A 144,179-nucleotide genomic window follows, 5' to 3' on the forward strand; every position below is an offset into this window, starting at 1 on the left:
GCACGTGATGTTTTCGCCATCTTGTCAATCCCAGGCGGATTATTTTGACACTTAGTTACCGTTTTCCCCAATCTGACAATCAGCTGCATACGTCTCACGTTGGAGTGGGAATCTCGATTAGTTTTTAAATTCTGAAACTACTTTCTGAGGGGAGAGATAGTAACTTATTTACTATTGGCCTCTATTTGGAAGGTAAACGCTTAACTAAATCAAAACAAGATAAACTGTAAGCGCAAATACGTTTATATCATAAAACTAACTTCTTTATCTTGAAACAAATGTTTTTATTTCGGTCTAGACAGGTAGATACGTGATTCATTATGTTGATGGATTCGATCGAGCTTGATCATAGTATTTATTAGTTGACCCAAATAGCATTATTCTTAAATCCATGTTCAATTAATTATACCAGTTGTTCAATAAGTGGGTACCATGGCACTTTAGAGTGCCTGAAGGAGAGAGGAAGGGTGCTGCAGGGTGCCCACGGTATCAATATATATACATACTAATATATAACAGAGATAGACTAGAGTGCCGTGAGAAAACTCTAGTTCTTCAAAGGGTGGCGCGAGTAAGAAAACTTTTGGAACCCTGGAATATACTAGTCTTACTTATCTATACGATGATGTTTGTAACAAATGTAATACTCAATAACTTGACAAATAAAAACTTGACGAGACACAAAATGAGAATACCCGAGCTTACTAATGTATAATATTGACCTATCTCGCGTTCAAAAACTAACGAACATTAGTTAAGATTCGTAGATAGCTCAAGCTTTCGAAACAAGCCGCATAGAAAAACTGCCATCAAATTTACAAAAAGAAAAGCAATATAAATAAATAATGAAAGAAAAAAAAAGGAAAAACAAGATAATAGATAATGACAAACATTCTACGTATTTCAATCATTATTAATAAAGCATTATTTTATACAAAACATGTACGCACAAAACAGGGCGAATATGACAGGGCGAATTCTATAGATTTTTGAGCTATGACATTTGAAAATTTGAAGACATTTGAAAGATGAAAAGAGATAATTTTAAAGTAGTTTTAGAAGATAAATAATTTTTAAAAAAATGGGCGGTTTTGTTTTCTTTTTAATAAATAAACTTTGCATGTAAAAAAAATTAGACACTACAGCCAGATTTAGATTTTTCTAAAGAACAGTGACATGGTAGAAAATAAAATTAAACAGTTCAAATAAAAGCTATTGATTACTACTTAGACAAAATGTTCAATAAACATATAACAGCTCTTTTTTCCTCAATTTTATTATTTAGTGTAGAAGGAAATGGCAAAATTTCTTAGACTAATAAAATTCTAGATGAATTTTTTCCCTATAATTATACCCCCCACCTACGGTCTAATATTTTAGCAATAGAATTTAAACTATTTATAGTGTAAAATAAGGCATCTTTACAGTTGAATATTTAGACTTTATGCCGATAATTTTTAAGATATTTTCAAATTGCTCACACTTTATTCTTATATTTTGTACTGCAGGTTCATTATCTACTTTTTTCGCTTGTTGCAATCCTGAATGATGTATGATGTTTACAGAGTTTAATGGTATGGCACTGCCATTATGGATGTTCAATTTATTACTTATTCTTTAAACTTTTTCTGTTCCATAGCACAAGTATACTCAGCTTTAAAAACATTTTCAACACTTTTTGCTTACAGCTAGGATTTTTGTAAAATTTAATAAGAGGTTTTTAGCAAAATTTCTCCTAAATTTTCAAATGATTCTCTTATTAATGAGTTTTATTTATTGCGTTTTGCTTTCCAGGGCAGGCTGCCTTTTATCGCAAACATGACATGTAACGATTCCCACACAGTGAACAATTACAAATTACACATTCACTGCCCTGTTTAAAATTTATCGAATAGACATTTAATGAGTATTTTCTGAATTTTGAACGGTTTAAGCAGTGAGTTTTAAAAACACATTGAACTGTAGTACTAATTATACTAATAAATAATAAATATTTTCTTGGGAATTTTATGGAAATAAGAAAACTATTCATGAAAAAGTGAAGGTTTTTTTTTTCTTAAAGTGCTTTACCTTTATAGACAAATTATTCTGAAAGTGAGAGGTTAAATACTTTTAGGTATCTTTTAGATTTGTTTTGTCTGTCACTATACCGCGAATGAATTTAAATTGCTTGGTTGAAATTTTGTACAGCATTTAATAAGATGAAAAAATGATGCTTTTACAATATATGTCTTAGAGGCGAATTCACGAGTATAACTCACAGAAAAAATATGATTGTGCTAATTAAAATCGACTGTAAACATTACTTTATACGTCAATTTTTTTAAAAAAATAAACCATGGCCTCCACATTTTTGTTTAAACTACTCTATTTGACTTCAAGAATGAATCGTGTGAAAGAAGACTTCAATGCCATTCGCCATTCCGATAATTCGGAGGTTCGCCCTTAGCCTTATACTCCACAAATATAGTCGATATTTCGTTCTTCAAGAAATACTGGGACGATAAATTTACTTGGAAAATATTGAACACCTCGTGATGGGTAGGCAAAACTTTTTTTTTTGCTCGCAGTATGAACAACTCACAATACCATTACAGAAAACAAAAAGGGTGGCGAAGGAAACAACATCGAAAGAATGATCAAATCACGCGGGAACAGTTCCATAATATTAAAATTAATGTCGGATATTATAAGTTTGAAGAAAATGTGCAAACATTGATATTTATTACTTTCCTGAGATCAACCTTTAAATTTTTTAAAATTATATTTTAAAATAAACAATTTCGTGTTATAAAACAGTTACAAGATAAAAAAAAATATAGAAAATATTTGAATTTAATTAATAACTCAAGTTTATAATAATTTAAATTATATTATCATCTACTGTATGAAGCATAAAAGAAATACATAGTCAACTTAATATTTACCATTCCCCAATATCCTTTTTTAAAAATGTTTATTTATTTTCATTTATTTATTTTATTATTTTTATTTATTTATTTATTTTATTTATTTATTTTTTGTTACTGCACAGTTGGTCAAGAATTTAACGTTTTAGAACAAGGAAATAAAAAAAACGAAATAATGGGATTTAATTTTAAAAATATTAAACTTAAAAGCATTGAAAATACAATATCATGCCCTGTATGAAGCTTTTTAAACCTTGTTCATAAGTGCCTCAGGATTGTTCTCATGTGCTCTCTTGTAGGGGCACAGGTAAACAATTGAAGACCTTAAAAAAATAAATAAATAAATAAATAAAAAATAAAAATATTAATAATAATAATAATAATAATAATAATATAAAGCAAAGAAATAATAATAATAAAAAAAATCTATGACAAAAAGAAAAGACTAATCAATCATGGGGATATTTTTGCTCTGAGAATTTGATAATAGTTTGCTTTATATGAAGAAATGAAAAAAGTAGCTCTTATGCGCCCTCCTTTTCCCTACGCGTGACTGTATCTAACCAAAACATTGCATTTCTACTTTAGATAAAAATAAAAAGTCAATTTTTGTTGAACAGCGTAATCAATTTATTTTCAAATAGTGACTTATCCTTCTTTGAAATGTTTGAAAATTACAAGTAATAATTAATTATGCTTTTAACACAAATGAATTTAAGAGCCAGTTTTTATAAGAGTCAGGCAGGTCAGATACATGCCATTTTTGATTTCGCTAAAAATTTTACAGTGAATTCTTCGAAGGATTTTAGAAGACACATATTTTTTTCTTTTCTTCCAAAAAAATGTTTTGTGACCCACAAAAATTCCGAAAGTTGGTCGCGACTTAAGGTTTTTTATGAAATCGATATTTTTTAGTATTCAATTATCTCTGCACATTGAGCATCAGCAAAAGTAATTTTTGTGATTACAACATGATATTTAGTGCCTCAAATGAAATATATCGTAAATTTTATGGCTGACCTTCAGTGGACCCTGGCAGGGGTGGCTAAACTGTGCCAAAGAAAGTGAAAATGTGACATGTTTGAGGCCTCCTGGTTCCATGCACTGGAGCTCTACCATGGTTTTTGTACGTAATTTGTGTAATAATATATATATATATATATATAAATTATTCAATAGCGACAGGTAAAGCAGTAACTGCAAATTTTTCTTTTTTTTTTTTTTTTTGAGCAATCACGATTGATTATTGCTTTTATTTGACCGTCTTTGATGTTGTGGTTCCGTTTTCAGCTTGGACACCAGCACCACCGCCCACCGTCCTCTGCAGGCGCGGCTCCGAGCACTGCCTCCTGGAATCCGTTTCTCCTGGTCGATGGCCTCCATGTCCTACACACACGCGCGCTCACACACACACATATACACACACGCCCACATACACACACACGCTCATACACACAAGCCTTTACACACATACACACACGCTCATACACACAAGCCTTTACACACATACACACACGCCTACGTGCATATACACAGGTCTACGCACACACACAAGCCTACATGTACGCCTACACATACACATACGCCTGCACAACTATACATACGTCACCGCCCAGAGGAGGGGTAGGCTTGGGGGGACAGGAGCCGTAAAAAAAACAATAGCCCCCAATGAGTAGGGCCCTGTCGCAACTCGTGATTGCGAAAAACATAATTTGAATTCAAAATTTCAGAATTCAAGTTTTTTTTTTTGCAATTTTGTCATTTGTTGTACATTAGCTTTATTGTACAAATTTATGTATTTGGTTTCCGCTTAAAAAAAAGGCGCGAAAAAACAACTTAATTCCAACATTTCCCTATTGTTAGTATTGAATCCAACTCACATTTCTTCAAATATTGTATTTCAAATTATATATAACACACATTTCTTGAAAACTCATTGTCGTTTACCTGCCCACGGCAGCAGGGCCTGATTATAGCACAGGCCAACTAGGCCTGGGCCTGGGGCCCCATCTTTCTAAGGGGCCTCAAATTTCCTAAAGAATTATGCATTAATAATAAAAAAATAAAAATAACTTATTAATCACAAAAAAATTTACTTAAAAGAGAATTTTTATTCATTCTGCTATTAGCGAATTTACCATGTCACAACTATGAGGAGTACTGAAGGGATTCATAAATACATATGGTTAATGATTTACGTAGTTCTGGGATAGACAAAGAGGCCCCAAAAGTGAATTCTGACGGGGACCAAACCCGTAACCACCCCGCTATAGAGTCTTCAGGAGGCCTCGTTATTATTTTGGGCCTAGGGCCTCACTTTTAGTTAGTCGGGCCCTGCACGGCAGTATAGTAGATATCTACTAATTCCAGAAATGTAATTTTAAACCGTTCCTCAAAACCTGTCAATGTTATATTTAAAATACAGTAGCCGTTAAATACGAAGTCAAGTTGGGCAAATGGAGAGAAAAATTTGAAACAAAGTCTAATTGACCCCATACCTAAAAGATGAAAAACATTTCCAGGCATTATTTCTATGACGGAAACAATAGCATTTCATGTATCATTGCTGCAATTTTCTATGAGTTTTTTTGTCCCTAAACATAAATAATTAGTGACCGAGTTAATCTGAAACTAATGTGCCACGATAAAATAGCTAGATCTAACAATACCCGTGTCATCGTCTTCTATGCTATTTTCCGCTATGACTTTGTTTACTTTATTGACCCTGAAAAGGTATTCAAATCCACAGATATCTAATTCCGATATTGTACTATTCTTCCGAACCGTTTATCAAAATCGATCAAGGTTATTTTTAAAACATGGCAGCCGTTAAGTACGAAGGCAAGTTGGGCAGATGGCGAGAAAAGGCTGGGATTTAAACAAAATCTAATTAGACCCCGTACCTAGAAGTCTGTACAATCTGGGAACACGTCGGGTAAACCTGATAGTATCCAGGGTCACTATCAGTGTTATTATCGGTTCGACTGGCGGGATCGAATAGCGGTGTTCCTTCCCAAACATCATTTATCGACAGGTCAGATTCAAATCAACTCCTAGTGATTTTTTTTCTTCGCTTACACCTTTCCTCTGGACACGTGCATTTTCGTTTTTTGTTTGCATGAACCACGCTGAAGCGATGTTCGGAGAAAGACCGTGGCCTGACTGCATTTACGGCAATACGCAAGATGGTTCCCAATATTCTAATCCTTTACAAACCGATTTTGGATCGGTTAGTGATGCTATTCAAGACTATCGGTAAGATGGTTTTGTTTGTTCATTCTCCTTCTTAAGTGTAGTTCTTGTAACTCAAAATATTGACTAATGTTGCAGTTTAATGCGACGCTAATCTGAAATGACCTATCGGAAAATAAAATTATCGTTGAAGGGTCCGCTGTAAAAACGACTTTTTAATAAAATCTTTGTTTTAAGTTTTATTTATTAAATTTAGCTCATCTAATATTTATACTTAAACATGATTTTATATAAAATTATTTTTAAGCATGTTGAGAATTCGAACACTTTGTAATTGTCATTTTATTGGTGATTTGAATTTTCGTTTTATTCGAAGAATATACCAGCCGTTTTTCCAGCGACTACTTCAATTGTTGTTATTTTAAATTACATTTTTTTTTCACTCGAGATATGAAAAAAAAAAAAAAAATAAATAACGAGCGGTAAATTCTACTTTTTCATTATGTATAAGTATAGCACATAGAAAAATAGATAATGCGTATGTGTGCGTGTGTACATAGACCAGTGAAGTATACTTCTAAATTGGCGAATTAGGCTATAATCTACAGTGGAAAATTTCTGTCGGCGACAATTTAGTAAAAACGTTAAATTGTCGAAGATGGAAATATTTTGAATGAAAAACCGGCAGGGCAGAGGCCAGTCATCTCTCTACCATCTATTAACTATAAAAGTAACTATGTATGTCTGCGTGCTTAGTGTGTGTGTGTTCCTTATAAAAATCCAGTTTACGTCGGAGCTTTGCCAAATTTGACAGAGGTCCTTTGATGCTCTGACATAACTATAGAGGTTTTTTTCGTCCCCTTATGGGGAGGGTATGGGAGGAGAAAAAACCCTTTATTGGTTCCGACAGAAAATCCGTGAAATGGAATGTTGATGCCTATTAATTACAATGACCGAAATTTTGAATTAAAAAAAAAATCAAAGTGGTCTAAATAGTTTGGAGTTTTAAACTTGTTGTTTTCTACTCGTTGACAGGAAATTTTACGCGATTTTTTATCTTTTATTTAAGCCTGATTGTTCAATACGCGTCACTTGACGCAACTTTTATTTTATAGGTAGACCGTGCAACGCCTGGCAAAGCAAATAATATCATGTAATAATGGCTCTCAGATTCACATCATTGGGGTAGCATATTAAATGGCACCAAAGCAGTGATTGCCTCTTTGCTTTGCAGTATCGTTCGCAGTTTTTGCATTTAAATAAATACTCTTGAATCATCACGTGCAATTCAAAAGGGCATGTTGATAGTGATCCACAATACAAATATTTCACCGGTCAATTATTTGACTGATTGTGGTTGGATATGTAACTACATCAAATTTGTTTATTTTCTAGTTTTAACTGGTAAAATGTTGATTCTGAAGATATTTTTAACACTCGTATAGTAATAATACTACATATAATATTAAGGGGCCCTCCACTATAGACGAAATCTTCGTTTTATGTTTTATTCAATCATTTTACAACATAAATGTTAATTATGTATAACCAATCTAATATATGTTTAATTAAACACTATATTATTATAAATGAATTTTAAGTATTTATTTCTCTTTGAAATTATCATTTTATTAGTAAGTAAACTTACATTTTCGTTTTTTTTTTTTTTTTGAAGATAAGAATTTTTTTTCAGCAGATTTTGTCCCTTTTTACTATTTTTCATTATCAACTTACTTTCACTCATCTCAAGTTATTTTCAAAGCGCATTTCATTCGGGAAAACTTTCAGTGGGGGCGCATGAGTGGCATAGGAAAGTTTCTGTAGCCCAAGGCACTTCCCTTCCTTTGTTGTCCTGCCGTGAAACCACAGCCGGTCCTTCCAGTGAGGTTCCAGTGGGGGAAAAATACAGCCGATCCAAAATTACCCCTTTATTAAAATAGCGGACTACTTTGATTGTGGTATCAGTGGGCAAAAGTAAAACTGGGAGATCTCTATCATTATACTAGAAGCTAATGGTAAGGCTCACGCACGCAACCCTTCCTTGCGTAAAGAAGAAAGGATCAAATAATGCACTGGATATTCAACGCTTTTGAGGAAATTCGTCTGTCTCCTTCTTAACCTTGGTCTCGTCGCTGAAAGCATTCTTTTCCTCTTTTATATCCCCCCCCCCCCTTTTTTTCCTCGATTATTTGCTTTTTTAACTTTTTTATTCAACGACGAAATGATTCAGATTGTTGGCGGGACATTTGGAAATCCACTTCTGAAAACGGTTTTTAATTCACCATTGAATGCAAAAACCGGTTCATTAAACAGTTTCTGTAGGTTCTCCCCTTATTTTACTGTTATCGATGTTTTTATTCCATAATTTTTAACAACTTTCAATAGCTTCGTATTGTGCGGTTTGGAAGTAGTACATCTTTCAAATTACAACCAAATATGGAATAACGACACTTGTTAGTGGAGGTCGACTATTTGTTATTCGTGCTGCAGTCACACTTATCTCCTTTCTTTGCCTATTAGTGCCAGTTTAAACTGCAAGAATCCCTGTAAAGAATCAACAAGCATAGGTTTTTTTAGAGATGCAATCCTAAACAGACAATGCGTTTGAAAACACTAGCAGCATTTCTAAAGAATCGGCGTTTCACTCTTTAGTTTTCTAAAAAGCGAGAATATTCTTTTTTTGCGTCATTGTGTTTGTAGGATAGTATTTTTTTACCTTTAAATTTCAATCGTCTAAGCTTAATATTGCTTTTCTAGCTTTAATGTCGAAATTTTGTAGGGAAAGTCCTCAAACACTAACTGTTCCCTTAACGTGACTAAAAAAAGATTCATCTTTAGGCCTTGAAGCCTGAAAATTTCTTTGGAGACAACCCATTCCATCAAAAAGTAAATTAAAATTGTGTTTTCAGAGCTTCAATTTTAAAACATTTCAGAAGACAGCCCCCGAACTCCAACGCGTCTTCTAGCATCGTTCAAGAGAGTCCGAAATGCGTTTTTAAGACCTCGATTTCAAAATGGATCTGGAGAAGATCTCCGAACACTCACTCTTTTCCTCGTATTACTATAAAAGATAGAAGAAATTGTGCCTTTAAACTTCAATTCCCAAATTTAGCCAAACAAGATATCCAAATTCTTTTCTACACGCTAAACGTCTTTTAAACATAGACAAATTTTTGCGCTTCTAAGATTTCAACTTTTATAAATTTCCGGAAGTTACCCCTAAGCACCTCTCCCTTAGTATCAGCACACATAGCTTTAAATTTTGTTTTAAAAAATTCCTCGGGAGAATCTCCGAACAATTTGTCTTCACATACAACCTAAAAATGGCTTCTTGAAAGAGATTTCGGGAGGGAAAGAGGCCGATAGAGTCAAGAGGAGACAGGGAGTCCTCTTTCCTCTATCTTTCCCAAACCTAAACCTTAAGTCATATCTTTATGAACTCAATTTTGAAAATAAATCGGAGTAAAGACCCGACATCACTTTCGTGACGTTAGGAGATCCTCCTAAAGTTGACGAAGAGAAAGCGTACCGTTGAGTTTTTTTCGGACTTTAGGGTCAACTTCCAGAGACAACCCGTGAAAGTTTTTCATTTCCCAAACGAAACGTCACATTTTGAAGACTTAGTTGTTAAAATATTATCATAGAAAATCTCCAAAACTTCGCATTTTCTAAACTTAACCAAACATCGACTAAATTTGCGTCTTTCAGGCTTCAATTACGAAACTTTTCCAGGGAGTGCCTCCGAACCCTCTTCATTTCTTAAACGTCACCAGTTACAGCTTAAATTGGAGTGTTCAATGACTTCCGGATGAGAGCTACCTAGTAACGTAAATTCATCGAAGTTGCGTAAAACTCCTTCTTAATGACTCCAATTTTGAAAAATTTTCAAAGTAAATCACCAAAGAATTCCTCTCCTAACGTCCCCAAAGATAGTCTATAATCGTGTTTTCCCAAGTTCTACAGAGAAGAACTTTCAAAAAGTCCCTGGACCTTCCCCGTCACCTTAACGTTATCACATATAGTATAAAAATGCGTTTTTAACCTTTTATTTGTGCAAATTTCTAGAAAGAGCATTCGATCCCCTAATATCGCTAGTGAAAGCTTGAAATTGACTTTAGTAGGGAAAAATACTCGGGAAGGATCCTCAACATCATCTCACCTAACTTTACCACCAAAATGTTCCGAAAATTGCGTTTTTGACACCAATTTTTAAAATTTCTACGAGAGGGTCCTGACCCCCTGCACCCCAACCCCCCCCCCCCCAAGAGTAATTTTTAAAAAAGTTTCTTGAATATTTTAATTGCATTGCATTGCTTGAATATTTATCATTTCAAGGGCATTTTAAAGGAATTTCGAGGTTATCAAAAACTTACCAGTGGGAATCATAAATATATTGTGTTTTTTTACCCATCCCCCTTCTGCTTTTCTTTGTTTCAAAGTCCTTTTTATATATCAATACAAAAAATACATTCCTGCAGTTGAAGCTAACCTAACCTGGCAGTGTCTAATGCTGTGATTAGGATCTGCGTAGAATTTATATTGCTGCCAAGTTAGGTTTGCCCTAACTATAGTGATGTATTAATGAACAGATATTAAGTCATAGAAACTTTGGTTGAATATATTGAATGATATTTTTACATTAGAACTGAATAAAAATAAAAATCAATAATTTTCGATTTTGAAGATTCCCCAGTAAATTTTTCTGGCTGCGCTACTGACCCACGAGACCGAGTGGATGCCCCCCCCCCCCCCTCCTTGAAAAAAAAAAGAAAAAGTAATCATTATTCATTCTCTGTAGTGTAACATACTTGATCACATAATAAATTTATGTAGAAAGTTTATGAATTAAATTTTGCAAGTTTTTCTCATAGCGTAAGAACATTAATCACATTGCTTACCTAGGTTTCTTTTTTTGAGTAAATTTTAATGCATTACGATTGTTTTTGAGAAAATTTGTCAGGCTTTTTTTGAAATAAAAAAAAGTAATAATTTCTACCAGTAACGACTTTTATATTTCTGAGAAGAGGAAATAATTTTTAGAACAAAATACTTGAATTAAATACCGTTTTTTATAAAGTGGTGGGGGGGGGGAGCATTTCTTATTTAATAAAATGAAAATCAATTGCTATTCTGTCATACCGCTCATTGGTTTCTCGACTGAAAGTAGATCCTGCTTAATAAGTCCCCCCCCCCCCCCTTCTTCTGCCGAGCGTACCAAACATTTTAATTTCTCATTTTTATCCCGTAAAACTGCGATTCCATGTACGGGCTCGACTCTAACATAAAAATCAGTTCCGTGTGAAGTATGCCAAAGCGGATTAATTCGCCAAGCAGGCAACTGCGAGTGCGGTGTCTTATCGGAGATCCTCCTTACAAACCTACAGGCGGTCTTTTCACTCAGTGTTTTTCCTCCGCGCGTAATGACGTCACTGACAAGTTAACTTGCAAGCTAGTATACCTTTCTCTAGCAATAGCTGGGGTATAGTGTTTATACTCTAGCTTTTATCTTCACTTTTTCGAGAGGAAGTCATACCATGTTTGCACACCTTTTTTTGTTATGTGTGAAAGTATTTTTATCTACCAATGTGATAATCGATTCAGCTTTAAATGAGGTTTTTTGCCTGAGCATCGTTTTATCTACTCCAGACTCATGAGCATAAAGCTAGAGTGCAGTTGCAATCTCTGGATGCTGTAACTGACCTTTCCGGTGTTTGCTTGCAATTCCATCTTAGCTCTGGCCATGGGGAGGTAATTTGTAGCTTTATATCCAACTGAGGTGCATATAGTGTTTTCAGACCTTTAAAATGTTTGCGAAATTATTTATATTCATCAATATACTATATAAGTTTATTTCAAGTAAAAAGCCGTAGTCAAAGTTCTAAACTTTACGGGAGAGGGACCCCTTGTAGAGAAAATTTCACATTGTTTAAGCAGGAGTGTCTGTCCCTTTAAGAACGATGCCCTCCCAGGGCCCTATTAAGGTATCGGGGGCCCTAGGCCAAACAGTTTTTCGGAGGCCCCCCTGTAGCTAAACCATACAATTTTGGTCATTGGCTAAATATTTTTAGTCAATTGGGGGCCCTAGGCCACGGCCTAGTCAGCCAATTCAGAAATCAGGCCCTGCCTCCCCCCTCCCCGAGATTGAGAGCACCCGCAAAAACGACGAAAAAAGACCCTCTAAAACAGTGACTCCCCACTTAGACCGAGGTTACCCCCCCCCCCCCTTGCTCGAGTTCTAGATCCGCCACTGATGTTAGGCACAGTAATTTTTAAAAGTAAAGCTCCAAAAACGCAGTTTTAAGTGATTTTCAATGTTGTTGAGTATTTGATTGCTTTCAGCTGGAAATATCGCGAAATGGAAGATCTGCAAACGAAATTTCAGATATTCTATAATGCTTTCGCTGTGTGTGTGTGTGTGGTGGGGGAGTTCGGAGGAGCAGCATTTTGAATATTTTCATATTTTTAGACGAAGTGGGAAAAAAGAGAAAAAAGAAAAGAAATATAACGGGGGTGGAGGGAGTAGAGCTAGCTGATCAATAAGCTGTAACTATTGAATATTTTTAATTCAAAGATTTCTTTTTTAAACAAATTTCACTCATTATTTTTTTTCAAAAAATAAAATAAATGAAACGTAATGTAGAAACTTGAAGAAAGATAGGTAATTGCAAAAGTTTCAAATCTTTGCCCGCGTCGGAAAAATCGACGATCAGGCGCAGCTCAATTTTACAATCATTTTGCAAAAGGACCCCACAGAATTCTCCAATCGGGCCCTGTATTTTCTATAGCTGGCTATGTGCAGTCTCCCCTTCACGCACTATTTTGATTACTTTTGTGTCTGCTGTATTTAATAAGAGTTTCAATTGAAAGCATGGAAATTTCTTAAAACTTCAGTAGCGCGTTGGACCCCCTTTTGCTGCAATACATGTCGTAACACGAACCAGCATTGAGCTAATTAAACGTCTGATGTTGTCCTGAGGCAAATGGACCCCCAAATTTTGAGCAGCCACTTCTAAATCTTGCACAGAGACGCACGGCGGCGTCTGCCGTTTCAGCTGATCCCATGCATTCTCTATAGGTAACAAGTCGGGGGAGAGAGCTGGCCATGGAAGAGTCTCAAAAGGACGTAAGAAGTCTTAAGCAACTCTAGCTGTATGCGGGCAAGCATTATCTTGCTGGAAAATTGCCCCTGGGAGACCATTTAGGAACGGTCCTACATGTGGTTGCAAAATGTCATTAAAATAACGCTGGCCCGTTAAGGTTCTGCGTACCACAGCTAGAGCGGATCGGCTATCATAGGCTATGGCTCCCCAGACCATTATGCTCGCTGTTCGGGCGGTGTGTAGTGCGCTAAATTGGGTTGAATGGTACCTTTCTCCAGGGCACCTGCACGTCCATTCGCGGTTATCATCTGACCCCAAAACGAACCGGGATTCATCATTGAACACTACATTTTGCAAGTTAGTGACATCCTAAATCGCTGTGGCTCCGCACAATTGTAGACGGAGTTACCTGTGCTTTGTTGGGAAAGGGAGTACGCGAAAAGGGCGCTTGGACTGCAGATTCTGTGTCGCAAGACGTTTAGAAATGGTTCGACGAACAACTGCTACCCTACGTCTGCTTGTATGGTGATTCGAGTCACTGCGGAATCCACGAGTGCTTGCAGCACGATCCTTCGATTATCTCTTCTCGTCGACTTCCTGGTAGCTCCAAACTCGGTTTTTTGCACGTGGGTACCATCTCGTGTCCACTGCCTACAACAGTTTCAAACGTAACACTCATAACGATCCACCTGAACAGCAACACGGCTCGTCGACCAGCCTGCAATTTTCATGTCGATGATCAAACTCGCTTAACTGTAAGAAACACTTTCTAACTAATCGACCTGGCATACTTCACTCATTGAGGCTCTTCAACAATCGTGATGTAATCGTAACATTTATAAATCCCTAATTATGCCCTGGTTTATGTAGCACCTTTTTTCCAATTGCACCGATATTGTAGGATAAACGGTTATGCGCATTGACACCAAACTTGGATCATTTGCATGTCACTCTTCTTATATGCAAAATTTTGCAATTGTACCTGTCTTCTTTCTTGGGGCACTATTTTCAATGTTTCTGAGAGTATATATTTATATTGAGGCTTTATTGTTTTTCTTGGTTAAAAAAACAATTGTTTCCCATAGGATTTTCATTTTTACTGACCCTATTCTGAAAGAAAAGATACACGAAGGACTGAGAAATATATCCAACTCTGATTCGGTATGTGAAAATAAATAATTTTATTCATAAACCTTGATTCTCTAACAACTCTGCGAAGTTCCAGAAGAATTCTTTGTTTAGTATCGATAAGACTTACGTGGATATCTAGTGCGGTTTCCAGTTCTGTACAAACTAGTAAGACATTCAAAAAGTTCAAAAAAGACAACCTAGCGTGAAGCTATGTTTCGCAATTACGAAAAACAAATGATTATTAATATCAAATTTATTGTTGAAAGCAAAATCAGGAAACAAACTTTAATAAATTTCTTTAGTTTAAATCCCCCCTCAACCTCAATTACATTTGTCAGATATTGTTCAGGAAAGCTAAAGCCGAGTATTGAATTTTTCTATGCATGGTAAGCAATAAAATCTAATCTCCTTAATTTGGGAATCAGCAGAGAACTGAAGCTGAGGGTTTATATTGCAAAACTTTGAGTTATTTGTATAATACTGTTTTCTTCGTTAAAGTTTGGATATTTCTATGAAAGATTTCCCTCTTTAGATACAACGGTATTATATTACTTCCTTTTACAAAAAAGGAAGTATTGTATTCGCGAAAAAAATTTCACTCAAAAATCGACCTTAATTTCCATTTTACTCACCCCGAATGAATGTTGAGTTTTTTTTTTTTTCGACTCGACCACACGTGGATAAGTACCGAAGAACGTATAGACACGCGAAATATCCATTTTGACTATTCCCAAGTTAATTACAACGAATTTTCTCGTGACGTCTGCATGTACGTGTGTATGTATGTGCGTATGTGCAGATGTGCGTATGGGCGTATGTATCTCGCATAACTCAAGAACGGTATGTCCTAGAAAGTTGAAATTTGGTACGTAGACTCCTAGTGGGGTCTAGTTGTGCACCTCCCCTTTTGGTTGCATTCGGGTGTTTTTAAAGGGGTCTTTTGCCCCTTTTTAGGGAGAAATCATTGTTAATTTCGATGTAAACTCAACTGAGTGGTGGTATAATTTGGCGGACACTTGGCGTTGTATCGAAAGTCTTTTGGGAGCCAAGTTTTTTCGCCAACTTAGCGACAAATTTGGCGATTTTTTTAAAAAAATCTGATTTCAATTTGGCCACTGTTGGTGATATTTAGAGAGTAAACTATTGAATCACATTAAAATTGCCAGTAATGGGGAAATGAAATTAAATTGGAGTAAAAGGAAATCATGTGATGCACACATCAGCTCGTTTTAATACCGTTTTATGTACGTCTAACTACACTGCTTGGCAATTGCTAAGGAACAAGTGATTTATGCAAATTTGTACCTCAACCACCTGGCCAATGGAAATAAATTCAAGTTCAGATGGTGTGATAGACTAAGACTCGTTATCTGTATAAAAGACAATGCATACACGCTCAAGATTCGTACGAAAATTCACGCTATTTGGTTTTGAACAAAAATAGTGCTAAATGTTAAAAAAGGTTTTTCTCTGAAATTCTGTTTGGTTCTTGAAATACTTAACAGTAAAATGTCAGCAAGACATCACTTGAGTACCTACGATCGTGGACGAGCCGTTGGACGACTAGAAGCAGGTCAAAGTGTCACCACTGTAGCTGCTGCAATGGGTGTATCAAAAAGTGCCATCTCCCGATTAAAGAAGGCCGCTGAAGGTGAAAATGTTTTGCAAAAGCATGCCGGGGGTCGTGGTAGAAGCACCACACCTTCAGAGGATCGCTATGTAGCCCTCATGGCAAAAAGGAACAGAAATTTCACTCCTGGACAGATAGCTGCAAATCTAACAACAGCTACCGGTACGCATGTTTCTGCAAGAACCATCTCACGTCGAGTAAATAATGTCGGTTTTTATGCACGAAAGCTCGTACGTTGCATCCAAGTTCAACCACGCGATCGTCGAGAGAGATTACGCTGGTGTAAAGAACATGTTGGTGGGATCGTCAAAATTTGTCTCGAGTGATGTTCTCTAACGAATCTCGTTTCAGTGTGACAAGTGATTCTGTTCACCAACTACTGTGGAGCGAGCGTGAAACACATTATGCACAAAAATTTGTTTGCGAACGTGATCGGTACGGCCCAGGGGTCATGGTGTGAGCAGGCATCATGCACAATGGCAGAACAACGCTTCACATTTTTGAATAAGAAAGCGATACGTCGCAAATGTATTGCATAGATGTTATGTTGGACCATGTTCGTCTTTTTAGGGGAGCTGTAGGTCTAGACTTTCTCTTTACGGACGACGATACACGGCCACACTTGAGCATTGAAGTGTCAGATACACTGCAAAGTGAAAACATTCTCCGTACGCAGTGGCCTGCCTACTGTCCCGACTTAAATCCAATTAAACTTGCTTGGGAGGCTCTTGGCAGACGTGTTGCGCGAAGAACCGTCCATCCCAGAACAGTACAAGAACTCAAATCCGCATTGAGAGAGGAGTAGGAAAACATCCCCCCAAGCACTCCTCAATGATTAGTGGGGAGTATGGAAAACAGATGTAAATTGTGCTTTAGTGTCCCTAGTAATCATACATCACATAAAGGTACTCATGTCTCCATCATTCTGACCTAGATCATTTTTTTTTTTTGTTGTTGTATGAAAATCATTTAAGTCTGATTATTTTTTTTTATTTTTAAGTTTTTACTTCATTGATGCAGTAATATCTGTATTATTTTGTACTTATAATAAAAGCACATCCTCCCTACTAACTATATATTTCGTTCTGTTTCTTTAATCATTATCTATTCTTAACTAATTCCAAAAAACGTAATTGTTCCTTAGCAATTGTCAAGCAGTGTAGAAGAAGGCAATTCCATTCAAGACAAATATCAATTGTTGCACAAAGTAACCTATAAAGACTCGAAATGAGTTAGATCCTTTTTTTCGTCGCACGAACTACATGAGCATAGACTCTGCTTTTATGTAAGGCAATACATTTTTCAAAAACTTCCAGAAACAATATTTTATTTTTTTATTTATTTATTTATTTGTCTTATAACGGACGTATCTTACGAGATATGTTAGTTATTGAGCGAAAAACTATATTTATATACGTTTTTATTAGTTTTCAAAATTTAATTGTATTACTAGTAGTCAGGAAGACTAGATTAGCCACCCCTGGTGGCTGCCTTGGCCACCGCTGTTCCATGTTGAAAACTAAAGGAAAAAAGTTTGGAAAGAAGTATTTTTTTTTTTTTTAATTACACTGTCTATTTTTCACTGTTTTCAATTGTCACAAAAAAATTTTATTGCTCACTAGAAAGTACAATGATTATTTATTTAGTAAAGTTTTAGTAATTTTATACAATTGAGAAGTTATTTTTACTTTTTTTTTACAGAATTACATTATTTTACTGACACAATTAATTATACATGCAGTGAAATGTGGGGCAAAATGAAATGGTGAAATACTTAATCTGCTTTTAGTGCCACCTATTTGGTAACATTTAAACTATTTAGTAGCACATGCAGTTTATTCTAGTAAAGAAAAAATTGTCTCTGAGAATCAAGGAATAAGAAAATACAGGCAATTTTCCAAAATATGATACTCATATTGTAATATTTTGTTGTAAGTCAAAAATTATTTTTGAAATTATGAAATAATGAATTTCCGGTTATTAACATTTGAAGTATTAAGTGGAGACCTCCTAATATTCGGTATAGTATTTCTTTAGTTAGTATTAAGCATATTTTTATTTTAAATACTTTGTACAATTTTTTTTACATACTGGGTAAAGTGGATGGGGCAAAGTGAAATAGTTTTTTTTTTCGTTTACTCACTAAATCATTTACTAAATCACTCCTGTATTCATTTATTGATTAATTCATTTTCATTTTTTAACTTGGTAATGCAGTTATTTTTTCATTTATTTTTTTATTCGTTTGCTCTTTTACCCAATCATTTATTGTTCCTCATGTATTAATATACAATACTCATGTATTAATATTCAATTAATAATTCGTTTGTTATTTCGTTATATTTTCTTTTAGTCATTCAACCTTTTATTTACTGATTCACTTGATCAAAAGTAATTTTTATAAACGAATAGAAAATATTTCATTCGAAAAGAAATTTATTTTTCACTTTGCTCCATAGCAAAAAAGAAAAAGTGAAATTTTTCCACTTTTTTTTTTAAAGACACAAATTTACTGCCAAAAATAAAAAAATTCTGTTTCAATGCAAGTTTTATTATAAAACACAATGTTCCTTCTTTATGTAATCTTCAAAACGAATTTCCAATTTGTTCAGCTTGAAAAAGCTCAATCATCTTAACAATTTCACTTTGCCCCACATTGCCCTACTTATTTTTATTTATTTACTTATTTTTTAAACTGGCTTGAGAAATATTTTAACGTTAGAAAAAAGTGAAATTTGTCAGAAAATTTATCGTTAGTAAAGTACGTAAAAAACAATTAAGAAAAAAAAACAATTACAGCAGCAAGTAAACAAAATTAATGACTGAAATGAGTAATGAGCACAACTACAATCTAGAAAATTTGAACCGTTCTTTCCTCGACATTAAAAATAGTAATAAATACTTTTAAAGTTAAAGTTTCTTTTAAGTTCTTTGTAACATTTTTTTCTTCAGCATTCGAATGTAATTTTAAGCTATTTTATAGTTTGCACTGTTATGTTATTTTTTCATCTTTCTTTTTTTATTTATTTAATTTTATTTATTTATTTTTTCATTTTTATCATCGATTATACGTTAGATTTATTGTACAAGTTTGCTTATTTGTTTTCCACTGAAAAAAAAAAAGCGCGAAAATACATCGAATTCCAACATTTCCCTATTGTTAGTATTGAATCCAAAACGCGTTTTTTTAAATATCTCGAAACCTCATTTCTATAGATACTGCCGTTTACCTGCTCACGGCAGTAGCATTGTTTATATTAAGAACTAATCACCGATGGTCCTACTGTTGAAAAGATATTTTTCATAGTACTGTTTTTAAACTTTCAAAACATAATGAGAGGAAAAAAAAATGATTCATGATGTTTTTTTTACGCAATGAAGTTCAAAATTCATTGCGAAGTTTCAAAGCAAAACGTAAACCAAAAAAATAAAAAAAAAAACCTCTCGACGAAACATGACTTAGTTATAGAGAAAAAAATGTTCGATGATTGTTTCCCCCCTTCTACACTCTAAGTAGGAAAGATTACTTGAAAGCGTTTACATTAGTTCTCGTCTTAGTCAAAGAACCACTCGCTTTTCTATCGCTTTAGTTCTCGTCGCGAATAATAGAAGAGGGATCGGTGAACTAGAGTGAGAGAGCTTCTTCAGAAGCATCTACAGCTCTCCAAATTCTATTATCATTTTATGACTTCACTTTTAATGGTACTCAAAGCTTAGTGTTTACAATTTTGGTAATTGAGGGTTAAAACAAGCGTGTGGAAGCTTCGTAGATTTAAAAAGTTTTCCTTTCGTAGTTCTTTTCCAGAAATTTGAGCAAGAATGGGAATATATATATATATATATATATATATATATATATATATATATATATATATATATACTAGCCGCCTTCGGCGACCAGCTGGTCCGCCTTTTTACGCCTGGGTTGCCGCCTTCGGCGGCTGCATAGACAATTTAGTGACGGTATTAATAAATGTTTTTCTCTATATATCAATATTATCATCTGCCTTTTTACGCCAGTGTTGCCGCCTTCGGCGGCTGCTTAAATAAGCTTCGTGGTGGTATCAATCGATCTATATCTATATCATTATTAATTTAAATAAAATATTTTCTAGATCTATCTCCAGTTCCGTCGTTTGGAATATTTTTAAAGGAGGGGGAGGGTAGACACAAACTGCTTGCACTTCATGCAAATTTTGTCGAAAAATAACAAAAAACACTTCCACTTTTACTTGAAAGCATTGGTTTTTCAAAGTCATTGTGTGTGTGGGGGGGGGGGCATTGACACCCCGTTGAAGTTCCTTAAATAACGGGCATGTCTGTTTCTTGCTCTCCATCTACTATATCGACCTCTGCATTTGTCTATCTATCTATCTATACGATCTATGGGTATCTACCTCTGACAGTAATTAACAATGTTTTCAAATCGCAGCGGCGCCCCCCCCCCCCCCAACCCCCGTTGTTGTTCTTTAAATAACGGGGTCAGTCTATCTCTCACTGTACATCGACCTGTAGATTTATCTTTCTCTAGATCCATGGAAATTTACCTCTGATAGTAATTAACAATCTTTTTTCAAAGAAAAAAAGTATTAATTCGAGAACAAAATTAAAAAAAAAAAAACATTTTTTGTACACTCAATGTATATCTATCTACCTATTCGATTCATCTCTAAATTTTCTCATCTATCTCTATTTATTTTGATCTAACCTCCAATCTTATTCCCTAACAAAAAGAAATTCATGCAAAAAAAGCGCGCTTACTTATTTATTAAAATGCACAAAAAATTGATGTCTTTGTGGTACCTGGAGTTTGCCAAAGTATAAAAATCATTGTTTTTATTGAAATTCAAAAAAAAAAAAAAACTTTTATTCACATTATAGAACAAATTAATGTACCAAACCGCTAAAAGAAAAAGAACTGAAATACATTACACAACAATGTATCAACTGAAACCAAATAAAAATAATTAATGAAACAAAAAATGCATTCAGTTTTTAATATTAATAATCAAAGATATTAATGATCAAAATCTTAGCTTTAGCAATGACGAAGTCACAGCATGGCCAACTTCAGAACATCGCTAATAAAAAAACACAAGAACTTAAAAGCACGGCTTGACATAATGCAAAGAAAATTCGTTCCTCCAATTACAATTTAGCGATTAAGATTCGATGCCTCACATCGAATCGAAATCCAAGTAGTGACGTCAGAGGCATAAAAGATTGAAGAACGCTTTTTTTCGACCGATGCGTGGAGAGACATAATGTGTTCAGCATTAAAAAAATTGTTAAAAAAAAACTATTGCGTATTTTTAAGAACTTTTTTCTTCTGAAGAGGGCGAAATGTTTTTACTATTACCAACTTAAATTTTAGAAATGGGGCTTTGATACTTCTCGCAGGATGATATTAGAAAAAAGTAAAACCCGGGAAAAAATGCAAATTAAAGGTTTTCTCAAAAATTCGTAAAAAATACAAAGATTGCTCTATCTTCAAATTTTTTTCATTCATCATATTTAAAATTAAATTTCCTACACTATAGTGCAATAAATATTTGTGTGGTGCGATTGGTTCGTGGACTGTGAGGTAATAAGTACTAAAAAGTGCAAAAAAACACATAAAATATTAAATAACTTTTTTTCTAATCAAAATATCAAAAATCGAAGCCCGAGGTGCACAACTTCAGCAAAAACTACACCTGTATACTAAATTTCATCTTTCTAGGCCTTACCGTTTTCCCGGGATGCGCGCCACACACACACACACAAACATCTTATTTTATTATATGTATAGATACACGCACACATGAATGAAAATGATTAGAAGAAAAGGTGTAAATACGAGCGCCTTTTTTTATTTTCGCTATATAGTTATTTTCATTTTTAAAAAACCAAAAGTTATCACCTTCAACTACAAGTATAACAAAACTTAGTAAAAAAAGAAGATTTAAGAGAAAAAAGGTTTCGAAACAAAGATGTTGTGAAAATATGGGTTCTCCAAAAAAGTCAAAAACATAGTTAAATTATTTCAAAACAATAAAAGACTGTACAAAATGCTAGAAAATGTATTTATTATAGAGATTTTTTTTAAAAATAGAAATCGGAAGCTTAACTGGTTTCAACCCGGGCAAAAGTGTGTCATCTTGTGGCATGTTTATGCCCTTTCCGGCATGGTGAATGAAAATTTCCCCCACCAAATTCTTGGTTAGTAATTACCATCAACAATTCAAGGATTTTTCTTTTGGGAGCCAGGCTTTTTCTCTGCCATTTTTTTCATCTAGCTGCTTAAGAAGTTGTGAGGAGTTCCTTAAGCTTTTGACCCTATACCTGGTAATTGATTTAAAAATTCCTTTTGAAACGCCCTGAAAAACACTAGCAATAACTTGTCGGCCCATAAAATTGTCTTCGCTCTCTTCGCTGCCGAGATGCAGATTTCTTCCCAGTGCTCGGACTGCTTGCTGCTTGTTTTGACTAGGAATAAAGTTTTGAATTATCATTACAAATCGACTTATGAAATCTATTCGAGTTTCCTTAAAACGGCACAAAGTTTACAGAGAAAATATATTCCTAAATTGCGTTTGGTAAACGTATGTGTACCCATCTTACATAAAGCGTTCTCATTCTAATTTTTTCGTATAAATGTGTCGGACCCTTTCTTCGGATATGCCATCGCTTTACTAAGCTGCCTCATACACTCTCAACCATATTTCATATTCAAGAACCATGTTGTGCATCTTCTCGCTAAATTTTCGGAACTTTCCGTTTATATCCGTTCAATCATTTAAAATTGATTTACGAACACGTTTAAACTCAGCTATACTTTTGTGTTCTGTTCTGTATAGTGTATATTGCATTCGATGATCGTAAATTTCTGTTCTTTACAAAAAAGATGAACAATAAGGCTACAGTAGGGTGGCCCTTATTTTTCAACTTTATAAAAAGTTAGCTCCCACTCTCTAGTTTTGTTCCAATGGACGAAAAAATGACATATGTAAAATATTAGCTCAAACGGAAAAGTTTAAGGTGTGCCTCAAATGGCATGAAATTATTCAATTTTTGCCGTAAAAATATTTTTTCATCATTTTTCAAATTAAAAAAAAAAACCTATCAGATTTGCATTTTTCATGGTCTTATTTCCTGTTACAAGTGATATTTTACTCAATCTGCCCTCTCCTGTGACCTAGGATACCATTCCGATTCCTGTTCAGGTTTCTTTTCAGGCGACTAAGCTTTTTCACCAACACGACGTCCGCGACTCAAAACCTTTCATGCTGCTGCAATCATTTCTAAAGCTATCTCACGAAAGTTCCTCTGTTAGTTTTTAGTTGCGTTATTTTTGTAAGAACACATAAATTTATGAGTGATTTTAAAATTAATTAGAAATGTAATTTAAGTTTTATGAATTTTGTTAGCATGCAGTGTTTTCCTTAACATGGCATTTGCTTTCGTTAATTGAATGTGAGAAAATACTTATTTCTCTTTTGTATAATAAAGGATAATATATATTTTTCGAAATAAATCAATAATTATTTTCATATCATTAGGTAAACTTAGTTTGTAATTCTATTGTTATGAAATGTGCATCGTTTACTTACTTTCTAACCAAGTATAACATTGCATGTATCATTAATTTTCATTTGAGAGTGGTTTCAGCGGTAACTCTCTTTTACAAAATGTGCATCTTTCATTTGTTTTCTAACCTAGTAAACCATTGTCCTTTATCAAAAATTTTCCCTGACTAGCAGTTTGGTGCTGCTGGTTCCTTTTACCTGACTTTTGTGACGATCAGCGTAGCCTTGTAAAATGTCATCAATGTCTTCCAGCCGCTCTTCACGTAAATTAACAAGTGATTACAGAGCTTCTCGGTTATATTTCCAAACAAATTATTAGCGGGAAGTTACCGTCGAACATGCAAGTTTTAAGCATCTTTTTTTACTATCTAAAGTTGTAAATATGACAAAAAAAGAAGTGCAGCGTTAGAGATTCAAGAAATTTGTTTTCTTGCAAAATGCGCGAATTTCTACCAGGAGAACAGACCACTAAATTGATAAATTAGTCTAACCTCCATGATGCATTGAAACAGTTACAGAATTTTTTTCTAGAACTCCAGCTAATTTTTGGGAGAAGAGATCTTTTTGAGGGGTGAGACCTGAAAGTATGGACAATCTCTTCTACATTGTGGTTGCAGTTGCTTTGAAAGAGATCAAAAATGAAAAGGATAGGAAATTCCTAGTTCTTTAGAGCAAAAAGGACTCTGGGGCTCCATGATTGGTGCTGAAAAAATTGCACAAAAGTAAGAGAGGAAAAAAAATGATGGGAAAAGAAGGAAGTTATTCGAAAGAAAGATCTTGTGAAGAAATAAAATGTAAATTTGCCGCATTAATAACTTATATTTAGTTTCAAGAAACCCAAACAATAATGGTTTTGACAACAGTGACAGTATTTTTGTCATTAATAAGCAAGCACCAGCAACTAACACAGCAATGTCATTACAAGTACGGGAATAACGACTCGAACAGAAGCATGAGGTGTATTGTAGTTTTTACTCCTCGTTTTTCTGAAGTATCACTGATAGACATGAAAATTACATATTTGTCGCTGATGCAGAAGCGTTTGGGCACGATACTGAAGATCTATCATAAATAAAACACGTCTTCAGTGCCTTCAAAACTATTTAGAAAAGAGAGACATGAAAAAGTTCTAAAAAATTTAACCTTAACAATTGCCAAGAATAGATGTTATACTGACATGAAAAATTGCTCCTAGCATTCACAAGAGTTGAGAGGATCTTGGAAATTATAATAACTTTTCAAGGCATGGAACAGTTGTTGGGAGTTCCTGAAATCTCAACATCATCAGGAGAAGAATAGTCATGGCGGTTTATCAAGCACTTGAAAAACAGGGCTTAACCGAAGAAATTCGAGCAGTTTCGCCAGATGCAACTGCAAGAAACATACGTGACAAAGACCCTTCAACTTGGAAAGATGACTCTGATAATATAAGCGGAATTGGAAAACCTGACAAAATAACTGTTGTGATTGATACTGGATAAAGTAGTGTAAATTTAATTCAGGACCACTATAATATTCTCACAAAAGATGCAAGCGTGAAAAAAATTGTTTTACACATTGTTACTAAGGACCGTCAAAACTGCCCTAGTGTTACTAAATCCTCAGTTATGAAAAAATAATGTTCAACATTCGTTTGTTCACACTTTGTTTTGATTCTATAGAAATTATTTGACACAATAATATGTATTTATTCCATAGAAATTGTTGCGTTATTGAAGAAAAATGTAATCTTGTAAAACATTTTGCTAAATTTCTAGGACTGATTGAACTTCAAGGCATTTGAGACATCCCTTGAAACTGTCCAAATGGAGGGAAATTTTGTACAGCCTGTTCTTTTGTTCATTGGAATACGATAAGAGTGCAGGAGCAATTAAATTTTAACTTTCGAAAAATGCCCTATAGCTAAGGGCCACCCTCGTCCATAGTCTACTGCTACATCAATTCCCTAGCACAGTACAAGCCTTCTAAAAACCTCTACTTGACTTTTTTTTCCAAAACTGAATTGTTTGCTTATTTCATCTAAAGTCTCTACTGATATATGTAAGTTGTCTAGGGAAAATGCCAACAGTTGAGAAGCTGTTTTCTGTGCATGTAAACAGCGATCATGTTCCCATAATGTCCCAAAAACTTTGAGATTGAAATCAATAAAGTTATGATACATAAATTAAAATTGTCCGTTTTCTCAATTTCTGAATCATTTTCTTTCTTTTTTTCTTTGTAAAACTTTTTCTGAACTTCATAACCTATTTGGATGTATCACATAGTAATCTTCAAGTACTCTTATTATTTAGTTTTTATTAGATTCTGTCTAACTATTGAACTTAAGCTAACGTACGCATTAGCTTGATATCTTCTTAGTTGGTACCTTAATACTTATCACATTGCAATATTCCTGTGTAGTTTTTAAGCATTTTCTGTCAATTAAAAGTACTACCATTCAGCAAATTACTTGTTCAAGTTTTCACTTTTATGTTTTTAAAATCAGATAGATTCCATTTCAAACTATAAACCTTTTCTACACAATCGATGCCCCACCCCTCAGTTACGGATGAATGCATTACAAAATTAAAGATTAATTTGAATTTTGCCTTCTGGAATTCAAATTATGCTTTTCGCAATCACGTGTGTGTTTGTGTCTGTGTGCAGGCATGAGTGTGTGTGTGTATGCGTGTGTATGTATGCGCGTGTGTGTATGCGTGTGTATGTATGCGCGTGTGCGTATGCGTGCGTGAGTGTATGTGTGCGCGTGTGTGTGTATATGCGTGTGTGTATGTGTGCGTGTGGGTATGTGTGTAGGTGTGTGTATGTATGCGTGTGTGTTTAGGATACGGATGCAACCTGGATACTGTTTTCGCTAGAGAAGCAGCATCGTGAGGTCGGTCGACGGTGGTGCTGCAGAGGGAGGCGGGGGGAGGGGAGAAAATCATAGGAATTTAAAACAGTCAAATGAGAACAATAAGCAATGTGATTGCTCAAAAAAAAAAAAAAAAATAAAATGAATAAAATTAATGTGCGCGTGTGTAAGTAGTAATTTTTGATAATTTATTAATGTGGAATTAAAAAAAAAAAAGTTTTGCTGGTATAGTTAGCTATTGCCTATCGTTTTATAAACAGCTTAGAACGATGCACTTCAAAAATATCATTTTATGCTCTTGTGCTCAAACCTGAAAAGTACACTCGTAATTCAAAAGAGCGAAAAAATAACTCTTAAAAAGAGTGAAATCTATTGCGGGTGCATTCTTTCTTTCTGAGTGCTAGCTTTATCGAAAAAAGACGCTTTACCAAAAAACCAAGACTAAAACTTTCCTTTATTCGCGTGAAATTCGGAAACACTCCGTTTGATGAGCGAAATATAAAAACATTCTTTAAAAGAAGGACTCAAAAACATTTTCATTGGTTCGATTCTGTCACGTGATTTTGTTTAGGGAGAATCTTCTATACCTCCACGTTAGGCTTACCCAACGTTGGTCGCGAGTACCAAGTGGATGTCGCTATCTAAATGTCTTCATTTAATGAATTTAAACAATATTTGTTGCCGAATGAGGTTTCTGAAGGAAGTGCACAAAAACTGCATGGTAAGTGCGAAGAATTTTCTTTTTTATTAAAACTTGTAACTGTTAATATTTCTTGAACTGCTCGTATATCATTACAAATCATCCACGTGCAATGTTACGGCGAACTTTTTGTAACTTTTTCTTCCAAATGAATGAAACTTTCATCAACAATTTTATTTCGATCATCGAATCAAAAATATGACATTTGAAACAGTCGTTACCATCTTTGGTGTGTGTGTACTGTATATATATTTTAGGCAGGTGTTACAGACCCGACCATGCGCAAATCTATAGGTCGGATACCGAATCCGCTCCCGATGGTCGGAGCTCCAACCAATGCGTATATTTTAAATTAATCAAACATTGTTTTTGTGTATAATAAACTTTAAAGAGTATCATAAACTTTGTATAATACACTCATTCATATGTGTAACGGGCCATTCATTAATTCAGGGTCCTGAGGGGGAGGGGGTGGAAAATTCTCTACATACCCTTGCTTGGAGAGGGGGGGGGGTAGATCCATTCTTACGTAATATTTTCCAAGCCGATATTTTATATTAGAAATCCGCGGTCAAGTGGTTTGGCAAATATTATATTTCATTTGCTTCAGGAAGGTAAAAGTATGTATTATAGGATGAGCTGTTTTTTACTTGTGTTTCAAAGAATGAAACGTGTAAAATATAATAAAAGAATCGCACTGTGTTTTGCATGTCTTATTTTTAATTATTATCGCATCATATACAAAAATTATTTGTCAAAAAACATTCGGTCTAGATTCCTTACAGTAAACATTTCTTTACTCAAAAATGTTTTTAAAAAAATTAAAAAAAAATGATAGTTAATTTAAGAACGATCCCAGTGATGTAATATTTGTTATTTTATTATTGTGAAGAAAAAAAAAGAATCTTACCTAAGATGGGGGGGGGGGAGTATTACATACCCTTACATAGGGGGTAGGGAAGGTCAAAAATTGCCAAAACTGTCCTTACGTAATTAATGAATGGCCTCGAAGAAACAAAATTGAATTCAAACGTATCTTGTCACAATTTATGAGTGACTTTTTAAATTAATTTGAACTGATGTAACTTTTAAAACATTATTAATGTTAAAAGGCACACCGAGAATATCAATATAAAGTTTCAAAATTTTAAATCTATTTATTTGGAACTGTGTGGGTTTTTTAGTTTTATTTCAATCTTTAGATTCGGAAATGTACGTAATATTGCACTTGGGTGATTTGTAACGATGTACCAGTAGTTCAAGAAATATTACCAGTTAAAGTTTTAATAAAAAAGAAAATTCTTCGTATTTGCCATACAGTTCTTGTGCATCCTCTTCGGAAACACTAAAAACTTTTTTTTTTTCATTTTTTAAATTAAAAAACTAATTTTTTTTTTCAAATTAAATAAGTTTTAAAAACAGTTTTAAATTCAAATACACAGCATAAGCACATGAAAACACGTTTAAAAAACAATTTCACCAAAGGAGAGTGAAATGATTTTACCTATTTTATTCTAAAAAAAGAGTGAAATAGCGGCTTTCCAAAACAGAAAGCAACCACTCATTTAGGATATTAATTTAGTCTTAAAAAGAGTGAAAAACACTTATCAAAAGGGAGTGAAATAAGCTTATCCAAAAGGAGTGAAAATAACCGCTCCGCAAAAGGAATGAAATTCACTCCTATAAGGAAAGTGCGTTTTCGACACTGGAAAGGAGTGAAAATTTACTCAGTCTGAGTTAAAATCGCTGGAATTTTTTAAGAGAGTAAAATTTGGAAATTTTATTTTCTGTTTCCGTGAATGTACATAGAGTTATGCGTTAAAGGAGTCAAATTTATATTGCCTTTTTCAATAATCCTAGGCTTCTTCTTCACTAAAGTCTTTTCATGTACATAGATTGGATAATATGGGGGTTTGGCAAAAATATTATCATTCGTCAAAAGTGAGGTTTTATTCGGCAAAATTACCATCATTAGAGACAATTTCGAGTTCCATTCGGCAAATTGAGGGTTTCTGTTTTCACGATAACTTAAGTTCGGGGCGCCCCTGGGCAGGCCCATCATTTGTGCAGTTAGGGGACTGGTCTACTTCCCGTCTCTCCCTCCCCCACGCCAAGATTTTGGAAGCAATGTAATTCAAAACGATAACGGTATTAACCCAACTGAACACCAATAGTTCTCCCTCTTCAAAGGGCTCCGAAATAAGATGTATATAAATTTTCAGACTCAATGACAAAGTTACTACGGCCAAACTCATTAATTAATTTGGAAATTGAAGCAAGTGTCAATTTAAAGCTTTCTTTTTTTGGTTTATTTTGAATATTTTTTTATTTTGAAAAGGGGTGGGGGCAGCTACTCTTTCTTCCTCTGGATATGCCCATTGACCTCTTTTTCTTGAATAACGAGTTATTTCTTATTTGAGGAAAATGTTTTTAAATTAAATTTTATACAGCACGATGCTTATTAGCTCACTTATCATATAAAATACATAAAACCAAATACAGTAAAATCGCAACACAGATTATACCAATGCAATTAAATATACTGTTAAACGAAATATAAGTTCAGTCCATTTCATCTAATTATTTGAATTCCGTTAAAACCAAATTCCGGTTACAAAAAAAAAAAAAAAAAAAATGCTGTCCCATGAAGTTCGCTGTTACGAGATTTTACTGCACTACAGTTTTTCTAACAAATTTTTTTCATCCAACATTTGAGTTTACTTCAACCGCTATCCTCTTAATAAATTATTTTCTTGCATAGAGAAAGCATAAGTCATTTTACGTATGTGCTTTCGCACAACAGATGGCGCTACATTTCTGAAAATTTCGTGTCTGTATCTTCCAAAAACTTGGCCTTCAACAACTCCACAGCCTAACATAAGATAAGATGTGTTAAGAGGTTTCCGATTATCAATAATCTAAAGGAGATGATTTCGAACAATAAAAGATAAAACTGCCTTGTTTTCATGCAAACTTTCGTATCTATCTATCAAAAAAAAAAAAGAGAGAGGCTGAGAGAAGGGGGAAAAATTAAATTCAGTGCAGTGCACCTAGACAAATTTGGCGTTATATCTTCCAATTTTGTGATAGTGCACTGATTACAACGCAAATATGAAGTTAAAAGTTGAATTTAAAATATACAGTTAATGAAATATAGCGAAACGGTTATGCATGGTTTTTCCCGACTACTATCTGAAATAGATAAATAAGAACGAATCAAATCGCAGATTGATAAATAGTATGTTTACATTGATTACTCGAGTAGCCAATCTGGAGTAGTGCGGAAATGAGCATTTAGAGACAAAAAAAAAAAGTTGCCAAGATTAAGCGCTTCTATTTTGTTTCTATCATTTAGACAAATGAATTAATTAAAAATTTCAATTGTTTTTCGGAAGACACGTGGCTGTTTGATACTTCTATGAATTCGTTGCTCTCTGGTTGCAGTACCTCGTACCATGTTTTCTAAATTGAGCAATAGTATTTACTAATTACTATAATGTGATCATTTGCTTTCATGGCTTAATTTTACTTCATTTCTTACCGTTCTGAACGCATTTTTTTTTGAAAGAGAACTTCATTTTTATAAGTAATCTAGTCTTATTTAGTTGACTAAATAAATAGATCTCAAAAACATCGAGCATAACACGACTAAATGTAAAAAAAAAATCTATTAATTGATACCCGATGGCCGCAACGAATAATAGTTTCATGAACTTAAAGTTTAAAAAAAAATCATTAACTGGGAAAAAATTTCACAAAAATCAAGATGCTACTTTTATGAACTAATTTATTTAAAATATATTACAATAATTGAATGATTCTCTAGAAGTTGTTATGTTACAGTGCATATGATACAGTGGAAATAGGGCATATGTTATACTTGGGACTTCATTAATATTTAGTGCTTTCTGTCCTAGAAGAAAGGCATATGTTACAAATTATTAATAAAAGTTTTAATTTGTAACATATTGACCCCTCAGAGCAACACTAAGACATCTAAACCCAGGAATAACATTATGATATCCTACTGTTGCTTTGAGGCAACGATATACCCTTCTTCTAGTGACCCCTTCAATTAAATTTTTCATTATTATCTTCTGCAAATTTATAAAAATACATTGTTTATTACTTTAAGTAAAATAAAGTAGCCACTATTGCAAAAAGTTGCTACTACTGAACTTCTTACTTCTTGCGAGTAAAGATTTTAATTAATTTCCACCTTTATGACTGCATTGCTGTGCCTACTCTTTAATTTTTCTTCTTCAATCGTGTCGAAAAGAACTCAATATTCAGTAGATCGCAGTTGGAATTCCCAACAATGAGATGAGAAAAATCAAGTACTTACTGGTGTGGCAAGGATATTTTCTATCTCTCAAGAAAGATAGGTATGAGAAAATGAGTTAGTTAAGATAAAAATGTGAAAATTTTATTTTCCGTTCTAAATTACAATGTTCATTATAATGGTCCATCAACATGATTTTCAAGTCTTTATGTTTAAATAAAGATGGAAAATAAATGTCCAAACTGTGAATAAATAACAGAATGAGAATGCTTCTTTAGTTGCACAAATCATTTTCACAATAGTTTATTCAAGCAGTGGTTACATTCTTGAAGAAAATATTTAATTGTTTTTGAATACAATTTCAGCTACAAATAGAGTTATTTATAGAAACTTGTATACAACATAACTTTCACTGTAAGTTTGATTTATTAAAATAAAATAATTACAACGTTCGCAAGTGTACTTTCTTTTTCCCCCATTCAAATATGAAACTCCCTGAATGTATGACAAAAAAACGCCATCCTTTTTTGTTTTTATGCAAAAATTGCCGGAAAAAATAAATAAAATCCATCGTTTCATTATTATAGCAAACGCCCTCCCCGAAAATTTTAGAATGGGTGTGTTGCAATTTTACTCATATGGTAGACAACTTTTATCCATTGCAGTCAGCTCTTTCGGTCATATTCGTTATTCTGTTTTTCTGAAACATTAGTTAGAACACATGTACAATTTAGTTTTTTTTTGCTGATTTTTTGACTGGTCAACGTGTTGTAGCCCGAAATATACAAAAAAAAAAAAAAAAAATCCTATGCATTAAATCGTCCGAAGATGTAATTGTTCTATACAAGGCTGCGGTGTCGGAGGGAAAATGAACAAGTCCGGTTCCAACTTCGGGAATTTTAGAGCTTTCGACTGCGACTCCGCAAGCACTGGCAGAGTTGCGAACTCTGAGGGAAAATAAAAAACTCAGGCTTCGACTATAGCAATTTTAAACCCTCGACTCGCGGCCCCCGACTCCTTTACCTCAAAATAAGTCCGACTCCACGACTCCAACTCCAGCTCCGTAGCCCTGCCTTTTTACAGTGAAAAGTGTTTCTTCCTTTTACACTAAGCAATTTTTCAGAACTCAAACACATGTCTTTTTTCTTTTTTTTGAAATTGTGAAATGCCGAACAAACAGACTTCGTATTCTGATACAGAATTCTCTTTCGCCGAATATGCGAATGTCTGTCAGGGCCATTCCACGGAAAACTGCATTTTGTCCCGCACGTGACACCTCATATATTTCATTAAAAATAATACTTTAAAATAATAATGAACATTTTTCATTCTGCGTAACAAATTTACAAACCTATTCGGGAGTTCTTAAGTGAAAAATTTCGTCATTACCCTTCAAAATTACTTGCTTAATTTACACTAAGCAATTTTTCAGAACTCAAACACATGTCTTTTTTTTTTTTGTGAAATTGTGAAATGTCGAATAAACAAACTTCGTATTCTGATACAGAATTCTCTGTCGCCGAATATGCGAATGTCTCTCAGGGCCATTCCACGGAAAACGGGCATTTTGTCCCGCCCGTGACACCTCATATATTTCATTAAAAAAATACTTTAAAATATTAATGAACATTTTTCTTTCTGCGTAGCAAATTTACAAACCTATTTAGGACTTCTTAAGTGAAAAATTTCGTCATTGCCCTTTAAAATTATTACTTTTTATTGAAATATCTGTACTGTCACGTGCGAGACGAAGGGTTGCCTTTTTCGTGGAATAGCCCGTCATTATTTTCGAATAAACATCTTCTAGCGAAATAACAATAACACAGAACGAATCAATTTTCTCTTAAAATCTTTGTTTAATACTTCCAAAAGAATGCGAAATTCTTTCTCAGAAACTATTATTTCCAGAAGCAACTTTTCCACTACTAAAATAATCATCCTCGGTAGGATTCAGCTTTTTTGTCAACAGAAACATTAACTGCTTTGGCACTTAGAGTTAAAGAAACTCAGTGATGCAAAATAGCCTTCTTTGGCTAGATAATGTCTCGAAACGAATTGGTATTTCAGATTTTCATAAAGCCAGAAATAGCTAGTTTGAACTTCGGGAAAGAAAGGAGCAGAAATAATGAGTATTTTCTGCTCATATTTAGCCAAGGGATGTTGGAATGAGTACACAAAATTGACTCAACGAATTTATTCTCGCAAATGAAGCTTTTATTTTATCATAATACTCACTACTTAAGTTCTCTCCGCCCTCCCTTTTTGTCATAAAACTTTCGACTTGCAATGATATCTGTTGTTACTGCGCGTTTCCACGATCCCCTCTCTTTCACCTACACTCTTAATTCAAAAGAGCGAAAAAATAACTCTTAAAAAGAGTGAAATCTATTGCGGGTGCATTCATTCTTTCTGAGTGCTAGCTTTATCGAAAAAAGACGCTTTACGAAAAAACCAAGACTAAAACTTTTCTTTATTCGCGTGAAATTCGGAAACACTCCGTTTGATGAGCGAAATATAAAAACATTCTTTAAAAGAAGGACTCGAAAACATTTTCATTGGTTCGATTCTGTCACGTGATTTTGTTTAGGGAGAATCTTCTATACCTCCACGTTAGACTTACCCAACGTTGGTCGCGAGTACCAAGTGGATGTCGCTATCTAAATGTCTACATTTAATGAATTTAAACAATATTTGTTGCCGAACGAGGTTTCTGAAGGAAGTGCACAAAAACTGCATGGTAAGTGCGAAGAATTTTCTTTTTTATTAAAACTTGAAACTGTTAATATTTCTTGAACTGCTCGTATATCATTACAAATCATCCACTTGCAATGTTACGGCGAACTTTTTGTAACTTTTTCTTCCAAATGAATGAAACTTTCATCAACAATTTTGTTTCGGTCATCGAATCAAAAATAGGACATTTGAAACAGTCGTTACCATCTTTGGTGTGTGTGTGTGTACTGTATATATATTTTAGGCAGGTGTTACAGACCCGACCATGCGCAAATCTATAGGTCGGATACCGAATCCGCTCCCGATGGTCGGAGCTCCAACCACTGCGTACATTTTAAATTAATCAAATATTGTTTGTGTGTATAATAAACTTTAAAGAGTATCATAAACTTTGTACAATACACTCATTCATATGTGTAACATCCAATTCATTAATTAAGTAAGTGTCCTGACGGGGAGGGGGTGGAAAATTCCCTACATACCCTTGCTTGGAGGGGGGGGGGTAGATCCATTCTTACTAATATTTTCCAAGCCGATATTTTATATTAAAAATCCGCGGTCAAGTGGTTTGGCAAATATCATATTTCATTTGCTTCAGGAAGGTAAAAGTATGTATTATAGGATGAGCTGTTTTGTGTTTCAAAGAATGAAACGTGTAAAATATAATAAAAGAATCGCTCTGTGTTTTGCATGTCTTATTTTTAATTATTATCGCATCATATACAAAAATTATTTGTCAAAAAACATTCGGTCTAGATTCCTTACAGTAAACATTTCTTTACTCAAAAAGGTTTTAAAAAATAATAATGATAGTTAATTTAAGAAAGATCCCAGTGATGTAATATTTGTTATTTTATTATTGTGAAGAAAAAAAAGAATCTTACGTAAGATGGGGGGGGGGAGGGAATCTTACATACCCTTGCATAATTGAAGGGAAGGTCAAAAATATTGCCAAAATTGTCCTTACGTAATTAATGAATGGCCCCGAAGAAACAAAATTTAATTCAAACGTATCTTGTCATAATTTATGAGTGATTTTTTGAATTAATTTGAACTGAGGTAACTTTTAAAACATTATTAATCTTAAAAGGCACACCGAGAATATCAATATAGAGTTTCAAAATTTTAAATCTATTTATTTGGAACTGTGTGGGTTTGTTTAATTTTATTTCAATCTTTAAATTCGGAAATGTACGTAATATTGCACGTGGGTGATTTGTAACGATATACGAGTAGTTCAAGAAATATTACCAGTTAAAGTTTTAATAAATTAGAAAAGTCTTCGTACTTACCATACAGTTTTTGTGCAACCTCTTCGGAAACACTAAAAACAGTTTTTTTTTCTCACACTTTTTTAACCTATTTTTTTTCCAAATGAAATAACAATTTTAAAAACAGTTTTAAATTCAAATACACAGCATAAGCACATGAAAACACATTTAAAAAACAATTTCACCAAATGAGAGTGAAATAATTTTATCTATTTTGTACTAAAAAAGAGTGAAATAGCTGCTTTCCAAAACGGAAAGCAGTCACTCATTTAGGATATTAATTTAGTCTTAAAAAAGAGTGGAAAACACCAAAACCAAAAGGGAGTGAAATTAGCTTATCCAAATGGAGTGAAAATAACCGCTCCGCAAAAGGAATGAAATTCACTCCTATAAGGAAAGTGCGTTTTCGAAACTGTAAAGGAGTGAAAATTTACTCAGTCTGAGTTAAAATCGCTGGAATTTTTTAGGAGAGTACTCTTTCTCTGGGAAAGAATTGCTTTCAGTTATTTAGTAGTTTATCATTATTTAGGAGCAAAGTACTTTAGTTGTCGTTACCACTTTTTTAGTGAAATTCTTAGAGTTTTACGCGCAGTTGACCATATTACACGTTTTTCAGTCGTTAAAAAATGGCCTTAAATAATCAAAAATCTCTTTTTTTTTTCACGTATTTACTCTTAATGCAACACATTTGATGCATTATGCACTAAACTCCCTGCCTGAAAAGTTGTCGAACCAAATCGGAATCAACGCAAGAACTATTTTGGGGAAAGCAGGATAATGACGATTAGCGGACATTTGCGCTCACCCAAATATCTCTTGATAGAATTAAAAACTCGCTATTGGTATTTCCATAAGGGTAAAATCATTGAAAATTTATAATTATAAAGATATAGCCAATGTCGTGGAAGGAATGTGTTTTTGTGTCCTTACGTAATTAATTTGCAGTTGTTTTGGCATAGAATTCTACAATATCTTATTTGTAGATAAGTGTCCTCTTACTTTCAAACGTTAGTTTATTTAGTACAGCTATTAAATAAATGCTTTTATCTGTACGTTCATTCTTGTATTTATTTTTGTAGTGCTTTGCTACTCCAATTATTATGCATTCAATTTCATGAAGGGTAATAGCGCTTACATATTGAGTACATGACACCAGTTCACATTGATGAGTCTCAATTGTGTGATGATGATGCATTCAGATGATTTGTTTCCAGTCAAATAGGATATGTAAATAGAAACCTTGTGCTGTTGTAGAGAATTTGGAATATATAAGAAAACATGATTTTGCTGTACACTATGTGGTTACAATATGTGAAAGTTGCTCCACAATAATTAATTCTCCACTACAGGATGTGTTGGTCAATTGTTTGGCAAAATGAGACTGAACTTGTAACTGGATCTTATAGACTTTTTCATTTAAAATGGTAAAATTTGTAAATTTGAAAGATTTTTCCACATTGATACGTTAACGTATTTTTATGAAAATGTGTAAAATAATTGAATGGTTCCCTGGAAAAACAACCTAAGTTCACTTCTTTATGAAATCTTTGTTCTCTGTTGAAGTCATTCATTTAATAACATTAATGTTAGTTTTAACTAATCCTATGTTTGTGATTAAATACTATTTCATCAAAAATGATTTTGTTAAATGTATGTTACTTTAACATTTTCATTTTCTTAGTAAGAAAACTTACATTTTGTTTTATTCGAATATTATGCTTCGGCCATTTTACCAGCAACCCCTTCAAAACATATCATAATCATAAGTGTTTTTCGCAGACTTATCTTTTTTTTTGTAATATATTTTTTTATCAATTTTTTTTGTAGATCTCAGTTATAATAAAAGTATACATTTTCTTCGGAAAAATTTGGCATTCAGAAGGGTCAGTCCTTCCTGGACAAAGAAAATAATAAAAAGTAGCCGTCCCAAAATTATCTATATTGTCTTTGTTAAAAATAAAAAATCGGAGTGGTGTGGTTTTAATAAAACTCGGTCAGAACTAAGACTGAGGCACTGAGAACAGCTTTAGGTTTGGTTTGAACCTAATGATAATGCTTGCGCAAGTAATCTCTTCAAGCGTGGATAAATTATCGAAAATAATGAAACAAAGATTCTAATATTTTCCAGGAATTTCAACTGGTGGGATAAGTTAATCGTTTGCTGAAAATGTTTGAATTTAACCTCTCTTAAACTCAACCATTTTCAGCTCTTCTTGCCTCTTCCCCTCTTTTCTTACAATTATTTACTTCATTTATTTAAGGAAAGATTTAGTGAAATTCAGTTTTGAGGAGTGAATTATATGCAAACAGTGAAGACCATGCTAGTGATAAATAATAATTATGGGTCATTCTCCAGAAAATAACTTTTGAACGTAAATATTTTTAAATTTCGAAATCTTTTGTTATCTTTTTTTTTTTTTTCATTCTTACGTGAAAGTGTTACCTACTAGAAGTAACCATAAACAATGGCCCAGCCAAATTCCAATTATTTCAGTCATAAATAAAAACAATAAAATAATACCTTGTTCACGGAAATAATTAAGAAGAAAAAAACTTTTAAAGTTTAAAAATCGAAGCCAATTTAATATCAAAGTAGTAAGTTTGTCAATTGTGCAGACAATGAGCTATTTTAATGATTAGTGGGAATCTAATATTAAGTTCTCCTAATTAAAGTACGGCTTAATTAGTAGTTATAATTATAGTTCAAATGTGGGTAGAAAATAGTACACTCTATAACAAAAAAAAATCGACGCACCAAGAAGGAGTGATCCGATTGAGACGAAAATTGGTGGATAGGAAGACAATGCACAGAATAGTAAATGATTAAATTCTCAGAACAATTGAATAATTTATATCGGAGTTACAGTAACAAGTTCAATAAGGTGTTGACCCGCCTCTAGCCTGGATACAAGCTGAAGCACGGCGTGGCAAACACCGATACAGCTTTCGGAGGATGTCCTGCGGTATTTCCGACCAAATTCGCTCCAATTGTCGGACGAGGTTATCAACATTCCTTGCCAGATGCAATCGCCATCCCATCATATCCCAGCCATGCTCGATGGGAGAGAGATCTGGCGATCTGGCAGGCCACGGAGGATGTTGACAAGCTTGAAGACAGTTCATAGCAACATGTGTCGTATGTAATCTGGCACTGTCCTGCTGAAAACCAGCCGAGGGTACTGCAAAAGGAACGGCAGCAAAACAGGTCTTAGGACGTCGTCGACGTACCACTGTGCAGTAAGTGCACCTCTAATTACGACCAAAGAGATCCAGTTATCAAAGGAAATGGCCCCCAGACCATAATACCTTGTTGAGGGTCATTGTGGCGTGCAAAAGTGAAACCAGGATCTCCCCTCTGCTCTGGGTGTCTCCAAACACGTCTTCGATGATCGTCATGACACAGTTCGAAGCGGAATTCGTCGCTAAAGACTCTGCGTCCCCAGTCGGCACCATTAAAACCTGATCGAGCCATGCACCACTGTAATCTGGCTCGACAGTGTGTAGGCGTCAGTGGCAGGTGGCGTAACGGTCGACGCGAGCGTAGATTTCGTTGTCCCAACCGTCTGTAAATGGTCATGATGGACACTGGTGTTTGAGCTGAACGTCTGATGGTTCATAGAGATGAAGAAAGCGCTGTGAAAGCTGATCGGACAATCACTGTGTCATCACGATCTGTTGTGACCCTAGGTCGACCGCTACCATCCTGACGTTGAACTCTGCTATTTTCCACCATCCTTGCCAGCATCTTCGAATCGCCGCATCACTTCGACTCAAATGACGAGCGATTCTCCGATTTGACCAACCGGCCTCTTTCAATCCAGTGATACGACCTCTTTTAAACTCTGACAGTTGCTCGTAATGAGCACGAACCATGCGGCGAGGAATTTTTAAGTTGTTGAAAGGTAATCTGAATCGCTATCAAACCAAAAGTTTTAACAACTGTTGAAGAACTGCTCTTTATATACATCTGCTGGATGCGCAGTTTCAATGCGCTAGAAATCAAACTGTTCATTCATTGGACACCAAATTTTAATCATTTGCATATCTGGTCAAAACACTCTTGCATACAAAATTTCAAAGCAATCGGAGGATTGCTTCTTGGTGCGTCGGTTTTTTTTTTTTTTTTTTTGTTTATAGAATGCATTTAGTAAATTTGAGAATATACTGCCAATTTATAATTTTGGTAGAATGAATAAGATGGATGTATTTCCCCTCCATCAGTTATTTTTACATCAGAAATAATGACATTGATAAGTTCTGTCACGGAGGTGAGGAATTTTCCATTAATATAGGCCTAATGGACACATTTTTCAGGGAAATATTTATTTTCTTCGTTGCTACAATCTGCACATGTTAAGCATATGAAAACATGTTCACTTCTTTTTTTACATTAATTTACGTCACTGAAATTCAAGTACACGGAGGTGAGAAGACACAACAGCCACACTTAGTTTTTAATGCAAAATCCATCTTCCTGTCTTTCGACAAAAATCTCACAACTTCTTTATGGCTGAAAATAAACAAGGATATCGCCCCTTGTACCGTGGAAAATAAAATTTTATGTCATCACTGCCACGTGTTAATGAGGAATGGCATTTTGTGTTTAGGTAACGGAGGTGAGAATTTATTGTGTGCCATGAGTCCTTATACTACTAAAACAAACTAAAACACAATATTAATAAAATAAATAAATGGACTTAAACAATTAGTATTTGAGACACTTGTGAAAGGAGTAATAAATAAATAAGTATATAGGGGAAAAGGGGGGCACATGTGCACATGGTAGGTTTTACTAGGATAACGTCAAGCAAAACATATTTTAAAATTCTCAAGTTATGGCAGTACCAGCCCTACTTCTTCTCCAAACTTTCAGAGCAAGATGCCAGTTTATGTTCCTGTGGCGACAGCTTCTTTGTTTTTCGCGGATGCTGTGAACTACCTAATAAGCTAAATTTAATTATTGCAAACCATTATATGAACATTCACGTATATTTATGTCAATGTTTAAATTTTGTAATTAAATTAAAAAATTTTTATTTCTGAAAATTAGTTCTAAAGTTGATGACGGGGCACTTGTGAACACAACATGTAGGGGCACATGTGAACAGTTCCAATATCCTCTTCGCAATATAAATATTTGTGTAGGCTTATTTTTAGTGTTAAAAGAGATTTAAAGATTTATAACTATTATTTCACTACAATCAATTTTTAAATTTATTTTTAATTATTATTACATAATTATTAATTATTTATTCTATTTTTTTATTTTTTAAATTCGTTAATTATTAAATAGTCGGCTAAAAATTTACTGTTATATAATGTTTGCAAAGAAAATAAAAACAAAATATTTTCTTTCATCAAAAAACTGAAGTTTAGAATAATTTTAAAACTCATCATCATATTCTGTAGAAGCTTAAACGCACAATACAAGAATAAACTTTACAAAATAAAATATTCTTTGTATTGTTTAGTCTTGTAAGGTTTTTTTCATGTTGATCCAGTGATTAGAACATGCTATGAAACTTTAAAATTTGTCAGTGAGCAGAGTTATATAATTCGGAAAAAATATTTTCCTAATGTCAGTTATTGTATAATTCAAACAGACACAGTATAAGTTACAAACCCTTGAATGTAAATTGGTATATACGTATATGCTTCATTACAACAAATTTTTCTTCGAAATATAATGCTCCTCCTGCGTTTTTCAATCGTGTTCACACGTGCCCCAAGCTTGTTCACATGTGCCCCCATTTTGAGGCACATGTGTACAATTAGAGACATTTTCTAAAAATTCCATAAAGCAAAGAAATATATATTTTTTTAATCTGAAAAAAATCCATGGCACCAAGCAAAAGACTATTCAATCATGGGAACTTTTTTTCTATGAGAAGTTGATAATATTTTCTGAGAAATTAGGAAATGAAAAAAAAAATGTTCACATGCCTTTTCCCCTACTTTTAATTAAACAAGTTATTATGCAACATAAAGAGTCACACAAGTTGTGTGACATGCCACGGAGGTGAGAATTCACATATTGTGAACCAAAAATATACTAAAATAAAAATTATTATTAAAACATTGTTGGCAGCTTTAAATAAATACATTTTTGATAAAATTAAAAAGCATTGTTAAATGAATTGTTCATAAAAGTTTTTTCTGTAAAAGGCGTGTGACTGAAAAGTTGCACTTTTTGAAGAATGACCCTTATAATTTTGTAAGGATGAAGTGAAAGATGGTAAGGAAAGAAGAGATTAGTTCTATTTTAACTTGTCACCTTTAGAATGTTTGACATTTTGAATAAAAAAAAAAAAAAAAAAAACTGTTAATCATACTATTTTAAAAATTCCAATTGCATTTACCCAATTTTCTCAGGGCTAAATTTTTATTGACATGCAAAGTTTAGAAATATGCCTGACTAAATTTTTGAGAAGAATTTTCGATTTTTAAAACGGAAAAAACGTTCGTGGGGCGTTAGACATATTTCTAAATGTATGTATGCTTATTTGAGTGGGAATGCAATGTTCTTTTTCCTCTGGCTGACTCTGATGTTGGTGTATTTTGAAAACGGAGGTTTATTTGAAAATTGTCTACGACATTATATTAAAAGAGCAAGACGTAACTTAACTATTTATTTGTACATTTCATATTCATTTGATATGAAATTAAATGCTAAAATAATATAGCAATATTACCCCCACAGTTTCTATTCGAAAAACTCGGGACAAGTTAGGGCAATAAGTTTCATTCCGATTAAAAACGAATGTCGGAAATAGTGCTACTCGAAGTGTATCTATCACGCAAGGTTTCCCTGTTGGACGTGACAGCCTAATGGTGCTGCACTCACGCGGTAGCTTTTTGAAATAAAAAGTCAATGCATGACTTTTCAGAGGGGGAACCCATAAAAACACGTCTCCCGCAATCGCAAAATCGAGTTGCGAATCCTCTTAGAAAATTATCAGCCGTTTAATGTGAATTTATTCAAACATCGCGTTCAAAGTAAGTGTCTGAATTAATCATTATTTTTTTTATAAACGTCAAATGAATATTAAACGTTGATTACAAAGACCAACTATATAAACCCAAACGTATAAAAAAAATTGTGAATGAAAACTTTAAAAAACTAGTTTGATGCTTATTCAGCTATGCATTTTAAAAAAAACGTGATATAAAACTCCATAAAATTTTCTTAATTCAATATATATTTATTTATTTATTTCAATGTTTAAAATCAGTTTCTATGTTCTCTTGCGATGATAAAATCGACAATAAATTGAGTCTAAAATTACAGCAATAGTACGACGTATTTACATCCTACATTTTATCAAACAAGTGCTGCAATTTTTTAAACTCTTCTGTTGCTTCTGATATTAAGGATTTTTTTTAGAACTAGGACCTCTTTTTCAAATAAATATACAACTTTGTGTTTGAAATTAAAACTATAAGAAAATGTTAATAACGCACAAAATTTGCGAATAATTGAAAAAAGTAACTTTAAAATATCAATTATTTATAAAAGTAGTAATTTATTAACGTTGGTTTTCATCATTTTAAAACTTTCTTTTATTATTTCTAAAATTTAATATTTCTGTAAAACAAACCATAAAATTAATTAGTATTACCTGATGATTGTATAATTCTTGAAAATGAATGACTTTAAACACCTGTATTTTTACAGATTTTACATTGAGGAAAAAAAAAGCCATAAATATTTCTAGTCTTTCGCAAAGGCACAAGCAAAGATATATCTTTTTTTTCATGCGTATGACACCATGAAGTCCTTGAAATATAAAAGAATTCACCTATATTCTCAATTTGAATTGAAAAAGGGGTTCCTTGTACCTTCGAAACTTGTGTATGCAGCATTCATGCTTACTTGTTCATTAATACGTTGTTTATTACTCTTAACGTGGGCTAATTTTTTAATATCATTTCTACTTATCCTAATACTAAAAAAATATATATTTTCAAAAGAATAAATAAAATATTACTCAAAACTATATACATTTCTTGTTTATTCGTTACTCTCGTGAAAATTTCCTAAACATATTATGCATTTTTCTTTGTTCTCCATTTGTTCAAGATCCACGTACCTTCAAAAATATAATTTTCGTATGAACGGAAAATTATACAATAACAAAGGATTTTCAAAATCGCAATATATCTTTATTAATTTAGTCACAGCCACAGTATAGCTAAAATGGATAGGGGTGGGGGGGCGGGATAATAACGTTGAACTTGTCATACTTTAAGTATTCTTTAGATTCAATTTGATCCCCAATATTTTGAGGCAAATGTTTGTAAAAGTCGGGTTTCGATTTTCAGAAACATAATGTAGCTTTTTTTAAGTGAATTAATATCAAAATATTTTACATTTATATTTATTCAACATTTTTTAACAAGGTTGAATTATCTATAAATGTGATGTATTTGAACAGGCAGTTAGATTAGTGAGGTAGACTCACATAGATATTAATACTTCGGATACTTAAGCACTTTACTGTTTTATTTTCCTGCCATATTGAGACCAAAATTAAGACTTTTTATTTATTTATTTATTTATTTATTAATAATTCTCTATTCTAATCGATTATGTAAATTCGAATCTGTGATCAGAAGTGTTATTTTTATTGCATTCATTAACTTCTGATAACATTATTAAATAAAAATATACTTTTCTCAAACATAAAGCTAATATTTTAGAAAATCCATAAACCAGAAGTATTTTTTTCTCTAGTAAACATTCGATACATGCTGTCATGAAATAGTCTCAATAACATTTGAATCATATTCAATAGGATTTTTAATATCAAGTGATGGCTTTTCTGAACTATTAGATATTTTTTATTATTCACTATTTGATGTAAACTGCAGAGAAAGGTAAACGAAACCCTTGAGCAAAGTAACAGAGCCAATCATCTGAGATTTATTCCCTTTCAATTGTTTCCTAAATAAACATATTTATGGAGTAAAGCCCCTGGCTGTGGATTAATCTATGTTTGCTGGTTGAATGCGAATTTAGGGATTAAAATAGCTATTCATTATTTTTAAAAATTTATTATGCAACCATTTGACTTATTTTGAAGGTCACTTACTTTCGCAGCTACTTTAATTTCGTGAGTGTTGTTTATTTGAAAGAAAAAAGTGACGCTTACTTCCCAGTTGGACTCTCTACTAGTTCAGTAGCAAGTGAAGTAAAATTGGCTTGCATGTATATTTGCTATATAGAACTCCAATTATCCGAAATATTTGGGACTGGACCCCATTCTGTTACTCAAAAATTTGGTTAACTTTTTTTCCCAAAAAAGAGGTATGCAGTGAAATCCCGATTCTACGTATCCAGAATCTACGTTTTCCCCGCATTTAAAGTTTTTCATTGGATCCCATCATCAGTTTTGCTGCTATGTATTTTATACATTTTATGTTTTTCCCGTATTTTACGTTTTTTAAACTCAGTCCCTTGAGAAACGTAAAATCGAGGTTTCACTGTATTTTAATCAATAACCGTATGCATGTTGAAAATGAGAGAAAAAGCTTTTAACGATAAAGAGTTTTAATTAATAGAAAAGTAACGCTTTTCATACTAAGTGTACTTACAAGTGCTGTACATTAGTGCAGCATATACTATGTACGTTCTGTACTGTGCATGGAAGTCATTGTTTGCTGAACATCATCTCCGTCAAAGTAAGCTGATTGAATGGCTTCGTGGAGAGCTAAGGATAAAAACGTACGTCGGACAGAATTACTATTTTGCGAAATTTTTTTGCTCATATATATATATATACAAGACGTAAAGACGTAAGAGAGGATGGATAACATACATATTCGAAATATCTTTGTATTTTTGTAATATTTATTATTTACTGTATGCCTTATGAAATGTCTCAGGTTATTTTTAAGTCTTTATATTAGTCTGTTTTATTTATATCTTTGAAAAGTTTTCCACATTTTAAAAAGTAAGTAGTGTTTCTATAGTGTCCGAACTTCAATCCTTGTTGTTTCTAATTAGTGGTGCTTCTGAGTTGCTTCTCAATTCAAACCTATCATTTTGATACTCAGAAGATGTTTGTCTTTGCTACGCACATTCAGTTAATTTCTTCAACTTGAATGCTGTAACAGCATGATCTAAGCCGATAGAGTAGTGTAGTGGTTAGACGATGGTCTGTGGTCTCTTACGTCCAAAGGCGCTGGTTCGGCCATGTCTCCAGTCGGTGGATTTTAGAGATGCAGAAAATCGACAGTGTCCATGTCGTATGATTATGCGGCATATAAAATATCCCTCGTTGCACTCGTTTTGCTTAGAGTTTTCTGGGCAAAATTAAAGTCTTAGAGACATTTCGCATCAAATAGAGCCCAGGTGCCTCCATCTGGTGAGGAAACTGGGCGTCAAAATTCTCATGGTAAAAGATCTGCCAATAGTGGTGCTACCTGAAAGAATAGATGCTATTTCCGAGGAGCTCTCTAGGTCTGCATAAGGCAGTAGGGGAGAGTGTACCATGAGACACTTTTCATATTTTAATTTTTAACGTCAGTTATTTGAATCAAATTTAAAATCTAAAAGTCAAATTAAAATACTCCAACATATATCTATGCAATATGTTTTTTAAAATTCAGAGAGTTTGGAAATAAATTATTATTAGCCATTTAACGTAAGAATTCCAAGCTGTCCCAAGGTACAACATCCTATTGTACCTTGGGACACATCTTGTTGTACCTTCATGATTCAGGAAACAGCCATATACTTGAACCAATTTTGCACCAATAAAACAATAAAAAAATATTTTATTCATGGTAATGAATTAAATCATGAACAATGAATAATAAATTACGAATAATGAATCATGAATTATTATCTGACATTAAATGTGTTTAAAAGACTGCATCAGATTAGAACATTGTTCCATGTTCGTAAACACATCTAAGAACCATGCATATGTTGTGCCTTCGAACGTGTCCTAAGGTACAATATGCTTGGCTGCCCCAAGTTACAATCACCATGTGTTTTAAGAAAAACCAAAATGGTGGTCAATCTAAATGCATAATCATTATTTTCTCATAACCAAAATATTTGAAGTAATTCTCTTTCATAACAAAGTAAAATTCAGTTGATTAGTTTTACAAATACTAAGACAGAAAATGAAATAAAAATGAAGAAAGTATTTTCTTTGGAGTCATGAAAATTTCTTTCTCTCACACAATCATCAATTTTACTCTTTTGATGCTGATTTCTACCATGACACCATTTAGTAATGAAAGTTACTATTAGAGATTATAAAAAAAATTGCTGCTAAAAATTGATTCTTAAAAAATTGCAGTGTCCCAAGGTTGCAACCCAAGTGTCCTACAACACTCTCCCCTACTTATAACGCAACCCCATTTATGAGGGGGATAAAAAGCATTATTTGAGCACCTTCGTGCTTGATACGCAATTTTGTTTTGAAATTGAATTCCGAATTTATTATTATTTTTTCGCTTATACCAGCAGGCATTATGAGCTACTCATTTACCCATCCTCCTAAAAAAATTCTGTCACTCTATTTTTGTTTATAAGGTACTGTTTCTTTTTTTTTTTCTTTTGTTCTTAAGGAGCTCGTCGAGTGAAAAAGGAGCACAAAATTTATGCGTTATTTCTGAAGCTAGTAAATGTATCTTGCTTTTGACTGTCTTTCGTATATTACTCTATGTTACATTTTACTATGCTTAGCATGCTTGAAAGAAATTTAGAATTTCCTTTTGAACTTTTTATTTTACCTTTGATACCTTTCTTTTTAAATAACGAGACTTTTTGTTTCTAATGTACGTCAGTTGTTAAAACTCTTTTGTTGATTCAAACGTTTTTCTTTTTTCTTTTTATAAACAGTATGGTGAAAGTTTTTCTTGACTAATATTCATCCATTTTTATAAGTCATAATTGATAGCGCGCAATGGTATCTTTGATTCGTCAAGTAATGAATAGAAAAAAGAAAAGAAAATGAAAAAAAAAAAAGCGTCTCTCTGTCTTCCCTAAGATTTTCCACCACAAACATTACGATATCTTGGCCAAAAATGGCACCCAATAACGATGGCGAGGTCGGTAAACTTGCATCGCAGTCGTTAGCGAAAATTCATCGAGGGCATACACAAAGGTCTCACTCTCCCCTCCCTTGACGATGATTTACGAAGCTGGGAAATCATCACACATTACAGATGCATAAGGGGAAATAAAGGAGTGAATTTTTCTCCAAGGTTTCAAAAATTTGCTTTTAAAATAAAGCGAGTATCTAGTTTATGAGAAAAAACCATTATTGAAAATGAAAATACGCTTTGAGCTAGCTGTTTCATTCATTTTGATAGGAGAAAATGAAAATAATTTTCAACTTTTCACTTTTTTGAGCTTTATCTCTTTCTTGTTCTTGCTTTATTAGAAAAACTATTTTGTGCTTATAATGAAAGGCTATTAATATTTTCCCGTAGTTTGACTTGAATGGGAGTTTTATTTTGAAATTTATTTCGCAGAAATATTAAAAATAATAAACCTTGCTAAAAATGAGAAAAACGCATCCAGATAGTAAAATAACGGGCTTTCATTTTGATATAAGCTTTTATGTTCTTTGAATATGTTAACTGAATACTCACCTAGAAATTAATCATCGATACATGAAATCGTTTCCTCCCTTAATAATCGAATAGAAAGAAATTTTTTGTTTTAGTTTTTCAAAACAAACAATTGACTCAGAAAAGCTTCTCAAAAATAAAAGTTAAGATCGGAACGTCAATTTTCTTTTAGCTTCTTACTTTTATTTTCAATTTTTCAGGCTGTAAACTTATTATAGTTTGAAAATGACTTTACTATTATTAGATGCAATACCAATTCAAAACTGATAAGTTTGTTATTTAAAATAAGTTGATTAATGTTATGCTTTAACAATAAAATATAAATGAAAGCCGTACGCATTAATCTAATTACTCGCTGAAAGTTGAAAATTTTAACATTTTAGTTTTTATCCAACAAACTTTCAACATAAAGATTGTCACAGAGTTTTTTTCCTACTTACTATAATGGACACAACTACACTAAAAACGTTCCTGGAAAATAATGTGCAGCTGACGTGACCAATTTTCGCCAGTAACATATCTTGCAAAAAACAGGAATGTTTTCCGCTAAAAGTCAGTAACCTTCTTGAAATCATCATTAAATCTTTCTATATAATACAGAAATATTTTCAGATAAAGCCAGTCATGTTTCTAGAACCTTCAGAGCAAACTTATGTAGGTTTTAAAGTAGCTTGGTGCCTTCCTGATTTGCAAAGAAAGCTCCAAAAGCATTACTGCAACTAGGACCAACGCTAAGATAGAATTGCAATTACCAAGCATTTCACTTGCTTGTAATTTTTGCAAAGCTGCGGAATCCAGAGATTTATTCGCTCTCATTGGGAGCTTAGTCAATCTGGATGGGCCGTAATCGCTCTTAAGCCGATACATTTAATACATACGTTCAATTAATCTTTAAACTGGTAGCTAAAAATATTTTCCCAACAGTGAGAAGTCCACATTTGTGCAACTTGAAGTAATTCGTAATTCAGGGAACATTTTGACGAAGATACTTAATTTGCACAGAAACTTGGTGAAAACCTGTGAAATTCCGAAACGTTCGTTTAAATTACCAGAAACGTTTCGGAATTTTTTTAACCGTGTAACGTAAGAGCGATTTTAATGAGAAGAGATGGAACCAGTTTTTCAACGCATTAAAATTACTTTCATTTCGATGTATGTCTCGTAGACAGTTTTGTATTTTTAATATAATAAGTTAAAGCCAGTAGAGATTGAATAAGGGGGTTTGGGGGATGAGAGTTGAGTAAGCGCGTATAGACTTCATATATATGTACGAGAGCAATATTCGAGTGGGCAGATACTGGTTGTTCAGAGCGTTGGCGATAAAATGTTGCTACTTTCCATTGTATAACCGCGCAAGGTGTGTCATTTATCCTATCTTTTTCTTCTAATTTTGTAGAATGGCAATAAAGTAAAATGCAGTTGATTCAAACGGTTTCTCGTGGAGCTAGTACCCTAGAAGCACATTGTTAGCACCAGGGTCTGTCCACGGTGACTCACGTTACAATTTGACTCTATTTTTAGCTTACAAATTCAGTACTGTCTTAAAATTAAATTTTGTTTCTTCTGAAATTGATCTAAAATATCATGATATGCTACATCACTGCCCCCACTCTTGTTTTCAGACTTGAGGAAAATTTTTTGTGTGAAATAAAAGGGAATAAAAAAACGTGACTGATGTTACGCAGAAGAAACATTGAGAAAATTGACTTATATACAATTTGAAATGCTCTTCAAACTAATAACGCAAAATCTAAACAGATTTTTTCCCCTTAGTGTAGAGATTTTAGGCCTGATGAAAACACTTAGTTTTATTGGAAAAAGTTAAAAACGGAGAAACGGAGAGCATAAAAATTATTTAACACCCGATACAAAGATTTTGTGACTGATGTTACATTTACAATAATTGCTGCAATTATAAATTATTTTTCCTTAAAAATGAAATTAGCACATGTTTTGTTTAAAATTGTATTTAAATTCCAAGAAAAGTACATTTATAAAGTTTTGAAAGATATATTTTTTATGTATTTCATAAAATAAAAAGTCCTCTTGCATTTATTTATTCCTTTTTATCCCTCCTTTAAGTATTTTATTCCTTTCTCATGTGAATAAAAAATTTCATTCACATTGACAGGCTATTTCCAATGTCTTTCTGCTTGAAACCTGTCAGTCACTAAATACTCTTAGTTCTTAATTTCAATGCATCTAACTTCTCGTGATACAATTATTAGTGATATCCTTCAAGAACTCGTTCTCCAGTTGCAGTCAACAATTTCGCTGGAAGTGATTCCCTCCTGTACTGCAAAAAAAAAAAAAAAGTGTTGTTGCTAAACACCTGCTGCAGCTTATAAATTAAAAAAAAAAAGTATTATCTCAAATATAACTCTTTATAACATGACTACAAGCCGGATGGTGATACCTCTGAAATTTGCATGAAGCTGTGATATTTAGAAATATTTCTGTATCAATGACATAGCAATTTTTTTTTAATGTATTACATTCAGAATTAGTTGCATATGTTTGTCAAATTTCATGTTGCACTTTTCTTTTACGGCTGCAGTTTTCTTTTTTGTGAAGATATAACAAAGAGCGCTTTTAATAACTAACAGATTTTACCAAGGTTTCTTTATTTTGAAGAGGGGGAATGCAACTTATAATTTAAACCTGAGACTTTAACACTTTAAATTTGTTCTACTCTTGTTCTACTTAATCATCTAATTTCTCTTTTTAGTTCCATTCTGAAGTAACTTTGGTAATTATGCTAGGTTTTTTAAAATTATTTTATTTATTTTTTATCGTCCGCTCTTTTTAGCTTCTACTTTGTTTTACTTTTTGTAATTTTCATGTTTTCCTTTATTTCTTAATTATCTCGCCTCCTTTTTTGCCTTTCTGCAGCAATCAATGTCATTTGTGCAATTTGTTTGAGGTTTATTACCGAAAAGAGAAATGAGACTGATGTTTCTGTGACTGATGTTACATATTTTAAATAAGTTTTAAATAATTAAATTCAACTATTTCTAAATATTTAAGGGATTAATATTACAGATATTATCATAAATAAAGAGAATATGACTTTTTATTTACTTGGGTTTGTTTTTGTTTAAGCAATGCAAACTTTTATACAATTTTGTGACTGATGTTACATTAGTATGAGGCATAGTTAAAAAAAAAATGTTAAAAGACAATTATAACAGTTAAAAGTTTCTTTGTTGGTCTAATCTCTTCCTGTGTAAACAAAATTTCAATAAAAAAAATAAGATTGTAGACATAACAATTAATTTCCTAAGTGAAAAAAAGGATTAACTTTTAAAGCCGCTCATACAACGACACATGAGCACTGACTAGTGTTGTTCAAATTTGCCTATAAAACTTACAAAAAAGGTGTTTATAACTTTTTTGCATAGGTTTATAAAAATACAGTATTTTTCTCCTCATATAAAAGAAAAAAATGTATGGATACAATGAAGGTTTTTGAGCAATCACGATTGCTTATTGTTCTCATTTGACTGTTTTGATGTCCTATCATTTTATTTTCCCACCGCCACCCTCCACACCATCACCGTCGACCGGGTCCTCACGATGCTGCTCCTATAGTGAAAGCCGTCTACAGGTTGCATCCATGTCCTACACACACGCGCATACATACACAACTACACACGCACGCACACACACACACAAACACACACACACGAACACATACACACACAAACACAGACACACAACTACCCACACACTTATGCCAGCGCACAGACACAAACACACATGCCTACATACACATACCCCCTACACACAAACACGCATACCCCCACACACAAACACACACGCCTACATACACACACTCGTGATTGCGAAAAACATAATTTGAATTCAAGATGCCAAAATTCAAATTATTTTTTTTTTGAGCAATCACGATTGCTTATTGTTCTCATTTGAGTGTTTTGATGTCCTATCTTTTTATTTTCCCACCGCCACCCTCCGCACCCTGTCACCGTCGACCGGCTCCTCACGATGCTGCTCCTATAGCGAAAGCCGTCTCCAGGTTGCATCCATGTCCTACACACACGCGCATACATACGCAGCTACACACACACACACGCACGCACACACACATACACACACATACACACAACTACCCAAACATTCATGCCTGCACACTGACACAAACACATATGCCTACACACACATACACATACCCACCACACACACATACACATTCATATGCACAACTACCCACACACTTATGCCATCACACAGACAAACACACATGACTACACACACATACACATACCCCTACACACAAACACACATACCCCCACACACAAACACACACGCCTACATACACACACTTGTGATTGCGAAAAACATAATTTGAATTCAAGATGTCAAAATTCAAATGAATTTTTTTTTATTTTTTTTTTACTATGATGTTTCTAGTTTTATGGAATTGCCCACCAGTAGTTCTTTTTAGCAACGGCCTTGTTAAAATAAAAGATCGAGGAATCTCCCCTACCGAAATAGCAGTGTTCGCGCATCTACTACTTTAGGAGAGATGGCTCACTGTTCATGGTACGGATAAGTCGAGATTACGCGACTTATCCGTTACTTTGTATTGTAAGACGAAGATAGACAAATTTTAATCAAAGGACAATAATTTCTAATAAACTAAAAATAAATAACTGATTTCATGTAACTTCATGAAATTTTGTAAATTTTATGGTGTTCCTTGTTTTGTTTCTTTAATTTGTTTCTTAAAATTGCAATTACTATACGTCCTTTTAAAAGCTGTGCCTTTTCTGATTCATTAATGATTAGGTTAAAATATTTACTCCCACTATAATTGTGGTGATTTATAAAAACCTTACAACATTGTCATTTTAAGAGTAATTATTGTTGCTTACAATTAAATTGTATAGGTATTTTTTAGAGCAATCTCTCCTACCCATGTGCGCAATCTTTCTGTCTTTATAAGAGCAGATTGCGCAAAAACGTCCTCTTAGTTTTGTTACAACTGTCGCATTACATTAAAACGTAACACCAAAACTGCAAAAAAAAGTCCATAACCTACAAATGATTTTACAATTATTCATGAATAGTTTAGCAAAACATTAATAACTAGATAACGTTTTACTATTATTACTATTATGTTGAATTGTGCGCAAATTCTATAAGATTTACCTTATAACATTATTTTACTTCTATTTCTCGATTTTACTGACACATTTAAACGGAAGAGAAATCAAAATAGAGAGAGACATTTAGAATATTGCAAGGAAGAGATACCGACAGTTTTAAATCTTTCTAAGGTAAAAAAAAAAAAAAAATGAGAGAAAAGCAAAACTGTACCAAGAAATTCAAGGGTTATGATATTTAAATCTATACTAATAATATAAAGCAATAGAGTTTGTTTGTTTGAACGCGCTAATCTCAGGAACTAATGGTTCGAATTGAAAAATTCTTTTTGTGTTGAATAGTCCATTCATCAAGAAAGGCTATAGGTTACAGGGCCGTATCCAGAGGGGGGGCCTGACGACCCCCCCCCCCCCAAAACCCGAAATGTTTTGTACCGTAAAACAGAAGAAGGTTTTTTTTTTTTTAATTCCTAATGTCAGAAAAAAAAATGACAAAGTTTTTTTTATTCTCAATTTTACTACTATTCAAAATTTATCATATTTTGAAGAAATGCAGAAAAAGCAGTTCTAGTTCTCATTAGCTGCAAGGCACACTTGAAATTTAGACCTTTAATTAGGACTTCCTGCTTTCTTTCCCAATTCAATTCAGGGCAGTCCAGGGTTAAGGCAGGCCCTTTGTCAGTTCGGTCGACTACCAAACTGACTTCTGTGCACTTCCTCCTCCATACTGTTAATACCTGTAGTATGAGAGAAAAAAATAACACTTACTCTACTCTCTTTCATTTTCTGCACTACTTGTGATTGAAAAAAAAAAGTTTGTTTCGAGAAATATTTCGTTGCATTTCTTCTAAACTTAAAACGGGTGTGTCTTACAAAGTTATAGGGTCTGGTGGGGTAAAGTGGTCATAATATCGTAGGTTTTCAACTTAGGTGGATAATAGAAACAATAAATTCTTTAAACACTTCAACTTTTTTTGTTGTTGCATTATTAAAATATTGAATTTAAGTAGTTTTATAACACTTTCAATTCCCTTTGTATTTATGACCACTTTACCCCATGGGATGGGGGAAAGTGGTCATAGTATGGGGTAAAGTGGTCATAGTTTAAAAAAACTGCAAAACCGTTACAAATAACCCTAATTTTTGTATATTTCGGTTATTTTTATAGTTACAAGTATATGTACGAGTATATACGGGTATACACGAGTCTACTATACGTGTCGTGTAGACATGAGTAAACATGTTCATATATGAATAGATACATGTATACATCAGATGCATGCACATGCCTACTCAAGTATATACGTGTATACACGAGTTTATACACGTATATACTCACGCATGTATACGTGATTACCTATAGGAGTGTATACGTGTCTACACGAGTATATACGTATCACGTGTATATGCGAGTAAAGCGTCGAAAAGAACATGATATGCGTGTTTTGCGCTTGTATCTCGAGTATATGCTGGCATACCTGAGTATATACGTGTACAGTCGACGTATATACGCATATATAAGTGTACATACATACTTATACGAGTATACACGAGTTAATTCTTGGATATATCCAGTGCGTGTTTGTACGTGTCTACTCACGTAAATATATATGAAAGCACGAGTATATTCGTATGTTTACGTGTAAACACGATTATATGCCTGTTAGACGTATATACGTGCATTTACGTGTATACACCATTACATGTATCCACGTATATCCACGAGTATATCCGCTAATATACATGAATGCTTACAGAATGAATCCAAGATTTTTTGCAAAATCTAAGTGGTGTTAAAGGGGATGATAAGAAGCAAAGAATCATAAGGAACTTATGGTCGCTGACGCGCTACATGCACAAAAGGTCAGAAACTGACGTTAGCAAAACAGGTCACAAATTTGTTACACAAAGATGATTTTACCCGACATTTTAGTTTTTAAGACATATTTAGAGCAGTTGTTAAAAGTTACGACCTGTAGTAGTTCTAATACACGCATCGCAACGAAGGTGCAGCGACTGATGAAAGTTTTTCAAAAGTCTCGTAATTGCAACAGAGTGATTGCGATGCATGTATTACAGCTGCCGGCAGCAAATTTCATCAATAACTGTAAAATTTTCTTAAAACATAAAATGTTGTGTAAAATTGTCTTTGTATAATAAATTTGTGACATGTTTTGCGTCCATCAGTTTCTGGCTTTGCGTGCATATAGCGCGTCAGCCTTGAGTTTGATTCTGGATGTTTCTCATGATTCTTGCTTCTTATCATCCCATCTAACACCTTATAATAATTTGACCAAGAGTTTAGACTCACCCTGTATACATGTATATCATATGCTTGAATGCAAGTGTCTACTCGAGTACGTACGCGTATATACGTGTCTCCCTGAGTATATAATTGTTCGTATATATACGAGTATATAAGCGGGAATATACGTGTATAGTCGAATGTATATCTGTATAGATAAAAAATACTTGCAGGTACCCAAATACGTGTTTTTATTGGTGCATTTATGTGAATACGTATATATACGTGCCTACACGAGTATATGCGTATACATACGCATATACTCGTATATTTAACCCTGTTTATTGTAAAAACAATACATATTAAGTGAAATTAATATTTAATTTATATCTGCCTTATACTTAAAGATTTAGTGACTTTAGAAGAACAATATTCGTTAAGCCTAATATTATGACCACTTTACCCCATCTTACTTAAATTGTTCTAACAAATTATTCAAAATAGATTCAGCTAACTGCTAATGAGTAAGAGTTCTTGAGACATGTAGGAAGCTTCCTGTGCAGTCAATCTTTTCATAATTCTAACAAACAAAATTTCCCAAGGAAGTTAAAAAAGGTGTTTAGATTTTAAGAATTTTCATATTTACACAAAATATTTTTTTTTACTAAATAAAATTTTGCCAGATGTAAAATTTTGTATTCAAAATATAGTTTATAAATACACTACCCTAAAATAAAATTTTCACATTTATTCGAACACTAGCCGCCTGCGGCGACCAGCTCGTTCATCTTCTTACGCCATTCACCTTTCTATGCAAACAGCCACCTACGGCGGCTGTTTGGCTAACTTGTCATTTACCATTTTAATTCAATTTTGCCGCCTTTGGCGGCTGTTTAAATAAATTTGGCAGCAGTATTAAACAGTCCATCTCTATCTTTTTTTGTGTCATTCACATTTTTACGCCAAGATTGACGCCTTCGGCGGCTATCTACCTTTATGATCTATCTCTAAAATTTCTTATCCATCTCTATTTATTTTAACCTCCCAACTCATTTCTTAATAAAAACAAAGATCACTCAAAAAACCGCTTTTTTATTTAAGTAGAGCAAAAAAAAAAAAGTTATCTCCAAAATTCCCCGTAGAGTGCCAAAAGTAACAAAGTAAAGTAAGTGACAAAGAAAAAAAAATCTCGCTGTTTTTAGTGACTTAAACGCGCAAAACTATCAAATGTAACGTAATATAGATACAACAAAACGTCCAGCTTGGGGGGGGGGGGAGAATGAAAAAAGAAATAAATGCAATCCCTAAATAAAACAAAAAAAAAAGGAAAGAAAAAAGCAAGCGCTGCCGGAAAAACACGTGGTCATCACCTCATGAAATGAGAAGTAAGCTATATAGTAAAAAAAAAAGATTAACATTGTTTGCGATTAAGATTCCGTCGAAAATATCGAATCGAAATCCAAGCAGTGACGTCAGAGCCATAGAAGATTTAAGAACGTTTTTTTCGACTGATGCGTGGAAAGACATAATGTGTTCAGCATTAAAAAAATCGTAAAAAAAAAAACTATTGCGTATTTTTTACAACTTTTTTCTTCTGAAGAGGGCGAAATGTTTTTTCTATTACCAACTTAAATTTTAGAAATGAGGCTTTGATACTTCTCGCAGGATGATATTAGAAAAATATAAAACCCAGAAAAAAATGCAAAATAAAGGTTTTTTCAAAAATTTATAAAAAATACAAAAATTGCTCTATTTTCAAAATTTTTTCATTCATCATATTTAAAATTAAATTTCCGACCCTATAGTACAAAAAATATTTGTCTGGCGCGATTGGTTCGGGGTCTATGAGGTTAAAAGTACTAAAAAGTGCTAAAAATCACATAAAACATTAAATAACTTTTTTTCTAATTAAAATATCAAAAATCGAAGCCCGAGGTGCACAACTTCAGCAAAAACTACACTTGTATACCAAATTTCATCTTTCTAGGCCTTACCGTTTTCCCGGGATACGCGCCACACACACACACACACAAACATCTTATTTTATTATATGTATAGATTAATTTCCAAGCTGTAGCCTTTTATTTGAATTATGACCACTTTACCCCATTGACAACTTTCCCCCACCAGACCCTAATCATTTTGTAAGACTGCAATCAACTTCTGAAAAGTGTAAATAAAGAGCTTCAAATAATTTCAACTGTTCGAGAGTCTTTAAAAATTATTTAAGTTTTTGAAATTCCTTGAAAAGTTCTCCAATTTTGTATCTTATCAAGAAAATAAAGTATGAATTGTCCAAATGGCCAGAATATTACTCTTACGTTCTCATTTTCTTAATGTCTACACCGTTTCTTTTAAACTATTTTGTACAATTTTCATACTGTAGGGCATTTAATGAAAAAAAAATGGGGGTAGGAGGAGTGATCAAAAACAAACTTCACTAAAAGCGGATATGAGCAGATGACGAAGTGATTCTCTTTTCTCCTCTCTCGTTTTTCCTCTCTGTCCATTAAGTTCCATGATTTTTCGAGCAAGCAATTTTTATTTTGTTTGATCTTGATTTGCAAAAAAATGTATAACTTTTAAAAGACTTTGTTTGCCTTTTTTTTTTTTTCATATTTTTGTAGTCTCAATTACCTAATATAAGGCCTCAAAATACAGATTTTTTTTTTCGAAAATTTCTCGGTTGAAAAACCCCCGGACCCCTGAAATTATGGATGTTCTACATCCGACTTAAAGGGACACTCTTCTGTTATCCCTACCACTACAAGGTGAATAAGAAAAATAATAAGAAATTAAAATAACAAGTCCAAACAGTGGAATCATTAAAAATCGAGACAAAAAGTCTTCTAGTTAACATTTTTATGCGTTTGGTGTGTCTATATATACTATATGTGTGTGTGTTAGGGCAATGTGCTAATCTGGGCCCCTCCCGAAAAAAATTTCTGGATACGGCCTTGATAGGCTATATACTATAACGCTATGACTAATAGGAGTTGAGCAGCAATAAAAAATAACATGAAAACGAGGAAATTTATATTATAATATAAAAAGCTTGGAACGCAAACTATGCGTATAGCCACGGTGGCTCGACCTGTGGCTTCGTGATTCAGTAAGTGAATCACGAAGTCAGCCATGATGCAAATCTCGAGGGTTCTTTTTAGAGAACATCCTTAAAAATAATTAATACAAAAAATTTATATGACGTAACATTGTCTTATTTTTCTTATTATTATATAATTAAAAAAGCTGAACAGTTTGTTTGTTTGAACGCTCTCATATCAGGAACTACTGGTTCGAATAAAAAAATTCTTTACGTGTTGAATAGTTCATTCATTGAGGAAGGCTATAGGCTATATAACATTACTTTATGGCCAGTAGGAGTGCAGCAGCAATAAAAAATGTTATGAAAACGAGAAAATTTATTTCTATACTAATTTTATAAAGCTGAAGGGTTTGTCTGTTGGAACGCGCTAATCTCTGGAATGAAAAATTCTTTTTGTGTTGACTAGTCCTTTTGTTGATTAAGGCTATTTTTTTAAAACCAGATTGACCAAAATAATTGTTATTGCAAATTAAATGTTTAATTGATTGTTTAGTTCTATGAATTCCTAATAAATGGCGGGGTAAGTTTAGTTCTATAAATTCCTAATAGATGGTGGGGTGAGCTAACACTTCGAGAGGGCACTGACCGACAGTGCCGATAGCTGCGAGGAACCATGCCCATGCTACAATGTTGTGACCATCGAACAGATTTTTGAATGCGTTTTTTTCGATGTTCAGGCACATAATTTGTTTTTGTTGGATTTTTCTATTGGGTTTTGTTTTCCTTATTTCTTCAACTTTTTCTTCTTTTTTTTTTTTGTTCTTATAGTTGAAGTTACATATCTAAGTAAATAATTTGATTTGTCATATTATTCACTTGTGATTGTTTTTTATAACGTTTTTATTATAGCATAGTTCATTTGGCGAAACACTTTAAATAGGGAAGTTGCAACCTATTAAATGTTCATATTTTGGCTATTGGATATTGTTAATTGACCCTCAAAACTAAAAAATTCAACATCGCCGAATTTTAAAACACTGTGGTTGATTTTTAATGAATTTTTAAAAATCCACGCGCAAAAGTGCGCGCTTCTGAAACGTCACGAGCCTACGTCACAGGGCGCGAGCGAATGGGCAACCTTCCGCCGAAGATCCCTTGTTTTCGCTAGGAACATTTTGAGCGTGCTGATATTTTTATTTTTTAGAAATTCAATAATCCTTTTGAACACACTATGGAGGCCGGATTCGTTAAAGCACAATCTAAATAATGTTCCTCATGTAACATCAATGATGATATTCGAATATTTCCGAGAGGATGAGAGGTTTAATGTTCCAGAAACGCGAGGAGTTAAATGCGAGGATAATGAATGTGGATAAGCCTTTTACATTTTGTCTTCGAAGTCGAATGCGTGACCTTCGGCTTCTCCCCTATCGGAAGAGGGGATGACGTCACTTCCTATGCCATTTGACGTCACAAGCGCTTGAACTTTAAAAATTAATTTTAAAAAAACTACTTATCGTATTGCAAAAATTTTTTCACCTATGATGTTCATACATGTTACTCTTTCATATAAAAATAAAATTGAAAAATCGAAAACTTCCCTATTGCAGGGGAAAAACCGCTTCACTTGCTAAAGGGCAGGGTCACGGTAGCGTGTTTTCTTGGCGCGTTAAGCGATGAACCATGTAGTTGAAGGATTATTTTGAGTTTTAAAGCTACTGTTAATCTTGTTATGTGTTTTGGCGAACAGTTTTAAATTCCAGAGACACTTTAATAAGTCATTTGAAAAGTTGTGTACGCATTTTAATTGAACAAAAATGATCATTTAACATCAGAAGCGGAGCGGGGGGCGTGGTTTTTTTTTTTTTGTTCAACGGTCTTCCTTTAATTTCTTAGCACGGGCATCGCCATGCGAGTACTGCTAGTTTAAACAGTAAGGGAAAAATTACTTAAGCTATGGGCGAGGGTGGCCCAAAGCGGGTAGGCTCTTGTATATTGCCTCATGGTGTGCAAGTGGCGGTTCATACGTATGTGGTGTTTACTTGAATACCCCCGAGTTTCAATCAGTTCCAGCGGTGATGCAGCATGACGTAACCAGACTTAAAATACAAAAATGAAACATTTCTAAAAAAAACTGAAGGTATGTAACTTGTGATTTGTGTGTTGAACGACGAGCAGCTTTTTTTTTTAAGCTCTCGAACGCCCCAATTCCGTATCATAACAGATCGTCTAAAATTTAGATTTAAGGACCTCAAGACCTAAAACTCTCCCCAGGAGTGACCCCTGACTTCAGCTCCCCCCCCCCCCCGCCTCCCCACACCTAAATAAAAATGGTTTTCGTTTTTATGTCCACAATTTTTCTTTTTTTTCCCCCGGAGAGTGCACCCAACTTTAGCTCTAATTCAAGATTATTGATATCGTCTAAAATTTTGTTTTTAAAACTTCGACATTGAAACTTACGAAAGAGTGTTACCAAACCCCATCCCTCCTCCAAATGTAATCAAAGATGGTTTCCATTTACGTATTTAGGTCTTCAATTTCGAAAACTTTCTGAGGGAGAAGGGCTAAACCCCATCCATTTCCGTCACGCCATAAAAGATGTCCTACAATATTTTTAGTTGTCAATTTCGAAGCATTTACGCGGTAGAATCACCGATAGTCCACGCATCGAAAAAAATTTCTCAATTTTGAAAATATTCCGGGGCTCCCGACTTCCGTCCACCTCCAGCATCATGAAAGATCATCAAACTTTTTTTTTTATGACTTTGAAATGCTTTCCTCTTACATCATCACAGATGACCTACAATTGTGTATGCTGGATTTCAATTTCGAAAACTTTCTAGGCACGTTCCAAATTCCATTACTTCTCGTTGAATTCCTTTAGATGGACAAAAATTGCATTTTTAAAGTTTCAATTTCAAAAAATTTCCAGGCGAGCATTCCCGAACCCCAGTTTTCGAACAGCATTGAAGGATAGTTAAAAAATAATCCCTTCTCCCATTTTGTCATACGGGGAGGTTGGGGGCAATATCGATAGAGCTCGGATAAGTGAGGTGGGGCGTTTTCTCTAAGTTTGGCCTTGGGCGTAAAAAAGACGTCAATCCAACTCCAACCCTGCAAATAGATTCACGCAGGACCAGCCGCGTGGTAAAACACAAGTCTGTCGTAAGTTGTGGACATACAGGCACGTGCTAGAACTTTGTTAAGGGGGGGGGGGGTCCAAGGTTGACCGAGCTTCAAAAGAGGAAGCATGCTAAAGCAAAATTAGCAGCTCATTTTCACGTTAAAAAAATAAATCCAATTAAAACTAATTATTAAAATATGAATAATATAATTAACTAAAATTAATTAAATAATTGAAATTGATGAAGCAATTGTTAAAATTAGTAAACAAAAATTTTACATTAAGTGGCAAAGAAATTATTGTCAGTTTATAAAATTAACGTTAAACTAAAAGTTATCCCATACTAAGTTTCCAAACATGGTTAGAAAAATTTCATCACATAAGCTTCCTCTGTTCTGATGCTTTGAAAATGAGGAATATAATAATTCCTATTAATAAAAAGTTCACAATAAAAGAAAATCGGAGAACGAAAACTGTTCTAGGGATTTCTTGGAAAATGCAGGTGATAATTTAATAAAATATTAAAGCTTTGTAATATATTTCAACAAAATATGTACAAGTCATTTTATTTGAAAAAATAAAGAAATCTATATCTATCGCGTCGAATGTATAACTGTGTGAATGCTAAATAACGTAATTCCGCCACCCTGCCCGATTTGATCAAGATTTCTGGCAAAATTCAACCACCCTCTCGACGAAAATATTAGCAAGGTTTCATTTAAAAAGCTTGAACTAGTTCTTTGTTTATCTACGTTTATAACATTCTTTTGATAATACGAAATTGAATGAAATTTCTAATTTTATCCGTTTTCTAATTATCATTTCTAACCATCATTTAAAATCTTGAACAAACAATTGTATCTCTTTGATGGACGGAGACTTCCTTTGCTGCAATCATTTTTTTAAAAAAAAGGCGTATTGCCGTTTCTTTTTTCTTTTTTTTTTTTTAATCGTTATTATTATTTTTTTTTGCAACGAATTGGTAAAATAAGCTATCTTAGGATCCGCTATGGTATTTTTTTTTCTAATCGGGCTTCGTTATCGTTAGAGGCTTTATCCTTTTCGGACCGTGCGAACCACCGATATGGCATCTAGTCTTTCAAATGCCATTAATGTCCATTAAGGCGCAGATGTGAGTGGCATAAGAAATTTTGATGCCGAGTTTCCACCAGATGGAGACACTTGAACTCTCTTCAATGCGAAACTGCACTAAGGGTTCAATTTTGTCAAGCCAAACGAATACCTGAGAGATCTTTTACCTATCGAGTAATGGAATGTATAATGAATGAAACTAAGCATCTGTGTATTTTTATTTCAACAACATTTTGGAAAAAATGCAAATGATTGCTTTTTATAAATGTTTATTATAAGGTCATGAATGATTTGAACATTATTGGCGATTTTCCTCTGATGTTTTCAATTTGATGCTTCATTTAAAAGATCAAGAGGAGGCATCGCACCCACCTATCTCACCACCAAACACGAGTTCTGTTTATTCTGCTGATACAAAACAACTTCTGTACAAATCAGTCTTTTTCAAATTAAAATATAATTGTAAACAACTACAGGGAAAATGGCAATATGCTCTATTACGAATTATCGTGACAATATTTGATTATAACCTGGTTACTTTACTGTCTTTATTAGCAATAAGCAAGTGTCAGACTCAAAATTTCATAATTTGGAGTCAAACGTCAAATTTGAGATTGCGATAATACCGTAGCATCAAATTAGATGCATTTTCAACTATATGCAATATGAATAAAGCTAGCCAATTTTTGGAATCAAAACTTATAGGTTTCTTATAGCCTCTGTTTGTAAATTTTTTGCTCCTCAGTCATCTGATGTTCCAAAGTCTAAAGACAATCTTTTGTAAAAAATTCTTAGAATGATTGTGGTTAAAAATCCCAGTAATGATTTAAATCTACCTTCCAAAATTCATATAACAATAATAACACTTCTGATTCTTTCATTTTCAAATTGGTATAACTTCCATTTTAGAAGCAATTTTGTAATCATCCTGTATTCTCGAAAGCATATCATATTTTATAACGTAGGTATTGACTTTTTTTTCTTTCTTTTATGTGATGTTAGTAAAACATATTCTACTGCAAGAAATAGCAAAAAATTTTAACTTGAAGAAATTGAGAGTTGAAAAAAAATCTAATATATAAGTGAAAAACACAAGAAAATTTACCTCGCATTCAATTTTTTTTAATTATTTGCTTGTAACGCAGTAAATAGCAGAAATTTTCACCTAGTAATTTATAGTTAAATGCACATGTCCGTTTTTTGTTACATTTAATGCTACCATCGCAGTTTACTAATGATGGATGCATAGATGCTTACTAAATAAATCCTCAGTACAATGGCGGTAAATAACAATCAGAAAATTTATTCCAATGAAGCAAATACAACTATGCTTCTCTTGAAAAACGGAACAACATCGAAGAAAGATTTTTTTCTTCAGTTAAAAATGACTAACGGCTCTTCTCTTGGGACCATAAAATTTTGATACAGCGAAAAGTAATTCCGTTGCATCAACTTCAAATTTTATTTATTCACTTATTTTACCTTCAAACACAAATACTTTTTGGACATTTAATATGTTTAACGGTCATTTTAAATATTGAGTGGAAAAACATCCGTAAAAAGTCTAGTTTGTGCTAAAAATAAGACACAAATGTTCAAAAAAAAAAAAAAAAAAAAAAGAACTTTTCAGGATTACAGTTTAAAAGTTGTAAGCTTCCGGGAGATAAGTAATCTATTATTGTAAAAAAAAAAACCCTAAAAGTTTAAATAAGATTATTAATCAAAATATAAAATAAATCTTAAATGAATCATACCAAAAATATAAAGAACAAAAATTAATTAATTAATAATTAAAGTTTATTTTTTTCGCATCCTCAAACACGCGAAATGTGTAGAATTTCTTCTTCGTTGCTGTCTGAACTTAGTTTTTAAATGGGAAAACAAATTAACACATAAAATTGCTCGTATTATTAAAAAAACTTTAAAAGGACAACTTACCTAGCTTGTGTAAACTTAATTTTCTTCTGATTACAATTTCGTTCAAGATATGTGTAGAAAGATACTGTGTGTTAAAGCAGAAAATAATAGGAATTTCAATTTCTGATTCACCAGGGATGCACCTCACTCTGGCTGTCCTTCGTGCAGCATGTCTAGGAAATCAATTCCAAACGGGAAAAGAGTCAAAACAAAAAGAAAGAAAGAAAACCACCCCAAAGGACTGGGGAATGTTTGTTGACAATTACTTTGCCGATGGCAATCTGGTGGACTGAGGGAAAGGGGCCGAATTTCAAGGTCACAACCCAGCTGGGTTGAAAGAATACGGAAATTCTTCGTTTTCGGACGCAGTACGCAACACAGTAAAAGACAGGCGGCAACTCGGAACCTGCAGTTATTGCACGAGGTTCTCGTGTTCTGAATTGACTCGGATGCGTTAAAACTGCTGAGTAATGTTAATATTTAAGGAGAAAATACCGGGTTTCATAAAATTTCTCTCTTTGGAATTTTTTTGTTGACGTGAGGTGCAACAACCAATAAAAAGCAGACAATGTTCTTTCGGGAAGGGGGGGGGGGGGGTCCGGACCCCATGGACCCCCTCCTTGGCTACGTCCTTGCACATACACACATTAATGCTCTCATTTACGCAGAGCTAACTCTCATTTGTGTGAAATTGATCGATTATGACTAAGGATGTAAAATTTCCGGAAATTTTGAAGTGGTGGAAAAAAAAAACCGTTTTTTTTCTGGAAAAAATGGAAAAATCGATATTTTTATTGATAAAAATAGGGTTTCTTAATAGTATTGTTTTTCTTGGAGCATATAAAGGGTTAAGCATTAAAAAATATATGCAATCCACACATCTTCTTTTCTGCTTGACAGAAATACACATACAAGTATCGTAAGTAAATAGTTAGAAAAAAATAGCCTTAGAACTTTCTTGGCCAAATACCAGAAATAAGTCAAATCGTCGTTCAACCAATAATATTGGGAAAGGCGTGTCTAATCATAACAGTTACATTTTCTATTTTAGATTGCATTTGAAACTTGAAATAATAATATTAATTATTGACTTCAAACATGATTGATATTTTTTAAAAAGAAAATAAGTACGATTTCTCTTCCTTGCAACGTAACTTTACTGTTTGAAAATGAAAGCTATTGAGTTATGATTTTTTCCGATCCAGTCTAAGACCAAATCAAAAACTAAATTGGTTTTTCTTTATCTCTCCTACAGAAATCACAAACCAAAACTTCGTAATGGTTTTTATAGCTGAACTAAAATTTAAACTGGAGTTCCAGTTAACTATACGGCCGTGCAAAGCACAGTAATAAAAGTAGTCGTACCTGCACTTTTGAACAAAAATGAGTCATTGTAACCAAGTTGTTCTCTGTTTCGTATTTTACTTAATAAATAAACTGTTTTAGAGTCATTTGATTGGAAGCTATTTTTTAAAAAAATTCTAAAAAACAAAAAGGACATCTGAGTCAAATATATGGATGAAACAAACTTTAAAGCGGAATTTCTCAGTTTGAGCTCAACTGTAGATTCCACTTTTGTGCTTAGCACAACAGTGATGCATTTGGTTCGCACAGTCAGCAGAAACATAGTTCTGTGAATAAAGTTATGCTTGTTTGTTTCATGAAGAAGGAAAATAAATTCTTCACTAAGGATATTAGTTTTGATAAAGAATGTTCAGAGTGTAGAAGTTATTTGTGTGGAAGTATCATTAGCAAACCAAGACCTCTATTTTCCTCAAAACTTGCAGGAAATGCAATTTTTTAAGTCTTGACGGAAAATTCGTTGATGAACAAAGCTTTATCTTATAATCATTCGCCAAAACACTTATTATGGTGCTTCGAGAAACCTCTTTCTAAATGCAAGGAGATGATACTGTTCCCATGAGCTCACATCTTTTTGCATTGAAAAATAGGTTCATTGTAATCTCAAAACACATGTCTGTAATATGTTTTGTTATCTTGCACTTTCAATGCTGCTGTGGTTTTTTTTTTTTTTTTTTTTGACTATTTCTTGAGGATTGAATCTGTTTATAGTATCGGGCGTAATTTATATTTTTTCATATTGAATATATTATATAAAATTAAAAATTTAAACACAAGCAGTTATAAATAATGTTATTATTAAAAAATTTAAAAAAAAAATGCTTACATCCAGCGGTGTTCCCATAGGGTATAATACTCCATAAACGCTGTATACTCTCAAACATTATTTTTTACACCTATAGCGTATACCCTCAAGCTTCAAAAATGTTCATATTATGACATATGAGGCAGTTAGAAGCAAAGGGATGCAAGCAGACATTTTCAAGCTTTCAGTAAAACGAGTTTAAAGATAACATCCTAGGTAGGCTTTCATTGATTTTTTTTCTTCTAAATCATGCTGTATAGCAGCAACTACCAGATCTACTAGTACCATCTCGTGCCCCAAGACAGAGGAGAGGTTCACCTACCATGCGTACTGGTTATCTACAAATTTTTAATTTTGCCACTTACATCCCTTTGCTTCTCACTGCCTCATATTATGTATATGACAGCATACACATATTGTGCGTAATGGATTACTGGGAGTATACCCTCAAAAAATTGATGGGAGCATCACTGCTTACATCGTGATGTAAGGTTGTCGATACATCACGATGTAGTAGTTCCTACATCGCGCAACCCTAATGATATACATATACTCTCATCTCTAACGATTCCCCTAATTGATATTATTGAGATGATTCTGTGGAAAAAAATTCTTTTTTGTGCAAAAAATATTAAATGTTTTTTGAACTATATGCAAATTATATTATCATAAAACAACTTGCATTCTCAAAATTAGACAGTATTTTAACATGCAAGGAAGAGGTGGGGAAGAAAGAAATAGCATCATAATTTAAGTGTGTGAAATTTCTAATTTTATCACTTTCTGCTGAAAATTTCAATAAAACTTCCTGAAAAGTTGAAAAAATCAATTTTTCAATTTTTCCGGACCGGAGTGGAAATAAACACCTTCGGAAAAAAAAACGTTTTTTTTCCCGTTTTTTCCGCAAATTTTCCGGTTTTTTTCCGACTGTTTTCTTCTCTAATTATGACATAGCTAGGGTCTGATTATACTGAATATGCCAACTAAGCTGTAGCCTAGGCTCCCCTCCCCCCCTCCTGCCTTTTAGGGGCCCTCAAACTGATAAAACTGCCTTAGCCAATGGCTAAAATTGTGAGATTTGACTGCAAGGGCGCTGAAGATTGTTTAGCCTAGGGCCTCTCAGTATCTTAATCGGGCTCTGAACATAGCCACATTGTATCAGAGCCAACAGGGAGCTTTAGGAAAGGTTCGGAGAAGCATATGTGGTGGATTTTTTTTTTTTTTTTTTTTAATGCACCCAAAAGCACTTGTGGTGAAATTAAAAAAAAAAAAAAATGCATCAGCGTCCTCATGCTCCAGTCTCTCTTTAAGTTAGATGGACCCTGATTTTAGCATGTTACCCTATGATGTAACATTCAATTAATTCGAATTAATTCATTAAATGATTCTTTGACTGGGTGCACCGTCAGTATGTTATATAAAAACTGTGCTTTATTAAACTCACATATACATCTAAGAATTTTCAGAAAAAGAAAAGAACATTTTTTGCTAAAACCAGATATGAGTAGAAGGTTGAAACTCAAAAGTTCTTCGTTTTATTTGTATACGTACTTATTTGTTATGTTGGATACATCTCGAGCTTTTGCAAGTCGTGATCTGTGTGTCAAAAATATACGAGAGTAAATATATAAAAATATAAATGAAAAAATGAAAGTTCTTAACAGCAAATAGCAAAATTGCAAACTTTTTCATCTTTATGAAATTCATTTTCCGACTGTCATAAAGTTTTAAATTTATACCAAGAGGTTTTTACTTCACTTTTAATTTTCTTGCTTCTCAAAGACTTTTAAAGCTTTAGTTAATTCTTGTCACAAACAGTAGTGACGGAAGCGGTTTAAAACCAATTGAGACACTTAGAAAATTATATTAATCGGAATGCAATGATTTTTAGAGTGAATATTATGAAATGCTTTCAAACGAAACTTTAAACGGGAGAACCACAAATTCATTATTTTTATATGAAATAAATGAAGCTATAAAAAGAAGTTTTATTTGTCGTTCGCATCATTTATGTATTCGGTCAGTATTTTTCAGCCAAAAAAGTGTCGGCCTATTAGTACATTGATAATTAAGAAGAATTAATTATTTACCTAGCTGAATATATAAGCGAAATACAAAATCAAAAGCATTTACCTAATTGCGAGAAATATAAAGAGTAACGTATTATGTAACAATTGGATAGAGCGTAGTTATTAGTAAAGTCCTTTAGAAAAGCAAAACACACAATTTCGCTTGTTTCCCGAAACAAAAACGCAAAGCGAATCCAAAACAAAACGCACAATGCCCGAGCCGGAGCGACAGACGAGGAGTGTGTTAACCTGGGGTGTACCAGTCTGGTAATTGGAAGCGGAGACCCCTATAAATCGCAATCCCCCCACCCTACGAAAATCCACCCTTAGCCCAATATCCCGTCTGGTCTACGGAAATGTCATAGTTGATTTCTTCTACTTTCTACCTCAGCCGAAACTCCGCCTCCGATGGGACGAGCAAACAAGTCCCCGACCAATCGTTTGTCGGCAAAAAGAACGACGGTGAGTGACAGAACTCCCCCCAAAGCAGCGGCAACGGAACGTTTTACCTTGTCAACAAACGCATCATACCGGCACCCGTCACAGAACTAGACATGAAACCTCAATACGCTGGAATAGACAACAAGTCTGCACCGAGCTTTTCATTTTAAAATAGTCCACCACTATGCAGATTGTGTGGGATGCAAAAAAGAAAAGTTTCTTAATCTACGTGTTTGTGTCCGAACTTAATTAAAACTTTAATGTGAGATTGTCATGAATATTTAAGATTCAGTATGAAAATGTCTGTGTGTTCTACGTCTTCTGCTAAGCCAAGTAGTTTTTCAGTGCGGGATATCTTGGACTTACCTAAACCTAAATCTCCTTGCAGCTTGATTGCAAATTCATCAGTGTCCACTGCGACATCATTACCTCCTGTGTCACCACCACTGGAAAGTTTGTCTGACTGTCCGCTGCCATACGGTACAAGCCCGGTGAATTATGGAGGACTTTTTCCAGAGCATTTTCCCAGATTTCTTCCAAACACTTCGGAGGATATTTCAGTGTATTCTGCTCCATGTAAGTAACTAATTTCATTTATTCGTTTCAACATTGACTGCTGCATATTTCCACAAAAAAAAAAAAAAAAAAAAGCAGCATAAAATAATTTTTCTAAAGATTGAGTATTCTAATTTTTTTCTGGGGGGGGGGGGGGGTGACCAAGTATGAAAACTGAATATAGAGCTAATTTAAATTAGGTTTTCGGGGGGGGGGGAGTGAGTGGAGAAACGGAATTAGCATCAATCTCTATTATTAAATTTTTCGTTTCCCTCTTTTAAGTATGCATTAAAAAAAAACTAGAATAAAGTTCATCATACATCAATAGAGCATACGAAACATGACTACATTACTCAAATTTTATTTATTTAAATTGAAAGTTGAGAATTTTATTGTTTGAAGTGCATGGTGATAAAACTCAATTTCGATGGCTCTAATTTGTTTTGAATGTATTATTGTTATTTTTATTTTTAATTATCTCAATGTCACTATGATTTGGGAATGAATTGTTTCCTGCACGAAGACATAATTTTCATGAAGTACAAAATTTTTTTCGAAGGCAATTTAAAATCAACCAATGATGATCGACAAGAAAGTACGGTATCGAAAAAATTTTCTGATATTTATTTTACCCATATATGTAACATTTTCGAGTGCCGTATTCAGGGGCGGATCCAGAAGTATTTGTAAGGGGTTTCAAGTTTTATTGACCGGCGATATATCTCCTGCTTAAAAAAGCTCCCCCCCCCCCCCCCACCATTGAGATTAAAACCCACTTAAATCAGGGGCTGGACTGAGTCCCGCAGGATGGCGCCAACCTTGGACTCCAAAGGGAGCAAAAAAAATAAAAAAAAAAAGCGATAGTACACAGCTTTACGAGTTTAAAGAAAAGAAAAAAAGTGAAGTGTAGTCGCACAGGTTTGTGATGATAATAGTTTTTTTAAAAAAATAAGGAATTTTTTTTTATTTAAAAAATATAAAAAGGTGTTCAGATTTGAGGGCGCATCGGACCGCGGGCCGATAAGCTGGCGGTCCAATGCGCCCTCAAGCCTGATTGGTAATAGTCAGATTGGAAATAATCATAATAAAATTCTTTTCACAGGGGGGTCAGCTGACCCTTTGATCCTCCCTTGAATCCGTCCCTGGCCGTATTTATTTATTAATTAATCGTTCAGAAATTTATGAACACTAAACAATATCACTTTAGACTTTTCTTCTTCCAATGATTTTGTACTTTAATTATCATCTGTTTGAGTTGTTAAATTTGCAGCCTGTTCATTCCTTTTTGTAGATTACAGCATTGGAAATTATAGGACCTTAACGAAATTTGTATTTTTAGAGAAGTTCAGTGTACTGGTGAAAGCATTTAGGTTTCTTTTGTTAAAGGCACAAACTAGTCAAAATAAATGTTTCTCTAATGAGTCCTTGTGTCAACTATCAAGAGTGAGAATTGAATTGCATGGTTTCGTAAACTTCTACTTAGCGACATTCAACTCCTAAGATTTAGTTCTTACTTTTGTACACACATTGGTGCAAACTTGTACCTTTGCTGCAACCGTATTGATAACCTTATAATTTTCCAATATTTAACTGTTGATCTTTCACTATACAGTTATCCAAATTAGATTCAATTTCATCATAATTCCTTTGTTTGTAGCCTTAAATTATTTTCTGTTTCGGGAGGAAGCATTCTTTTCACAATATCAAAGACTTAGAATCTGAAAAAAATAGTAATAAATTGACGAAACAAATAAATAAATAAAAGAAGAACATTAGTGACAAATCTCGCCCCCCCCCCCATCCCTACAATTTTTCTTTACAGAAAAGTCACTTTTCACCATCTAACAAAACTCAAGTAGAATTAATTTTGATAGCATGCAAATAAAATGTTTCTTTCATATTTTCTGTGAGGTGCAGTGCATTTTCCATGGCAAAAAAGCATTTAATAAACCTTTAGAAAGAAGCAATAAATTTCAATCTTTTTTGCACGTTTTCACTTGTACAAAAAAAATAAAATGGTGCACAATGATATATATATATATATATATATATATATATATATATATATATATATATATATATATATATATATATATATATATATATATATATATATATATATATATATATATATATATATATATATATATATATATATATATATATATAAACCATGAGAAATTGAAAGACACAATTTTTTTTTATGTGTTTCAATAAATGTCACATGCTTTGCATATGAACCTTGTATTAACCATTCAAAGACATTTAGACATTAAATTAATAGGGACAAAGCTTTAGGATTTTTTATGACTCATGTTCAAATCCATCATAAATGCACCAGATTTTACAGTTGTATAGTGTGGTATTCTTTATACTTTTAAAATACTATACGAAAAAAAGTACTTCAGGTCTAATACAGTCATTAATTGTAGCCATTGTGTGTGTGTGTGTGTGTGTGTGTGTGTGTGTGTGTGGCGTGCTTGCCTTCATAGTAGTACGTGAGGAAAAGTGAGTAATAGGCCATTCCACCATCACGTGACAGACAATCGGACTCATTTTTCAATTTTAACATGTGATACGGAGATCTGTCGTGGGCAGGTAAACGGCAGTAAATTATTTTCATGTGTCACATGCAGGAGATCCAAAGGCAGCCTACTTTTTCACACAATATTGCTTACAAGATTCTCCAAATGTTGCGTCAGTTACATGGTATACTAAACAAGAGGTTCCTTCTAACTCAACTTGTCTGCACTTTTCTTTCTTTCTTTTTATTTTTATTTTTTTTTTTTTTTTTTTTGCAGATTTCTGCCTTGTTTGCTTTTGCTTCTCCTGGGCAAAATTCATGACTAACTCAATCTTAGCTGAAAATTGTCGGAATTAGGCGTATTGAACAACAACTCTGTGAGAAATCAGGGATTTGGGGTTGCTCATAAAAATCCTGATGTGTATAAATTAAAGTCGGAGGATTGAGTGAGGGGTTTAACCTTTCTCGTTGCGCCCCTGGGCTCTAAATTTCAATAAACCGTCTCACAAATAAGTTTATATGAAAGAATCTCAATAACATGATTTTGCGTAGCATGAACGACTTTACTTGTTAGCCTCATGTGGCAAAAATTCTAAAATTTCTTTAATATGAACTTTGGATAATGCGGCAATCCCCCCCCCCCCAAGAGTGCTTGCAATGCTTGACCGCAACTCAACATAAAAATATCAATATTTTTTGAATTTTATTTATAAAATGACTCACAGTATCATTTTGCATATAAAATTCGCGAATCAATTTCGCTACCAGCTAGTTTTGTAATTTATTGTTTCTTATGAGACTTGGCCTCAAATTAGGCAAACTGAAATTTGACCATTGCTTTTAATTCACTGGAGTAAATGATTTCTGAAGAGAGTACTTTGGATCTTATACACTATACATACATTTTATTAGTTTAAGTTAGTCAGACCCAAATGTACTTAAATCTCACTCGTTTAACCCCTACTTTCTTGCTTTTCTCTATTATTGTATCATTTACTTTTCCTTATTTCAATTCTAAAATTTACAAAAAAAAAAAAAAAATCATTACTAATTTTGTAAATCATAGTGAAAGAAAATACTGAAGAAAATCTTGATAAATATCGGCTGAAAATCATTTTTTCTTCCTTTTAAATTATTAATTTTTTACATGTAATATTTTAGTATTTTATTTATCTTTCATCAGAAAGAAACATTCAGTTTATTCTCGCTTTTCATTTCTTAATCATTTGATACTTTAAAACGCAAACATTAGTATAAATGAGTCATCGAAATTATAAAAGAAAACAAGTTACATTATTGTCTTTTGTGAAACTCGTACATGAAGATGAAAAACAAAATATTATAGTAGTGAAAGAAGATTCTCGGTCTCTCACAAATAATTGGCCTGTTTTAATTTTGAATAATGAAAAAGTAAATTGCACATAAATTAATTGTGTTTTCTGGTAATTTAATTAAGTATTCGTTATGCTACTTGTTTAAGTGTTTGTTAATTGGCTAACTAATGCGAATTTATTAATTCAATTATTTTCTTTTTGAATGAAAAAATTCTGTGTGCACCATTGGTTCACAATCTTTTCTGCGGCAACAACTGCAGTAAAAATGCTTATTTCTTGCAAATTTTAAATTCTCGTTTTAATTGGTAAGTGCCAGGGCAAGTTATTTTTGCATCTCTTCGAAATCAGGCGTCGTCTAATTCGTATTGCGAGGCTACTGTGTTTTTCTTTTTCTGTTTTGTTACAAATTCAGTTATTACTTCTCTACTTGAGTCCGTCCGTTTTCCCGCAGAGAAAGTTGGCTCACCGGGAAAAAATACGAATAGGGGACTTTCTCCGATGGAGTTCGTTCCTTCCTCAACCATCCTCCCGTTGCTCTTCCGTACCCGCATCGTGGTTGGAACATGTGCTCGTGCGTGGGGAAATTTAAGCCGTGATAGTTCAAGTAGTCTATGATAAGCAGTGATGTTATGTACGGTCTAATTGGGCTACAGTCCACAGCGACATGCTTGTAAGGGCTGCCATTTTTTTCTGCATTAAAGCATGAAAAAAAGGAAGAAGAAAAAAAAGCCTTTTATTTAAAAAATTGAGCCTCTTTTGTTTTGAGAAGAGAATTTTAAGGAATATTATTATATCATTGTTATATGACTTAATTATTTCATAGAAAATATCAATGTAGTTAATGAGGCAGGGAGTCTACTAGGAAGTGCCTAAAAATGTAACAAAATTGGTAACCCGATCACGAGCAAATAAGAAAATCGATCACATCAGATTTTTTTTCTTTTTTTGGTTTGTTTTTTTTTTAACAGAATCTCGACGTGTTATATATTTTCTGAGTCATACCTTATTTTATATAAGGGTTAACTTGTAGGGAAGGTGCTTTTTTTTTCACTTCATTATAATAAAGAGGAAGGGTGAAGAAAAAATAAACGAAAGCCTTTTATCCAAAAAATTGAACATTTTTTGTATATTTAAGCAAAGCAACTTTTGAAAATATTGCATATAAATTACCACTGTACTTAATTAAGTAGAGAGTCTACTGGTCGTTAAAAACAAAACAAAATTTTAAAATCAAAAACATGATCACATCGGATTTTTTTTAACGGAATCTCTTCCAGTTATATCTTTCTTGACTCGTAGCGTATTGCATAAAAAGAAAATGAGGCGCATTTGAACTAATTCAAACTGCGAGGTTAGAGCTTATTGGCAGCAATTATTTCCTGGGGAAATGAAAAAAAATGGGAAGGTAATTGCTAAATTACAGAACTTTTTGCTCAGAAGAGAGGTATTTCCTCATTGCGCAGAGCAAAAGGATATCTTAATAGAATTTAGTATATCACAAAAATACTTAAAATTTTTCGTATCACTCTTAATTCTCAGCTGAAGAATATAGATTATTCCGTTTTAAGCAATTTATTCGACTCGTCAAAGCTGACATGAGAATTAATTTTTCTTTACAATTGTACTTTAAAATTTGTCGTTTTAAAAATCATAATTTAAAATATTTCTTTAAATAAAACATAATCTGTATTTATATGTTTAAATAATTTATAATCATAATTGCGGGTGATTCGATGTATTAGAGGGTGGTATTTTTCGACTGCCCGGGCGGTTGCAAACCCTATCATCGGAGAGAAAAAGGATTCTCATATTCAAAAGCCGCTTAAGTTAAGCAGAAAATAAATAATGGATATATTTTTTTTTTCTGTTTCAACATTATTTATATATATATTTTTTTTTCATCGTGACCAGTTCGAGAAAATGTTTTGAACTCCCACCTCTCTAAAGAAAAAATGAAAAAGAGAAACACATAAAAATGGATCAAAGGACTTTTGTAAAGATCAAATTCACCTTTGGGGACAACCAATTAGCTTTGAAAATTAAATACTAGGGAATCAAGGCGGTCAAAGGCGCTGAATTTCCAACTCCCAAAAAGGGGAACAAGGCTTACTGATTCATTGAAAATGAGTGTCGATTAATAGAGACAACGATGTTTCACATACGCAACTTGAAGTTCCGGGCCGACTAGAGGCCATGTCAGCCAAGTCGGAAACTAGGGACCCAGCCCTTGGGAGGGGCCGGCTCGGAATAGGAAAAGTATAGTTTTAAATGAATACAATCTAATTAGAAAGCAAAATCATTGAAACAATAAGAATTAAAAAAAAATCTTAGAAATACTTCTCTAGCTCTGTTCAATTGAAAATTTCTTAAAATATATCACCAGTTTTCTCATTTAAATTTTAAACATATCTTAGGTGTTGACGAAATTTTACCATAAAGGGATATTTTTTACAAAGAAAAAAAAAAATCCTTTGCCTTTCCTAGAACAATAATAAGCACCATTATACCTCACTAGTTAATTATGTATATTCAAATGCATGTATACAATTTTTGATAACTTTTTTATTTCACCTTTTTGTATTACTTTTAGGTTTATGAAACAATTAACAATACAAACAATCGATTTAATTTTGATAAATTTGCCATGGGTTTTTCTTGTATTGCTAATTTACTTTAGAAAGATAGGTTTAGGGTTTAATGAAAGAAAACAAACAGCGATTGTCTCTTTAATGACATTAAAAATAATAATGATAATAATAATGAAAAAAAAAAAAAACAGTTGTTATTTAGTTTGAAGCAAATATATTAATTTCAAAGGGGTCAAATTCTAGTGTTTCCGACTCCCAACTTCATGAGAAATCAAGTATGCTAACTTAAAAAAAAAAAAAAAAATCATGGAGTTACCTAGAAACTCAACAAATATTTTTTTTTTTGAACTGAAAATGAGTGATTTATGAACACAAATTCGCAGTTTAGATATGTTTCTTCCTTAAATTTGTGTCAACATTTATATTCTGTAGTAGTCAGGAGTAAAACCGCTTCTTTTTCAATCAAAACTTTCTTTTTTTTTTTGCTCGCAGGAAAAAAAAATGCTAAGTATATATTATTTTTTCATTGAAAAAATAATTGGCCGTCGCCCGTCACATATGTATGGGTCTTTTCTCAACACGTTAACTTTTGCTAGTTACAAGAATATGAAAAACTCATCTTATTATGTGTCCACAGTTATGAATTTCTATATAAAAACAAGACATTTTAGTATACAAGACAATGATCAGCTACGAAAAAAAAATATTTCAAAATTAAAATTTAATGAGTTTTCAATTTAAATTGCATGGAAAAACGTCAGTAGTTTCTTAACTGCTGCTAACTAACTACTGCTTCGGAAACTCATGAAGATGTTTTAAAACTTGTATTTAATTAATTAATAATAAAAAAGAAAAAATGTATATCATTTGAAACATGTTTCATAATTTTTCTAAGAATCCTTTATGTCTAGAATTTTGAAGAAATACTTCAAATTTTCTATTCATAAGAATTCTTAAATCGTTTACATTTCAACATTTATATATCACTTATGCTTTTGTATTGCTTTAAGTATAGGACTACGTTATTCAAATAAAGACATGGCGTTTTTGTATAAAAATATTTGCTAATTTAAAATGCAATTTTTGTGTACAGTAGCAGACATTACAAAAAAGTTCCTTTTTCTGTGTTTTCAGCCATTATATTCTTTAATATATTACACATCACTTTTGCATTTCTATCTTGTTTATTTTATCTAAATTGTCTATGGTAAAAGAGCGGAAGGAACTTGACCCAATTGGCATATTTATCTGACACACAGTTTCGTTTTCATGAACACACATTTTTGTTTTATCTTATTAAAGACTTAATAATGTTCTAATTTTATTACAGTTAAAACTCGACAAAGGAGCTTAAAAAATAACATGACCAAATAAATCAAACGAACTAAAAGCACCTAAATCGTTCGGTAAGTACTTTTACCTGAAACTACCTTTAAAATATGAGACAGAGATGACAGGGACAGAAAACAATAGCTTTTGCTAGCTTTTACAGGTGAAAAACTTTTTCATTTCTTTAAATGAACTATTATATTTTATAAAAGCATCTTATTATCCAAACCAACTTTTCTTTTTACTAATTACTTTGAATTTCTCAAAAGACAACTAGGAGGACAGAGATGATATTGAATCAAGTCTCGCGTGGATTTTTTAAGATAAAATAAGGCTCACAGATCTTAGAAGATGTTTTACTTCATTTAAATGCTACTTTTCTGGAGAGAAAAACATTCTTCGTACGCTACACGTTATTTCATAATCAATTCGTGCAACTCATAACACTTTATTACCCTTTTTCTACTTGAGGCAGTATTTGCACAAAACCTGGGGACACATGCAAAATGATGTGGATAACAAAATTTATAAATAATGTTAAAATTATTAATATGGTACATTCAAGAGTAGACAGCTATACTACAGTGAACGCCGGTTAGTTAAATCAGTGGTTAATTGAATCAACCGCTTTAATGAATCAAATAGCCAGAAACAGTACAAAATCCAGCCTTATTGAATTAGACGCTTTATGGAATCAAAACAGTTTATTATAAACGTGATTCATTGAAGTGGTGGTCACTATATCGTAATGCATACGCATTAGTTTTTGTAGCTCTTTCATAGAACAGTAATTTACTCAACTCATTACTAGTTGAGGAATTCGTATTAAGGACAGGGTACAGAAATGACATTTCACCTTCATTTTATTTTTAAATAAAATTTAAATGCAAAATACGGCTGATACACATTGTTAATACTCTTAGTGAGTATTTCAAATAAAATATGTCATTAAATAATGAAAATAAATATTAAGTTGAAAGATGCAGAATTAGGACGCAAAAGTTAACGTATTGAGAAAATTACTCGTACTGTTTCATATTACTTAGTTTCTACCGAATTCGCATCGCATTTCTGACCGCAACAAGTAGTTTTCAAAGTCCTACTAGATTGACATCGTCTCTGAGGTAGCAAATACATCGCCGCTGTCACGTGTAGATTCCCCCGAAATTCAGAGCGACAGTTCACGGGACATCAACTGTCTCGTCGAAGCAATTGAGTCCTGCGCGGAAAGTTTCTGAGGCGCGTTACAGTGCGCCAAATACCGCGGGTCAATCCTTGGCAGTCGGGCTGGGAGCGAAACGTAATCTCAGATATTTCACAAATGAAATTTGAACAATAAAATCGATTTTTTTTTTGAATGATCGCACCTTCCGAATTTTACATTAAATATAAATAATCTGTTTAATTTTCAGGATCTTTCTTTTAAAGATTTTCTTAAGTCAATGCCAATGAATGGAGAAATGGGACATTTTGAAACATCATGAGCCTACTCCAAACATGCATATTTTATCAAAACACCGATTTCGAAACTAGTGTAACCAGTGCCCTTTCTGAAATAAAGGGTACAGTTATAGGACTTATGAAAGTTTTTTTTTTTTTTTTCGTAATTTCCGTCGGCAAGCTGCTTTTAATTTAAGTGATTATCAGTTATAATTTAGCGGTCCAATCTTTTTCGTACCGATTAATTAGATTTTAAGCAAGATCATTTTGTTTCGTTTTCTTCTCAATATTTATTTTTCATTTGTGACACACATTATCGTGTTATAAGTTCATTGCATAGAAGTTTTTGAAGTCAAACAGTCGCTAGACATTACTCGGGTAGCCATAAATAAAACTTGGAAAAATTATTTATTATTTTTCTTCGGAAATATCTTTCCCGTATTGGGTAAATAACACTTTTCCGTTTGGTTTCAGTTGGAGATAATTTGAGCCTAATACGTACAGCCAAATCATTAAATTATTTCATAGAACTATACTGCCGTAAGAAGGTAAACGGCAGTATCTGCAGAAAATGAGTTTTCGAGATATTTGAAGAAACGCGTTTTAGAATCAATACTAACAGTAAGGAAATGTTGGAATTAGACGTCTTTTTCGAGGGTTTTTTCAGCGAAAACCAAATGAGCAAGATTTTACAATAAAGTTAGTGTACAATAGATCAATAGATGACAAATGCAAAAAAAAAAAAAAAAAAAAAAAGAAAGAAAGAAAGAAAGAAAAGAAAGAAAGAAAGAAAAATGAAGAATTTACAATTACTGCTGTTTACCTGCCCACGGCAGTATAAAAAATTTAAGTGAAATTGTAATGATATCTGAAATATTTCTGATTCACTTTCAGAGAATTTCAGACATTTGGAATTCTATTTTCTTCTTGGAAGTTCAAGTCAAATGATTTATTTTTAAAAAGAGAATTGAAGCAAAAAGAAAAAATAAATACATTTTTGTTTTCATACTCAATGGATGAGTTCTGGAAATACTTCATTCATTATTTTAATATTTATCTAACTGCTGTTAGCATTTATTTTTTTTACAGTCAGTGTATGAACGCTTGTTCTCATTATAAAAAAAAGACACATTTAAAATAAATTTATAACTGATTTAAGTATAGTTTGCTTAACATTTACATCATTTATATATTCGCTAAACATTAGCCTGTAATCAGTGATGTTTCAATCAATTTTTCTGAGGATATACTCCCAGTAATCCATTACGCACAAAATGTGCATGTGATCATATAACATACTACTACATCATAATATGAAAATTTTTTAAGCTTAAGGGTACATGCTATATTTCTAAAAAATGTTTGAGAGTATACGGTGTACATGGAGTATATTCTATGGGAACACCCCTGCCTGTAATGCAATTATACTATTATTCGCATTTGATGTAACATGGTTTTTTATGGATTCAATAAAAAATAAGTATTAAATCAGATGTAAGTCAATAGCCCTTTTATTACCCTTAAAATGAATAAGAGAAAAACTGTTGTGATGTTCAAGTCTTCAAAATAAATTGTATACCCATCACGTTGAAGAGAAATACAAGAAATCCCTTCATCAATGCATAAATATCTCGACTTTAGGATATATTCACATCCCTAAGCTCACCTCTTCAAGCATTGACAAAGGGACTCCTGGTATCCCTGAAACAAATGTATGTAATTTAATTTGGAAGTATGCGAGTCACAGCGATGTTTCTCACTTATTCTGAAAAAAGGCTGGAATATTGCCCCAACGAATTGAAAATAGATATATTTTTAGTTAAATCTAATAATTATTCATACCTTAGTTTAGATTTTGTGACTCCCATTTTTAATGAATAACGCGTTAAGACGTAAAGAACTTCAATGGCAACCAACGTTTTACGAGGAGCATATAATACGCAGTCAATCAAGTTAATTTTGATCCTTCATTTTTCTATTTTCAGCCACAATACTGAAATTTTAATAGAGGTATTGCATTTATTGCATTAAAATACAAAATCATTCCTAAAATAGTTTGTAGTGATCCCAAGTTAAGAAATAAATAATTATAATAATCATAAAAATTGAATTACTAATGCAGTTCGCTTATAGGGTAACTTAAAACCATGTGAGAAATGTGATGTAAATTAAGTTATTCAAAAAAAAGGGGGGTAATGCCTGAAGAATAAATTTTTAAATTTGGAAAAACTCCCCATTTTTATTTCATATCGTCACATAGTTTCTAAAATTTATTTTATTCATAGATTATTACGATGTAGGATTAGATTTCTACAACTTTAAAACATCGTTCAAGGGAAGCTTTCTAAGAGTAACTTCAGAATTATTGGAGGATATAGAGTTAGCTGTGTATAGTGTTGCCATTTAAATTGGAAAAATAAAAAGTTCAGAACTGATATTATAACCTCGGCAGTAAAATGCAGCATCGAGTCTTCTACAGTTCCTTTTGAAGTCAACTATAGAACTACGCTAAAAAATATGAAAGGTGCAAAGTTATTTTACTGTTACAAAGTTAGCGTAAATGATTGTAATGTTACGTACTTTCACTAAAAAGGTACCGAGTAAAAAATATGTATAACTTTTGTCAAATTTCAAAACTTAAGATTATAAACTCTATGAAGTAAAAATTAAAAATAAAAAAAATGTTAAAACTTTTCAAAAATGCTTGCAAATACTTTCAATAATCAATGAAACAATTGTTTTCTTTTAGAACAATGGTAATTTATTTCAAGTTTATGCCACGCTTCCATTGAATACAGTACAGAACCTTTTATCCGGGAACCAAAAAACCGGGAAACCAGAAAACCGGCAACCTTTTGCCGATTTTCGCACCATTTTTTAAAAAAACGCATTTTCGGCAATTTTTGAAAAACTAAGCATTTTTTTCGAAATATCTAAAAGAAAATGAGCAGTTTTTTAATAAATACCATATGACGCATCTATAACTCGGGAAAATGTTTACAAAAATGAACTTCAAAGCGTTGTCTTTAACGCAGGGGAAAATTTCCGGAATATTTTCTTGAACTAAAAAGTACACACGTAAGTCTGAAATTTTTGTGTTTTATTCCAACTAAAAACTAAATATTGTCACATTATAATGCAATATTTTATTGAGTGGCCTTTAATTAAAACCGTTTAGAGCGGAAGTGACGTCGCAAAAGCGCGTGAAACGCCGCGATTCTGGAATTTTCCGGATAGTTGATGGTGGAATCTAGAAATCGTTAAACGCAAGACTGTAAAAAGACTGCAAGAACTCACAAGTTAAATTTCAGTTGGTATTAACTTAATGCAAAAGCAATAGTTATCAATAATCGCTGACGCCAAACCTTTACAATAAAGTGAAAAAAAAAAAAAAAAAAAAAAAAAAAAAAAACGCTTTCATGAAAACAAATTCTCTCATACACTAGCGTAGAAGAATCGCACATTTAAGTTCAAAAACTAGTTTCTTGATCTTCCCTTCATTCTCTTTCATTTTAAAACATCGAAAATTGGTGTTTTTCTCTCCTTTTCAAAATGAGTGTGAGGGTCTCAGGTCTTATTAAACATTATTCTCTCACTAGTAGTTTTTAATGTTTCGATATTGATAAGCATTTCTGAACTGTTTTCTTCTTATTTCGGTACATATTACTATTTATTATAGTAATTTAAGTTTTATAAACAATCGGCCCAAAGCTCTTTTTAGCAATCCAGAAAACCGGGAAATTCAGATATCCGGGATAGCTATGGTCCCGAACTTCCCGGATAATTGGTTCTCTACTGTAGCTTATTATTGTAATGACTGAAATATCCCTGTTTAGCAAATGCACTTTAGGACAAAAATTATGCAAAAGTCGTTTTTGAATTGTACTGTAAGATTGAGAGAACTGACCTATGTGTAATGGCAAAAACGTTTACCTTGCTCAGTTTCAAATTATGTATTATTAAAAATTTTCACGGAACATATACAACTTTTTTTGTGACATACTGTACCATTTTAAGGTATAGTACTTTTTTTAATGAGCATCATTGCACTGCTTAGTATCTATAATTTAATTCTTAGTTTGAATGTGAATACTAAGTTGAAGTAAAATTATGTAATTTTAAGTTTGCACCAAATTTTTACCTTCTCGGATTACTTAATTTAGTGCCCTTTTAACTCCTTTTATAGCTATAATTCATAATATTATTCATAAAGTTTTGTTACCTTAATGACAATCATTAAAGAAAAGGTATTTAAGTGAATCATTTTTGTTTAAAAAGGAAACAACAAAATTTTTAATAACAATTTGAAAAGCACGATTTTGCAAAACAAGAGGAAGGGAAATAAAAAGTTTTATTTATATGAATAGTAGGTTACATTTAACTGCAATTGTAAAATGGAACAAATTAGCTTCAAAAATTGTATACATATTTTTCACAACTAGGGGGCTATCGCCCCCTGCTCGCTAACGCTTCGGATCGCTTCGCGATACGAGCTCGCTACACTCGCTCACCGGTCACCAAATATTGGTCTAGCTTTATCTGTATTTAAAAAAAAAGGTAGTTTTTCTTTTTAATATGGATATCATAATACTTAAAATTTTCATACATTTAAAAGGAGACAATTACTTTGACATGCAACTCGTGCATTGGATTATTATAAAGCAAAAGTTTGCAATTCCATTATCTTTTGAGAGAAGTATACAAAGGAACATTTTTGTACTAAAATTACAAACATAATGTAATCTTTGTTTCCTACATTTACGGAATGCAAAAGAAATTGCAGTGAAAAAAACTTTACGATGTTAACACACTTAAAAACATTTCATGGTCATTACCTATACTATGTTCAGTGTCAAAATATGTGTATGTATATGTCTTAAAATGTCTAACAGTTGTAAAAAGCAAGCAACTTCTGACATTCTCTGAAAGCAGTGATTTAGTAAAAAAAATGTTAGAATGAGTGTTTTAAGAGTCAAGAAACCAAATCCAGTGGCACGACAGCTTATGGGGGCCAAGGCCTACTGTACCCATCCCACTCCTTCTGACCAAGGGCTCTGGGGTGCGAGGCAGATGTTCCGGTTAAGAGGTCAGCCTAACGCGGAACCCCCAGGTTTTAGTTCCCAAGCATACTTGGTACTTATTTTAGCGACCCACTGAAGACATGAACAGCTGAATCAATCATGCCCAACCCTGAGATCGAACCCGGACCTGCAGCGTGAACGGGCTACCACTGAGCCTCTGGGCTTCAGAGCACTTGAATATAATTTACGAAGAAGAGAGCAGTGGGCTACGGAGTCTTTAGAAGAAAGATCTGAACGCAGATTGGTCAGAAATGCTGCCGATACGCTAAGGTGCACAAATGCACACCATCTTCAAATCGAGAGAATTCCGCAAGTGTTTCCGAATACATTTACGGATTGATCATGCACTTTACTGGAGAAAAAGGGTTGACCTAAGACTGATAATTATAAAACTGGAGAAAAATATTATTGTAGCACAAAAAAATTATTGATTACTATATAACACTAATATTTGTCATACCTCGGATACCATTTATTTTATTCTATAGCAACGTGCCTTTTAAATTCAAACGTAAACAATTTTCCGTTAGATTAGCCTTCCTAATGACTATAAATAAAGCAGAGGGTCAAAATGATTTTGTGAAAACATATTAGCAGTAAAATCAGGTTTCATGATTCAATTTGTTGCTTTACTTTGCCATTGTGGTTCAGTTCTTAACTTCAATGCCATTGCAAAAGTATGTGAAATGTTTCGCTCTTCAGGTCTTCACGATTCAATTTGTTGCTTTACTTTTGCCATTGTTGTTCAGTTCTTAACTTCAATGCATTACAAAACTAAGTGACATGTTTCGGCAGTGAGAGTTGTCCAATAAATTCATTTAGTCTATGTGGAATAACATAATACAGTGAAGCACGGTTTATAGGTTTCTCTTCTATTCGTTTTCATTAATTATACATCTTCTAAATTGTCGCTAGAGGGTCTAATATACATTTTCTTTACCAATTATAAATTTTTTCATTTGTACGCTTTTTTCATAATCCCTTCAAAAACGTATAAGCTTCACTGTATATAAAAAAATGTGGTTGGAAAAAAAACTTCAGTATTTACAGGGTGCAATTAGTTAAGCTTGACCACGAAAAGAAGGCGGATGACCTTGAAGGGAAACATTATTTGCATCATTTGTAATAGGTAGAATCTTCCAGAAAGCACCAAATAGTAAGAGACATGGTCTCATTAATCCTATCTATTCCAAAATAATAACAAACAACCTATCACAAATGATGTCTTTGCATTGAGGTCATCCACCTTTTTTTCGTGGTAAGCTATAGCAGGGCTGTGAAGTCGGACTGGTTTTATGGTAACGGAGTCAGAGTCAAAGGTTTAAAATTTCAAGAGACGGAGTCGGTAATTTTCTCTCAAAATTCGCAACTCTGCCAATATTTGCGGAGTCGGACTAATTTTGGGTAAAGGAGTTGGAGTCTCTAAAAATCTTGTAGTCAGAGTAGGACATTTTTCCTCCGACACTGCAGCCCTGGTAAGTAGGGAACTTTATTTTTTGTAAGCAATATGGTTAAGGGAAAAACCTTTTGACATCAACATTAACTTTGCAAACTATTTTTTAAAAAAAGAAGAAAATCATAATACTTCTCTGCATACACGATAGCAAATTTCTGGGTTTTCAGATACTATGACTCTTGAATGCCTTACATATGACATGTCTATGACTGAAAAGTGGTTTTGTCAAATCTAAAAAAAATGTATCAAAAGTTCGACCCTGTGCGTTATTTATAGTCATTAGGAAGGCTAATCTAACAGGAAATTGTTCACGTTTGAATTTAAAAGGCACGTTACTATCGGATAAAATAAGTGGTATTCGAGGATAAGTATCAGTGTTATTATTAGCATTTTTTTAAAAAATAAAATAATATTTTCCTCCAGTTTCATTACTATCACTGTTATTTCAACTCTTTTCTCCAGTAAAGTGCATGATTATACCGGAAATATGTTTGAAACCACTTACAGAACTCACTCGATTTGCAATTCGCGGTTCACGACGTGCATTTGCGCGCCTAATCCTATCGGCAGCATTTTTTACCGATCAGTGTTTAAATCTTTCATCTGAAGACTCCCAAGCACACTGCTCTTTTCTTTGTAAATTATATTCAAATGATCAAAAACACTCATTACACTCATTCAAAAATCAAAATTCTAACGCTAGACATCTAACGCTAGAAGCGAGTTGCAGCACTTGTAAACAACGATCGTAAACAAAGGGGATCGTTGCCAACGGAGAGAAAGAAATAAAGGCTCGTTTTGCGCCACGCATAAGCGTTTTATATATATATATAGATTACAATAAAGCTTTTTTTCTCTCGTTCTATAACACCGTTTCCCGCAACTAAAGATTGATTTCCTAATAATTCAGAGACCCAGTATGCAATATTCGTTTTTTAAGAAGCAGTTTATTTTATTTATTTATTTATTTTTTGTAACGAATAAATACTATTAAAAAAGATTACATGTCCGCAAAATTTGATGGAAATTGTAACGCATAAATGTATAACAATAAATAAAAAGTTAACCTCAATAAAACATTAATACAAATAAAAGACTAGTATGTAAACAACCTTAAAGCAAGTAAATTTTAATTTACAAACTTTAAGCTTTCAAACAGCGTTAAAAAGACTTTCTTTTCAAAATACGAGCAAATACATCAAATTCATAATAAATATCTTAGCAAAAGATTTCAAATTCTTGTTCTTCAATAAGTTAATTTAGTGGATGTAAAACCCCAAAGCTCTTTACTTCATTTTTATATATGTCATAATAAATTACTTTCATAGTTGAAAGAGTTGAAATAGTGTCTTGTCCAACGCGGACACAATAAAGAATTTAAATGCATTTTTGAAATGTCGCTTTTAGTCTCTCAATTTTAGAGGAAACATTTCATTGACAGGAAGGAAAAATGCATGCTAAGTTGGGAAACATACAGTAGACCAAATATGTTGGAGCATATTTTTAAAAATTCTTCTAATTCGTAAAAAACTGAGCTTGAAGAAAACCATATTCCTGTTATTTATTTTATTTTTATTGCTTGATTGAGCATCTTACTTTTCAAATTTTGAGGTTTTAAAATGTTGCTTCAGTACAAATGCCTATCTGTATGGCTACGATCCAAATTGTTAACCATTTTTACATTTAATGTTCAATCAGTATTTCATTAAGTAGGTTTGAACAGTAGTTATTATTTATTTAAGCGGTTTTAGATTGTCTCTAAGAAAAGCAACAGACAAGCTTTTACCAACAGAACAAAGTTGAGAAGATTATTGTTTAAAACCAACTCATTGAAATTTAAATTTTACGGCAGGAAACAGGTTTGTTTATATTCTCTTCGGGAGTCTCTTCTTTGTGGGAACATAGAAACATTTTTTCTGAAGCGGAGTTTTGCACCAGATGTTTCACTCAATATAGGTTGTATATTTATTCAGTTAAAACTCATATAGTTAACCCATTCTTAATTGACTATTACCCATATAATTATAACAATACTCATAAAATAATACCCATATAATTATACCCCTATAACCCATATAACTAACCCCTTCTTTGATCTCATAAAAGCTTTTATTTTTAAGTTTTTATGAAGAAATAACTCAGCTAAAAGCCTTTCTTTTTAGGAAACATTTTGAAAATTTTCCCTGACTTATCATTACACCTACAAATAGCAGAACAGAGCCCCGAAAAAGCAAAATATCTTTGCATATACATAACAAATACATACATTCATTAAAAATTAAGGTGGTATAACACCCTTCTTTTAATACCCACATCTATGAAAACCAACAAAAAACATTACTTTTTAATATAATAGTTGATATCTTGGTATAACTTAAAGGTAAACGCATCCAAGACGAATAAGCTCCATGACTTGATACTTTTCAGTAAAAGAGGTAGGAAAACAAAGGAAAAAAGGCTGATAAGAAATAAAATACACAAAGTGACTGAGAACTTAACATTTACGCACTTTTTAATGTTTATTTACTTGAGAGAATCACAAATAAGAAAAAAGTATTTAAAAGAACAAGAAGAAGTGATAGATTTTTTCTTCCTTTTTTTTTTTTTCGCTTCACGCAGTATTTGCTTTGAATGCAAATCATATTATCAGGTCTTATTTATTACCTTGTTACGGATTGGGATAAAACACTTCTAAAGCACTTAGCATCATCAATTCCTCTTAAGATCTAACAAAATAACCCCTAACTCCTTCAAATTTTACGAAAGAAGACAAAAAAAAAAAGCAAAAAAAAAAAAAAAAAAAAACAATCAGACGCGTGCCTTTGTTTGCAAAAAGGGAAGCTAAGAAATGATCAATGATATTTTTTTTATCTTTTGTCTTGTTTGTTTCTATTGTATGATTGCCAAGGAAATTACTAAGATGCTACTTTTTCCTCCTTTAAGAAATTCTCGACCCTTCTTCGTTTCGTAATAAAAAAAAAGGCGATTAAGGAGAAAATTTTGAAATCTGAAGAATATGATCCTGATAATTTGAGATATCGTACAGCCATGATTATATATTCGCTCTGATAATGTTGTTATCACCATTTGTTCACTGTGTTTGCGTTTGCTCAGTGTTGATTAATGTCTTGTTACTTGAACAAAAATGAATCTGTGTACTTTTGGGATCCATATCTTGTCACGAGAAATGACTCGCATCATAAGGATGACTTACTGAAGTCAAGTGAAGTGAGAAAATAATCAAAATTTTAAAACTATGTGTCACATGAATTTAATGACATTGTCTTAAAGAATAATAATGCAGAGATTAGCAAGCATGCTGAGTGCTGAATTCAACTACGCTAAAAATAATCAATGAAAAAAGTCTATCTAGTATACTCTTCAACTTTCCTTCATATTTTAAGGGTAAATAAAAATAATTGGGACCAAAATTAAGTCACATTTGAGACATATATATAATATTAAGCAAAAATGTTAGTATTTAATAGTTATTAAGAAGCAAACGACAAAAAGGCATTTAAGAGATCGTAGACGCAACGTTGTCGTTGTAAGCATTGAACAGTTTAATTAATCACAACGAATTTTTTAATGTTATTACTGCTTCTGTAATCCAAACAAGATTATTTTCAGTTCCTCTGAAATTTACCCAGTGACTCAATCTTAAGATTAATATAACTTCTAATCATTCTGTCGGCTAGTAGAGGAATCTGGAGCAAAGTGAAACAGCGAGGCAAAATGAAACGGTGAAATATTTACTCTGTTTTTATCGTCACCAATCTGGTAATATTTTAACTATGTAGAAACTATGTAGTCTATTCCAGTGAGGCAAAAGTTACCGCTGAATATCGAATCATGTCATACTACAAGCAATTTTCAAAAACTGACACTCATAATGTAATATTTTGTAATAAGTCAAAAATTATATTCTTATTATAAAATAATAAAGCTCTTGTTATAAACATTTTAAATATTAATTGAGATCCGCAAATATTCGGTGTAGTATTCATTTACTTAATATTAATTTAATTTGAACTTAAAAAATTTTTTTATGTGTAATTCGTCATGTGCATGTGGGATAAAATGGATGGGCAATGGGCAAAGTGAAATAGTTAATTTCGCTTACTTATTCAAGTATTAAGTAAATTACTTACGTATTCCTGTTTTAAATTACGTATTCCTTTAATTAATTCATTTGCATTCCTTCATTTAATAATTCTGTTCACTTATTTTCTTATACACATATTTATTTTTTCTCCTGCATTGATTAATGAATTTATTCATTCGTTTATTGTTTAGTTATATTTCTTTATTAATTCATTATTTTATTCACTCATTCATTTGATAGAAAATAGTTTTAATAATCAAACTGAAAATGTTTCATTGAAAAAATATTTGATTTTTTACTTTGCCCCATTAAGAAAAGGTGAACAAGAGGGGGGGGGGGACAAATATACTACCAAAAATAAAATATGTTTCAATGTTAGTTTTATTTTCAAATACATTGTTTTTTCTTAATGTACTGAAATTTTCAAAGCATATTTGTTCATTTTGAAAAAGATAAGCTATATCAACTATTTCACTTTGTCCCACAGTCTCCTACATCTTTTAATTAAGTTAGTTTAGTTAAAGCAACCGATTATGAAGCTAAAATCTCAAAAATTGTACAATGTACATTACTCCTGAAAGTGAATCATTTGCGGAAAAAAACAACGTAATATTTGGTCAACCTTGTGTAAACAGAATATTTAATATGCTTAAATTATAACTTACACTATTATCAGACAACTGATTTCTTTGTGATTGAGTTTTCTAATATAATATGAGAACGTGTTACAAGAGTGAATAAAGTTTTGAACAAACGTAAAAAACAATTGTAGCGTTAAAAATAGATTCTGCAAATTAATGCCTGAATCAGGAAGATTAATTCTGTTTAGCTATAATTGTATTCTTGTCCTAAAAAGCCAAAACATTTACATTTTAAGTAAAATCTCTTAACTTTCGTATTTCATTTGGGTTAATTTATGATCAAACAAAATAAATCTTCTTTTTTTTTTTTTTTCAATATTTTTTGAACAGAATATATTTTTTTTGTATGAATACGACGCAAAAATATTGTGCTTTTTGTAGATTGACTGTTCGATATAAAATAAAAAAACAATTGACGAGAAAACTAAAGCGTTATAAGGAACCAGCCAATGATTCTACCCAAATCACACAAGAAGAGTCCAGTGATTAATATTATTGAACTTTTTTGTTCCTCCAAAAAAAAAAAAAAAAGAAAAAAAAAACAACAATATGCATAATTTAGCTTTATTAAAGACGTCGGTTTTTTTTTCATTTATATCGCTATCATTTTTTTCATCAATAATCTTCTATGTTCATTTTTAATATAGCAATCATCAAAAGCCGATAAAAACATAAATGTGATGCTCTTGCTCCATTTGCTCCATATACATTAGTTATTTATTTTTTTAACTTGCAAACACATTAACTTTCACAGCATTGTCCCAGAATTCGACTTCACAAGGCAAATCATCAAACCCCTAGAATAACTTAAACGCCATTTCTTGTCATTCAAACAAAAGTTTAAAAAAAAAAAGAAAATAAAATAAAAAAAAGAAGCACAGAAAAAAACTAATTAAATGCTGCGACGAAAAAACACCATCCCAGATAGCAACCTAAGTGAAAGTATTTATGAAACCTGTAAAAGAACCATTTACGAAAAACATTGCTGCATAAGTACCAACCTAGACTCAAGCGACGCAAAAAATCCAAGCAATATAAAAAATATTTGATGTGTAACACATTAAAAAAAGAAAAGTGATTAAAAACCGCATGTTCCATCCCACTTATCAGTTCTTGTAAAACGTGAATGTTTTTTTTTTCTACATTAAAAAAAAGCATTTTTAATACCATTTTACAGCTATCTCACTTCACTCAGCTGAGGCAATTCATACTATTAGAGTGCAAAATGCCGATATTAATCAGCAGTCAAAAACTAGGATTTTATGAAAAAATATATGCCTATCTATCCCCTCCACTCCGAAACCGAAGCATTTTAGAAACCACTATCAAAAACGATGTCCCCCTCACATGTGGGGAAAAAAAACAAGGTATATCACCGTCGGGAATCAAATAGTGCCAGAAGCCATTAATTAACTGCAGTGAAATCGTCTCAAGTCAAGATAGGCAGTTGAAAACGCAAAATTGAGGCGATTTTTCGAAATGCTCTTCAGCGTTCGGATGCGGGATCTCTTCACATTAATGAGCACGTCCGGGCATGTTAATTAGGGTCGAGTGCTGTTGGAACAGAAGGCGGGAACAAATCATTCCGTTGCGTCCGCATCGGAATGACTGCCATTTAAAACGGACATCAAGCATCGGAAGAACTCGATGTTCTGGTTAGGCATGACTCATTAACAGACAAACTGTGCGGTGGCTAGACTTTTCGAAGCACTTCAAGTTAATATCTGCTCAAAAATGATTTAGCCTCTCCTCTGATAAACAAGAGAAAAATGGTGCTGGTTCTTATTTGTTTGTGGATATGTTTTATTCAGAAGCTTTCATTTAATACACTACCCCAATACCATATATATATATTTTTTTTAAGTTCAGGCTTTTCTCTGTCGCTTATCGTATTATATCGTAATATTAACATTTTAGTCAAAAATATGTGAAGTTACAGCTAATTTGATTTTGCAGAATGAAGTACTGGATTCAATATTTGGCGCTTTTAACAACTCAAAAAGAAAAAAAAAAAAATGTCTGGAGTAAATTTATTTTTTTGTCAATTTCGCGGAAGACATTAGAAGGCAAAATTTGTAATAGTCTCCGAAATACAGGGTTGTGTTGCCCCATTTGTGTCAACGTTGAACTCTTTCTAATGCATGTAGGTCATTGATATTTCGTATACACGTTATGTGCACTATAGGGAAAAGAAATTTGCAATTAGAAAGGACTATTTTTATCACCTTGTGTGAAAGGGGAGCATAAAGAAAAATACAGCGCTCAAGGAATAAAAACTCTTGGAATAAACTATCTCAGAATTAATTTAGTGTACGGATTATTTGATACAATGACATGTTCGAAGCAGTTTATACACTATTTAGAAAGTCGGGAAAATTTTACTATAAATACTGCTGTAAAATAGAGATGCTACAGAGGAAAAAAAAAAAATCAGCGTATTTTCCGGAAAAAAAGAAGCGATTACATCGCCAATTGGTACACCACTTGACTTGTTGTCTTTCATTGTCTTTTCCACTTCTACGAGTTCCATTCAGTATAGTGGTAAGAGCGCCGCTTTTGCGAACAACGGAATAATAGGTTACACCCCACTGCTTGAAAAGCGTTTTTTATAAATTATTTTCTTCGGTGCAACTAGACACAGCATTTTCTAACGCAAAATTTTGCAGTAAACAATGATTTTACGGTAAAACGTACTGGCAAAATGACTGACAGTCATTTTTACCTTAATATTCAGAAATGTTTTTTACACTGTAGTACTTATTCGACAATATTACGAAAGGTTTCTCCATCAGTTGCAGCAACTTGGCAGTGAGAATTGCAACTCATAAAGAAGCCAAGCAGGCAAAACTTGGCTGCAAAATTTTAAGTTTGTCTTTTCTTGTTTCATATTTATATTTCCCTTGGTGCATATAGCATAAATAACAAGTTTCTATAACGTACGTTAACAAAAACACGCTTTACATTGATCCTCGAAAAGGTACCTTTTATTATAACCACCCTGTATATAATGTACGCGTTTCTTAATGTACATATTTTTCCTACATTTGTTATTCATACTCGTATTTAAACTTCTAGTTACAGGAAAGACAAGATAAAAATTCTAACCGAAATCAAGTTTATTGCATGAGTATAATTTACACCATTGTTCCTTCTGTTGTGTTTCTTTGGGTAACGTTCAGTGGCGGATCTAGAACTCGAGCAAGGGGGGCGGGGGGGGGGGGGGGGGGGACTAACTTTGGTCCAAGTTGGGGAGTCACCTTTTTAGAGGGTCTTTTTCGTCGTTTTTGCGGATACTCTCAATCTCGGTGTTCATTGCTTTTCGAGGGACAGACACCCTTGTTTAAACAATATGAAATTTTCTCTACAAGTGGTCCCTCTCCCAAAAAATTTAGGACTTTAAATACGGTTTTTCACTTGAAATAAACTTATATAGTATACTGAAAAACATAAAAAAATTCTCGAACATTTTAAAGGTCTGAAAACACTATATGCACCTTAGTCGGATGCAAAGCTACAAATTCTACAAATTACCGCTCCATGGCCAGAGCTAAGCCGGAATTGCATCCAAACACCGAAAATGTCAGCTACAGCATCCAGACATTGCAGCTGCGTTCTAGCTTTATGATGTCAAAAACGCAATTTTCGAACGAATATTTCATTACTTCCCACACTCCTTTTATATCCTTCCTCATTTTTTGAAATGTTGTACAAGTTGTATAAATTTTACATCAACTACAAATTGCAATCTAACCATTCTATCAAGTAGCATTTTCTAAAATATAATGAAAACAGCAACTATCCGAGCTTATTTTGTGCTCTTTTCTTCCTCATTTGCGTTGTCCCGGATTACAAAGTATTCAATAACCATTAAAAAGCTGAAAAAAAGGAGAACTTTCAGTCGAGGGGCTTTTATCGGCCTGGTTCTTTTCAGGAGATTCGAGGCTTAAATAGCACCATTTTTTCTGGCAACAGCTCATAAAAAATGGCACGCAACAAGCAGTTTATATGCTAGTCCTTGATTTCAGTATTCGTTGGCTAGAAAGAGGCACCTATTGAATACCGGATGCTAGAGGAAAAGCGGATCTCGAGTTTGACTTGGCGTTTACCTGAGGCTCTAAACGATAGCGAGAAGCCCATTCAGAAGGAAAGCCTGGAAGGTACTGGGCCGGAGATTTTTCACCTTGACGTTATCGGTATGCCCCGAAAGGAATATTATACCCTTGGGCGGGATGAATAGCATCAAGAAGTACTATTACGTCTTACACAGCCTGCATTAGTGACACTATTAAGGCTTTTCTGAAGTGATTCTTGCCTTATTTTACACCTTTTTGCTGGTAAGCTTGCGCGACAGACCGCGATTTTTTTTTCAGACCCCATGTAAAAAATGTTTCACAAAAAGACGGTCACAAACTACGGTTTTAGACTTCCTTATTCGGTTTCGAAGAGAAAAATGAGAATTATTACACCTGCGATGAGACCATTGATGTACTGGCAAATACTTATGAATACAGATTCTTGCTTCTAGAATATTTTTTTCTTTCACTCTCATTAATGCTTCTTTATAGTAATATTTTACATCTGGAATGCATTATTTTATGTATGCATAAAATTTCTCACTTCATTAATAATTTTCTTTCGCACTCATTAAAGCTTTTTGATTGCAATATTTTACACCCTTTCGTTGTTGAGCTTGCGTGACAGAGAGCGAGAGAAATTTTTAGATCACATGTAAGAAACGTCTCATAAACGATGGTTACAAACTACAGTATTTGACTTTCTCTTTCGGTCCCGAAGGAGAGGAAAAATAAAAGACTTGTTACTCCTACACTGTAAAAAAATTCCGAAACGTTACTGGGTAAGTTCGTGTTACGTTTCTGGATTTTAATGGTTTTTACCCACTTCCTGGAAAAATCAAGTATTATTGTCAAAAAGTTTCCTGAATTGCTACAAGTTTCACGAATTTAAACTTTTCACTGTTGTGAAAAATATTGTCAGCTCCCAGTTTAAAGATTAACTGAACGTATTTATAAAGTGCATCGGCTTCAGATTCAATTACAGCCCGTCCATGCTAATTAAACTCCCAAAGGGAGCGAATAAATGTGGACTACTTTGCTTTGCGAGAATTGCAGGCGGGTAAAATTATCGTTACTTACTTGCAATTCTGGTTTAGCTTTGGCCATGTTTGCAATAATGCTCTTGCAACTTCCTTGATAAGTAAGGAAGATGACAAGCTACTATATTATAACTTCCTAAGTTTGCTCTAATTTTCCGGAGACAGGACTGGCTTTAAACGCGACGATTTCTGGGTTTTTTCAGGAGGCTTCCAAGATCATATCAGGAAGGTTACTGAATTTTAGCAGTAAACGTTCCTGGATTTTGCAAGATATGTTACTGGCAGAAATTGGGCACATCAGCTGCCCATTATATTCCAGCGATTCTCAACGAAAGTTCTTTTTAACAGACCACAATGTATTTTTTTTTCATGAAAGACTGTCACAAACTACGGTACAGTCGGATCCCGCTACAACGCGATCCGACTTACTCGAAATGGCTATAACGAGAGTTTTCATGAGTAATGAATTTTCTATTGCTGACACAAATTGTTCGCCTGCAACATGAATTTTTTTGGAAAGGAGTGGCGTAGCATTAGAATGGGCTTCGTTGACATTAAATATTGGTTTCATGAATATACTTTCATCGTTTTAGCATCATTAAAAGCGGAAGTTCACACTGTTTTAGATTAAACAGTGCTTTGCTTTATTTTATACAAATAACCGCTCCGATTCTTAACGGTTTTTTTTTCATTCTAAATATAAACGTTGATAAAATAGAATGGCTCCCAAACGAGCTCTTTCATCTAAAATTAGCAAAAGTGGAAAGAAAAAGAGAAAGTTTCTGACAAGGGAAAGAAAGGTAAAGATTCTCGATATGCTTGAACAATTAAAAAGTGCTTGGAAGGTAGCACCACAATTAGGTATGAGTTAATCTTCGATACGTACAATTAAAATTCAAGAAAAGTTCATGCGTAAAAGTTCAGAACTTAGTTTTAATTCCTGAAGCTCGCTGGGTAGTGTCTGAGCAAAATACAAATATTATGAAAATGGAAGTTGCTCTTTCTTTGTTGTTTAAACAGGCCAGAAAAAGGGGTGTTTCCTCACTGCATAAAACATCATCTTCATCATTTTAAAAACTATAGTTAAGTTTACGATGTCTACTGTTCAGTGCGATTATAATGCAGTAATGCACCGTGTTGTTTTATTTCACGTCTTTCCCACCCATCGATCATTCATTTTGTGCATCTTTAAGTATTTTATGTTGAATAAAACAGCTTTTTTATTTTTTAAATTCAGTAAAAGTTTAGTTCTCTTTGTAAGAAACAGTAATGTATAGTTGAGGAATGCTTTAAAGCAGTTTGAGAGGTGTTTACAAATATCTAAAAGAATTTGGTATGTTTCTAGAAAAAATTGTATACATACATTTTTCCACAACGCGAAATTTCAACTTACGCGAGGAGTCTTGGAACGCATCCCTCGCGTAAGTCGGGACTCGACTGTATTAGACATTCTTTTTCGGTTTCAAAGTGAAAAATTTAAACATATTACACCTACGATGAGACCATACATGTAGGGGCAAATATCAACCCGTGTTGCCAGAACATTTTACCGTAAAATACTATTTTACTGCAAAATTTTGCTGTAGAAAAAGTGAAAACGCAGTGGTTTGTTGCACTGATTAAAAAGAACGAGATTCAAGCAAATCGATTCAATCCTGCCTTCTAACCGTTGCAGAATGGCGTGCTAACCCCTATACTGAAACGAATTCGGGAATGGGGAATTATACACTTTGCGCCGTAAGTCACGTGGTTTACGAAGTGGAGTTGCATCGCTTACTTGTTCCGGTACAATTAACTGCAAAAAAGTTTCTGCGCTGTAAACACTTAATTTTACTGTAATATTCGTCTTAAAATATTCCTGAAATTTAACAGAATATTATCGACAATTTCATTATAAGTATCACTGTGTTACCAGAAAGCTAAGGGATGTAAACGATAAAGTTTCCTTCGAAGTTAATTTATCGACAAGCGCGAATTTGGTATTTGCAGTCCATCTCACGATTGTTGGCATTCATCTTCAGATACATCTATTTCAAAATTGGTTGAAAACAGGAGATCGGTCCAAACTTGAATAATTAATCTTAGCATTTCTGAAATAAAGTTTCTATGCAAAGCATCACTGTTTGTTTACAATTTTCCAAGCGCTGTGTATAAAAATAATTAATTTTTGCAGCGTGCCAACAATGATGGGTGCTTCTATACGATACTACTACGATACGATACTATAAATCGATTACATCTGTGTTGGAATAAGAAGAAAATTTTGTGTTATTACATTTTAATTTCCATCAAACTTTATTTGGAATAATGTTGTATGTTGATGTATTTTTGATATAGAATTTATTTAAGTTATTCAGTTTGTGTTATGTTGTAGTTGTCATGATATTACGCGTCCTAATGTATTATCCACAATATTAATACCATTTTAAAACACTTCAATCATAGTATCTTCTATTAAATTTCTGGAAATAGCTCAACTGAAGAAAGAATCACTAATTTTTATGGTAAGTCAAAATTTTTCTTTCTTATTTGTTATATGTTAATATATTGTTAAATTTATTTCAAGTCTTTTTCTTGTTGCCCACTTTTTTGTGATCTGTATTATTATCACTTGCTGAAAAGGTACAGTTTAGGATTCCTTATGATTTATATACTGTTAGGTATACGGTTAAAGCATTATTTTCTCTATTTTTGTGTTCCTATTGAAAGTAAAATTTATATACAAGTTTTCTAACTGCATATATTGACGGAAGTTACACATTATAAGGTTAAGCTGTGTTTCTGAGAGAAAAAAAGTTGAAAGTGAAACAAATGATCCCCCGAGGAGAATGTAAGACTGAAATTCTCTCCCAGCTATTTCTTAAAGTCCCCGCTACTGTGCTTAAAAAACAATCATATATGAGCAATATTTATGTATAAGCTTTACTGAATTCAGCATTTTACTACTGCTATATTTGTTTTGCCTTAGCTATATTTGTTTATGAAGAATCAATAGAAATTATAAGCAATAAAAATTATTAATTTATAAATGCTATGTCAACAATTTTTAAACGATTAAAAATTTTCCAACATTTTTTTACCTCTATCTTTTCTTGAAATCTTTTTCAAATGAGGTAATTAAGCAGCGTAATAGCTCCCCCAAAGATAATTTAAGACTGAAATCCTCCCTACCTATTTTTGAATCGTAATACATTACGTGGAAAGGCATCACAACTCAGAAATATTTGTCGAATAAGCATTACTGTATCCATCATTTTACTTCAATTATATTTTTTAATTAAGCTACGTTTATTTAAACAAACTGTTAATAAAAATCATGCACAATAAATATTATTGATTTATGCATGTTATGTCTCAACCATTTTTAACTGTTGAATATTCTTGTTGTATTTTTTTTTTCTGTATCTTTTCCTGTCATCTTTTTCAAATTAGCTAATTAAAATGCGAGACACCGAACGGAAACAATATTAATATGCTTTGATCTAAACAACTACATGTGCAGAAAATTTCTTGTAAATTTGAGAGAGATAGTAAGGTAGGTAATACAAAATCTGTGCAAAGAAATGGGGAAACAACATAAATTACTCAAAATGTTGTGTAATTTGTAACAGCTTCCAAGGAACTTAAGGTATCCCTAATATCTTGCAAAACGTTTGACTTATAATTCAAGTCAATACCTATTTCTGTAAATAATAAGGAAGGAAACAAAGATAAACCAAAATGTGTGAAGATTCCTTCTCTATTCTTCCCACTTTTTTTACCGTCCAGAGCAAATATTATAAAAAAAGTAAGCAAATACTTAATGAGAATAATATGATGAGTATTTTGAAATTCTTTGCACTGATTTTCCTTCGTTTTGCTTTTATGATTGAAGTATGATAATTATTTTAAATAATAGACATTAAGTAAGCAAATCTACCTTCAAACAACAGAAAAAAGGTAAGAATAAGGCCACAAAGTTTTTACTTTATTTTATTATTCTCGCCTTTCTTTAAGAATATTACTCCCATAAGAATTGAAACTTATGATTTATTTGTACGATTTCAGCAACTGCTATATTAACCGAATTATCTTTTTCAGGCGGTTTTCCCACAAAAAAGAAATGAAAAAGATAACAAACGAAGAAATGAAGTCCAAAAAAAACTGATGATGCTGAAAAGGAGCACTTTGTGATTCTATTCCTTTACAACTGGATGCTCACTGAATGAGTTGCTGTTAAACGCTTTCAGTGGTGAACATTACCAAGATCAGTGTAATTGTACCTTGCAACAAATGCAGTACGAAATGTACATTTGGATACACTTCTTGAAATCAAGTAATAAAATATTTAACTAGTTGAGATGACTGAACATTTTATTTCTTTGTTCGAATTACATTTGTTACATATACTGCTGCTGAAAGTGTCAAAGTAGGCAAAAACACATTTTAGGGTTTAATTTGCTGCATCAGAGCAAGAAAAAGGTAGCACCATATTTTAATCAAACAGATGAACCGTCATAAAGCAGCATAGAGAGTTGATATCTTCTCTGAATTTGATCATTGCTGGTTTTAGGAAGCACTGAGGATATATAAAAAAGTTCACTAAAAGTCATTTTGAAGTTTTGTAAACGTTTATTGCAAAGCTAACTACGTCTATTATAAAACAAGTGAATGGAGAAATATCCCAAATGTATACGCATAGAAAGATGAATGTATCAATCATGTATGTTTGAAAATAACATAAGCTATTACGAAGTTTCAGAAAAGAATCTTGAAGTTGAATTTCGTGATGGTAGAACTTGAGTGTGTGTAAGTGTGTGCATGAGCTGAGCTGAGCTGAACTGAAGGATTATTAGATTATGCTCAAAAATCTTATAGGCACTAACCTTAAATACTTGAGGTATTCTGAAATTCAGATAAATTTCGTGTTTTATTCCTCTCTATAAAAATGGAAAACTCTTTTACTTAAAAAAATTAACACCAATTACGAACTTAGTACAAATGCCATAAATTACATTTAATTCTATTTTAGAACAGAAATACTCAGTCGATGAAAATAACTTAATCAGGGCTTCATTTGGTTTTTTGAATAAGACATCGAAACGGCAGCGTTTTGATCACTGACAAGTTCTCAGAAATCTCAAAGTATGACGTAATGATGCGTAAACAAATTCATCTGTAGCTTCACGTATACTAAAGTTGTAATCTAGGGTACAAATGACAAAAACGCCACAGGTTTCTAAAATAATTCGCAATATATTTAGACCATAATAATTACTCTGCACTTGAGCACTTGATTCTATGTTGGTCATTTTGAAATTCTAAAAAACAAAACTTTTTTTCTGAAATTGACTAATTCCAACTACCCCTATGATACAGCTAATTACGGTTTAACTTTTCATCCCTTGTAAATAAAAAGTATGCGTGAGAGAGAGACTACGTAGCATACAATTCTATACGTGGCGTTTAGAATTAAAACCAGCTCAATTCATGAAAGTTCATAAGTTTTTTTCTTTCAATATAACTTCCTTCCTATAAAAATTCTTTCCTAAATATTTGTTGTTGGGTACTATCAAGGTACGTAGCGAGTTGGAACGAATCCTTTTCAATTAGGTTGAAATCCGCTGCCAAAAACCAGTTGTCCTAAAAACTAGCCCAATACATGCTTCTACTGCACTACCACTGTAAAATCAAACGAGTAGAATCAACAAGATTATTATAATAAATTGATTAATCAACTCACATTTCTGATTTTATGGATTTATATAAAGCATAAAATAAACACCACACGAATTTAATCGGAATATTAAAGGGAAAAAAAATACCCATTTATTTCAAAAGAGTCTAAATCCAAATAAGTTTTATCTGCAAAGAATTAGAAAACACTGCATCTTTTAAAAGGAAACAAATGAAGTCTTACACCAAAGGTTACCTAAACGGAAATTAATTCCTTTCGAAAAACTAAGCGCGGCAGAGCGTGAAATATTTTTCTCTCCTATAAAATTTCAAAAAGTCTCTTGAACAGGTTCTAATACAAAACACTTCGAATGATATTTTTTAACTTTAAAATTCGCTTGGATGAATAGAGAACAAGGTAAAACCATAACGCCCCATGAGATCGTTTGAAACTACCCCGTGACTCACGATCGCTTGCGTCTACAAGGGATTAAACGAAATGCCGCGTGGACATAATAGCCCTAATCTTGCTGAAACATGACAGCTTAGTAAAAGACTTGTGTTTAATTAAATCATATCCCTTTATCTGACATAAGGATCTTTTGGGTGGGGGAGCTCCACAGCTGCGTGTTCGGGGTTGCCGGATCTTTCCGTTTTATTTGACTTTATGGCTCATGTTGCGGGATCTTATTGGGGTGGATGGAGCCTGCACTTCATCCAGGAGCTCATTTACGTGTGTGGTTGGATGTTTAAAAGAGTCATTCAGTAGACGAGTATCCCGTAATAGATTGATTATTGTCAGCTTAATCAATCCCGTTCGCACTTTGCTTTCCGTTATGTACACAATCATCATTTCAGTGTTTGATGTAAAATTTAAAAATAATTACAGCTTTTGCCTTTTTAAAGTTTTTTACAACATCTGTGTTTGTTACTATTATCAAAACATAAACTGGTAGATAAAATCTTTTTAAAATAAACTAAAGTTTATAAAATGTATCGCAAACAATAATTGATTTTCCAATTCAGACTCCAAGTGTTATTTTTATTTTATTTTATTTATTTTTATTCTTTCCACTTTAATACGTTTTAAAAGAATTCCGAAATTTTCAATAAAGAGCGCATTGTTTAACTTTCTGTGATTTTTTCCTAAACAAGGTAAGCATATGAGACTTCATGTAAAGGTTTGTGAATCAAATTGACCATCATTTGCCTGTGATGATCGATTCAATGTCCCACAGGGTATGGGACGAAGTGTCCCATTCCCATACCCTATTGACCTTTTCTCTGGAAAGTGATTTATTTTTGATGCTTAAAAAAAATGATATTGTTCACAAAAGGAGTCATAGTCATTATGTTACTAACGCGAAGTAATTTTAAAATCTACGAGAAAAATTATGAAGCTTTCACAATTTGTGTCTCTTACTGTTGGTCTATTCGTTCTCATATACCATTAAAAAATGTAAAATAAATAAATAAATAAAAAACGGTTTTTAACTTTTGTGTTTGTTGCTATTGTTATGCTTCTAAATCTTAAGAATGATGGGATATTTTTAACGCTATCACACACATATCTTATGAATTGAAAATTAAAAATACATGTGAATAATATGGTCAAACGTCTTCTCGCACTTCGTACTTAAAAAAAAATATTCATCATCGTGGAAAATGAAAAAAAAAAAGGCAAGTGGGAGTTTGTATCACATTTAATTAATTAATTTATTTTTAATGCAAAATATCAAACATTCTTAATGTTAAAACTCAAAAGAGTACTCTTCTGCCCATGAAATCTACTATTTCATTTTTAGAATGTTGGAGCTCTTACAGAATTGATCACAATTGTGTTCTTCCCTGTTTTTTCATACAGTCAACCTCAATGACACGAAGTCCCAAGAGACTGACTTAAATCTTCGAGTTATTGTTGATTCGAGTCACGGAAAGCTCTCACAGTCTTCTCAAGAGTTTGGTACCCAAAGAAAAGTTTTAAAAAAGGAATATTTGAGTTACAAGACACCGAGTTATCAAGCGTTGACTGTATTTCACTCCTACAAAATGTCGAAGAGTATTTTTACGCCTTGGGGAAAAAATAAAAACGATTTCCATATCTCTGATGGACTACATATGTATCTTAGCGAACGTCATTTTACTATTTTGTGTTTTAATAAATACGACCAATTTCAATTTATCCTCGATTTTAATTTTCCGGGTCGCTCATTTTTGACATTGAAATAATTGTGTTCGGATCCTAGAACACTGAAAAAGTTAAACTACATTAATTGTTATATTACTGATGTTGAATGCTTTCTGTAATGAGTTTTTCATTCTGAAACACTAACACTGAATGAAACAAGCGTATTATTTGTTTTATTGCTATATTGTGGATCATAAACGTTTCATTAGACCAGAGGATTATTTCCTAGACCTAGACAATTGACAAGTATTGCCTGAACTAAAAAGTAACTTTCTGTGGTAGTGTTAATAAAACGCCCGGTCTTGTGTAGAAAATTAGTGATTTTCGTGTTGCGATGAAATACAATGTAATGTGAAATGTGTTGTAGTTTCAATTTCAAAAGGAAATTTTTAAAATAAAGTGAGGCTTTGTTAAATGCACTTTTCGCTTTATTACATTACTTTGTCCATAAATATATTTGTTCATGTAACTACATTAATACATTAATTTTTGAATGTTTATAAGAAATCAGTAGAGTATTTTATTTGGTTGAAAAAAGGTTTATCAATTAAACTGCACATTCTCTTCTACATAATTTGTTTTAAATGGAACTTGTATGCATCAAAAAAAAAAAAAAAAAGCCAAACTATAGAAAAGAGCAATAAATACAGATTTATATTTTTGTCAAAGCATTTCATGTCTAGTTTTTTTGAAGCAAGTTGTTTCCAAACAATTTCCTAAATTTTAAAGATTTTGGTACATTTGCTTAAATGAAGGAACATATAAAATGACTTTTTTTCTTACAAACTACAGAAAACTGGAACGCTTAAAAACACCGAATTTGTAACTACTTTCGAATTAGTTTTTATTTATTTTGTTTAGTTGTATTTCTTAATTATCACGTAAATGCATTGAACATAACTGAGCTCTGACTTAGTGTATCAGGTTTAAACGTATGTATACAGTGAAATAATTTTCTTAGTTACATTTTTTTCTGTTACTATCAATTGAAATGACGCATGATTGCTGCAATTTGAACGCGCTATCTACCTTATCTTAAATTTTAACTAAACGCATTGTATGACTTACATGAAAAATTTAACAACTTTTTTTCCTAGTTTGAACTTTTGAAGCATAGTTGAATGCAATTGAACAATACATTTGTTTTCACTGTGTAATTTTATTTTCATTGTTTTGCAGCTTTCAACTTACAGTTGGATTCGATTGCTGGACTGCCTTCAAGCGCTGAACTTCCAAATGACGCTTCAATTTCATCTCACATGAACTTGGGTTCCGTACTGCAAGCAAATTCTACAGCATCTTTACTAGGGCGAATATCACCTTGCAAAACTACCTCACCTGAATCATCACTTGTCGATCCCATGCAATCTGATGCCATGTCAGCCACTGGAATTGATAGCATCGAGCAATATTCATCATCTTCAGAGGAAGGCAGTATCGATATTTGCAATCGAGCAATCGATAAAGACCCAATGACTTCTCCTACGCCTTCAGCAGACATTAGAACAGCTACTTCCTCTTCGAACAAGTTGTGCAACAGTGCCAGTGAATCTGACAAAGGTGAGGAGTCCAGCAGCGGTGGACAAGGAGACAGTCATCCTGAAAAGAAACGCAAAAGGAGAGTGCTTTTTTCAAAGGCTCAGACTTATGAGTTGGAGAGGAGGTTTAGACAACAAAGATATTTGTCTGCTCCAGAAAGAGAGCACCTAGCAAGTATAATTAGACTTACTCCGACACAGGTGAAAATATGGTTCCAGAATCATCGATATAAAACGAAACGAGCTCGGCAAGAGAAAGGACTGGATATGAACCCTTTGCCTTCTCCAAGACGTGTAGCAGTTCCGGTTCTAGTACGTGATGGTAAGCCTTGTCAGCCGCCCATGAATGGCCTGGTAAAACACCAGGACTCTCATCCACAATCAATAGGAATACACTCCCCACACAATGATTTACCACCAATCACTTCTCTAACGTCCATGACATCACTGGCGGCGGCAGGTGTTACTAATATCAATAACTGTGTGACGAACTCTTGCATTAGTTCCTACAATATGAACAATGTGGTACCACCATATAATCCGCATTTTATTCATCATCAGCAACGTTGGTGGTAGACATTTTTAAAGTTTGACAAAAGACAAGTATTTTGCCATTGTAATAAGAGAAAGGAATATTCCTATGTCTTCAAAAAGTTTATGAAATTTTCATTTCGTTTTCAAAAGTATTTTAACGAACTACTGTTAGATCCTTCATAATCAAAAGTAGTGAATTGAAACGTTTAATAGATAGTTTTAGACATGACGGTGAAAAGTCCATGGAAGGATAGAAATAAAGCAATAGGTATATTTTTTTGCAAGTAACTGACTTCGTATGAAAGCAGAAAAAAATCGTTTGAGTAAAACGTTAAAATTCAAAAGAGTGTGTATATATATACAGTGGCTCCCAAAAGTGTTCGTACACTTTGAAATTTTTTAGTAAAACCAAAATAACTCGAAACTGAATTCGAATATAAAGTCCAATATTTTTTCACATCATTCCTATGTCATTCTAAATACAACCCGTTGGTTTTTTTCAAAATATTGACGAATCTTCTTTTTGAAATGGGTCAGAAAACGAAGAGACAAAGAAATAACACGCCACAGAAGTCATCGTACACTCAAATATTTTCGAATAAATTCATGATTAAAATTATCCTATGCCGTTTTATTAATATTTTTGCATTGTGTTGACCCTTATAAGTCATTTGGCTTTAATTTTTCGTTTATTTATTCTTCAATATTGTGCTTATTACTGTAAAACGACTGGTATTCGTAAAAAACCGCAAAAACCATTCAAAATTTGAATTTTTTTCCCACAGTAGTGGTAAATTGGTTTGAAATATCTCTAAATTAGTTAATTTTTTTGTTTTTATAGTAAAGTGCTTGATAAAATGCTTTAAAGAAAGGAATCGGGCCGAAAACAAGGTAAGAAAAGGTCAACCAGCAAAGTTGACAATACGTGATCGTAGATTTAAAGTTAAAAAAATTATGAAAAATACACATTTGAGTACTGTAAAAGTTTCTGCAGAGTTAAATGAAACATTTTACATTTAATTTTCACCTAAAACTGTTCGCCAAGTTCTCTGATTAGCTGGATTAAATGAGACCTCTTCCTGCAGAAATTTTCTTGGTCGTGCGAAAAACAGAAAACTTACGTTTTTCGTCGCAAAATCAATGATAAATAAGCTAAAAACGTTTTAGAATCACGTCTAAATTACAGATAAAAATTAATTCAACATTTTTGGTTAAATTGTTGTATAACTGTAAGTAGAAAAAAAAATTAGGAACTTAATCTTAGGAACTTAGTTGGATCAGTTAATCAGGACGGTGGAGGTGTTTTAGTGTGAGGGTGCATATCAGCATCAGAACTTAGTAGTTTGTAATTTTTTGATGAAATAATGAAACATGCTGTTCCTTTAAATATTTTAAAAACCAATTTTGAACTCTTAGCCAAAAATTTGGTTATTGGAAACAACTTTGTTTTTTATCAAGATAACGATAAGATGCACACGGTTTTCAACGTTTGCGTCTATTTCCTCGAAAATTGTCCTAAAGTTTAGAAAATACCCCCTCAATCTCCAGATTTGAACTTAATGTAACATATTTAGAGATATCTGGAGGCTAGATTACGAAAATACTGCTTTGAAACGAAAATAGAGCTAGAAACAGTAACACTCGAAGTGTGGTTGAACACTTACTCAGAAATTACGCTAAAAAAAAGAAAGAAAAAGAATGAAATCTATTCCCAGACGTTTAAAAGGTGTTATGAATACTCTATGATATTCTACTAATTAATAACTTAATCAAAAGTTAGATTATACAATAATATATAGACATTTTACAAAGTGTACGAAGACTTTTGTGAGATAAAATTTCCGGCACTTTTCGGTTTTTCATTTTTAAAAAATTAAATTTTAATATTTTTTAAAACTTTTCATGCAGTTTTGCTAAAAAATGATCATAAATCTTATAATTAAATACCTATTCCGAAATATTAAATCTAACCAATGGATTGGGGCCTATTTCGATGAAAGTCGTAGGTGTACGAAGACTTTTGGGAGCCACTGTATATATATAAAGTCTCATGATGCTTGAAGGTTTCGTTTAAGAATAGTTTGATCATAGAAGTTTCATGCGTTTTCGAATTTCATTTCGTCTCCATGGTGATTTTAAAAACAAAGTTTAAGTTTCGTTTTCAGCATTTTTTATTGTTTTGTGCTCTCTACGTACAAATAACCTTTTTGTGTCGTTAATTCATTAAAAATGTTGGTAATGCTTCATTTTCACCCATTAGCATGATAAAATACACAGCATTATGTTTTGTTGAGCAAAAAGAACAAAGTTTTATAACGAGTTTCGATATTAAACTACGAAACGTTTTATCCCGGTTGTAAAAGAAACAAGTTTAGCAATTGTTTAAATTTTCAAGATATCAATAGGTTGAAAATGAAAAATTTAAGTCATTTATCAATTTACAGCTTTTTTTTATGTTTAAAAATACAATGTATCACAAATAGGCAATTAAAAAAAATAATAATGGTTTTTATGATGTCATTCTTGTTGAATCAACGTTGAAGAATCAATCTAGTCTGTTCAATGTAGGATTTTATAAATACATTCCAAGAATGATGTTATTTTTGTTATATTTTGTTTTATCTTTTGCTTTTGTAGGTTTTGAATGTTTTAGAAGCATTCTTTCTTTAGCTTAGTTTTATCCAGCCAATTTTATGGTTATTTTTTCAATGTATTTTTTATTTGTATATAATGAATGAAATATAGTTGGTTCCCTGTGAACTGTGTTATGTACCATGACAGAATGTTGTATGACACAAAAGCATTGTTCATAAAAAAAGAACAGCTGTTCTTCTTGGTGACTTCAAAAAAAAAATGGAATACTCTGTAGAAAGTTGTAATTTACAATCTTACAAGGATGTTAGAACGTAATAAATTTTTATTTGTACAATATGTTTATTCTTTTTAATGTATCAGAACTACGTACACTACATACATTTTGCAATCTTAAAGAAACACTTTGATAAGGCTTTAAATTAGGAATTGTGAATAGTAGTCACTGGCTACCAGAGTCACAAAAAATGGTAACCCCTTATGAGTTTTAGTCGCCAATTTTTTAAAAATATATTCAGCGCGTAAAATAAATAACCATTAGGGAGTGTGCTCCGAATTATTTTGCTAAGGTGGAGTCGGCTGACACGCTGAACGTCTCAGGATTGAAAGCGTGTTGTCGTAGCAAGATGTACAAATACTATTTTTAACAAATAAAGAAACACTTGGTCGCTACTTTTATCAAATAAGACTTGATTTTTTGGTAGCCATTTTCAATGAAATGGCCATCTGTTGGCGACTGGCGACCGCTAATTTTGAACATAATTTTGCACGATAATTTACTTTCTTATTGTAAAACTAAACATTAATATCAGGCGTTATTCAGAGTAAGTTGCAGGTGTTATTCGAACCTAAAATTGCAAAAAATATTCATCGATAACTTTTCACTACTCTAAGTCAGTGGTTCTCAATATTTTACAACCTATGTACCTCTTTTCTCTGCATACATTAACTATTAGTTATGCTTATACCGAACAAAACTTTAGTTAACAATATTAAATGTTTTACGGTAATTCAAGTTTAACAGTTAAAGATTAATTACTAAAGTATAATTTGAATTATTATTATTTTTTTAAAATTTCAATAGACTACAAAGTTTCTATTGCTCAAACATTATTTTAAGTGAGGAAGCTGCACTTATTTTTTTTTTACAAAATGCATCTATTTTTGGCTTTTAACCTGGTCAAATACAGCCCTAAATCATCCACAGCATTAAGCCTGTTTCTATACTCAATTAAGTTCAACTCGAAAACCCCTTTTCAGCGAGGTAGGGTGTCGTGAACGCGAGAACTTCATAGCAATGTCTACCAGGTTTTTGAGTCCTTTATTCTATACTAGTCCTCTGAAGTTGAATTGCAATAATACTATTGCTTCAGTGTAGGACCACATGGTATGCCTCAAACTTTGGTTAGAATTAAATTCTAGCATTATGAATTTAATTTTGTGTATTTTTTGGTAGTAGATCGTGTACGCCATACAGCCTTTCACGTACACCAAGGGTACACATCTGTTAAAAACCATTAGTCTTATTTTATTTTGTTATTATTATTACTACTATTTTATTTTATTTATTTAATCTTTGACTCTGTAAGCAGAGAAAAAAGCTCTTCTGCGCTCCAGTCCTACTCTCACTCTAACGAACTTTTTATGGTTCATTATTCACTTTTTTTAGAGGCGGGAAGAGAGAGAGGGGGTGCACACTGCGCATGTTAACTTAATCATTAATCAGTCCGAACTAAATTTTCGAAAAAGTTGCATATGACGCGACTAAAAAAGTATTCATATTAAGATATGGAAAAAAAAATCATCAAAATATAGCAATTGCTAAATTGAAAAAAAAAATGACGAATTGCTAGAGAGTTTTATTGTGAACACGTTTTATAAGTGTACACTAACAATAACTTGCTTGTTCATAGATAATTGCAGAGATTATAAAAACGCAAAACAGCATAAACGAGACCTATGGAGTAAAAGCGAATATGTACTCCTATCTATATCCCTCCTGCATTGCTACAAGGTGCATGAACGCAAGCCTCTCATTGAAGTGAAAATATTTTTTGTTTCCTGTGTGAAAACATGCATATCTTAATAAGGTGCTTCGGTTAATTTAATGTTCAGATTGACTGAACCCCTCGAGAAGATTTCAAGCTATTCCTATATTCATATCTAAGTTTCCTTAGAAAGTTCGGGATTTATTCCAGAAACCTCACTGACTTTCATTTGAAAATTTTCTGAATACTTCAGGAAAATTTTACGTAAGTTTTAGGAAGGGTACTGTCTTTTAATGGGAAACTTTCCTGTTTTTGACAGATATGTTACTGGCAGAAATTAGTTACATTAGCTGCCCTATAGTGAGAGTTGATTGTGCTGTACATAATATAAATAAACTAATTTGACGCACACACTCATATGCTTCTTAATATGCAACTTATAAACGTTTTTTTTTATTGTTAAAGTCGCTAAAAACAACAAAATGTTGCCTCCAAAATTTGAATAGTTCGAGGGTATGTTTATAGTGCTGAAATCAAATCCAAATTTTTAAAGGGGGATATAGAAAGGGTAATTTGATATGAAAAAAGCATATTTTTCTACATTTCTTTTGACGTCACAGTTAATATATATTTATTTGTATAATTACTGCATCATAAAGTAACATTTAAAGATTATTCTGTGAAATTTTCATTCATTTTTTTTGAAGAAATGAGTCATTGACACAGTGACACATCACGGAAGTCTCAAAGATAAGAAAAATCATTGCGGTAACTTTCATAACTAATCCCTGGATCATTTGAAACCAAAAAATCAAAATGATTTTATTAATTAATAAGTTTCTGCAGGTAATAACGTCGAGTTTGATTTCTTCAATTAATTTTTCAGTTTTTCACAGCACTTAGAATACCGGAAGAAACTTATGAAGTAGTAGAATAATTTTGGGTTTTTTTCTATGTCAGATAATCCAGGGATTAGTTATGAGGAGCACCGCAATGATTTTTTTTTTTTTTCTTTTTTGGAGACGTCCGGGAAGAGTCACTGTCAATGGCTCATTTCTTTATAAAAATGATGGAAAATTTCAGATAATATTTTTATTACTTTATTATTAAGTATAGTTATAGAAATTATGCATTAACTGTGTCGTCAAAACAAATGATCGAAATACTGCTTTTTTTTTCTCTTGTGTAGAATTAACTTTACTCTTCTGCCTTAAATTTCCTTTTCTTCCCTCACGCGTTATTCATGTTTGTCCAAAGTTATTTTATTACTAAATTCAGAAAATTGTGTGCATCGAATGCCGTTTTTTGTTTAACAAATTATATATATACATATATATATATATATATATATATATATATATATATATATATATATATATATATATATATACGTTTGTGCTGAAATTCACGAATTTATACATGACATGTAAAATGATTTTGCAAGAAAATCTGACATATTTGAAGTAAACGGATTGAAAATTCGGATTCAGCACACCGCAATCATATAAAAAAACACTTTTAAAGTTAATTAAGCAACAAACCAAAAGTTTGAATTCGCAGGCTAGTGTTATTTGTATAGTTGTTAAGACATGAGTTTCTTTTTAACCCGGGAGAACTCGCGGTACTTTTCGTCACACGAGCGCTCGCGGGGGGCGCCGTAGGCCCGGAGTGGTTATTTCAGTAAATTAAGTTTGCAAAATAGAAAAAAAATGTGTTTTCAACACTGAATTATAAATTGATAAGCAGCCTCTATACTATGTTTTAAAAAGTAAAGTTTAAGAAAGTTTTATGATACATAAATCTAAATCTTCTTCTGAGCATTACTGATGATCGCTTTACTGTTCTGTGTGAATTTCTTCTTCATCATCTTCATTAAGGGGGTTCTCATTAGTTGAAACCTCAACCAACAAGGTCTGCAACCTCTTCATTTCATCTTTGTAGCTTAAATAGCGATGCATTTCACAACCTCTTCCTTTACATTCACCATGTGTAATGAAAAGCTTGAGCGCTAGCTCCGGGCCTCTGAGGCTCAAACCGGAATTTTCAGGAGAAAAGTGGGAATGTACATTCCTGAAAAGCATGTGGTCAGTATGTAGGTCACCTAGAACGCAGCTACTGTGGACCTCATTCATTTCCGTTGAAGGAGTGATTTTTGGCAGCGTAGTTTTGTAATGACCGGGCCTGAGAGGCCCGATGCGAGTTCTCCCGGGTTAAATACTTTCTATTGTTTATCAAAACATCGGGACGAAATATTTGAGTCATTCTTTTATGAAAGAAATCTGGTGTAGAAGATCTAGCAGAAAATAAAAAGTTTTCTCATAGCATTGAATAAAACTTACAGTACATTTTCACTAAATTTCTTAAGAATATCTTTCGCTTGTATTTCCTCACACAATTTCAGGTAACCTTGAAATTAAAGATTACAAACTGCATCAGGTCGCATTTATCTGGTATCAGGACTAACGTGGGAAACTTTGTCACAATTCGATTTAAAACGCATCACTCTGAAGCTCACGATATGTTTGCTTCATTGTCACCGATATCTAAGTAAGATGTTGACAGGCATAAATAACTTCAGGGTCTCCTAAGAAGTCGACGAAAACGAAAGTGAAATAAATGAATTTAAGATATCAATATGGTATGCAAATGATTATTTTTTAATGAAGCATTGCGATAAAAGATGGGAGGACAAAGGACCCTTGAAATTTAACATTAAAAACACCCTTCTAGAAAGTAACATATTTCAAATAAATATATATATCCCTCTGAAAAAATTCAGTACTATATTTTGTTCGAAGTAGAAAGCAATTCAAAGTTAAATCTCAAACTAAAACATAGTAGTAAATATGTAAAAGGATACAAATGACTTGAAGACGGATGAACAATTGTAATCAAATCATTAATAGTACGCAACTTAAGTAATAATGGGTCCTACCTCATTGTTTAAGCTAAAAGAAATTTAATTCGTATTAGTTATCTACGCATATTTGCACAAGCACAAGAATTTACAAAGAAAACTTTGGAGATACATGAAAACCTAGTTAGCACATATTTATTAAAAAAAGGGGGCACTTTGAAAACAAGTATTAAAAGACTAATAATGAGAGATCGATGATTAAAAAAGTCGAGTTCTCTCGGTTAAGATTAAAATAGTAAATTGTCAAAAATTTTCTAATGGCAACACCTTCCTTTTACGTAAAAATGTGATCCTCTCAAAATCGAGTTCTCATAGTTACTCTGATAATATTAAAATTTCAAAATTCTTCGACGACAGTATCTATTTTTTGTCAATCAAACAGGAACGGGGCTGACAAAACTTTAAAATAGATTTGGAACAATTACTTCAATGAAAAATGACAACGACAATTCAAATTTCTGCATCAAGGTCTAATTTAAAGAGAGAAAGAACATATATCTAATGAATTCATAAAATGTGGAAAAAAATTATGATGAGATATTCTTTAATTACAATTTATTGCTTTGAAGGAAAGGTATATATCAAAACTACAAGAATTGAAAACGCGCTTTATTCTGTCTTCGGTGACATCACAGGAAAGACGGAGGTTAAAGGATCGGAGAATATCCCTCGGATTATTTACGAAATTGAAGTAAAGTGAAATCCCGTTAAAACGAACTTTAAGGGCCCGCAATTTTGCTCGTGGTAATCGAACTAAGCGACGAAATAGAAATTAAATCGGATTGAAAATTTATTTCGTTGAAGAGGATACTTCATTGTAAAGGTATTCGTTGCAACGGGATTTCCACTGTTTACTGAAAATACAGTTTTAATCAATCTTCGGTGGTGCTAGGAAGGAGTAGAGAGAGAGAGGGAGAGGAAGAGGGAATCAAGGCTCTCCCACAAAGAAGTTTTCAAAAACTGACATCAAAAAATTGAAATTAAAGGAACCTTCCTGTAAATTTTCAGACTGAAGTTTTTAAAACTCTATTTTACGCTATTGTTAACGTTAATCGTGTTGACATTAAGGGTATGGTGAAGGGTCTTTGATCTATCCTGAAAGCTCTCCTCCGGAAAATTGCCGGCAAGGCGCATTTTAGGCTTACGTTTGGTAATGATCGAAGAAAGCGGAGTGGTTTTCCACCTGAAATTCTCTCTAAAGTGAAGTCGAAATTAGGTCATCTTCACGAAGGAAGATTTCGAGGGCCAACAGTCGGAAATTCATTGAAAAGGCAATTTCAGACTATCTTTGATAACGTTAAAGAAATTGTTAAACGTCAGTGACTCCATATGAAAATTTCTGGCATTACAATATGAAAAACGTAATCACAGGCAATCTTTTCTGACGTTAGGGTTAGACGGATGCCCTAACTTCACCGAAAGAGAAGTCAGGTGCCAAATGGAAATTTATAAATACGAAATTTTAAGTTATCTGTGATTACGTTAGGGAAAAAGGGGGGGATTCAGAAACTTTCCCTCGAAAGTTATTCAACCCTGATGTTTTAAAGACGCAGTTTCAAGCTGTTTGTGAAAACATTAAGCGAAAGGGAGTAGGAATTAGGAAAATTTTAAAAATGCAAATTCTTAACACTTAATTTCAGACTATCTTTGGCTTTGGTAGTAATAACGGAGGAGGACTATCTTTGATTAAGAGTCAGGATTCTGGGAGATTCTTCTCCAGAAAACTCATTTTAAAGCCATGTTTGGGAACTTTATGACATGAGGATTGGATTGGGAACTATAAGCTATTTAAAATTCAAATTTCCAAAACATCATTTTGTTCTGCCAAGTTAAGGGAGAATAGGAGTTAAGACTCTCTCGCCGGGAGTGTTTCAACATTGCAATCCCAAATATACAATTTTAAATTATCTTTAGTAACATTGAGGAGGGTTCTTCGGATCGAGGTTCACACCGGGAAATTTTCAAAAATTAAAAGCCTAAACACCCAAGTTTAAGCTAATCAGGTCATTCCACACACATGCGCACAGAAAGGTCAGAACAAAAAACGATCTGAATAACCTTTATTCATCTGTATTTGTGCGAAAAATTGAAGATGTCTGTGATCTACCATATTTATTTTCCTACGCAGGTTCATATTGTATAAATTAGTTTCTTAAAAAAAAAAACAAAATACAAGAATGGATAAGGTATTTAAGTCTCCAATGCATAAAAATAAAATGCTCCATTAAAAAAAAAAAAAAAAAACTATGAATGCTTGCATAGCATTACAATTAAAACGAGCTGATGTGTGCATCCCATGACTTCCTTTTACTCCAATTTAATGTCATTTCCTCATTATTGGCAGTTTTAATATGATTCAATAGCTTACTCTCTAAATATCACCAACAGTAGCCAAATTAAAACCAGATTTAAAAAAAAAAAAAAAATAAAAAAAATCGCCAAATTTGTCGCTAAGTTGGCGACAAAACTTCTCGACCAAAACACTGGCGACATATCGCCAAGTGTCCGCCAAATTATAACACCACTTCAGTTTACATCGAAATTAACAATGATTTCCCACCAAAAAGGGGCAAAAGACCCCCTTTGAAGCATGCGAATGCAACCAAAAAGAGAGGTGCACAACTAGACCCCACTAGGAGTCTATGTACCAAATTTTAACTTTCTAAGACATTCCGTTCTTGAGTTATGCGACATACATACACACATACGCACATACGCACATACATACGTACATACAGACGCCACGAGGAAACTCGTTGTAACTAACTCGGAGATCGTCAGAATGGATATTTCGGGTGTCTGTACGTTCCTAGGCACATATCCACGTGTGGTCGGGTTGAAAAAAAAAAAACTCCTCATTCATTTGGGGGTGAGCAAAATGGAAATTAAATCCGATTTTGGGGTGAAAATTTTTTCGCGAATACAATACTTCCTTTTATGTAAAAGGAAATAAAAACAAAACAAAATATGAGTTTAATATCTACCCTTTTCAAAAAATAAAAATATATATATTATCGTACTACATTTAGTAGCTCTCCATGAACATGAAACTAGACTATTCGCTATATCCCATGACTGACAGCTTCAAGCTCTAGGGCGCAGTTAGGTGGACGAAATGAGAGGTTAACCTCAGTTGAAAGAGAAGATTCTATCACATTAGGGCAGATAATTTTCGACTTATCGGGTCGTAAATGTCCCCCTTGATAGCATCTCCCGCTAGCGTTGATCCGATACAAAACCGATCTCCATTTATGTTGCTGTCCGACTGCGAAGCAATTCGGAAAAGGGCTCCGGCCGCAGTAAAGATGGTAATAGCAGAAGGAGATCGAGGGGCTCTGAAATTGAAGGATATGTGATTCAAATCATCGAAAAAATTTTGCACGTAATAACAATTATACTTTTTTTTAATTCAAGGAAAACCAAGCACATAATTGAAGGTATACTTTTTATTCATAATAATTATTTTTTCAGTTTTGTTTTGAAGTACATTTCGCTTGCGCTTCCTTTTGCACAAACACGTGAGTTCACGACAAAATTTTTCTCAGGTACGATAATTTACATCTTTTTTACGTACTATTTTTCATCTTTAGTATTACTACGTACATACAGCACCAAGCATCAGAACTGAATTGAAGTGAACCTCCGTGTGATCCAGGTATATTAAAAATTATCAAAAATAGATTGCAAAACTTTTGAAATCCTTTTACATGAGATATGAGATTTATCTCATGTATTACATGAGATATATCGCTATAATATAAGGTAGCTATGCCAAATAAGGACACCCGAAGGTTTATGGCCCAGTATTTCTCTCAGTTTATGATTCAATTGACTCCAAATTTTGCCCATTCATCACACTACTCAAAAGAAAAAAAAAAAAAAAACATGCAAAACTTCTAATTTCGATTTTTATTTATTTATTTATTTATTTATTTTATTTATTTATTTATTTATTTATTTTTTTTTTTTTTTTTTTTTTGACACAGTTTTAGCAAATAAACGTGATTTGGAATTATTCGGAACACGGGTTCACAAAAACGCCAAAAAAAAGCAATCAAACTAAAAAGAAATTGATTTTTTTTTCTTTTTGTCAATATAAAAGCATTTTAAACCACATTTGAGAAACTCAAAAATGTCAGAAATTTCATATTTACTTTAATAGAAAAGTGAAAGGATTATATTTTCTATGCAAAGCAGGATTATATTCTTTACCCGATCCTTCGGTGTTTTCATAAGGGTATTAGAATTCTAATAAGGCTAATCGACACCTTATTAGGCTACTATTACGGTACAGAGCGATATTTTTCCTTTTGAATACTTCATCTACACAAATTAGGTTTTATAGATCAATCAACTTTTATTAGACTATTGAACTACAGTGAACCACGGAGAAGCAAAATTACTGTAACATAAGAACAGGAAATTTTGACAAGGTTCTTATGCAATACATTTTGTCTGTTGATAACAAACTGCTTGTTGATCGCTCTATCATCTGCTAGGCTTTCTGACGACGATAAAAATTACGAATAAAATCTAGCGAATTTTTGCTATCCTACATCAAGCTATGTAGAGATTTCCTGATTGGCCTGCATGGTCTTATTTGACACACCCACCTTACCTCTTAACTTGCAGCAAAACGCTTGACGTGCGCAGCAGATTTTTGAGAAAGTCTGCAGACTATTTCTTTTTTGGGAGAGAAAAAAAAAAAAAACCTAAAACATTTTTCAAGAAAAAAAAATTAAATTTCAGAACCGCCACGTGTGAAACAGTTAGACGATTTTAAACCTAACTTTTAGGTATGTACACGATTTATTTAGAACTGTTAGTTTAAAATTTGTTTACCCATTGAAAGCATTTTAGTTTTGTGATTTGTTAAGCAAAATAACTTTTTCTTTGAAACTTTTGTAATTTTTTTTTTTAAACTGAAATATTGCTGTCATGTTTGGGACACGCTTTTAGACATCAGTTGATCTTTCCCAAATCTAGCAAAAACTCCACCGATGCTAAAGCGTTCGTTATCACACTCCATGGTCCCCCGTTTAAACCACTACATGTGCTTTTAACCGGTTAGATGGGGCCCTGAAGACAGCTCTGTTTTTTTTGAGCTGACCAGGAACCGAGCAACCCCTGATATAACACTTCTACAGGCATTGATTTAGAATTTGAACTTGGAGGACTTTGTGACTTCGAACATATTTAACGTGCCCCCGTCACCATTAATGAACACGGAAGATCTTCGACCGGCTAACCTACAACCCGGGACCCTCCATTTACTAGTCCGACGCCCTATTGATCAGACCACCACTGCCTCTATAGCTTGAAGCTGCAATTTTTTAAACATAAAGTAGGGTTTCTTACAATTTAAGTTTTTGCAGTGTTAACTTGTACAAAAGAACAAGTATTAAATTTCTAATATTTTTAATAGCTGCCAAGTGTGGGACACTTAGCAAACGTCAGAAAAAATATATTGACTTTTCATCCTTTTGGTTGTGTCCCCTGGATAGAGCTTGTATTCATCAACAAAAACCCATCTTCTACATTTTAGTTCTTCATTGGAGATAAATTCTGTTGATTATTTCGATTCAACTGCGTAAGTTTATCCCGAAAGGCAGTGGGTTCTACACGTTATATCTCTTTTGAACTGAATTGACTGGAAGCTTTGGCATCCCTTAAATGATTCTTGCTTTTCCCAGGGATTTTTACATGCATTTTTTTTTTCAATCTTTTTTCTTTTATAATGTTGAATATTTTTTTGATAGATGTGAGTTGCTAAGTTAGCAAAGTCTTTGGCATATTGAACTGTGTGCTTTTCGTTCTTACTCATTATATTTTGACGAACAATGCGTTTTCTGTGTTATCCCTCAGGTCTTCAATTACTTTTCTTCCATGAGAAGTAGCAAAACCATTCCAGGAGTAAAAAGTTTTTCTTCATACTTTTTCATAGGCATACAAAGCAATTTTGCACTGTACTCAGAGCAAGATACATCACTCCATAAAGTTAATTTCTTTGGGATATTTTCGTATCATTATTTTTTTTCTCTGTCTCGCTCATATTTAAAACATATATGTATGAGAATTTTCAAATTCATCTGTACAAATAAAATTAAGTGCAAGTAAGAAAACAAATAAATTTTTACCCAATTTTTAATCTCAATTTTTTTTTTCCCATAAATTTTTCTTTTTTTAAAATACGAGATCATAATGTTAATGGCACAAAAACAGACACAAAGCATTTTCCTTTCTACTAAAAGCAACAAAAAATGTAAATTTAGCTGAAATTTATTGGAGTGTTCTCTTAATTTTTCAAAAAGCAGTATGTCAGTATCAGAACTATGCCTAACATTTTGTTTAACGGGATGATTTCGATCAAAACACTTAAGCATCAATTTTAAATAAAAGATTATTGTGAAGTCTATCTATAAAATTAATACCTACTTATTTTTATTTTATTTTATTTATTTATTTTTTTTTTTTTGGGGGGGTGGGGGTGGGTGATTTATTTATTTATTTATTTATTTTTGAACAATCACGATTGCTTATTGTTTTCACTTGACATTAGTTGATGTCCTTTGATGTTATTTTTCTATGCTTACAATGCAAACTCGTGCACGGGCCTCCACGAGCATGTCCCTCCTCCTCAGTGGTTTCGTCCACGTCCTCTGGTCCATGGACCTCCCCGAGCATGTCCCTTCCCCTGGGCGGGGGCGTTCATGAACCTCGGAATCGATTAATTTAATAACCACCTTCTCGACTTCACACAATTCGTTTTACACGAAAATAGTATCCAGCACATACCATCTAGCATCCAGTCCCTGGAATTCATTTTAATTTTGACGGTTTGAATTCAGATTATGGTTGCGACAAAAACCATTAGTAAAAATAAGAAATCCAGCGAGTAGGGTACTATAGCAATTCGTGATTTCGAAAAACGTGATTTTAATTCAAGATCTCAAAATTTAAGCTAATTTTTGTTTTCTTTAGTTTTTGTTAGCTTAAATACAATTATTTTGTGATAATGGATCCGTGAAAAAGTATTGCAGTTTTTCTCATTTTATTATATTCTGAGTTATTTTCATTTCCTTTCGGTTTAGTTACATGCCTGAGTAAGGAATATATTCCAATAAGTCCCCCCCCTCTCCCTTCCTCATACACAAAAAAATGCAAGTACCTCTCACTTTGTTTTCCGGAGAGGGTGCCGTATTTGGAACAAACAGCACCGCTGCAAATACTAAATATGTTTCTCACACCAAATTTGATCTCTATCCAGGTGCGGCAGTGTACCAGGTGAGAAAATGCATCTCGTCCTTGTTTAGACAACTGCAAGCGGAATCTTTCTTGAAGAGCTTCTTGGGACCACCTCTGAGACTAATAAAAACACCGATCTTTCAATGGCTGACAAAAGTACGGGCGTCGCTCGTAAAAACGTGGTTGGTGTCGTATCTGAACATGAAGTTTCGTGATAATTCTGTGTTTAACTAGCGTTTAAACGCCCGAAATCTATTCACTGGCGGTTTTCAAAAAGCCGGTGGTATTAAAACCTCCTCTGATCGGCACCTCTGTAAGAGGCTTTGAAGAAAGCATTGAGGTACACGACGGTAATATTTGAAGCACAATAAAAGTATATGGAGATCAAAATTCAAAGGAAAGTAGATGGAATGAGGGTCCTAAAAACGAAGAGCTCTGGTCCCTTAACACGATGAAATATCTAAACGGTGAAATATTACTTTACTTCTTCACCAATATCATTTCTGTTATAATGATAATGATAATGTAACTTCGAAAGAACTCGGTGTTCAATAAAGGTGTAGTGATATAGATCGGAAGAAGCTTTGCAGATAATTTTCTGAACTACCAACATCAATCATGAAATTTTTATGCTGCTAGTACAGGTAGTAGTTTGCTTTATTACTCTAGTAACATGTACTTGTATAGGTACTCTACTATTATTTCTTACTTGAGTAAATCCAGTTTTATTTTCCGCAGAGAAAGCATTATTTTTTTCGTTAGCAGCGTTGCCTCAGTATAAGCCAGTTGTAATTATAAAATAACGTAGCTGCGCTAATAAAAGTGCATTTGCAAACGCTCTCCTTATCTAATTTGTTACAAACCTTCTGGTGATTTTCTGCTGGGTTTGATAGTTTTTCTCTAAGTTCCTCTTTTTTTTTCTTTTTTTAAAAGCGTTTATAGGTCTTGAAATGTCCAATTACACTGTTCGGCAAAAAAAAAAAAAAAAAACCCTTCAAAATGCGAAAATAATAGTATGCGAATTTTTTTTTTGGACATAGGAGTCATAGAAGGGAGTCTTATACTCTCATTCTGCACCGAAATTTTTCTTACAAACATCTTTTTTTTTAAAAGCAGAATAAAAAGATCGTTTTCTGTGATTTTTCTAATATTTTGGAGGGGTATACCAGCTCCCCAAGTCCCCCTTTTGCGATCTGTGTCCATGATCTTGAACCTTTAACCTCTCTTCCCCACCAAAACTATGTTAGCAGTTAATATAAAGCTCCTTTCGCACCCCCCCCCCAAAATAATAATAATAATAATTACTCTAAAAATAAGGAAAATTGAAAAACACTTGGAGGGCCCTAAAACAAATTGGTACGTGTAAGGGGAAAACGGAGGTCATATTCGGATTCAGGGGGTCATTTTACATAAGAATCCGCCAAAGAAATGTCAGAAACATTTTGAAGGGTTTTTTTTTTCCGCACAGTGTTATCTATGAGTTTATCATTAATTTCTACAAGGTGAACAAAAATTTCTCGTCCAGAACTGAGTCCTGCAGTTTCATCTCAATAAAAAACGGCGTAAATATATCGACACATGAAGATTTTAAAATTGAAATCAAATAATCATCATAACGCACTGTGATTTGTGTTAAAGTTAAATTTGATTTCAGGCAAGGGAGAGCGTATAAAAGTTAAAATTCATTTCCAAAATGCGAAAGTTTAGTTTAATTGGGGGAAAATCTACGAGAATTACAGTATAGCGAGTGAAAGAAATAAACAGAACAGCTTTTCTGTTTAATGTGTACATCATGCTCCTATAATAAAAACTACCGTCTAGATTATCAATAATTGTTAAAAATAAGTCTAAGCTTAATAAATGCATCTAACTTTACAACAACCTATGAAATAAATTGCTTAAAATGCTACGAAAAAAGCCAAAGTCTCTTAACCATACAATGACTAAACTCAAACTGGTCTAGTTATTACAGAGACGAGGAGTTTTATTCAATTAATTTTCCTGAGATCATGGGAAAATATAGCAAAAATTACAATTTAACCCTCAACTACCTTTATTTTAGAATCCCATTCATGAATTGCAATAACCCTTCCATGAAAGACTCATTTACTGCCAATAGTCTGACAACCCCCTAAATGCTCCTCTCTGTGTAGCAGTCGATTTTCAGTAAAATTACCTGGTCTCAGCCATGATAGCCATCACGTACAAGTACTTCAAAAACAAGAGCCGCCATAAAACCAAGCCCGCCTGTGAACGGAAGAATTATTAACAACAAATAGTCATAAACTAAGCCTAATTAAAGCAAGCGTCGCTTCCGGTATTGACGTTTTTGTCTCAGGCTGACACTGAATGGCGAGCTTTTTTTTTTAACTCCCGACTCCGCCATTTTCTAACATCCTAGTAAAGGCCTCAAATTTTGTGTCTTTCATCCGTGCTGTCCTCATTAAGTAAATTACCCTAATCGAGCAAACTCTCCAAAACGGTGTAAAAGTAAGAGTGAACGAGAGAGCCATCAGCAGCAAAATATAATTAACGAGCCATGTTTTAGTGTTCGTCAATAAATGGGCAGCCTCTATAATCCAAGCTCTCAAGAACAGAGATACAAACTGTCAACCAATGGCCTTCGTTTCCTTTTGTCTGCAAATCAATTAATTCTCTTCGCTTTTATTCCCAATCATTAAAAGTATTAGGATTTGCTAATGAATGCATTTGCGCTAATACAATCGAACCTCTCGTGCAGATCTGAAAGGAAAACAAATAGCCCCAAATTTTCTGGATGTCGCGTTTTTTGAGCGATCAAATATGGAAGCTACGCTGTCGCAAAAAAAGGGCTTTTAGAAAAACTGTTACTGCTGTTGAAAGTTTTTAATTATTGCTTTGTGGAGCGTAACAGTTAAACAATTTAAAAGCATCGATTTTGCGTAGTTATTAAAAGGCAGTTTGGCTTTAAAGAGTTTTTTAGGCGATTAATTACTTTAGGAAAAAAGTGAAGAAAAAATTGGTTTTGTGAAACACTAAATTAGAAAACGAACTAAAAAAGAGTATTTCAAACTTTTAATCTCTTGATTGGCTTATTTGAAGAAAATGAGCTGTTATAATTACAAATGACTCATTACAAACAATTAACTCATTGTATTACCAAAGTTTTTTCTCGGAGAAAAGGGGTGCAAAACATGTTATAATAAAAGTGTATTTATTCACTTATTTATTAATTTTCTAAATCAAGATATAAAATTAATTAACTAAAATCTGTCTCACGAAGAAAGGCCAAAGGAACAAATGCTTAGTTAAAATGTGCACAAGTGAAAAGAACATGCACGAACAGCTACTTGATGTCATTTTTTACTTCTGTTTCATTAATCATTCACTAAAACTTCTTTAATTAGGTTAAACTTCTTTAATTAACTCCTTTAATTAGGTTAATCTCTAAGAAGGCCTTCGTGAGACAGATTAATTAATGAAAATCTGTCTCATGAAGAAATGCTAAAGGAACAAATGCTTCGTTAAAATGTGCACTAGTGAAAAGAACATGCACGAACAGCTACTTGATGTCATTTTTTACTTATGTTTCACTAATCATTCAGTAAACCTTCTTTTACTATTATTTCAGAAGTGCCCAGCTGGGGGGGGGGGAGTCATGGCGGAGACTGCGCCATTGAAATTTTTAGAGGAATTGACGGGTATATTACTCATTTGGGGGGGGGGGGGTCATTCCATAGGGAAATGACAACCTCAACCTCAGAAATTTATTTTCCACTAAGCCCTAATTGTGATTTATCATTTCATTCAGCATACTTTCTAGTACATAAATCCAGTAACAGTTTGCAAAAAATTCATTCGGTGTTTTTCTTCTGGCTCTAAGCGTGCGAGGTTGGGGAAAAGGCTTAGCATACGCAAAAAACATGCGTCTAAGTTTTCTTGTGTAATGTAAAAATTTTTGCAAATTTTAAAAGAACTATGTTTATTCTAAAAGATTAGATGTTGGCCCAATAAAACTGACTGTTCTTTTTCATACATTGTCAGATAAGTATTTTAATTAGTTTGGTTATTTCACTGAAAATATTTACGTTACGTTAGTCACGAAAATGTACTATTTTTTGCTTCAAAACTAAACCAGATGATTGAACCAAGCAGCACTTTTTATTTTCTTACATTTGTGTCACATCTACTTAAAAAGTGCAAAATATTTATTTTAGTATCAGTAGGTATAAAATAATTAGTGTGACTAACGTATCATTTGAGCTGTGACAAACATAACAGTTTGCATGTGACTAACGTAACATTTTAAAAATGACTGCTAATATTTAAAACTTATTTAATTTAATGTACATTTTCATGAACAATTTTGAATAAGTAGGCATTCTATATTGATCAAAAATATAAAGGGTGAAAAATACCAGTAATATTACATTGTAGACCTTCTGTCTACTTAGAAAAATACTTTTTTAAAGGTCTTTAAAAAGATACTTCCAATTTAAAGAATTATTATTAAAAAAAAAAAAAAGGTGAGAAAAGTAAAATGAGTATTTTGCTGAATGTGCATTCAACACAAGAATCCAAGCTAAAGAATTAAGAAAATAGAAAGACAGTCTTAACAAAGGAGAATGTCTCTATTTTTTAGAAAATGCATCTCCACCTATGATTAAAATGAAGTAATGGCAGATACGTTGGAAAACAATTTAAAGATGTTACATGATACAGTGATGTCATATATTTCAGAAAATTCAAGAATGATCATTTAGAAATTCAAACATATGCGGTGATATCGGGAATTAAAATGCATTCTGCAAAAATGTATATTTTTTTCAATATTACATTTTAATTCAGGATGCACAACGCTATTCGTTCGATGAACCAGTAAACCTTTAAAAAATAATATGCCGCTGAAAAGTACTATGGAGTTTCTTAAGAGGATAACTAGTATATCAGCAGAATACTAGAATTTGGTGAAACTATCAACTTGTACGAAGTTAACTTTTTAAAAGAGAGATATTTAGGATTTAACTAGCCACAAAAATGATGTTATTCAGTTAGTAAAAGCAGTTCCTTTATTTGTTTATTTATTTTTTTTAACACATTCAGATTGAGTTAATTGAACTGAATCCTTCCATTCAATTTCTTACACTAATATAGAAAAAAAAAAAAACTAAAGAAAGAACCATAATGCAACATGAAGAAGATTCCTAAAAAGTGTAAAAGTAATATAAGAGCAAAAGATTAATTTCAAAAAAATATTTATATGCATTCATTGCTTATTATTCGATGGTTATGTTAGTCACACAAAGTTTTTCGTAAAAGTACCATTTAGGACCAAAAAATATTCATCTGTAATAAATCTGTAGTATATTTTTTTAAAATAAACTGTTTACCTCTTACAAATATATCGGCCAATTTTAAATGCCTGCGTCAGTTTCAGAAAAATTTGCCTCATAACATAAGCATTGTTTCTCAGGGTTGCAAAAATGTTACGTTAGTCACGATGCCTTTTTAGTGAAAAAATACCTGCCAGCGCTTATTTTGCTTCAAATTCTTGGTAGAAATGAAAAATAGTCACCTTGTACATTTTAAAAATCTGCATATTAAACCAAAAAACAATTATTTTTACTCCCGGTGTAAGTAAAAAGAGTAAGAAAATCAGCTGCGGATGTTGCGTTAGTCACTACGGAATGACCCGGGGGCCCTTGCTTTTTTTTGGGGGGGGGGGAGAGTTGCGATATTTAGGGGGATGGGCCCTTGCTCTTATGGGGGAAGGGCACCCCTGATTATTTTACGTAGTTTGTTACTCTCTCAAACCAAATTTTATATAAAGCTTAAATCTCAAGTAATGATTGTTCTATTAAATCCTTTTTTTATGATCTTCAACACCAGAATGCTTGTTTTTCAAAATTTATATTTAATTGAATAATTATGTCACTTAACTTTGATTTCCACTAGGGATGTTCCGTATTGTTTTGAAGGTGTCTTCGAATTTTGCGCGTCGTAGAAGCCAACAAGGCGTTTGTTTACACAAGGCAACGTGTCTCCGACAGTCAAGTTGGTAGTTACAGGCTGCTGCCGTTTCAGTACTAATAATGTGAAAATGTTTTTTGAGCAATCACGATTGCTTATTGCTTTCATTTGACTGTTTTTGGCGTGCTATCATTTTTCCCACCGGCGCGGCGCCACCCTCTTCCAGCACCACCCGTCGCGTCGGCCGGCCTCACGATGCTACCCCTCTAGCGAAAACCGTCCCCAGGTTGCGTCCATGTCCTACACACACGCATACATACACGCACCAACACACACGCACGCACAAACACATACACAAACACCACCATATACACACATACACAAACACATACACACACAAACACATACACACACGCATGCATACAGACACCTACACACACACGCATACATACATACACCCCCACACACACACATTCATACACAGATCTACCCACACACATGCCAGCACTGAGACACAAACACACATGCCTACACATACCCCTACACACAAACACACATATCCCCCCACACACGAACACACACACCTACATACACACACTCGTGATTGCGAAAAACATAATTTGAATTCAAGATATCAAAATTCAATTTTTTTTTTTTCGGTTTGCTATTTTAAATTTATTTTACCAGCAGGGACAGGATTCGTAGCCAATTTATTGGGGATTCAACCATTAAGAAGTTACCTAATTTTTCACTAATTTAAGAATAATGACCAAATAAGATTATAAAAACCCCATGGGTGGTGTGAACATTATTGGACTCCATCTTATTGTAGTGCAAGGCCTTAGCCAGGGGAAGGGATGCAGAGATTAAAAACCCTTCCCCGTAATTTCGAAGTATTACATGCTATAAAGAAATATTAGAAAAAAAATATGTCTTCCGATTAAAAAGAAAAAAACCATTTGTTTAAAATTCAGTTAGTTCTGACTTATTCGACGAATAAGTGTTTATTTCAGTTTTTAAACAACTTTTTGCTATTGATAAAACTGTTACAAACAACTTCACTTTTCATACAAGTATCAACAGTAACCTACTGTTAGACTGTTGGTAGGTACTTCAATGGATGACAAAATTTATGAGTTATCAGATTCAAGTATTGCATGCGAAACTAAATGCCACTAAAAGGCGGCATAAAACCTTCAAAGGACATTAGAGCAAAAAATAAAAAATAAATAAAATAAAATATGTAGAAAAGCTTGGGATTACTAGGATAGGTAAGTTGGGTTATGCTTCTGGTGAATAAATACGAAATTTTCTCCATAGAGTGCGCTAACTAAAAAGTAATAATTTTATTAAGTGGAGGAAAATGTGACATTGCCAGTGGCTAAGACCTGATTTAGATGCATTTCTCAAGACATGTGAAACCTCACGCCCAGATACGCATGCTCAAATCTTACGGAACTTCGTTGTATTTAACGAACTGGCTTTGTGAAAAATGCTCCGAATTAACTTTTCGTCAAAATGACGAAAATTTGGTGAGAATGAGTTTCTGACCCATCCATAAAAGAATCGTCGTCAAGGACGAAATTGCCCTTCGATTGAAAAATCTTTAAAAGTGAGAAATTAATTTCTGAGAGTGCGTGCTTGGTCACAGATAAGAGGAAAAAAACAATTAGATAAGGCTCATTTGAGAAGATAAACTGCACATTAAAAAAATGAATCAGTTTACAGATTTGGCGTTTAATTTAAATCCGATTATCCATCATCCTCCTTCGAAATCGGTATGTAGCTCCCTTTTGCTCCCTTCCTACCGCGGACCATCTATCAGCCACATGATAGGTAGAAGAAGGGCACGAAGACAGCTTAAACCTGGTGAGCAGTCATTTGTTAGGGTGCTCTAAAGATATTAGTTTGATGCGTGGCTCGATAAAAATACGCTTTCGGAAAGACGCTTGACAACTTCACTCCATCTCCTAGACAATAGAGCCCGGAGAAACGATCGTGGCCGGATAAATGCTCGCCGTGCGGAGATATTATTGGAACCATTAGCAGTCACTTTGTCTGTTCCGAGCCAACCGATGCAATATTATTGACAAGATGGGAAAGGCAGGGACACAAGTTATCACTGCGCGGTCCCTCCTTTATGAATCCAGATTCTCTTAGTTCTTTGCTTATCGTTTCCTTCTCTGAGTCAATGCGGCAGGGAGGTTTGCCAGTGAAGGAAGTGTGGCCGTATACTCAAAAGACGCTCGCTCCGAAACCAACGAAGATAAGCCATATGTTTCAACACTTTTGTCATCATATCACTGGAACAATGATCACTCTTAATAAGTAAAATGCACCCGTAATTGGCGCTCGATGTGTGAAAATAAAGTCTCAGCGGATGAGGGCATGATAGAAATTATCGGAGTTTTATTTCCAGAACGATTTATATCTGAAGTAACAAAACTTTGTCATTAATGCTATGGAAAAATTTAACAAGTTCGTGACCAGTAAGGGGCAGTGCACAAAAAGCAACACGCATTTTTCTTAATAGTGTCGTAAAGAGAGCCGGAAACTCCCCTTGGCTCCAAACAGTACTTAGAGTAAGAGGCATTTAAAAAAAATAAAATAAAAATGTGTTTCCTTTTTGAAATCCAAAAGAATTCGGTCAAATTAAACCTTTAAAAAATAAATAAATAAGTAAATAAATAAAAAAAATAAAAAATGAATAAATAAATAAAAAAATATGTTGCATATACATTGCTCATCTGGAATGCAACTCACTCAATGGCAATTAATGGTTAGTGGAAAATCCCCCGTCAAGGTATGACGGTTGAAAATTGCTTCTACGAACGAAGCAGTTGCCTGTTTGGTGATATTTTGATAGTTGAAATTTTAATCCCTACTCCAGTGGATCATCCCTAAACCCCAGTATATAGCATTAATTGTTGACCACTTTTTCGTTTCTTCATTCCCCCGAAATGACACAGACTTACCAGTAAAACAGCTAAGTTACCGTATCCAGTTCAGCCTTGTCGAAATAAAGCCTTTCCCTGCATTTAAACATTATCAAAACACATTATAAAATTATCATGCTGTGGCGCGAGTTTCACTGTTGATGAATTCAAGAGCGTTACTCGATCATTGGCTATTATATATATATATTAAATTAAAGTTATAAACAAGAAATCTGTCACGTATTATTCCTCATCGAGGAGCGGAGAGTCACGAAAAATAGGACAGAGGAGACAAAGATAGGATAACAATTTTCAGTTCTGGTAAAGGTGCAGTTTTCAAAAAAAATTTTAGCGTAAAACAAATTGTTTTTCATGTATTTAAGCTTAAATACCATGTGTATGCTTATTTGGTGGTGATATAATATCTATTTTTTTTGGGTTAATTGATTGTAGCATAAAGAACTTGTCAATATTTAAGTACATAAGAGTGTTGACTGAAGATATTGGTGTGTAGCTATTGAAAATCTTTCAGTCAAATATGACTTTTTCCATACTGTATTAGAGGAATAATCTTCTATGTATATATATATATATATATATAGTATATAAATCTCGTGTCACGATGTATGTTCGGGTTAAACTCCGAAACTATTCAACCGATTTATGTCAAATTTCATACCTATCTGCAATTTGGTCCAACTTAAGAGATAGGATATTTTTTATAATTTTTATAGCAAATTAAATATTAATTATACAATAATAGTGTGTAATAATTGTTTAGTTCTACAAATTTCTAATAGATGACGGTGTAAGTCAATTAATTGATACAACTCTAACATCGGTTGACTTACTGCTAAAAACACTATGCTGAAAAATGAAAAAAACTCCGAAACGTTACTTATTATTTCCGTAGAACGTTTCAGGATTCTACAGGTTTTTATTCACTTCCTGAGAAAATCAACTATCTTTGTCCAAAAGTTTCCTGAATTGCTACAAATTGCAGAAATGCAGATTTTTCACCGTTGTGAAAAATATTTTTCTCTACCAGTATCAAGATTAACTTAACGTATTTGATAAGTGGTGCCGGTTTCAGCTTGATTGATATTTTGTTCAGATTGACTCATTTTCCATTGAGCGAAAAACTAACTGGATCACGAAGAATTGCAGACACTTTACATTCGAGCTACTTGCTTTAGAGTCGGTCTTAGCTTTGGCAATGATTGCATTAATGCTTTGAGCGCTTTCTCGGAAAAGCAGGAAGGTGCCAAGCTATTACAGTCGGACACCGGCTTAACGAATTCATCGGGACTGAAATTTTTATGCGTTAAATTGGGGTTATTCGTAATATCGGGGTAGGAAAAAAATGCACTTACCTTATCTAGAAGCCCTAATAAGTAACTGCTCAAGACTAGCCATTGTTAGAAAGTGTACCCTTTTCATTCAACATTCCGCTACTTATTGCACACGAATTAATTCGAAATATTAAAGTACAGAGAAATAGATGTCAATTTCCTTGATACTTGACTCGAAATTGTTCTCCTTCGATATTATAGGGAGAAGAAAATACTGAAGAAAATACCTGCTGTATGAGATATGTTTTTACAGTTTCCAGGCCATGTAAAGAAGAAGTAACAGTTTTAATGGGAGTTTAATTATCACTTTTTGCATCAGAATCGCTATTCATTTCTTGCCCTCTCGCACGTCAAAAATTGTCGATTCCAAGAAAAGTCTTTTTCTGTTTCAGACAAGATGGATGTATCATTTGGAAAACAAACCAATATTACTTAACTCAAAAAAAAAAAAAACGATTTTTTTTTCAGCTGTTAAAATAGTTTGTTAATTCGGGGTTCGTTATTCGATGAATAGGGGTTTTCGCATTCATTTTAATCGGGGAAAAAGAAAAAATCGCTAAATTGCAAAAATTTGTTTAAGTAGAGGTTCATCAAACCGGGGTCCGACTATATCATTAGTTCTTGCAAAGATACGGTCGCAGCAGAAAATTGCTGTGACAATTATCTGCTTCTGCCTGACAATTGCATTGTCAGGCAATGCTGCTAGAGATTTTTTAGGTGGTAGACGAACAGCACATTCAGCTTTAAAGTTGCCTATTATATATTCATAACAAACCAAACTCAATGTGTAACATTAAAGAAAAAATCGCGGAAAGGCTGTAGTGTTGCAAAAGAGTGCAATTATAATTTGGGATAAGTGTACTATGACTCATGAGTAAAAGCATTCATTCGAAGCGCATCATAGGAGTATGCAAGATTTGAAAGGCAAAGATAAACTTTTAGGTGGTATTGTCTGAATACTATCTGGGGACTTCGGGCTGATAATACCAGTTATTCCGATTAAATCAACGCATGTTTAAAACAAGTGCGAGTACAAATGCAAAATGATCTATTCCCACAAGTATTTTCTATGCAATTGCTGGGTATTGGAAACGGTGAAATTGAACTGTGTCAGAATACACAGTACATCAAATAGTCAATTTTCTGCATTGCCATTGAGACGAAAAGTGAACTAAGTGAGAGTGTATTTTCTCTGACAAATTTAATTTTTTTATGATAATTACCTCCGTAATCGCGCTATTTTGGCAGCAAGAAACGTCGATGCAGACAAAATCAACTTTTAGATGCAACAGTTGTTGTCTGGTAATTTGAAGTCATTTAAATCAATCGATACAATTGTTGATGAGAACGAACTAAGTTTCGAACAGAATTTTAAATTCTCTGGATATACCAGGAATGACACCACACAATCTCCAGTTGGAAATTGGTTCACCAATTAATCTTCTCCATAATTTAAACCAATCCAGATTTTGCAAATATACACGTATAGTTCTCCAAAGGATCACCGGAAACGTTTTTGATGCAACAATTTTGACAGTAACGTTTAAAGGAAAAACCGTCAAATCTCTTCGTGTTAACAAAAGACAGATTAACAAAAATATTGCGAACATATTAGTACAAAGATAATTTTCAGGATAAGAAAGATAATTTTGGAAATAACCAGTGTAAATGATAGAGTAACCTCTCTTCCGTAATGGGGCAAAAGATAGAACTAGTAGCTCTGGTATGCACTGCTATACAATATGATTTATAAAAAAAAAAAAAAAAAAAAAAAAAATTCAATGAAAGCGACGCGACCTATGATCAGAACTTTAAATACGTTTGACTAAAAACGCAAAATCACCCATTTACATTTCTTTTCTTCTAGCTACCTCATATGAGTTCTGAACTATAAGTACACCACGTTAGGACATGCAAATGATTATAATTTCAGCGCAATTGGACATCATTGGCGACTACAGCGTAATTTAAATCATTATATAAAGGCAGAAAAGATAGTCGTTTTGAAGTAGGTGAAGAGTGATGTCGTGTGATTTTTCGCGTGAGCAACTTCAGCATACGTCGGTGCAAAGCACAATCACTATGTGAACAAGTCTTTGAGTTCGTCAACGGAAGAATCGTTGCAAACCGAAATTGATGATATCTTTACAAAATATCAGTCATCATGTCGGCATCGGCCGTAGCCGTTTATATCATGCGAATGCTGAATCGTTGGATGCAGGAGGTTGCGACTGATCGACATGAGTGATTGCAACACGTTACGTTGAATTACAAACAAAATTGAGTCAAGATCCCACAGTTTGATCAAGATGTTTTAAAAGCACAATGTATTTTTTAGGTTACTAGCAGCCCGATATATGGAGATGAAAAGTAGCCCAGGCTATGATGAAGTATTTTATACCGTAAATTTTATATTAAGTAATCTGTCTATTTTAATAGAGATTTAGCGATAAGTACCCGTGTTTAAAAGAGCCATTTTCAAAACAACAACATGTTCAACCCATTTGTACGCACTCGATACTTAGCTGATAAAAAAAAGATAGATGACAGAAGTTTTAATGGGAATTCATATTAACTCTGTACAAAGTACAAATTGCATGTTCAAAATTTTCAAACCAGCCTGTGATTCGTTTTCCTGAAGTACGAGTAAAGCTTCTACAATTTGGTAATACTTATGAAGATATTTTTACTCCGTGTTTACTTGGATGTACTCGAGATACTGCTTTGAAACAGAACCCGTAACTGCAAAAAATGCAGCCACTGTCAAAGTACTTCTAAATATGAAGTAATCGGAGGCAACTCGTAAATATTTAGAAACGAATAAACAAACATCCGGCGCGAAACTCCTGAAAAGAGAATATCGACAGATAAAATAATTAATTAAAATTTTATTTGCGGGGCTCGAAATGATGGCGAAAGTTAATACATTTTTGATAACAATCCTCGTATTTTCCGCTAATATACCGCGTTATTAAGTGGCGAAGGGAGGGGAGACTGTGTTTCTTGAAGATACCAAGTCTCCAGTAACTGCGCAAAACTTCAAAAGTCATATCTTTGGTCCATAAAACTTAGAGTGTCTGTGGCGAGAGTTAATTGCGGAGAGGAAAGGCTGTAGAGTGATCTTTGTGAATGATCCCAGAGAACCGAACGAAGCAAATGCCGTTCCCCTCTCTACTACCCTGGGGCGGTACCAGGAAATGATTTCATTAGCAGTGGAATCAATTAGACTTTTCAGGGGTGATGGGGGGCTGCGACCGATTGTTGGCTCGCGCCGCTATTGGCTGGCAAGAAAAATCGTTCAGGCGCTCCCCACCATTTCCGTAGTAGAATCACTTCGTCAGTTCGGTATGGCAGAGCGTTAATCAAAGTATCTTCCCTTATCAGGTTCTGTCTTTTAAAACAGATTGGGGTTTATTACGCCGCTTCCCAGCTCCACATTTTAACAATTAATCTTGGTAAACAGTGATAGGCGGCAGGCGGGGATGGCTTTGTTTAAAAGCTCTGCCACGGGAGGGCGCTGGCTGCCACCTTCCGGCTTTTTTGGTGTCTTTTTTAGAGTAGCGGTTGGAGGTCGTTTAGTGCTGCCATTTCCTACCACAAAGAGAACTTCTCTCCTGATCAGGAAATCTGCGTTTCCACGGCCCAGTTACAGTTTCTTAAGTGCGGAGTCTTCTTTTTTTAAAAGGGACTCCAAACTTTTTGATTCCGATAAAGAGTTGCTTCAATGGGCTCGCTGATGTCCCTCGTTACACTACCCGGCCGCTTCATAGGCACCTTCTCCAACGCATCCTTTCCACCTTTGTGATTAGACCTCACAATTTCTTTCTTCGTTCCCGCTCTGCGTTCAAATGGGCTCGAGAGCTCTCTGCGCTAGCGAACGTCGAAAGCGAAACGTTTCAAATCGTTGCCGAGCAATTTCCTATAGAACCCGACGAAAATGTGAAGTTCTTGCTCAACTTTTATGAAGACAGACATTTTTTACCCTAAGAAGTGGACATTATTATCTGCTAAAAAAAAGTAAGCAGACCAAGGGTTGAGTAAGCAAAAATGTTAATCACAAGGTACCAAAAAAATATTTGTCTTAGAAGAGAACACTTACACTGGCGATCATTGAGCTATCGGTCTGCCATAGTGATGGTGAGTAAAGAGAATGGACTAAGAGAGTCGAGATGGACTAAGCTCAAAATGAAAGCGAATAAGTCTCCGGATTCTGTGGCGTTGCAAGAGTTTCAGGCAATTGAAATGTTTGTAATTATTTGCAATTTTGCTTTAGCTGTGGCCATGGTCCCAATAATGCTTTTGGGGCTGTCTTGATAAACCAGGGAGTTGGCAAGATATTCTTTTAATCCTATTTAAGTTTTCTCTTAAGGTTCCAGAGACATGACTGATTTTAACCGGGGAAGTTTCTGAATTATTCAGAAAGATTCCAGAATAATCTTAGGAAGGTTACTGACTTCTAGTGGAAAACATTCCTGTTTTTCTGCAAGATATGTTACTGGCAAATTATTTTCCAGGAACACTACTGAATTGTTTTTACAGTGCGGAGCTTGATTGACTTCGTGTCCATTGAGATGGCTCTTTCTTTGATGGTTTAATGACTGCTACTTCAAGGATTCACTCGAGTTTTTTCTCCTTTTATGCTCTGAGGATTATTCAGGAGAGCCTTTAATGAAGAGCAACAAGAATTGCCTCGAAACTCGGGTCACTAGTTCTCAGACCTGCATCTTAAGCCATTCGTTCAGTTTCTCCCATTCAATCGGATGAGATTCGTCATATTCAAGAGTATCTGCAGAGTTGACCCTGAAGATAAAGTGTGTTGTACTCCTGGGGATACCTGCGCAGTGTCACATTTTTGAGCTGGCAGACTGATTTTGTAGCAAAATGAGAATCAAAACTTCTAATTACGAGCGTTAGATGTGTATTAGAATTCCATAAAACTGCTTGCTAAACAGTTAATGAATAAAAGTCATTCATTAAAACAGCAAAATATAGGGGGGGAAATGCAAAGCGGTGTAAACTTGAAATCCTTTTAAATATCCCTAACGGTTTACGTCGTGAAGCTGCAGTCCAGTTCTGTTTTTTGGCTGGTCATGATTGTTTCTGCTAACAATTCCATAGTTTTGGCATACATAATACTCCAAACTGCCATCTTTGCAACATTGCAGAATCTTTGAATTGAACCATCCTCCACTAATGTACCGAGAATACCACGGGATACTTTGGCCCACATTTTGAAACGTTTTTTCATCTTTTTCCAATAGTTTTGCCACTATATTCATATTTCTAAGCTGTGGAAACCATTTTTACACTTCTCGAGTTGGCTTAGCTTAATTTTTTAATATTTATCATTTTTTTTAACAAAGTGTTATTACCTTTTTCAATTGTTTTTTACTTGGGCCAATGATAGCTTTGCGTTTCGGTTACTTTGGTCCTAGATGGTTTTCCTTAAATTAAAATATTTGTATAACTAACTAGAGCAAAAGAACGACTTTTATTTATAGGAAAGATATTTATTTGAAAGAAAAATACATTTTGAATGAAGTTTGAGTCGCAATAAATTTGTTTTTGAAGAATTAAATTTTTTTAAGTGTGTGTGTAGGACTATTTTTTTCTCTCACAATTTGCAGACGGAGATCAGTCATCTTTTTATTACTTTTGAAGAATGAATAATTTTATTAAGAGAGCGCCATTTGTAGAACAAAGAATCCTTAATTGTCTTCCACTTCCCACAACTTGCTTGTGCGTTCTATTCACACAATACCAGCTCCTTCTTTTACATCAACAGCTATCTCTGGAGACATGCGCCCATTCCATTCTAGAACAAACAACTTCTTAAAACTCTTCAACCAATTATCTAACATTTGTCACAAGTAGCTGCAGCTGGACAGTGGCGAATCCAGGATTTTGTTCTGGGGGCGGCTGAGGTCATTAAAATTGCATGTCTCCTTGATATCACCAAAATTCATTAATGTGAACTAATGCGTTTTTTAAAAACTATATTTTCATCGTTTGTCTATCTAAGGGTGTTATTCGGTAATGAAATTTTCTAAGTCACCCTTAAAATAATCTAAAATTTAGTATTCAAAGGCAAAATTTAAAACTTAACTAACAGTGTATATCAAAAAAAAAAAAAATAAAATAAAAAAAAAAAAAAAATAAGCGTTCATTTTAGACACCATTGCTAAACAATTTAAAGGCAAAATTTTCATTTTTTGTTGAGGATACAAAAAAAAAAAAAAAAATCGCATGGCAGTTGCAGGTGGTGTAAACGAAATAGAAAAAAGAAAAGCTAAAAAATTGTAAACTTACGGTTAAAACTGCTAGAAAAGAAAAAAAAAATCAAGAATTGATAGATATTTAAAAAAAAAAAAAAAGGCTGAAGAAAATACGAATTTAGTTCTGGTCTGGGCTCTGGGGGTGGCTGCAGCCTCATAGTCGCCCCCCTGGATTTGCCACTGCAGCTGGGTGCTGGGACGACTTTTTCGGGACCATCAACAACTTCCAATTCCTCTTCGTCTTCCGCTGTAATCACCTTCCTCGTTCATTGTTGGGAATACCCAATTTTTCTTGGTTTTCCCTATTCCGAGGTTCATTTTTAGCATTTCTTTTCTAAATCCTTCTGAAAGATTCTTTCAATGTTTTATGCTGGAACAAAGTTGGTTGTTATTTTGAGATAAGAGAGGATGTTGTTACTGTTAATTTTTGAATAAAAACCTTAACCTGAAATGAGAAATACAATTATGTTACTATATAAAGTATTAAATAATATTTATTGATAGGTACTTAACGAGCTCTTAGCAGATGTAGAACTGTTTCCACATGTAAAAGTTTTAAGAAAAGTGAACAAAACCATTTACAATGTTTCTTGTAGACTTGTTGAGAGCTATTAACAAACTGCTTAGTATCCTTCATTGCAGGCTTAATGCTGCTCATTATTTTAAACTGTTAAAATTAATTTAAAAGCAGCTTCTTAAATGTTAGCACAGAATGTTGTGTTTTTTTACTCAGTTTGGACCAAAGAAGGACCCCAGGGCCAAAGTAATCCGTATTCAAGGTACTGCATGACTTCAGAGCAGCTTTGAGACGTCGATTAACTGGTAAGTGAGAAAATTGTTGGGGCAACGACTTTGATTATACCGTTTCTTCTAAGGTTTTTTTTTAGATATATCTTTTTTTTTTTTTTTTTTTTTTGTAATTTCCCTTGCCATTGGGTTAAAAAGTTTGTCGTTACCAACGCTTCAATTGTTTCGCAGCTTTGATCTAAAGAACGCTTTTGGGTGAGTAAAAATTTATTGCTCAGTGAAAATTGAATTACTGACACAAATTGTCCCATTTTAATCAAATGTCGTTTATGCTAAAACCTGCTTCTCCAACGTCCTTCACATGAAGGAAAACATTTAGTCTTAATTTACTACACAGAGTGTTCGTAAACCGTCTTGATAAATTTAAAGCGGTGACAATGTCCATCAAAATGACCACAATTTAAAGTGAAATCTAGGATCTACTCTCAGTGTCATACAACCATTAAATTAGACTTTCGAGATGGAATTTAAGTACCGGAAAGAAAAAAAAGGACAGACAAAACCATTAGCTGTGCTCTCCTGCAAATTTAACCAAAATAACTATAACATTAACAGTTTAGATTCAAAGTTGCGCAAATAGTGTTTCCTAACTTATCATTGGGAATCCATTTTGACGATTTCATTTTAATTTAATGATTTGGGCCTGATTCTTTCAACTGTAGTAATCACTTTCATGTCAAAATGTTTCACAGAATGCAAAAGTAGCAAAAGACAGATTAACTTGCAGAAAGAGTGCAGATCAAACGGCAGGATTCAACAGGTTCTAAGTCATTGTCAAATTTACAGTATTTAGGAAGTATTTCGTTACGTGGGAAAAATATGCTATACAACGGCAGTGAAAGTCAAGGGTAAATATAGTAAAACCCCGATTTTACATTTCTCAAGGGACTGGGTTTGAAAAAACGTAAAATACGGAAATTACGGAGAAAACAAAAATCAAATAAAAAAAAAACAAAAGGTAGTAAAGACGACTCTTAAAATATATAATATCTATATTCTACGAAAAGAATATTATTACATATACCATTTTAGATCCTCATAACATATTAGTTGCGAACCCAGGCGTTTAGTTTTAAAATCTTTCGTAATAGAACCGAATGAAACCATTGTATTTCGGTTTTCATAGATTTACTTTCAACAGCGTCGATTAGCTTTAAAGAAGTGCAAAAGGACAAAAGGAAATATATTACTTATTTTAAAACATTTTTTTCTTTTTTTTCCTTTACAGGGAAAAAGTAAAATGCGAGAAATTCATAAACAAGAAATTTTCCATCCGGGTTCATTTAACATTATTACTATACAGAAAAATTGAGACTTGATAAAGAAAAACGTTTAATGTGGTGAAAACGTAGATTCGGGAGACGTAAAATCGGGGTCTCACTGTAATTGCATTTCGATATTGCGTTAGTGGATTTTTCGACTGATGGTATGGAATTTTCTAAATTTACTATATGTTTAAATCTTGAAACATTCCCTAATTCAATATGCTCTTCTGAAATGATATAGTGCTAATTGCCAATGCTACCACACGATATTGTGATTTTCATAGCTAATAACAGTTTATTCTTGTTTGAAAAATTTAATTTCTTGCATTACTAGTACAGAAAATTAAAAAAAAAAAAAAAAAACAATCTACATTTCTAAATATAGTAGGTTTGGAACTCGAATAGTTTTTTCTCCTAAAGAATTGTGATGCAGATACAACAGCTATGTTTAACTTAGCAAAATGTACGATAGTTTGCAAATTATATAAAGTCAGAGAAAACAGAATTATTCATTTAAAAAAATTCTAGTGAGAAGTCAAAGCTTTGTTTTCGGAGAGATTAAATCAAACACCTTTGGCGTTAAATTAGAAACAACTCATATGTACTCACTTTTGTTCTTTACATTCATGTATTGAATCCCGCGGCATTATTAGCTCCCATCTTACCATAGAAGAAGAATCACAACCACTAGAGCCAAAACTATTTCAATTGCTACATCCATCGAAAAGCAAATCAGAAAAAAAAAAAAACAGAAGAAAAAGCACGTAAGAAAGGACCTCGTGAAAAAATAAATCCCTCACGACTTCGGGAGAGGTGCTGAATATGAGCCCATCATGTAAACTTGAAATGATGTTGGGGGGAATAATAACGGACTGTTTTCATAACCTAAAGGTGAGCAGCGCACACCTGAGTTGGGCAGTTAAGCTCAGCACCTGGACACAGGTATTCTTTTCTTTGCGGTGTGTTGTGTTTTAGCGGCTCTCTTCGGATCTCTAATGGCCTTCCGAGGGGATTACGGTCGAAGCGACGGCAGCCCACTTCAAGCCTCAAGTTCAACGACTTGGCATAGGGAAGTCGTGATCACGGCTTTAACAAGTCGCGTTCAACTGTTGACAAGAAAAGACTAGAAAGCGTTGTTAGCATAAGTGACTAGATAGATTGAATAAAAATAAAGAGAAAAAAATGTCTTTTCATGCATCAAGAATTTTTATTTTGTAGAGCTTGACTAAAGACAAATTGAGCAATTGTGGGAAGGAGCGAGAATTAATATACAGGGTGTCCGAAAAGTCCTTGACAGATTTAAAAAAATCATAGAAAAGCAATAAATTGTTTTATGAATTTGCAGTTTGCCCCATAATACTTTACACGTTCAAAAGTTTTTTTTTATGACCTCATAAAAAAATGTAATAATAAATATTTAGCTATAAATATTTAATAATAAGTACTACTGTCGTTTAGATATTTTTCATATTTCTTTATTTTTGCTCTTCATACATTGCTATATATAGCAATGTATGAAGAAAACTTTCAACAACCTCAAAAATAGCTTACAAACAGTAACTTCAGAATTATTAAATGCTTAACTATGCATAACAACGCCAACCTTTTTTGTGTAAAATACAAAGTACGAAACGTATTTCGTTTTCTTACTATGAGAGTGCAGCACTAGATCTTTTATTACTAGGTTTTTTTTTATGGTGTTATAAAAAAAAAAAAAAAACCTCTTCAACTTGCAAAGTATTATGCAGCAAACTGCATATTCATACGACAATTTATTACTTTTCAATGATATTTTTAAAATGTGTCAAGGACTTTTCGGACACCCTGTATATTATCAATCGTTAAGAATTCCAAAAATTGCTAGTTATAACCAGCTGAAAATCTATACAATAAAGGCTCCCAAAAGTTAAGTTAGTCCAAATCCTTCACAAAACTCTGATCGCTTTTATCCGACTGACTGCAAAAACAACGCTTACTGAATTTGGTCAAAATTAAAAAAAAAAAAAGATTATTATTGCTTAAAATGATAGATTTCTGCACCCTTTTAAAAATATACCATAACTGTAATCCCGTATCACAACATCACATCATTTACATTATTTCTCAAAGGTATTGTTACTTTATTTATTTATTTATTATGTGGAAACGCCATAACTTCCTCAATAATTCATCAAACTATGGAAGTTAGGCATTATTTTTAAGATGTTTTCCGCCGCTTTTGAGGAAAAATAAACAAACAAATTCACATTGTGGTGTTTTTTCAAAAAAATGATTAATTTTGTTTTTTATTAAGCATTACTTTTATGTATAAGTATTTGGTGAGAGAGTTCTTATTAGCTCAGTTTGTTAGAACGTCATGCGACTAAGCGCCAATGTCATGGATTCAATTCTCCATAGTCAGAAAATCTCGCTTTTGAATGACTTATTCTTCTCCGTAGTGTTCTGATACAAACTTTCATTTATAATCTAAGCTCTTTGCAGGATTCCGAATCAGTTTTGTTATATTGAAAACGGAAAAGCAAATATTTATTTTAACATGGCAAGTCGCAATAGAACACTTAAGAATATTTTTGAAGAAATAGAGGCGTCGATTTCAATTAATATTATTAATTTATTTGCATTGTTTTAATGTAAAGCGTACCGAGGTGTAGGTGAATCAGCTCAGTTGGTTAACGAGTCGTGCTAATAACGCAAAAGTCGTGAGTCCAATGCCTCTCCGCCCCCCCCCCCCCCTCCAAACCAGAAAATGTTGTTTTATATGACTAATGTAAACTCACTGCAGGATTCTGAACCATAAATTTGTTGCTGCATCAAAATCAGAAAAGGAAACATTTATTTTACGTTGAAAAATTGCAGTATAACTTTAAAAAAAAATATTTTAAAAAACTGAGGCATTGATTTGACCATAATAGTAATGCATTAAAATCAGAAAAGAAAACGTTTATTTTATTTTAACATGATAAGCAACAGTATCGTGAATATCATTTCTTAAGGTTTTTTTTTTTCATTGGAGATACTTCTTCAATATTACATAAAACTGTATAAGTAAGGCATCGTTTTAAAATTTTTACTGTTCACCGCCATTGGCAAAAAATAAACAATTCACATTTCGGCTGTTTTTCGAAAAAAAAAAAAAAGAGTGATACAAAAACTGTTGTCGAGCGTAAATGCTTCTCACGAGTCCGCTTAGTTACTATATTATTATCTTCCTTGTTTGTTATTCCGATCAATGCTCTGTACAAAGTATGTTGACATGTAATTCATTTCTGAAACTATTATTGCTAACTCTGTGGTGGTAACAGGGACATAAAAGTAAGTTTCCGTACACTTTTCAATTTTTGTAAAATTTGACTGAACAATTTTGCAGATAACTTTTGTGTTTTATGTGAATATTTAATCACATTTATAGTAGATAGTTTTAGTCTCTAAAATGAATGTATTTTGTTTGGCGTTGTAGCACCAGCGGCATTGTGCTTAATGGTGCTATTTGGCTCTCTAGCACCCTTAAGGTGTCAGAGGGAGCCAAAAGGTACCCTTAGAGGTGCCACAAGGTGTCATGCGGAATCAAATGGCTCCTTAAAGGGTCACGGGTCACATAGGCGTGTCAAAAAATAGTCAATTGGCACCTTTACGGTGTTGCCTCTGTTGCTACAACATTTCACCGTGAAAAGTCATATGCAACCCACAGTTTTAACAGTGTATAATATTTTTTTTTAGCGGGGGCGGGGGGGGGGGTAGGCTCATAATACATATAAACATGTAAGTTTATATATTAATGTACCAAAATTGGTAAAACATGGCTCTAAAACAAGGATTCAGCCTCAGTTAAACCTGGTGATAATCATTACATACCCTCACAATCAAAATGTCCCTTCATGTTTCAGAAATGATGAAATGAGCTCAACATCCTGAGAAACAATATCAATATTAGGATCAGACTCATGATGCTTACGAAACTCCAGCGCAATCTGAAATTACTTCATTTTCCCATCTTCTAAATTTTCTCTTTTTACTGTATGTAAACGATTTCTAGTTCCATGCTGCTGTTTCTCGATAAAGACTTTCCTGTCACATATCAAGATTAATGCCGCCATTCTGCACTTAGAGAGCCTCTTAATTCAATCTTTAATAAACCCTTAGGAACAACAAAGCGATTTAAAATTACACACTTAATTAAGGGTGCATCCAGAAGTCATTTGGCCAGAACGGTTTGACACTAGTTCCTTCCTTCAGCCAGCTTGATGTGATAAGACTTCCTTCAGGGGCTGTCCGGGAGCTTCACACATTTTAAATCGTCCGTAAATGTATAATAAACGCACATTGTTATACCCTTAGCATCTCAGTGAAGATATTACCTATTGGTCATTGGATAGCAGTAGCTTTTGATCGCATTATGCCAGAAATGCAATGATAGATGAACAATGTATAAAACAACTGAAGCATTAGATTAGTAGTATGTCAGATTGTAAGAACTAATATAAAGAAAATTAATATGATAGTTAGCATAATTAAAGAAATTAATGCAAGGAAAAGTATTAAATTATTAATAAGTTTAATTCTTAGAGCTAATGTAAAAAAAGGGCAAGCATTTAATTAAAAGGTTGCATAATTATAGGAACTAATGTAAAGAAATGTATTAAATTAGTAGGATGCATAATTATAGGAGCTAATGTAAAGAAAAAGAAAAACATTAAACTAGTAGTATGTAAGACGATAAGAGCTAATGTAAAGAAAAAAAAAAGCATTACATTAGTGACATATATAAAGGTAGGAAATAATATAAAGAAGAAAAGCATTAATTAGTGACATGTATAACGAATAGGAACTAATGTTTTAGTGTGTCAATCAAGGAACTCATTATTCTAGGAAATGTTTTACAATGAAATTGTGCTGCTTATACCATGCGACAAGTAAGTCACTTTCAATGGAGCATTATTTTAATTATTATCGCAGTGAATTACTTTCATTTCTCAGTCGTCAATGAATAAAATTTGCACTTTCATATGCACTGGATCTTCAGCACAATCGTCTTCATGTGAACTTGATGTGTAAGTTGTCATTAATTTGTTGGTTAACAATTTTTAGTATAGCAATTGAAAAAACATTTTTTTTTGTTAAAATAACTAAATAACTATCCGTTATTCGGAGTGTAAGTTATTCAGAGCGAATAACATGGGAAACCTGTATAAAAGGATTGGGACTCGAAGAGATGTACTGTTCGGGAGTGTCGTTAAGGGAGTTTTACACAGGTTTTGTTTTGTCATGCAATAACATACTTTTTGATTTAGGTTAGAGTTACTTATTTATGTATCACTATAATTAAATTTTTGATAACATTTGATGAAACTCATTTTGTCGCTCTCCTGGTATGCAAAAATTTGATCCTGTTTTAGGGGTTTAGCATAGTTAAAGTGAGTTTCCTCTATTTTTCCCTTAATATGTTCCTAACAAAGAGTAAATATATTTTTTAAGCATTTTTTTTAGAGGTGATTGCAAAATTTGAGGTGTTTTCTAGAATTACCCATACACTAAAGCCACATATTAATTTCAAACTTTTGTTATCATTTTGAACACACATGGGTGA

At 33.2% G+C, this 144,179-nt stretch overlaps 1 protein-coding gene across 1 annotated transcript; it reads left to right on the plus strand.

Annotated features, from left to right (window-relative positions):
* Positions 1–5,949: 5,949 nt before the first annotated feature.
* On the plus strand, positions 5,950–105,569 carry LOC129218860 (homeobox protein Nkx-2.5-like). Its single transcript, XM_054853181.1, has 3 exons — positions 5,950–6,164; positions 69,577–69,764; positions 104,377–105,569. Exons 1-3 carry the CDS (start codon positions 6,028–6,030, stop codon positions 105,309–105,311), a joined length of 1,260 nt encoding a protein of 419 aa, XP_054709156.1. The 5' UTR covers positions 5,950–6,027; the 3' UTR covers positions 105,312–105,569.
* Positions 105,570–144,179: the final 38,610 nt, after the last annotated feature.

This window comes from Uloborus diversus, chromosome 3 (assembly GCF_026930045.1).
Source record: "Uloborus diversus isolate 005 chromosome 3, Udiv.v.3.1, whole genome shotgun sequence".
Classification (NCBI taxonomy): Eukaryota; Metazoa; Arthropoda; class Arachnida; order Araneae; family Uloboridae; genus Uloborus; species Uloborus diversus.

Bases quoted from the DNA above. Each gene is read 5' to 3' on its own strand.
- LOC129218860 (XM_054853181.1), top strand. From the start codon at position 6,028: ATGAACCACGCTGAAGCGATGTTCGGAGAAAGACCGTGGCCTGACTGC. The intron at 6,165-69,576 runs GTAAGATGGTTT...ATCTCCTTGCAG, and splicing joins GATGCTATTCAAGACTATCG to CTTGATTGCAAATTCATCAG. The intron at 69,765-104,376 runs GTAAGTAACTAA...ATTGTTTTGCAG, and splicing joins TTCAGTGTATTCTGCTCCAT to CTTTCAACTTACAGTTGGAT.